The 144,179-nt window shown below is 43.0% G+C and overlaps 1 protein-coding gene across 8 annotated transcripts; it reads left to right on the forward strand.

The window, feature by feature from the left end:
- Nucleotides 1–3,160: 3,160 nt before the first annotated feature.
- On the forward strand, nucleotides 3,161–107,022 carry MBOAT1 (membrane bound O-acyltransferase domain containing 1). Of its 8 annotated transcripts, XM_045057063.1 has the most exons (14): nucleotides 33,096–33,169; nucleotides 34,843–34,972; nucleotides 61,198–61,343; nucleotides 62,526–62,603; nucleotides 68,249–68,344; nucleotides 81,518–81,573; nucleotides 84,264–84,318; nucleotides 85,797–85,980; nucleotides 88,120–88,312; nucleotides 93,689–93,792; nucleotides 96,193–96,257; nucleotides 98,482–98,614; nucleotides 100,766–100,917; nucleotides 105,854–107,022. In XM_045057063.1, the coding sequence occupies exons 1-14, from the start codon at nucleotides 33,111–33,113 to the stop codon at nucleotides 105,978–105,980; spliced, it is 1,578 nt and encodes a 525-aa protein (XP_044912998.1). In that variant the 5' UTR covers nucleotides 33,096–33,110; the 3' UTR covers nucleotides 105,981–107,022. The 8 variants fall into 8 exon arrangements, 7 of the variants coding, with proteins under 7 accessions (XP_044913001.1, XP_044912999.1, XP_023109393.1 ...); XM_023253624.2 differs by lacking the exons at nucleotides 33,096–33,169; nucleotides 34,843–34,972 and adding an exon at nucleotides 3,245–3,562; XM_019830159.3 differs by lacking the exons at nucleotides 33,096–33,169; nucleotides 34,843–34,972 and adding an exon at nucleotides 18,675–18,853.
- The last annotated feature ends 37,157 nt before the right edge of the window (nucleotides 107,023–144,179 follow it).

Consider the following 144,179-nt stretch of genomic DNA (forward strand, 5'->3'; position numbering starts at 1 on the left):
AGAGAGAGGGAGAGAGAGAATCCCAAGTAGGCTCTGTGCTGTCAGTGCAGAGCCTGATGTAGAGCTTGAACTCATGAACCATGAGATCATGACCCTAGCTGAAATCAAGAGTGGATGCTTAACTGACTGAGCCACCCAGGTGCCCCATGAGGACTGTTTGAATTCAGTTTTGTTGTTTGAGAAGCATTGGTTGGTTCTGGCCACTCATGTGACTGGTCTTGAGTTTCTATCAGTCCATAGTATCATGCTGCCTTCCTGAAACATGCCAGAAAGATTTCCAGGTCTTTTTGTCTGGCCTTCACAATTTGAGCATGGCTCTGTATGGGAGATTAAACAAGTGATCTCGACATCAAGACTCATTCTTCTGCAGACAGAACACAGGCAAGGCTGACTGCCTGTAGCACCACCCCTGCCATCTCATTTTTGAACAGTAAACGTAATTTCTGTCCACAGGAATGACAGGCCCGTGTCACGTGTGTGGGCGGGCCTCTTGATAGAGAAATGCTTTGTTTTAGAGAAGGCAATGTGGATAATGACTGAAAGCCCAGGTTCTGGATCAGATAGACATATTTTTTTTTTTTTTTTGGCTTAACCTCCCTTAACACAACGATGATGCCTAACTTTCTAAACTCCAGTTTTCTCGGGGCACCTGGGTGGCTCTGTCAGTTAAGTGTCTGACGTTGACTCAGATCGTGATCTCTCAGCCCATGAATTCAAGCCCCACATTGGGCTCTGTGCTGACAGCTCGGAGGCTGGAGCCTGCTTTGGATTCTGGTTCTCCCTCTCTCTCTGCCCCTCCCCTGCTCACACTCTCTCTCTCTCTCTCTCCCAAAAAATAAATATTAAAGAAAAATAAACTCCAGTTTTCTCCTCTGTAAAATATTGATTATAGTAACTGCCACATGGGCTATTGTCACTGATAAATGAAACAACTTTTGTAAAGTTGTAGCTAATATATCAAATAATAATTATTACAAATCTACAGTTGACAGAGGATGTGAACAGAGATAAATGGGAAGGAAAGGGGATTGACGTGTCTATGGTGAATCTCTCATACGTCTTAGAATTATAGTCCATTCTTTGGTAGCCTGTTTGATTAATCAATCATGGAGCTATTCCATTCTCTTGATATTGCACCTGATCGTTCTTTTCGCATTAATTGTACTACAATATCACTAGAATAGAACTGTTAAGATTTAAGTCCTGTAACATTTTGTTTTCAAGATCTGAGCATAGTTACTGCATTTTTAAGGGAAAATTTTAGACTAGATTATAACCTGTGTTTTGCTGAGCAGAAGAAAATCTGTAGATGGCTACTCTTGTCATTTTATTTTAATTTTTTATTAAAATTTTTAAATTTTATTTATTTTTGAGAGAGACAGACAGAGTGTGAGCGGGGGAGGGGCAGAGAAACGGAGACACAGAATCCGAAGCAGGCTCCAGGCTCTGAGCTGTCGGCACAGAGCCCAACGTGGGGCTCAAACTCACGGACTGTGAGATCATGACCTGAGCCAAAGTCGGCCGCTTAACCGACTGAGCCACCCCGGCGCCCCTACTCTTTTCTTTTTAAATCTAAGCCAATGCAAAGACCCATTTTCTGAACTTGAGGAGCATGGATTTGTTCGTAGAAGATTATGAGTGGTCTGAGTACTCGCTTCATAAATACCACCCAAACTGGCCTCCTTTTCCTTCCTGGGAGTTCACATCTAAGTATTGATTTTATTGATTTTACTTTATTTTTATTTTTTAAACAGGCTTCCACGCCCCTTCTCCCCTCAACCACCTCCCTTAGGCTGTCATCCTGCTCTGGGTAAGAGGAACACAGCTTCAGTTCTGGTCAGTTTCCAGAACCGTGTGATATCCGTTGAACCTGTCTAGTCTAGTGCCTCTGTGAGTGTGAATGTGGGTGTGGTGTGAATAAAGCAGAGGTTGTCATCTGCTGTTAGTGACCTCCTATAACATCTCCGTGGGGCAGGGGAGTGGAGGTAGAGACTTTTTTTTTTTTTCCCCACCCCTGAATGGGGGATCATAGGTTGAGAAACTCTGGCCTGGCATTACAAAGTTTGGGGCGGCTCTTTGGTGATTAAACCCCTGGAGAACGCAAGCGTGAGGGCTGAGCTGGGGAGAAGTTGTTACCAGTGTCTGTCAGGCAGGCCTGCGGGTGGATTTGAAGATGGAGGCCACATTGACAACAATATTACGTCTGCCTGAACGTCCCTGCCCGCCCGTTTGGATTCTCCTTGGCTCAGTAACAACTCCCAGGTAAACTGCTGATGCAAAAGTTTGGGCTTGGTTTCCCCGTGTATCCTGGGGGTCCGCATCAGCTCCCTTTTCCCTGGATTTATTATGCCCATCAGCTCAGAGCGCTGCTTTCCTGTAAAGCTTGCTTCATCAGCTGGCATACAGCAGTTCAAGGCTTTCCGGACTCTCCAAACCGATTAATCAACTGAAACCATTCTCTGAGTGCCCGTGATACCTTTGGCTCCCTCTGGGGACAGAGACGAAGTGTCTCCTTTTTGAGAACACGTGCGTGAAAACGTGTATCAGAATGCACTAACGTAACAGAAGCACCGCTTCTTACAGAGGTAAAAGAATTCCCAAGCCAAAGGGATGGGGGGGAAAGGATCCCTCCATTTGCTGATGTGACACGGCTCGGGGTCTCGCGCAGGGGAACGCGAAGAGAGGGAGCCTGGGTTCCGGGGCGCTGGTTTGCAGCCCGGTGGGGGGCGGGGGCGGGGGGTGGTGTCTCCTTGGGCCTCCAGCCCCTAGCAGATTAACCCTTTGCAGCAAGGACTGGGAGCGAGAAGGCTCCAAAGGAAAGCGCAGGAAATGTTAGCCAGCGCGCGGACTGGGAGGGGGGCGGGGAGGAAGCCGAGACTGCAGCGAGACCAAAACAGGGTGGGGCGCGGGGCGCTCCCCGGGGAGAGGCGCCCGCCCGGGTGGCCGGGATGGAGATCTCTGCGGGGCGCGGGGAGGCAGGCCGGCGAGCTCGGGAGAAGGAAGCGGACGGGCGCCTCCCGCCCCCGGGGCAGCCCGCCAGCGGCCGCAGGGCAGGGCGGCGGCGCCCGCCGGCGTCGCTCTCCCTCGCCCGGGTCGGCCCGGGCTCTGGCCCGGTGGGCGGGCCGGGCGGCGCTCGGGGCCGCGCTCCGCTTCCCCACTTTCCCTCCGTCCCTCCCTCCTCCCGGGGCCGTCCCGGGCGGCCGGGCCAATGAGCGCCGAGAGGAGGGCAGCGGGAAGCGGAGCGCGCCCGGCGCGGCCCTCCCACCGCGCCCCGGGGCCGCCGCGCCAACGCCGAGGTTGCGCCCCGGGAGTTCGCGCGGCCCCCGGCCTGGTGGCTCGGTCCCCGCGGGCGAGGCGGCCGTGCGCGCGCGCGCCTGGGGCAGCGGCCCGCGAGCGCTCGGGCTGCGGGACGCGGAGCGGGGTGGCGCGGGCTGGGGCCGGGGCAGCCGCCTCCCGAAGATGCAGGATGGCAGCGGAGCCGCCGTCCAGCCTCTCGTACCGCACCACGGGCTCCACCTGCCTGCACCCGCTCAGCGAGCTCCTGGGCATCCCGCTGGACCAGGTAACGGGCGGCCGGGGCGTGGGCGCAGCGAGGGACCCTCCTCCCCGGCCACCGCGGGGGGTGCGGGCTGCGGGCACGCGTTAGCCACCGACGGTCCTCCCCCCCACCCCCCAGCCCCTATAGCAGATTTCACAGCCACAGACTCGACAGGTGGGCTTTTTTACTGACAACGTTTTTGTCCTCGAAGTGGGAAAAAAATCGGTATACCCTGAAAGGCGGGTTCAAATGCTACATATATTTTTTCTTCTTGAGGTTTTGGGTTGCCTCGTTTCCTGTCACGAAGTTCTAAGGTATTCTGATAAATGAATCAGGTGTTTGTTTTGTTTTTTTTTCCCATCCGTGTAGTCGAAGCTTGATTATTTTTAATTTAGATTTCTGTCCTTAAAAGATAAGCCGGATTGGTCTGTTTCTGCAGCCTGTTGCTTGAACAGACACCTGGGTTTTAGACTTGGGTGGTGAGACTTGCCTGATCAGAGGGACAGTTATTTTGTGCCAGGTGTGATGTCCGTCGGAAAGGGAGGAGTTACACAAGGTTGCCATGGTTTCCCAAGGGGCTCCAGTTTATCCAATGGGTTCATTCTTGAGGTTCTAGGCTCCCGAGTGAGTTAGGATAGTGGGAGAAGAGAGGCTCAGAGAAGTTACTTGGACTGTCCAGGAACTGTCTGCTACCGTTAAAACTGAAAATGGCAATAAAGAACAATATAATTCCTGGTAGGAAATCTGCCTGAGGGTTGAGGCTGCCTTACTCATTTTCTTGTATCTGCAGGTGCTGCAGGCTAGATCTGCTGTGTCTTTCGTGGAGAGTCAGTAAATATATGTTGATTTAAGTGGAATGAAGTGTGTTGGGGGGCCGCCCATTCACCTCGGTTTAGTTTCATACTGAGGTTGGCCCCAGGTTTCTTCCTCTGCTTTTCACTATTGATCTTTTTTTTTTTTCCCTTCTTTTTTTTTTTTTTTCTTCTTCAAACGGGAGTATACCTGCTGCCCTCTCCACTCACATTCCTTCTGCAATGAGGAAGTGAGACCTGGACATTTGCCTTATTCACATACTGTTTACTGAGCCACCCTTCTACCTGGCTGCCTCCAAAGATCTGATTCAGAGCTCCACCTCCTGTGGCCATTTGCCTTCTCATCAGTTGCAAAATCCAGAAAGTTAACAAATCGGGGCGGTATTAGATGCTAACTTGTGCTTTTGTAAATCAGTCTTCGATTTGTAATGAAGATGGGAGAGTCCCAGGGACTTAGGCAAGGCAGAGATACTAACAGATTCTTTTGCCCTGAAACTGCTATATAACTCATAGCTGACTTTCCTTAAGCAGAATGTGTTTTCTACTTACCCTTCAGCCCCAGCCCCAACCCCCATCAGAATTTATTTTAGTTGCATTTTCTGTTTTAAGTTATTTGGCATTGCTAGAGAGAGGAATCTGGGGAGCATTTTCGTATGGAAAGGGATAGTTAAGGAACCCTGACAAGTTACGACTGAGAGGTGCTGGTACGATATTAGGTGCTTTTTAACTCATCTGCCTCCATCCCCAGCCTCCTGGGTTTGTCAGAGGAACCCTGTTTTTAATTTATAAACAAGAATAAAAGAGGCTTAAGGATGTTTAAGGCTGGGAGAAGGGGATTTCTGGGATAAACTGAAAAAGAAAAGTGGGCCATGGGCAAGGAAGGACCCCTCCCCTCCTTCCCCCCCTCCCCACCGCCCCATGATGTCTTTGTTCTTTGGATGGCCCTGCCACCTTCCAGCAGGGTCACATCTGAGTGATTCTTGCTGGAAGAAGTACATATAGGGCAATGCCCCAGCTCACTTATTTAAGGCCTGATGAAAATCACAAACCATAAATAATGTGGTTTGAGGCTAAGTTGTGGCTTGAGAATTTGGAAGCTTGATGTGTTTTTCTCCCTCACACTTTCTAACGTTTATTTTTTATTTATTTTTAAGAGAGAGATTGAGAGAGAGAGAGAGAGGCAGAGAGTGAGACACACACACAGAACCCGAAGCAGGCTCCAGGCCCTGAGCTGTCAGCACTGAGCCCGACGCGGGGCTCGAACTCACGGACTGTGAGATCATGACCTGAGCTGAAGTCCGGGCCTTAACCGACTGAGCCACCCGGGCACCCCTCTCCCTCACCCTTTCAAGGCCTTTTTAAGGTCTTAGATGTCAGACTTGACCTACTCTGCCAGCAGACTTCTTTTGTGAGTGCTTCTGTGACCGCTGGCTGGCATTCAGCCTCCTAGAGCTCCAAATGGCCCCATGGGTAAAAGGGGAAATGGCAGTATGTTCTGCATTCTGGGGGCACCCGGGGCGGGGCTCAGTCAGTTGACTGTGTGACTCTTGAGATCAGCTCAGGTCATGATGTCAGGCCCGTGGGATTGAGCCCCACGTGTTGGGCTCTCTGCTGAGAATGGAGCCTGTTTAGGATTCTCTCTCTTTCTCTCTCTCTCTCTCTCTGCCCTTCTCTCCTGCTTGTGCTCTCTCTCTCTCTTTAAAAAAAAAAAATCTGCATTTTAGAGTGGAGAAAGTTTATGCAGATATAAAATGCTCTACATCAGGAAGGTCCTTCATTCACACAGGGTCCTGGCAGGAAACTCAACTCAGTGGGTTGCAGTGGAGACACTTTAATGAACTACATGGAGGGATGTGGGCAGCATTAAGGGACCCACTGGCGGAGGTTCAGGTACTAAGACCTGGATGCAGAAGGAGAAGGGGAAGGGGGAGGATGTGTTGTTACTGTTGCCCAGTGAGAGCTGTATCCACCCCCGCAGGCGGAAGCAGAGAGAGAGAGAGAGCCTCAGCCTTCCTTCCCTCCACCCACAGTCCTTCCGTCTCTTGCCCATCTCCGCAGTGGTCAGATCACATCTAAGGGTGACGGCCTGGGGTGCCTGGGTGATGCGGTCTGCAGGGGCTCCACTGTGGGCACAGAACTTGGAAGAGAAAGGTAGAGCCAGAGGTGGAGGACAATCCAGGAATAAGAGAATAGTCCTCAATAAATGTTTGCTTCTGTCCCACCGCAGAGTGGCTTTTTATTGGCCTGCAATATGCTAGAGGTGACAAAACATGTCCCTTGTGTTACTTAAATAGCTCCTTATAGGCCACCTGAAGACGTTGACTCTTCCCCCCTCCCCATGTTAGCATTTCATAGCATTTCATGCTTGTATTCGTAATTTCTGCATTGAACGTACATCTGAGAATGTCTTTGGCTTCTGGGTGTCCCTGTGTCAGGTATTTTATTACTTGCAAAAAACCTAAAATATCTGTTGAGCATTCTACTGTGCGAGTGAAGAACTCATTTTTCATTTGATTCTTTCATTTATCTGTTCTGTTGACTCCCCAGGGAAGCTTGCGGGCGATCGATGGTGAGGAAACGTCTGTTATTTTAATTTCCAGGGACTTTACTAGTCTGACATCTTCCTAGAGATGTTAAATGTAAAATCATCTGACTTAATTAGAAACAAGTAGAGTACAGAAGAATTCAGATGCAGAGGGTAGGAAATGGATGATGATGTAGGACCCTCCACAGGTGTGTCACAGGTGAGTGTGAAAATTGGATTTCTAAAACAGTGGGTTGCTGTGTATAGCAAGTGTGGAGCGCCGACAGCTAGTAGGATTATTTAGATATAAAGCTTCACTTGCCCGGGATAAATTAGGTAAGAACTTTTCTTCCTCATTTAGAGTGAATCAGGGAACAAAGGATGAGTATTTGTCTTATTTTTTAAGTCATCTGCTCTTTTCCTTTTCACTTGGTTTTGGTTGTGGAATGTGACCTGATCTGCCTTTAAACTAAGGGTGGCTTTGCTTGCTTGCTTGCTTGCTTGCTTGCTTGCTTTCTTTCTTTTCTTTCTTTCTTCCTTTCCTTTCCTTTCCTTTCCTTTCCTTTCCTTTCCTTTCCTTTCCTTTCCTTTCCTTTTCTTTCCTTTTCTTTTTAAATTTTTAATGTTTATTTATTTTTGAGAAACAGAGAGAGAGACAGAATGTAAGCAGGGGAGCGGCAGAGAGAGAGGGAGACAAAGAATCCTAAGCAGGTTCCAGGCTGTGAGCTGTCAGCACAGAGCCCGATGCAGGGCTCGAACTCCCGAACGGTGAGATCATGACCTGAGCCAAAGTCAGACACTTAACCAACTGAACCATTCAGACACCCCTCTTTCTTTCTTTCTTTCTTTCTTTCTTTCTTTCTTTCTTTCTTTCTTTCTTTCTTTCTTTCTTTCTTTCTTTCTTTCTAAATGCTTATTTATTTATTTTTGAGAGAGAGAATGAGAGAGAGAGAGAGAGAAAATTCCACGCAGACTCAATGCTGTCACCTCCCCCCTCCTCCTGATGTGGGGCTTGAACTGGAGAACCAGAGATCATGACCTGAGCCAAAATCAAGAGTCGGATGCTTAACCAACTGAGACACCCAGGTGCCCCTAAACTAAACATAACTGTCACAGTTTGTAAGACTGATTTAACCACCATGATGGATGGATATCAATGTTGTTAATTGCGTGATGCATTGGATATCAATGTTGTTAATTGTTAAAACGCCTGTTTTGAAAGGAGTTTTGAAAGCTGAGCAAGAAATGGTTTCCTGACTATAAGGAATTTCCATTCTGGTGGTGGGGAGCTCTGGGGGCCAAGGCTGTTTTTATCGATTGTCCTACCAGACTTTGTATACTTTTGCATAAAGTAGCAATTCTTTGTTGAATTAGAAGTCCTTGGCAGGGTTTCATTCCCCTCCCAAACCCCAACCTAATCAGAAAAGGGTCAAGGGAAAAATAGACCAGGACATAAGAATCCAGGAAATGATTTTGAGATTAAAGCAGCAAAGGTTTAGGACAATTAACATAAGCTTGTGTTATAGTTTAAAAGGCTGGGTGAATGAAGACCAGCTCTAAAGACCTGGCATTCTTGATGAATGGTGATTCCAGTAGTGAGTTTCGATTATTCCACCGGGGCCTCTGACCGCGAGGTTTCTTTACTTGCCTGGAGCTTTTAGTCACCGGTTGTTTCCCTTGTCCAATCTTGGAAAGCCCAACCTGCAAGTCTCTTCTTATCTAGATCTTGCCCTTGGTTAAAAGCTCAGCTCACATTCCATAGTCAGTATTAAACCAATTAAATATTTATTTAATGCTGTTAGTGCCTGGTACCTGGCCAGGTGGTACAAACACAAGGCTAAAAAGCATTAAGGCCCCTGTCCTGGAAGGGCTTGCACACCAGTAGAGGAGACAAAGGACCCATGTAAGTATACAAGTACTGTGTACTCACTGACTTGTGCAGGTGCTGACAGAAGTTTGTAGATGGTGCCCTGGTGGAACAGAGAAGGCAAAGCCATAGGACATGTTGGATTCCTGTAGAAGTTACTATTTACCTTTAACATGGTTTACAACCAAGTGGACAGCAGATCAGCCTTTGTTGGGAGAAGGGTCCTTTGCTTGGCCCACCCCCTCCACACCCCCCACTGATGCCGCCTCCAGGCTGTACCCTTGGGTTTCTGACCTGAACTATCTGCTCTTCACCTTGGGACTTTCCAGTTCATCCCAGCTCAGGATGGGTGTGGGCATATGGCAGGCCAGAGAACATCAGCTCTGCAGAGCGCTACTTTAGTTTTCTTTTTTGGCCTCAGTAGTTCCTGCAAAGTCAGGTCTGCACTCCCCTTGATACCCCCTTCTTCTGATGTCGAAAATGATTGGCAAACAGGAGGAAAATAATTTGGTTAGACTGCAGACAACAAGTATTGAGTTTCTCCCGTGTTCCCTAAGAATTCCTTGGGGTTTGTTGGGCTGTGATGATTCAAACAGCAATAAAATAGGGCCCATCCTCAAAAATCTTGTTGGGTGAGGCAGGGACACCTATGTCAACCGGTGTTGCTCATGTGCAGTGACCTGGACCAATGGTATCAGCCTGGAAACTGGTGAGAAATGTACATTCTCAGGAGCGCCTGGGTGGCTCAGTCCATTGAGCGTCCGACTTTGGCTTGGGTCGTGATCTCACGGTTCGTGAGTTGGAGCCCCAGGCTTGCTGCTGTCAGTGCAGAGCCTGCTTCGGACCCTCTGTCCGCCTCTCTCTCTCTCTGCCCTTCCCCCACTCATGCTGTCTCTGTCTCAAAAATAAACGAGAAAATAAAAAATAATGTCCATTCTCTGCCTAGTGTCCCCATCTGCTGCTCGGGGGACAGGCACAGCCCTGGGTGGTTTAATGAACCCCCTGGGGCGCTGAGGCACCCCGAAGTCTGAGAACCACTGCTCCGCACGGCACACTGGGATCCCAATTAATCAAGCAGAGTAGAGGGAAAGATCTATTCTTTGCGAGGGGACAAGGCGTGGTTGTCAGAGAGCCTCTGGCAGGTGAGGAGTAGCACGTGTTCGGTCTTGCAGGATGAGGAGGAGTTTAGCAGGCAAAGTGGGTAGAAAGAACACACGCATAGGTGTGGACGAGTAAAACAGCTCAGTTCTGGGAGCTGAGAGCCCGCTGAAGTGGGTTGTGGGCTGCAGTGAGTGGACCGCGGGGTCCAGGCTGGGGAAGAGAGCAGGGGTCACGTCACGAGGCAGCCGATGGGCTCTGGCGTGTCTGTACCTCATCCTACAGACTGGAGCTCTGCGGACGTTTTCTATAAAGGGCCACGCGGTCAGTATCTTCGGCCTCAGGCCCTGCAGCCCATCACATCTACTCAGCTCTGCCATTGCATGAAAGTAGAATGAATAACATAATACATAGTGAATCCATAATTGGGTGTGGCTGCATTCTCAGGAAACTTCACTTATGGATACTTGTGAACTGGAGTTTCGAGGGCACCTGGGTGGCTCAGTCGGTTAAGTGTCCAACTTCGGCTCAGGTCACGATGTCCTAGCTCATGAGCCTGAGCCCCATGTCGGGCTCCGTGCTGATAAGTCAGAGCCTGGAGCCTGCTTCGGATTCATTCTCTCTCTTGCTGTCTCTCTCTCTCCCCCCTGCTCTGTCCCGGTCTCTCAAAAATTAATAAACGTTTAAAAAAAGTTTTAAATTGGAGTTTTGTATAATTTTTCATGTGTCAGGAAATTTTCTTCTTTTGATTATTTTCAATCCTTAAAAAAGAGAAAAAACGTTTTTTTAGCCGGCAGGCCACACAGAAAACGGGCAGTGGGCTGGGATTGGCCGAGGATTGGATTTTGTAGACCCTTGCCAGAGACGAGTTTTCCATAAAATTTGATGCCTGGACATTCTTCAGAATCTACTGACATGTGTGTTTCAGGAATCCGGCCCCAACTGGTGGATCAAATGTTGGGGTGGAGGGGCTCCCCAGGTGATTCTCTGGCCAGCTGAAGCTGGGCACCAGTGCTACCATCAAAGGGAAGACAGTGACGGACATAAGGTGTGGGAAGATTCTAATTTTGTGGAGCAGGGCAGGAGTCATACGGCCGCAGGTTGCAGGGACGGAGGAGGGCGGGCGTTTGAGGATGGGAGAAGGCGTAGCGTTGTCTTTCTGGGATGTGGAGAAGGGGGTGTGCACGGTCCATTTAACGGGCTGCTGAGTGTAATCGACGGGCTGAAAACCACAAATTTTGAGAGGCGTGAGTTTGTGCCAATATGTGATTTTTCTCTTTGAGCAGCTCCTTCTAGGAGCAGAAGTAAAACCGTTGGGCGTTTGCAGAGAGGGTTGCTAGGCAGTTAAGAAGAAGGGGTGTTGAAAGATGCCGACAAGTACTTGGAAGTGATGGGAGAGGGAGGGGACACATCCAGAGTTTTGGAGGGACTGAGGAGTAGGTGCAGAGGAAAGGAGGCGGGTGGGGGCTGGCCTAGTGAGTGGAAGATTCCTAGAGAAGCTGTTCGGGGCAGTGATGACAGTCCGGGTGTGGTTGTATGGTAGGGGTGACAGTTGGGTTTAGCCAGCCACCCCCGTGGACTGGGGGGGATCTGGCAGACTTCCTCCCAAAGTTTGAAGCAGGTGGACTTGGGACGTGAGCCGGAGGCGGAGGAAAAGGCTGGGCAGTAACTGAGCTCTCTAGGCTGGTAGATTCCGAGAGCATATGGCTAGACCGGAGAGGGTAGACCCACCCTCCTGTCAGGCACTCAGTCAGCTGCTCTGCGTGCATGATCTCACTTCATTTTTTTGTTTATTTTGAGAGAGAGAGAGAGACAGCGTGCACGCATGTGCGAGCAGGGGAGGGGCAGACAGAGGAGAGAGAATCCCAAGCAGGCTCTGTGCTGCCAGTGCAGAGCCTGACATGGGGCTCAATCCCACCAATGTGAGATCATGACCTGAGTCGAAATCAGGAGTCAGACACTTAACCGACTGAGCCTCCCAACCCCCCCCCCTCCACCCCCCGCCCGTCCCGGTACCATCTCACTTCATAAAAGGAGGAGTTTGGGCTGAGTCTGGAGGGAGCACAGCTTTTCTAGAAGGATGGTGGAAGAGAAGTGGGCTGAGGCAGCAAAGGGGAGGGGAATTTGGAAAAGCAGTGACGCTCCTGTCTCTGCTCACCCGTTGGCACATAGTTCTCCACCAAGGCTGGGAGGGAAGGGAGAGAGCTGGGAAGGCAGTGCAGGGTTTGGGGTAGAGCAGAGGGAGGGCTTTGAGGAGGTCGGCAGAGGGAAGGAGGTCTGCATGGGACGATGAGTCACGGAGGAGGAGGAAGTCCGAGCGGCACATGGCTGCAAGTTGACAAAGGGGAGCTTGGTGGCTGGGCATGGGAATCAGAATGAATGGCAGGGTTCTGGGCAGTGGGCGTGGGCCCCTGGGGTCCCGGAGTCCTGATAAGCCTGTGGCCAGTGACCGACCTTGAACATGGAGTGCAGTGTTTCCTGGGGCTGCACAGAAACGTGGTGGAAAGTTCCTTTGTGGTTCCGAAGAGATTGCTCAACTTGCAGAAACAGTGTGCGAATACCAAGCGATAAGATGTGTTGAGGGCAAGGCTGTGAATTCCATGGAGTCGAGAGGGCAGGGCTGGTGGAGTTGGGGACTGCCCCGTGGCGTGGCCCTGAGGGAGCCTGTGCACACAGAGCAGGAGAATGAGCCGTCTCCATCTGGGGGGACTCTGGGTGAGTCCAGGAGGTAGGCTGGCCCGTCTGGAAAATGCTGACTGGTGTCGCAATCTGGTGGCTTAACTTGACAATAATTGAAGAGAGGACAGAGAATGTGCAGGCGTGACCACATACTTCCTGCCATTTTAAGCAGAGGCCCAGTGGGTTCTGGAGCTTTAACCTTTCTGTCATGGAACAAGAGTGGATTCTTCCCAGCTTGGCCTCAGTTTACCTTTCTGGCTTAATGACACCGGCGGCTCTCTATATTGAATGCATGTGCTCTCAGGCCTTCAGTCAGCTGCTCTGCGTACATTATCTCATTTAACGGGTGTGACAGCATTGAAATTTATGCCGCAAATTTCAATGTAAGCAGTGGGCCTACGGGGCTTTAGTGCCTTGCCGGCAGCCCAGAGGCTGGAAGGGGGCAGAGGCAGGACTTGAGCCCAGGACTGTCTGATTGTTGTGCTTCCAGGAAGTATGGCAGCCACCACTTGCTTCCCTGTGCACCGTGCTGTCATCCCAGGGGACTGTTTCCTGTGCCTCAAATGCCGTGTGCCTTTCGCACCTGCCAGCTTCCGCCTACACTCTCCCTTCTCTCTCTGAACCTCGTCCTCTTCCCAGTTCTCATTTCCTGTTTCATCTCCACCTGCTCTCTGTAACCTTGGCCTTGCTGTCTCCCTCCACTCCAGGGGTAAACAGGTCCCTTCGTTTTTTCTGTTTCTCCCCGGGACTTTGCATACCATATTGCGGGCCTTACCTTACGTCTTTAGATATTAATTGGTCTTTCTGCCCTGCCTGACTCTGGGAGGCCAAATAACTGGGTTGGAATGGGGCTGCGGAGATTGGTTAGGGTGTACCTTAATCAAGTGACAAACCCATACGCGCTTGTTCAACCACTGTATTGCATGTGAACCCTTGTAATACAATGTGCTGCATGCTTCAAGGAGTCCCTGCACGTGCCACTACCCGGGGGCCACCAGGCCTCTGCAGCCGCCCTGCGAGCTGCCGCCTTAGGACGAGAAGGGGAATGTGCTGTGCTGGGGCCAGATGGGCCCTGCAGAATCTTCCAGGAAGAGGAAGCTGTTTGAGCAAAGCTACTGAGACTCGATTGGAGAAAAGACCAGCATTCTTCGTGGGCAGTGACTGAGGGTGAACCTTCGTCATCTCGGTGTGCTGAGTACAATGCAGGAACTTCATAAATGTTTGTTGAACGGGAATTTTATTTACGTTCTTGCATCGGAACAAATGAGTAAATTCAGTGGGACTTGGGAGCCAGCTCTTTTTACCAACTGGTTAGGTCTGTTTGTTATTTGGAACCTGCATTTCAGATTCGTAGGCCTGATATCTGATTGGAAAGTTAATGAGGGACCCGGTTGCTGATAGTTTGAAATTAGCCTTGGCTTGTTTAAATTCTCCATTCCCAGTTGTATTATGTGGGGTTGAGGTATGCATTCCTTGGGATTATTAATATCAGTTTGGGGCCCGTTTTCTCAGATTTGTGTGGGCAAAATGTGGAAGTTTCCCGCAGCAGCCTACAATCAGGTGTCGTGTGTAAAAGATGCCCTATACCCAAGTGTTTTGCAGCATGGCCTCCGAATTACATTTATAAAGAAAGGTTTCTGAAAAAGATTCTAAGGAGAGACAATCTGGAATTATGTTTTGTAGTAGCAACTTGTAAAAGGAATTCAGTATGTGTAATTTAATAACAGAACTTGGTTGTGTGCCTTCCAGAAGCTTTCTATTTTAAGTAAGTCAACCCTTTCAGTAAACAAGATAAAGGAGAAACTTGCTGTGGTCATATTAATGGCTTTTTCTAGCAATTTCACCAAGGATCAGTGTAATACTCGGTGGGAAAAGTTAACTTCAGGTAGTTTGTACAGCTGAAAAATGTGCTTTATGAAAAGACCTCTGTCCCTTTGGGCTTAAGAAATGTGACCATCTCCCCCACGATGAACTCTTTGACCTCTGTAATGTGCTTTCTGGTTCTCCTGAAGACGTGCCCTTGGTGAATCAGATATCCAGTTCCTTGTAACAGTGGGGCTGTGGTTACAACTTCCTCAAGTTGTCAGCGGTTCATCTTTTATGCGTTAGTAATCAATCGGACTCCAAATTGGTTTTCAAAGCCCTTAACAGCATGAAAGCGGTTTTAAGTGTTGAATTCAGATTTCTGGGCTGATAGTGCTGGGGGTTTCCCAACCATCTTATTCTTACAAAGAGTCAATTCGCAGGCTTGTTTACCAAACACCAGCACAGAACTCAGGTCTAACGTGAGAAAGATGGAGGGAGGGGTAACCTTTGAACAGTTTTTGTCCCCGAGGTTCTAAATTCTGAGGTCAAACAAGTAATTAAAATCACAAAGACTAGTTCATCTCCTCCCAGCCCCTGATTTGTCGCATTCATCATTCTGTAGCTCTAATTTGTCAGCAAAGGTAGACAACAGAAGGTTGCTAAGGCCTAGAGGAACTAGGTCTAGAGGAACTTTGGCTAAATTCAAAAGTCCTTCTGTGAAATTTCATGAAGTGGTTTCATTATGAATGTCATAGTGTTAAAACTTCTTTTTTTTTTTTTTCTGGCATTATGTTTTACCCTTTGTTTTTATTTAATTTTATTTATTCGTTTAAATTTTAAAGGTTATTTGAAATTAATTTTGTGGCTTTTATGTTACTTCATTTTTAAATTTTTTTAAATGTTGATTTTTAGAGACAGAGAGAGACAGAGCATGAGCGGGGGAGGGGCAGAGGGAGACCCAGAATCCGAAGCACGCTCCAGGCTCTGAGCTGTCAGCACAGAACGCGACGCGGGGCTCGAACCCACGAACTGTGAGATCATGACCTGAGCCGAAGTCGGACGCTTAACCAGTTGAGCCACCTAGGTGCCCCTGTGGTTTTTATATTGTAAAAGTACAGTAAAAAAAATTAGTTTTCTGCCTAGGTAGCTTATATGCTTAGTATCAAAAGTACAAGGCAGAAAAGAGGATATAATGAAGGGTCCCTTCCCACGCTCCCCCTGCCCCTTTGCAGCTGCCCAGATCGCCTCCCCACTGGCAGCCAGTGACGTCCTTTCAGAGATGGGCTGTGCATACGTGTGTGCAGAATCTCTGTCTGTTTTTCTGAGAGTAGACAGTTCTTCCACTCCTTGCCTTTTTTTTTTTTTTTTTAAACTTAGCAGTGTCTCCTAGGAGTGATTTGTGTCTGTATATACAGAGCTCCTGTGACATTCGACTTGCTTTCCGCCTTTTCTGAGAGTTCTGTTTCTGTTTCCAGGAACTGCCTTGCCCCTTAGCAAGAGCATGGGGTGCCAGTCATGGTGGGAGAGGAGGTCGGGGACGGGGCTTCCCACGCTGACGCCCCCTCCTATGTTCTCATTCCCGAGGACTGTGGTATTAAACAGCACACATTCAACTGGGTAAACTTAAAGATCAAATTGGCTTTATGCAGCCTTTCATGAATTGGGCAGCACCCCATTTAGCAATTGGAAGGAGCTCCGACAAGCCGTAGAAAAGGAAAAAATTTTTAAATGTTTACGTATTTATTTTGAGAGAGAGAGAGGAGAGACAGAAGGGGAGAGAAAGAATCCCAAGCAGGCTGTGCAGAGCCCAACAGGGGGCTTGACACCGTGAACTGTGAGATTATGACCTGAGCTGATATCAAGAGTCACACAACTGGCTACCCAAGGGAAGACTTTTAAATGCAAAAAGGGTGCGGAAAAAGGAAATTATTAGCAAAGAATGCATTGTTCCGGGCAAGGTCCCCTTCCTAAGGGGACTTGAACAGTCTCTCTGGTGGGATTATTGCATTGGTGCTGACCAGGTAATTCTGAGCTGATTAGTTAAAGTTTATATTCCTGGGGGCGGGGGGCGCTTGGGTGGCTCGGTCGGCTAAGTACCTGACTGAATTTCAGCTCAGGTCATGATCTCATGGTTCATGAATTCAAGCCCCATGAGTTTGAGCCTCGCGTTGGGGTCTGTGCTGATAGTGCAGAACCTGCTTGGGATTCTCACTCTCCCTCTCTTTCTCTCTTTCTTGAAATAAATAAATAAACTTAAAAAATTTTTTTACATTCCTGGGTAATCAAAACTACAGCTAGGCTAGGTATTAAGTCTTTGCCGATTGGGGCTTAGCATAAGTGACTCCCAATTTGGATCTGCTCTCTTCTGCTTAACAATGGGGAGCACCGAGGTCCCCTTCCAGTAGCACACGTGGTGGGGAGAGAAATTGGGGTTTGTTTCCAGTTTCCCCTCACATGGAGAGAAATCCACTCTGGACTGAGGTATAAGAATATTAAAGACCCCTGCAATCCTCAAGTCCCAGGGATGAAAATGGCTCTGTCTCTAACTGGTGTCAGCTGTACCTCGTCAGAACTCTTGGTATGCCCATCTGCTGAAAACCTGTTCAGCCCTAAAATTCTGTGTTTCCAGAATCTTCAATAATAGCAAGGAAGGCTTGTTTTTTGTTTTTTAAAATTTTTTATTAAAAAATTTTTTTTAAATGTTTATTTATTTTTGAAAGAGAGACAGAGTGCAAGTGGGGGAGGGGTAGGGAGAGAGAGCGACACAGAATCTGAAGCCAGCCCCAGGCTCTGAGCTGTCGGTACAGGGCCCGACACGGGGCTCGAACTCATGAACGGTGAGATCGTGACCCGAGCTGAAGTCAGACACTCACCTGAGTGAGCCACCCAGGTGCCCTGTAAAGAAACACTTTTTGAAGATAAAGCCCGCAAACCAAGACTCTTTATTTTCCACTTTTTGGTGGCTGTAGGTAATAGGATTCTACATGTATATTTTACTTTTTTATTTCTGCAAATGTAATGTGTGCCTTTTGGGGAATGTTGGCTGAATTGAGTTAGCCTTTGGGGTTCTGGAATCATCTCTCTTCTTTCATCTGTTGAGGTGGAGGAAATTTTCTATGACTTTCAGAGTCCTTCTAGCTGGACTAAGAATGAAATTGACATGAGACAGATTAACGGGAGAAAATCAAATCTAATAGCATATGTATGAGGAATCCGCACAGACATGAAAATTCCGAAGACACTCAGGCCACATAAAGCTTATTTTGTGACCTCCTGAGCTAAGGAGAGGGGTAAGGTCTGGAGATACAAAGGGGAGGATGACCATTAGCAGGAAGGCGAGGAGATGTTTAGAAAACAAAGGTTGTCCTGCTATGCAAATAAATTTCTTCAGTAAAGAGGAATCTCTGTTCATAGCTCTCTTTCTGGTACTAGCTGTCTTTTCCAATGTAAGTTTACACGGTGGAGGGGGAGGGAAGGAGATTTTTCTGCATCTGCAGTTTGGATTGCTTTTAAGTCAAAACAATCTTTATGCCAAAGTGGCCCCATCGTGGGGTGGCCTGACCCTGACCACTGCACCCCTTTTTTAGTGTAAAATCAGAATTTAGGAATTGGGGTGCTTTTCTCTAGAAAAAAGAGTAAAAAGAGTAAATAGCAGCGTGGCTATTTCTTGTCTACTAGGGCTTGTTGAGCTGTTTTTCTTCCCTTCTCCGTTCTTCTCCAAACAATACATGTTCATTTGCCTGCAGATTATTTAACAGAAGGGGAGAAAACCAACATTTCTATGAAATTATATTCCGAGAGTCCGTTTATGTGGAGGAAAGGACAAAATGATTTTTAATTTTTTGTTTTTAATGTAATGGTGGAGTTTACAAAAGAGTATAGTGGTAGACTATTTCACATTTATTTTTGTAATCTCAGCCTCATTGAGCTAACATTTACCTCAGTTTTATAATTCGCTTTACTAAGCTGCAAAACTGAAGTTGACTTACGTGGTGTTTATCTTTCTACTGAAGCATTTAGAGCATCTTTAGACATATCTTTATCTGATTGCCAGTTCTGCTATCTTAGGTTAAAGGAAGGGCAGAATGTGGCCGTAAACTAAAAATCATTTCCTCAGGATTTAGGTTGGGGCTCAATTTCTTCATACCAACGAATGAGGAATTATGAGTGTGCCCCTTTGAGAGCTGAAACCGCGGAGAGAATTTTAAGGCAGGTAGGAGGCTATGAAACTATTTCGAAACTGACCCCTTATAAGTTTGCATGAGAGCTGGAAAGCCAGATCTTGTGTACTTGGCAGCCTTGAAACTTTTATTAGACTAATGCGTGTCTAGCTTTGGTCCTCTGTTGCAGTTTCCAGAAGAATTGGAGAAGGTAGAAAAGAGCAACGAAAATGGTTCTAAGAACAATTGAACTTGACAATTACGTGAAGTTTGCTACACAGAAGGAAATAACCTCAGGTGAAAAAGTGACTAAGGATAGCCAAAGCCGCAGATCATGGAGGGCCATCAGTGAAGACCTTAAAATGCAGGGTAGGTGACGATAAGTGGGGTGTACCACTAACGCACCTCGTTTCCCCACAGAGGCCTTGAATGCGGTGGCCTTTGTTGTATTATTTTGTAATCAGCCCTCATAAACTCAAGTGAAAGGTACCAAGGTCTTAGCAGTATTTTAAGAAAAGACTTGCACATCTTTTAAAGATGGCCCTTTGCTTCGTAATAGATGGGTCACATTCTTTGGTAATTAAAAAAAAAAAAAACTTACCGTTTTGGAATAATTTTAGATTTATAGAAAAGTTGTAACTATAGCACAGGGCGTTTTTATGTATGCCTCACCCAGTTTTCCCCAGCGTCAACATCCTACGTGGTACATCTGTCAAAATGACAAAAAGCCAACACGAATATATAGCTATTAAATAAATTCCAGAGTTTTTGAATTTCACCAAATTTTCCATTCACGCGCTCTTTTTATTCCAGGGTCCTGTACCTTACAGTTCACTCATTTAACGTATACGGTTCAAAATGTTTTTTAGTATAGTCACAGAGTTGTGTAACCATTGTCACAAGCTAATTTCGGAACATTTCTGTCCCCCACCCCAGAGAAAGGCCCATGTCATTAGCAGTTCCTGTTTCTTCCTAAATCCTGCCTCTCCGTGTCTGCCCCTCCCAGTCCCTGGCAACCCCTAACCTACATTCTCTCTTTACAGACTGACCTATCCTGGCTGTTTCCTGTAAATGGAGTCATATAATATGTGTCTTTGTGATTGGCTTCTTCACTTTTCAGGGGTCTTTGGTGATTTTTGATTGGGTGCTCATGCCTCGTTGCCCTGTTGTACTTTAACTGCGGGAATATTTTGAGACCCGGATTTAAAGCGCAGCCCTTTTAAAAAACATTTGGGTTCCCCTTCTGCCGGGACACCTGGGAGTAGTCCCAATCCAGGCTCACTTAAATTGTACTTTCTGCTTTGGACTTTTTTTTTTTTTGGGCCATACAGGGCATGTAAATTTAGGCCTCCAAACTCTCATTCTCACGGGAGTCTTTGCACGTTTCGGCTCTCCACCGAGAGTCGCACCCCTATGAACACACACCCCACTGTCTTGGCTGGGGGGAGGGCGGTTTTCCCTAGTTAGCCGTTGCCTTTCAGGACTTACGGAGCAGTCCTGACCTCAAGACGCATCTTCACCTTTTGCCGAGTCTCCGGTTCTTCCTCCTGTCTCTCCGTTCTCAGCCTGCCTGCCTGGTCTCTGGTGCCCAAGCTCTGGACTGTCTGGAGCACATGCCAGATACCCTACACGTCTGATTTCTGCTTTCTTGCATTTCTGGCTTCTGAGGAATTTTCCCACCAGTTCAGCTGTGCATGAAAATGATCAAGCGTGGCAATGTGAGCTCATGTTTAGCTTAACAAATATAGATGGCTGCACGTAGGAGTATTTATAGATGTGTGTATATTCCAGAGTTAGTGTATACACATAGTTCCTTGCGCTTTCAGCTGAAAGGGTCTGCAGGCAGTGGCACTCCGTTAGCGGTGAGGACACCTGTACCCACATGTTGGTTTCTGGTACTTTTCTCCAAAACCAGAATAAAAGCTCGTGGTGAGAATGTGTCAAATTGACATAGGAGCCCACTGAAAGAGGTCCGAATGACTAGAGGTGGAAAGATTTGAGCAACAAAGTAAAGAAGGCTTAAATTGTAGGGAGTATCAAGAAGTAGAAATTATAGGTCTATCATCTATCGATGATAAGCCAAAGTATAGAATGAGCATCAGTGAGTTCCTACTGATATAAAATAATTGAATAAGTGAATCCATGGGGGAAAATAGACAAATCTCCTTGCAGAAGAATTCTTCCTTGCGGAAGAATTCCAGATGATACTGGTGGTGTAACTTTCCACTCTGCAAGTGTGGGCTGTGCGTTGTGACTTCCTTCCAAAAGGATGGTGTAGAAAGGGAAGGTGGGGCAGAGTAAATGTAGAGTGCAGGAACCTAACAAACATGACCTCAGCCATGTGACAAAGGTCAGGATCCACAGTGATAATTATACTGGTAGTATGTTCCCCTTAATACGGTGTGGGGAAAGTGACACTTTATTTCTGCGATCGTCCTTTCCAAAACCCATAACCCTCTTCTGATTATGAGAAAAACCTCAGACAAACATGAGTTGAGGGAGTTCACAAAATACCAGACTAGTACTCCTCAAAGTGTCAAGGTCATCAAAAACAAGGAAAGTTTGAGAAACTGTCATAACCAAGAGGAGCCTAAGGAGACGTGACAATGAAATGTCATGTGGTTTCCTGGATGGGATCCTGGGACAGAAAACGAGCATTATGTAAAAGCTAAGGGAATCTGAATGAAGTATGTATTTTAGTTAATACTAGTGTATCAACATTGGTTCGTTAACTGTGGCAAATTGCCATACGATGTAAGATGTAAGGGGAAACTGCAGGGTGTGTGGAATTTCTCTGCAATGTCTTTGTAATTTTGTGTAAATCTAAAACTGTTCTAAAAAAATAAGGTCTATTTAAAAACTGATGTTTTTTTTCGGGGTGCCTGGGTAGCTCAGTCAGTCGGGCATCCAGCTTCAGCTCAGGTCACGATTTCGTGATTTGTGGGTTCAAGCCCCGCGTTGGGCTCACTACTATCAGCCTTGAAGCTGTCAGCGTAGAGCCCGCTTCAGATCCTCTGTCCCCCGCTCTCTGTGTCCCTCCCCTGCTTGCTCACGCTCTCTATCAAAAATAAATAAACATAAAAAAAAAATCAGGTTTTTTTAAAGTTTTTATTTATTTTGAGAGTTAGGAAGAAACAGAGAGGGAGGGAGGGAGAGAGGGAGAAGGAGGGAGAGAGAGCGAGAGCGAGAGCGAGAGCGAGAGAGAGAGAGAGAGAGAGAGAAAGAGAGAGAAAGTGTGGGGGAGGGGCAGAGAGAGAAGGAGAGAGAGAATCTGCTATCAGCACAGAGCCCTATTCGGGACTCCATCCCATGAACTGTGAGATCATGACCTGAGCTGAAGTCAAGAGTTGGGGGCTTAACCAACTGAGCCACCCGGGTACCCCAGCTTTTCATTTTTTTTACTTACTAATATACAGTGTTGTATTCGTTTCAGGTGTGCAGTATAGTGATTCACCAGTTCTGTACATTTCTCAGTGCTCATCATAAGTGTATCCTTAATCCCCTTCACCTTTTTTACCCATCCCCCCACCCGGATGCTTTTTGTATTTAAAGTAGGATTGTTAGTTGTGCTGTCACTGTGAACGTTGAACTCCTCATATTGTCAGAAATGGAAGTTGGGACCAGTATGTTTTTAGAAAATTTCCTAGTCAGAAACCTGGAAAGAAAATGTGCAGTTCTGCTGGTCCGTGTTCGTGCTTTAGAATTACTTTTTACTGTAAGGTTCGATTTATGAACATCTTTGCATGTGTCTAAGTCACTTTCAGTAAAGGTGGGACGGATTTTTGGTTCATCCTGACTCCTCAGGCTCCAAATCAGGTGACTTTAGCGAATGAATAGTTGTTTCATAAGATAAATATTTCTCTTGTAACATCACACAATAGAACCACCCCAAACCAAGCTCTCCATGCACTCACCCATTGCTCACTGAGATAGTTCCTCCTTGGAAATGCTGTTCTTCTACTCACTTCTCCATGCAAACAGCACATACTGATGAAGCCACAAGAACCCATGCAAAAATCTTATAAGGAACGATGGAATACTAGCTGTATAGAAGGAGACTAGAGTTCAGACACACACTGTGCAATTGATGTTTGGGGTTCCCTCTGAGATCTGTCCTGTGAACTCACCTGGCTCTAGGGGAGTAGAAAGAAAGGTGGAATAGCAGGTGGGGGAGCTGGGTTCTAAGCTGAGAGCCAGTATTTATTAGACACGTATTGGACAAGCTATTTAGACGTTCTGAGCCTGATTCCTGGTTTGTAAAACAAGCCAATAATACCTACAGTGAGGGGTTGTTGTGAATATCAGGTAAGGTAGGTGATCCCCTGGGAACGGGTTTGCAGACCGGTCAGGAAACAGGTAGGTGTCATTTGCTGTCATTTCCCCATCGCCAGCTCCATCACACTTCTGAATCTAATAGGGATGCCAGTGTCACAGCACAGAACTTCAGCGAGACGGGTGTGGGTGGTGTTCAGCTAATATCCGGTGAATGGAAGAAAAGACCTGCCGTTGCAGGTGCTGGGGAGGAAGGAATTTAGGGTACTTCGAGGCAGAAAAGATGGGGCAGAGGGAGGAGTGAGTAAAGATACGGTGACGGGTGGAAGGAAAGCTTTTTTTTTTTTTTTTTTGACCGTGAGATCTAAGCTGATATGTGAGTAGGTTTCGTGTACCTAGGAAGTGTGAAAGAACTTCTTATCAGGTAAACATTACTTATCATCTGAAAATGCTGGGGTTGTTAGTTGGGGTGTGTTCAGAGCCACCAGCATGGCTTTGCATATGGGAATATTAAGAAAGTCAGCTGTCTTCTAAAGCAGACAGTGAGACACAGTTTTTTGGCTTATTTATCAGACAGTTGGGTATATAAAAGATACAAGTTCTTTCTCTTCTGATAGAAAGGAAAATGCAGCTTGATTCCCGAGGGAGTATGGGCCATAGGTATACTTATTCCACCTTATGGCATTATTTCTCCTTTCAGCTTCTGGTCGTCATGCTTAAATAAAACTTTTTACAGTGAGTGCTTCCTATATGCTGTGCTAAACACTCGGCACGAATGATCTCGTGTAAGCCACACCACAACCCTATGTGGTAAATAATATTTTCCCGGAAAAAAACGGAAGGGTATGTGACTTGTGTAAGATCCCATGGATTTTGACCCAGGAATTTAGGGTTCCAACCCTGGACTCTTATCCACTCTTGTATTTTATGTCTAAGGGTATGGAGCACAGCCTCAAAGCAGGAATCATTAGGGGAATATTTGGTAAATCTGGGAATGAACTAGATAGAATACAAAGCAATTTTGCAGCTGCCCCATTTGGCTTGTGCAGTGGGGTACAGTGACCCAGGAGACACGTCTTGCTCTCCTGTGCAAGAGCAGTTGGTCACAGCAGATCACGCTGTGTGGTGTAGTCACAGCTCCCCAAAGCTGTTAGCTTTTAAGAAGGACACTGGAAAACTGAGGCATAGCTGACGGAAGGTGAGCAGGAAGCTAATTCATATGAGGATTGTTGAGGAAGAAGGGGTGTTTAAGTTAAAAGCCTTAGGAATGATAGGATAGCAGTTTTCAGATATTTGAAGAATATAGCTATTCTGTGTCCTTAGCAGAGTTAAACTCATGGGACAGAAGCTTTAGGGAGGTGGGTTTCAATTCATCAAAAATTCCTTATTGCTGTGAGTTGCGTAGATAAAAGAATTGATGACCAGTGGAGTTCACGAGTCCCCATCCCTGGCAGGATTCAAGCAGAGGCTGTATGATGATGGTGCCTGTCTTCAGGAACTACACCCTTCCTTTCCTGACGTCCCTACACGCATGTCCTGAGTTCTGTTTCGTGTCCAGCTGCCACTCCACGTGATTCTTGTTTTAGTATTAATTGCCAAATAAGTCAGTGGTTTGAGGAGCAAAGTTTCTCAGTAGGCATTTAAAGATCATGAGAGCCCAGGATGTCTGGGGCTCAGTTGGGTGAGCATCTGAACCTTGATTTTGGCTCAAGGTCATGATCACAGGGTCGTGGGTTAGAGCTCCGTGTCAGGCTCTGTGCTGAGTGTGGAGCCTGCCCGAGACTCTCTTTCTCTCTCTCTCTTCTTTCTCCAGCTCTTACCCTCTCTCCCACTTGTGTTCTCTCTCTTTTTAAAATAAAATTAAAAGAAAAAAGATCATAAGATCTCTAAATGTTAAGCAGTAGAGGAACAGATTAAATTATGCTATTTAATGGAACCATATACAAATATTAGAAGGAAGGCAGATTGAAAGATATCTATCACACTGAGTAAAAGCAAGTTGCTGAACAGCATGTATATTATGATCCTATCTCCCATTTAAATTAAAAAAAAATCAATATGCTCTTTCTTTCTCTCTCTGTCTTTAGTTCTGGAATGATAGTTACCAAAATGTAGCTAGTGGTCTCATCCCAGTGGCCTTGACCCTCAAAATAATCATCCAGATTATTGGGAAGGGTGAAGGAAACTTTAAAATTTTACATCTGTGTGTGTGTGTGTGTGTGTGTGTGTGTTTAACAGCCCTAGTATTTTGGCATTTAAAATCTATAAAAGGAAAGAGCTTCAAGACCCATAGGGATGACGTAGTTGTGCAAGATGACGGGTGATGTGGCGGTTACTTTGTGGCTCACCCAGTTGTGAACCCAATAGGGTTGCAGAGGAAGATGTCAGAAGAGGAAGAAGACGGGGCTGTTATGCACTTGGAGTTTTGAGTATCTTGGCAAATGGGACTACTTTTGACAGGAATGAGGAAACTGGAAATAGAGGTTGACTTACAATGTGACTTCTGCTTGGGCCACGTTGAGATGAGAGCAGGAGTTCAAAATGGACATGTCCTGAAGGGAAAGCGAGCTGTGAGCTATCAGAGCTGAGAAGTTGGAGGTTTGGAGATCACTGGCATCTGGGGGCAGATGAAGCCAGAAAAGGTGTGAACTTGGGGGCGGGCAGAGGGGGTGACCTGAGACCACAGAGACCTAGTTTGCCCTGGCGAGTGATCCTGCTGAGCACCGTGCACATTGGGGAGCCAGGAAAAGGTAATTGAGCCGAGTAGCTTGGAGATGGGGGAGGGGCGGGGGAGGGTGTTACAGGGGCCCGAGGTGGGAGGAAATGGATGTCTGTGTAGACCACTCAAGAGAGAAGTCTGGGGACTTTGAAGAAGAGAGACAAGAAACAATGGCGGGAAGGATCAAGGGGAGTTTGGTTTTGTTTTTTAAGACAGAGGGGAGTTGTCCTTGTTTGAAGACAGCAGTGAAGTCGAAACCTGGGGAGAAGAAGCTGACAGACGTGGTGGTGCAGAGTGGACTGAATCTCGGGAGGGATGAGGTCAAACCCCTGGTCAGCTGAGGACCCCGAGAGAAGGTCCGCTCTCCACCCAGGAGATAGGGATGGACTTGACTCGCTTCAGCGTGGAGATGGGAAGAAGGTGGGGTGCCCCTGCTGAATAGCCTTGGCTTTGGATTTGGGGTGAAAATGTGGAAACTAATTTATCGGTGTTTATTGTTCAGAAAGAGTGAAGTGGATGGGAGCTTCAAAAGGTTGGGATTGGGCTCAGTGTGTCCGAAAGGCACATCCAGCGGGCCTAAGGCATCCGCGGTGGTTCAGAGTGTCCGTGGTCTGCGGCACTCATTCCTAACCAACAGTCACCATCAGAACCATCTGGGTGGCTTTTGAAACCCAGGGATGCCTGGGTCCCACCCTTGATCTTTCGGAGTCAGAATTTCCTAAGAAGTCCTCGTCTGGGACTCTTAGGAATTTAAAGATTCCACGTACCGTTCAGGAGCTGTTGGGGAGGCTGCCTTGAGGAAGAAGCGTGACTTTCCAGAGCATAAATAGCCTTGAGTACTGTGTGAAGGCTCGTCTGAGCATTGGCTCCTTGAGGGACTTGTGAAGTTTTGCGCACTTGGGAATTTCAGTCTCCCCTGGTGATCGGGCAACTTACTATTTCTCAGGCAGAGCCAGCCTTCGTATGTGCGGGTATGCGTGTGTTTACTGTTCTTAGCCTGGCGTGTCTCCTTCCAACTCAACCCCAAGGCGTGTCTGAATACCCCCCGAGTCCTTTTTCTCTGGGTGTTCTTCAGGTTCTCAGGGTGGCCTCTTATGCTCCATATGGTGTTCCCATTTCACTTTTAAATGTAGGAAGAAAACCAGCGTTCTGTTAAGTTTCTTCCTTTCTTGCCCTGACCAATGGAAATGATTCTGTTTCTGCTTATTGCTTTGTATGAATTAATCCAAGAGTCTCCCTCTTAGTGATGTGACTCTCTTTTCTTTCTTCTCGTCTGCGTTGGAGATGGAGGTTGCTGAGTCTCTTCTGGTTTTGGACGTTATTTTAAATTTGTAAAAATAGGAATCTGGAACTGTTTTCACAGGAGAAGTGAGAAGGAGAGGGGTGCTCTGCAGGACCCCGGAGCAAGCAGAGACTCAACCTGGAGAACACTTCCCATTAAGTGTGCATGGAGGAGCCATTTGGCCGTGTGCAAAAAATATGTTACATATAATTTTGTCATGGGATTTTCAGAATTATCCTAATGACAATCTTATTCCCGTCCTCATTTGGTAGACCAGAGCTAGGCTCATTGAGATTAGATCACTTGCCCAAGGACACCCAGCTAGCTAGTGGCAGAACTGGTTGTCTCATACCAATGTCTGTGCGCTTTCCCCTGTGACATGGTTACTACCTTGTTCGTGTCTTCAGAATTAATAAGTTGTGCCCACAATAAGAAGGCTAGGCCTTTGGGCCTTTGAATTAAATGGTTATTGCAAATGGAGTTGCTGGTGTTGAAACATTCCAGACGCCCTAGAAATCCTGTCTTATGTCCTTGGGAGGACTTTATGGTTGATATCTGAAATGAGCAAAATGTGATGGCCAGAGATGTTTCAGAGGAATAAACATAGGTTATTTTTATCCCGAAGATGTTTAAGTTTGAAGTCAATGTTTCCAAACAACTTGGTAAATAGTTTTATAACCATGTTTACACGTCGCAAGGTTTTGCTGAAAGCTGAATGGCTTCTCCTTTTCTTTCCACATTTCCAAATGTGGAACTCGTTCATTAACTAGAAATCGATCATTGGGAATAACTCTAGTCTCTGTGGTTTTCTTCTCAATTTCTGGTTAGTTTATTTACTTTCAGAAGTCAGTGACTTTTTTCTCATGTGGTTTTCTTAAGTCCCAGACCCAGTTAGAGTTTAAACCCCTTTACGATGTGCCTTTGATAGAATATTCTTGTTTGTGCTCCTTCTTCAAGGGCTGCCCCAGGGCCCTGACTCAAAGCCATGGGAGTTTAGGCTGGTGTCTGTGAGTCCTGATTCAGGCCAGTGGCCAGCCGGGGAAGAGCTTGTGCAGTAAACTTATTCCAAACATCAAGCTGTTATCTTTCCACATAGTCCCACTACAGCCTGCCTCCTCCTCTCTGTCTTCCCTCCTCCTTTACTTCCCCCTTCCCTCCCCACCCCTCCCCTCCCCTCCCCTCCTTAGCCTCTCTTTCTGTTTCTCATTCCCTCACCCTGGGTTTTAGGAATGGTGACGAAAATCAGGGCACATGGGTTTTTAAGTGCTTAGGACTGGAGAGTGAGAACAATAGGAATGGGACCAGAACCACCACTGAAAATGGACTACCTGCTTGTGCAGCCACTATGGAGAGCAGAATGGAGATTTCTCAGAATCCTAAAAATAGAGCTACTCTGTGATCCAGCAATCCCTTTTCCAAGTATATACCCAGAGGAAATCAAATCACTATCTGGAAGAGATAACTGCACCCCCATGTTCATTGTGGCGTTATTCATAATAGCCAAGACATGGAAACAACCAAGGTGTCCATTGATGGATGAATGGATAATGATTATATATATACACACACACACACACACACACACACACACACACGTATATATATATTCCACTGTAAAGATACATACAGTGGAATATTATCCCCCCAAAAGAGAAGGAAATCCTGCCATTTGTGACAACATGGATGAATGTTGAGGACACTCTGCTAGGGGAGATGAGTCGGACAAAGACGAATACTGTATGGTCTCACTTATATGCAAATCAAGAAAAGCTGATTTTGTCTTCAATCACATGGAAAAGCTTTTGATTCTTGTTCTGGGGGCAGGGAGGGGTGTGGTGAAGATAGAGTACCTGTGGGTGCTGAAGCTTCCAGCAAATTCCAGCCCTCTCACCCCCATTTCCTTCCTCCCAATCACTTATTGATGTGAAGCAGCAGGTGAAGGCAGGGAGCCAGGACTGAGCTGGGATTAACTGCCTGGGACGCCTTGGGCAGGTTACCGCTCTTTCTCTGTTGGGCACTGTCCTAGGTGCTAGGCTTACAAAGATGAGTAAAACTTCCTCTTTGCCTGTAGAGAACTCAAACTTAGCCAGAATATGGGCCCACAAACAAATAATTACAGACACGTGGGGGCTGCTTACCATCTAGCGATTGAGGCCCGGCCATCAGCCTTGGCTAAGTGACGAGGGTCCTGCTTTCCAGTGGGGGCGTTGCCTTGTCTGCCTTTCTGCCAGCATGGGCTTCTAACCCTGGGTTGCTGCTAGCTAGTCTCTGTCCACTTCTTGTGGATGGCTTCACTGCAGACAGTGTCCCATCCTCCTCCTGTCCCTGCAAGATGACCGTCTGCAGGATGACCGGGGATGCTGTGATCATCAGGCCCGGCTTTTGCCGGCCAGGCTGGACTTCCTGTCAGTGCCAGCACCTGAACAGCCCCCTAGCACGCCCTCACCGGTGGCCCTCTTCCTGCACATCTTGCTGTGAGTTACTGGCTGGAGACCCCCGGCGTTCCTAAAGTACCTTTCAATTTTAGGGCAAGTAATGGCAAAGGTTTTGGAGCCGGGTGGCAAGCCTTTTGGGGAACAGCAATAACTTGGTGGAGTCACAGCTCTTCAGGGTCCTGTTCTTAACTTTGCTAGTTAGTCTAGAGTCTTGATTTTTGTTGGGGTACTTAGACTTGATGGGACTCAGGGATGGACGCCAACCAAACAGAATACCTTTTTATCCGTTCACTGTGGCTAATACAATGGACACGCAGGGCAGAAATCCTGATGTTGGGTAGTCATTCCATTCACATCCCATGTAGGAAACTTTTCCTACAAATGGCAAGTATAATCAGAAGTAAAGGAAGTCAGTTGGGTGGGCATCATGGTCATGGTGATCGAACCATGTTAGTCAGATGGACCCAGTTGCATCATATTTGGTACCTGGGCTACCTAGTTGTGGTACCTGTTCACCCATAGCATATTCACGTACTCAAAAATTTTTTTCTTTTGTTAATAGAATCCTTGCAGACCTCCCCTTTCTGTAAACACATTATCTTTTCCGGGTAGGTCATAGTACCGTGGATTAAATTATTGTTTATTTTAGTTACATTCCAGCCTCAAGGACAGGGCTGCCTGCCAGATACCTTGAGTGAGAGAGTAACGAAGGGGAGCAGAGGACAGGGAATTCTCTTTGGCTGTAGTCATAGCCTCACCTCTCTGGAGAGGAGTGAATGATAAGGCCAGGGGACTTTCAACGACTGAAGAGTGCTGTAGGTCAACTTGTTTTGGTAAATGTCGCACCAGTCCTTTCCATTGTGTTTTCTGAGTTTTTCCTCCATCAATGATAACTTCTCCATTATGTTCCAGAGTTACAATAACGGTTGGGATATGAGGGTTCGTTCCATTTTCACGCCTTCCTATGGGCTGTGAATCAATTGAGAAATACTCCTAGGTCTCAGGCTGCTGGATATCAGCTTTGATACCGGGAAAGCTAAACTGGAGATGTCAGTATGGCTCTGGGGCTAACGAGAAGCTCCCACAAAACTGGATTGAGCTGATCTATCCCAGTGGCAAGTTGAGCAGCTGCCTGGGGGGCTTGCCCCATGGTGGGAAGAGGAGTGGAAGACCGAGCAGCCTTCGGGAAGGCATCTCAGGAGAGAGTCCAGACTCTGAAGGCACTGCTCCCTCCCTTCTAGGAAGCAAGGGTCCCCCTAGTGTCAATCATACCCTCCCTTGGGCAGACTGAGTGAGGGGAGGAGAAAATGGAGAGGGTTTCTGCCTAGTGTTCTAGCAAGGAAAAGTCTTTGATTATGTGTGGGCCCAGGGGGAAAGGTTATTGGCCTGGAAAGGCCAAAATGCATGGTGGGCATTTGACATGGGCCAGGATATTATGCCTCCTCTAGCTGAGACGGTCCTCTCCCTTTTTGGAGGCTCTGACAACACTTGTCTTTGGCGGAACTTGAGGAAGGCGTCACCACAGCAGTGGCCAGGGAGGCCTCTTTTGTCGCCAGAGTGTCACTCATAATTCATCTGCAGCAGCCACCCAGGCGGGAAATGCCCTCAACAGGCAAGTACTTTGGTGGCTGACAAGTAGGCAAGAGGCAAGGTTAATAAATCCACCTGGTTTCTATTTTTAGCATGCTGTTAGCACTGCCTAAAGCTGATTGGCCCGAGGTAATCCTTTGCTACTTTATTCTCTTTTATTTATTTATTTTTTTAAATTTTTTTTTCAACGTTTATTTATTTTTGGGACAGAGAGAGACAGAGCATGAACGGGGGAGGGGCAGAGAGAGAGGGAGACACAGAATCGGAAACAGGCTCCAGGCTCCGAGCCATCAGCCCAGAGCCTGACGCGGGGCTCGAACTCACGGACCGCGAGATCGTGACCTGGCTGAAGTCAGACGCTTAACTGACTGCGCCACCCAGGCGCCCCTACTTTATTCTCTTTTAATTATAGGTCTCATTAAACTCAGTTTTGGCTACATTAAACTTTAATTCTTAAATTTTAAGTTCCAGATATTTTATCGTTTTTGGTGTACCTGTAAGCGGGATTGTTTTCGTAATTTCTCTTTCTGCTGTTTCATTATTAGCGTGTGGGAGTGTGACAGGTTTGTGTACATTGATTTCATCTCTTGTGATCTTACTGAGTTCATTTATCAATTCTAATAGTTTTTTGGTGGAGTCTTTAGGGTTTTCTATATATAATAGTATGTCATTTGCAAATAGTGACCGTTTTACGTCTTCCTTACCAGTCTGGATGCCTTTTATTTCTTTCTGTTGTCTGATTGCTATGGTTAGGACTTCCAACACCATGTTGAGTAAAAGTGGTAAGAGTAGACATCCTTGCCTTGTTCCTGATGTCAGAGGAAAGACTCAGTTTTTCACCATTGAGTATGATGTTTGCTGTGGGTTTTTCATGTATGGCTTTTATTATGTTGAGATAAGTTCTCTCTAAACCTACTTTGCTCAGGAGCTTTGTCAAATGCTGTTTCTGAATCTATTGGAGTGATTGATAAATGGCTTTTATCCCTTCTCTTATTGATGTGATGTATCACGTTGATTGTTTTGCAAATATTAAACCATCCTTGTATCCCAGGAACAAATTCCACTTGATTGCGGTGTATGGTTTTTTAAAATGCATTGTTGGATTTGGTTTCCTGATATCTTATTGAGGATTTTTGTATCTATATTTATGAGAGATACTGTCCTGTAGTTCTCTTTTTTTGTGTGGCGTCTTTGTCTAGTTTTGGTATTAGGGTAATGTTGGCCTCATAAAATCAATTTGGGAGTTTTCTTTCCTCTTTTATTTTTTGGAACAGTTTGAGAAGAATAAGTATTTACTCTTTAAATGTTTAGTAAAATTTACCTGTGAAGCCATTTGGTCCTGGACTTTTGTATTTTGGGAGTTTTTTTTGATAACTGACTCAATTTCATTGCTGGTAATGGGTATGTTAGAATTTTCTATTCTTCCTGCTTTAGTTTTGGTAGGTTATATGTTCCTAGGAATTTATCCATTTCTTCTAAGTTGTCCAATTTGTTGGTATATAGGTTTTCATAATATTCTGTTACATTTGTATTTCTGTGGTGTTGGTTGTTATTTCTTCTCTTTCATTAGCAGTTTTGTTTATTTGGGTCCCCTGTTGTGCGCAGTCTCTCTCTCTCTCTCTCTCTCTCTTTTGATGAGTCTGGATAGAGATTTATCAATTTTGTTGATCTTTTCCAAGAACCATCTCCTGGTTTCATCGATCTACTCTGTTATTTTTTTAGTTTCTGTATCATTTCTTTCTGCTCTGATCCTTACTTTTTCCTTCCTTTTGCTGGGCTTGGTTTTGTTTATTCTTTTTGTAGCTCCTTTAGATGTAAAGTTGTTTGAGATTTTTCTTGCTTCTTGAGGTAGGCCTGTATAGCTATAAACTTCCCTCTTAGAACCACGTTTGCTGCATCCCAAAGATTTTGGACTGGTGTGTTTTGATTTTCATTTGTTTCCATGTAATTTTTTATTTCTTCTGTGATTTCTTGGTTGACCCATCCATTGTTTAGTAGCATATTATTTAACCTCCATGTATTTGTGCTCTTTCCAGAATTTTTCTTGGGGTTGATTTCTAGTTTCATAGCATTATGGTCAGAAACGATACATAGGAATAAGCCAAAGAGGTGAAAGATGTCTACTCTGAAAACTATAAAACACTGATGTAAAAAATTCAAGATGATGCAAAGAAATGGAAAGACATTCCATGCTCATGGGTTGGAAGAACAAATATTGTAAAATGTCTATACTACTCAAAGCAGCCTACACATTTAATGGAATCCCTATCAAAATACCAACAGCATTCTTCACAGAACTAGAACAAGCAATCGGAAACTTTGTGTGGAATGAAAAAAGACCTTGAAAGACCTTCAAGCAATCTTGAAAAAGAAAAACACAACTGGAGGTATCACAATTCCAGATTTTAAGTTGTATTACAAAATGGTAGTAATTAAAACAGTGTGGTACTGTCGTAACAATGGACACATAAATTAATGGAATAATTAATTTATGTGCCTGGGTGGCTCAGTCAGTTGAGCACCTGACTCTTGATTTCAGCTCAGGTCATGATCCCAGGGTCGTGGGATTGTGCGCTGGGCTCCGCACTAAGGGTGTATGTAGCCTGCTTCAGATTCTCTCTCTCCCTCTGCCCTTCTCCTCTGCTTGCTCTCTCTAAAAAAACAAAAACAACAAAAAACAAGTGACATATATATAATGGAATGTTACGTAGCCATAAAAAAGAATGAAATCTTGCCATTTGCAACAACATGTATGGAGCTAGAGAGTATTCTGCTCAGTGAAATAAGTCAGTCAGAGAAAGACAAATACCCTATGATTTCACTCTTAGGTAGAATTTAAGAAACAAAACAAATGAGCAAAGGAAAAAAAAAAAGAGACAAACCAAGAAACAGACTCCTAACTCTAGAGAACAAACTGATGGTTACCAGAGGGGAGGTGGGTAGGGGGATGGATGAAATAGGGGATGGGGAGTAAAGAGTACACTTATCATGATGAGAGACAACAACCACCACAACCGCAAAAAAACAAAACCAAAAAAAAAAAAAAACCAAAAAACCCTCACTTGCAAGCCATCAGGGATTCTGGGACTTTTGAGCATTAGCTCCCCATTCTCCTGGGTGGTGCCATACCAATAAATTACCTTTCTTCACTGCAAAAAAAAAAAAAAAAGTTCTAATGAAGCCTTTCTATACCTCTAATTTGAAAACCTTTTATGAGTTTACATAAGAGATGCCATTTATTAAATGAAGTTTTCATTAAATTCACTTGTCCATGGATATACTCTATGTTTTGAAATGGAAAAAAAAAACAACCCAAATAATTGGTATTTGTAAAATGGTAGGAGGGAGAGTGGGTGCCATATTTACAGGCCAGAAATTCACACCATGTTTAAGGCAATTCAGGGTGGAATTTTGTTGGCAGATACACCAAGTACAGACAACTCTTGAGTTTCGTTAGCAAAAAAACTAGAGGAGCCGATTCTGTGACGGTGGGAGAGTGGGGTGTACACCATCCACAGCCAGTGGTGTTCATTGGAGCAGGAAGAGGTTAGGGAGCTGCCCCTGAGGGTGTGTCTGAGAGTGTGTGCTGGGGTGTCTCAGAGAGATGATGGGAGTGAACAAAGAAGGAATATTGCAGGGCCGTGTGGGGAATGATGGACAGGTCATCTGGGGAGACCAAGGGTAGTGGGATGTGGTTGGGAGAGGACTATGGGGGAAAGCTGAAGTGGGTTGGAGGACATCAGTTTACCTCGGAGGTTTGTTGAGACAGCCCAAGGAGTGTGTTTTCTGGGCAATGCAGAGGTCAACTGGGTAAGGCTCCTTTGTTCAAGGAGGACACAGTCTACTAGCAGAGATGACCCGTCCACAGATACTTTGGCCACAACACACGCCGTGGTGGGTGCAGTTGGCCAGCATGAGCCGATTGCCGTGGCTGCCAGAGGGAGGGTGAGATCCTATATCTATCTATGTCTATATCTGTATCTCTATCTGTATCTATATCTATATCTGTATCTATATCTATATATCTATAATAATTTTTTTTTAATCCAACTCTTGGCAGGTGCCTTTTACCAACTGGACACCCAGTGTATGTTTGGCGAGCTGAACTTGGAGGAAGAGTGGCTGGTGGGATAACCTTGCACCACCCAGTACCATTTATGAATTTCCCATGCTGTCTTGTGTGGTTACCAGTGAGTTCACATGAAGTAAATCAGTTAATCATTAGCTGGCAGGTGCCAATCTGCCTGCTCTCTTTGGCTAAGTCATTTGGTCACAGCCAAGGCATTATTAATGTTTATAAGAATTTCTGAGTTAGATCCTAAAAAAAAAAAGAATTTCTGAGTTAGAAGGGAACTCATGGATCATTGATATGACCTCCCGATGGCACCAGTTAGAAACTTATTAGGTCCTCAGTGATGACAGGAGTGGCCTGATGTTCCACAGGTAACGGATGTTGCTGTATCCCACGTTGAACCTGTCACAGAGCTAGGCAGCGTTCAGCCCAGGGTTGGGGAATGGACAGCCTGACTCTGATGCCGGGTGCACTTGGAAGGGCCATCACATCTAAAATGACTATTAAGTTTTAAATACTTACTTCCCAGAACTCTGTGATGCTTTTCTAACCCTGGCGTGTTTTTGTGGCATTAGCTACTTGCTAAAGATTGCAGCGATGGACTCTTCATAGTAGTAGGTAGCCAGAGCAAGACCAGCTTTTTCTCTAGAGGCAGATGGTGTCATTTGCGGTGGCCTAGAAGTCGATTCATCGAATAAGCAAGTCATGACTGTGTGCGCGTTATGTGCAGATTTTAGGAACTTCCCTGTTTCATTATGCATGGGTACCCTTCAGCCTCCTCTTCCCCATAGAATTTATACCCTCGAGAACTGGTGGCAACAGGCAGTAACTTCTGCCTTGTAGTGTGGAATGGTGCAATTCACATGGGAAACAGAACAGAAAAACCACAACAGGTGAAAGGAAGTGGCATCTTGGCTTAATGGGGTTGCAAAGTGAGTAGATTTCCTTTTTAAAGTTTACACCATTGCAAAAACTAAAGTATATACTCTATAGGACTGGGAGGTTATACATAAAACCCAAAGGACATTTCCCTCCAAATTGAGATAGAATCCCTTTAATGCTTAACTGTGCGCTCGCAGGACGTGAGTCTCCTGAGTGGCACTCCATGCCAGCTAATCTGCCCAGCTGTCATTCCTGCCATCAGGGACTTAGAGAATCTGGTATCAGAGGGAAGAGAAGGAGGGAAGTGAGGTGGCATGGTAGAGGTGGGGGCAGGTCAGTTGCACTTGGAGGGAACAAAACAAAAATGAGAAAATGTGAAGTTTTAGCGATAGCAGGCATTTTAGGGTAATTAGAAACATTTGCCAAGTTTTGTGAAAAACCATTGTGGTTCCTTTATTGTCCATATCTACATAGCGTGGTGGATTTTTTAAAATAGATGTATTTGAGAGCTTCTGGGTGGCTCAGTCTCTTAAGCATCCGACTTCAGCTCAGGTCATGGTTGGTGAGTTCAAGCGCTGCGTCTGGCTCTGTGCTGACAGCTCGGAGCCTGGAGCCTGCTTGGGATTCTGTGTCTCCCTCTCTCTCTTCCCCTCCCCCGCTCATGCTCTGTCTCTTTCTCCTCAAAATTAACAAAGAAATTCAAATAGATGTATTGGTTATTAGAGTATCCCAAGGCAGGGATACTGTTTGCCACTTAAAATAATGAAGCAGGAGAAAATATTTAAGTTCTGAAGTTCAGAGGCCAGCTGCCCTGGAGAAAGGTGACTTTTTAATTGTTGAAAGACCAGCTGTTAGGGTCTTTCTTAGTGTTTTCATCTGGATGGTGACTGTGGGCAGGTAATCCTTGATGGCAGGTTAGACGGTTAAAAACCGTCTTTTTTAGTGTTTCTAATATGTATGAAATAACTTGGTTAAACTGTCCAGTTCAGCCCGTCTTTAAAATTAGTAATTATGAGGCCAGGCCTCTCATGTCCTTCAGGTTGTATTTTCTGTTTAAATCCTCACCTTTGAAAAAATTACCTGTTTCTAAAAAAATAAATGAATAAAGCTATTTCTGAAGTAAAAATAATTAATAATAAGCCCTTAGTCCTTAGATAGCTTTTGTCAGAGCTATTCTAAATATTGATTTTTACATATATTAATTCATTAAAACCTCACAATTACCCTAAGTGGTAGGGTTATGTCTATTACGTAGATGAAGACAGTAGTAAGCAGTGTGTGAGTCCAAAATTTGGATCTTGGCTGTGCTTTCTACCACAGTACTGCAGCATAGTTTTGAAAACATTTTTTACTTAACAGCAATTTTTTTAATGTTTATTTATACTTAGAGAGAGAGAGAGAGAGAGAGAGAGAGAGATTGGGGGAGGGTCAGAGAGAGGGAGACACAGAATCTAAAGCGGGCTCCAGGCTCCGAGCAGTCAGCACAGAGCCCGAGGCGGGGCTTGAGCCCATGAACCGTGAGATCATGACCTGAGCCGAAGGCGGACGTTGAACCAGCCGAGCCACCCAGGTGCCCCAACACTGCAGCGTATTAATCCTAAAACAAAACCAAAAACTCAACATGCCCTCACAACCCAGCTCCAAAGAACTCTTTGCGGACAACCCTTACAGTGCTGTAGGGCTGCTTAAAATGTGTTGCAAGTGAATATGTGTTTTTCAGCAGGTAGTATTTTTTTCTAGACTTTCTTTTGTAAAGGAAAATAAAAATTTCATGGAAGAGCCTGAACTTAAAATTCTCTACTTAAGAGGAACCAAACAGTGTCTTGTGCTAAAGATAGTTTCTCGCCTTGGGCCTTTCTCACTATATTACTTTCATTGATTAAGGAAAAGTGTTTTGGGGCCTCTTAAAGGGAACCGGCTGTTAGGGGAGGGGACGGTGTTTTGATACTCTGTTTCCCCTGCTTGCCTATGGAAGTCTTCATTCTGTGTTTCAGAACTTAAGGACAGTGGTTTTGCTGTAACTCTCTCGACTGTCTTAGTAAATAATCTATCCAGGGTGAACTAATTTGCCTCTCTTGGATATTACCACCTCTTTCCTGCCATGCACCCATCATGTCAGACAGGAAAATGGAAATTCAAGGACTTTTATTTTATTTTAACTTTTAAAAGTTTATTTATTTGGAGAGAGAGAGTGTGTGCAAGCAGGGGGAGGGACAGAGAGACAGAGGGAGAGAGAGGATCCCAAGCAGGCTCTACACTGTCAGCAAGGAGCCTGACGTGGGGCTTGATCCCACCAACTGTGAGATCGTGACCTGAGCCGAGATCAAGAGTCAGATGTTTAACTGACAGAGCCTCCCCGGCGCCCTCGATCTTATTTTTATTCTGTGTGGGTCCTGTGAGTGGAACTGTTTACAGGTACCCGTGATTTCTTGAAGCTACTCATGAGAAGGAGCTCTTCCTTCCTGAGCCCGATTCACCAGGCTGCCCGCAGCAGTGTAGTTGTGCTGTGCGCGAGTCCAGCCACAGCAGTGGCTGTCTGGAGTGTCTATAGATTGGTGGCCTGGGCACCGGGCGCCTGATACTTTATTTTCCCCACTTCCCCCTCTGGTGTCTTCGTTTGTCTCCACACGTACCCACCAGCTTTGCACTGTATCCTGAAGGTCACCTTTTATCTGTGACAAGAGTAAGTGTAACCCCACCACCTGGAGGACGTGGTCCCCTGACATCCAGGTGTGCTGCACATACATATACGTATTCCTTGGATCACGATGAATCTGGAATGTACCATAAGAGTTGCAGTTAGTGCCATCACAGATTTGTTTAGTTAGTGTGCTAGCATTTTTTAAAATGTATTTTTTTAACATTTATTGTTGAGAGAGAGAGAGAGAGACAGAGCTCAAGTGGGAGAGGGGCAGAGAGAGAGAGGGAGACACAGAATCCGAAGCGGGCTCCAGGCTCTGAGCTGTCAGCACAGAGCCCGACGCAGGGCTCGAACCCATGAACCACAAGATCGTGACCTGAGCCGAAGTCAGACGCTTAACTGACTGAGCCACCCACACGCCCCAGTGTGTTATCATTTTTAAAGGTTCCTTCAAACCCTGTATTTTATGTAAAACATATAAACCTTTACAGAAAACCCAACAGTTACTATTAGTCGCGCTTTCATCAGAGTTCATAGAGGCCCCAGTAATGCCTGGCTCAAGGTCATTGGGGTCAGCCAGGCAGCCTCTGGAGCTTGGCCCATGGGACGAGGAAGGCAGCGGCTTCACCTCTGTCTGGTCCACGCTGTGTTTGCAGAGGGCTGTCCCTTGAGCATTGAGAAGAGGTGGGTGGAATGGTAAGAGCACCAGGGTAGAATTGTCTTGGCTTTTCAACTCTAGAGGAAAAAAAAAAAAAAAAAAAAGAAACAGTCTTCCAGTCAGTAAAGCCTGGATATAATTTTGCCGTTACCCAAATAGCACGTGACCTACCGTAAAGCAACAGGAACTAGCTGGGATCGTTCTTTGGAGCCCCCAGTCGTGGGTGCCACCGAGCGATGCCTGTTGCAGCTGAGCAGTCCCCCTTTCTCCCTTAGATTTATTTCAGTTTTCTTCTTTATGTATTTTTCCATTCACGTATTCTACAGAGATGAAATACTTACGTGCCAGGCACTGTACTGGGTGCCAGGATCCAAGGGGTAACAAGGCAGTAGGTTTCTGTCCACGAGACCCTCACATTCTATTGGAAGAACAATTAGAGATTTTGGTCAAGAGTCTCAATTGTGCCGTCGATTCTGATATCTCATCTGAGTTCTGTAGTGGCATCGTAAGAAGCGACTGTTACGGTATCCTTTGTGTCTTTTCCCTTCTTATTTATTTCCTTTCCCCAACATTTTTGTCTTTATCATTTCTCTGTATTTTAAACCCAGGATTTCCAAAATATTTACTGGCGCTGTCTAGCTCTGTGCAGAGTACTTAGACTTCAACAGTTGTCTGATCTCTGTCTGTCTCTTTCTAAGTCAAGCAGAGTTTTAAATCTCCTTCATGTCCTCCTGTTTGTGAACAGCCAAATGTATTTTGACTCTATTTCAGATATTTTCCAAAATCAGCCATTAATCATTTCGGGTGACATGTTTCCATTAAGTCGTAGTATGTTGTAAAAACCTGTTTCAATCTCTGTGATTGTTTTATGGAATTTTAAGATTTAAATTTTAGATGAACTTTCAGAAGTATTTTGCTTCTGTGGGAGCCGAGGTCTAGAAAATACTAGCTTTCTATACTCAGAGACTCTAAAGTTCCAATTTTGTGTGACATGGGGAGGAACGTGCGTTTTCTTCAGAGTCCCTCTGAGGAAGCTAAACCATGTTCATATATTTCTGCCCTTTTTGCCTGCCCCTCCTATGTTTTTATGTATCTTTTTATGTTGAAATGTTTGTTTAATACACTACTGATGATCTGTATGCATATATCAAGGTCATATATGCATATGTGTATTTTACACTTAGGTGTTTACAGGACTTTTTATTGTCGTTTGCCTTTGACTTTTTTTGGAACTGAAACTTAGGCGCAGAGGGCACTTGCTAACTAAGATTTAGAAAGGTGAATAAGGCTGACTTCGTGTTCTGTTTGGTAGTAAGAGCAAAAGTGGAGAAGGCAAGGCCATAGACATTTCTTCGATTTTCATAGGTAGAACAGCCATCTTTAGGAATCAGTTTTTCGTAGTAGTTGAGACCACAGCATATTTATTATCTTCTCTTTTGTTTTTCTTGTGTTAAAGAATGTAAAAGAGTTTCCTGCTGTCGGTGATGCTGCTGGGTTTGGATTAAGAGGTTTAACTATATTGTTTCCCATTGCAGTTGGGGGTGAAGGTTAGATTTGGGAGAGACCATCGGTGTGGATTGTATCAATCACATCTAAATCGTTGTACATGAAATAACTTCGATTATTTAAAGAAGTAACACTTGGAACTCTTGAAGGCTCCAAAACAGTCTGTTCTTGCATCTGAAAATGTCTTTCAGTAAACATTTTCTGAATGCCTAGCAGAGGTCTGAAACTATGTTCCTTATAGAATAAAGAGTAAACATAGTCTCCAGAGCCTTCTCTTACCTCTTCTCTGCCCTGCGTTTCTTTATCCACCTTTTCTTATTCTCCTGACATGCTGACCACTTAACTCCTTGCCCTTAGCATGCCATTCATTCATTCATTCATTGCACTATAGAGAACCTAATATATAGCAGGCGCTGTGTGTACATTGATCAAAAGGATAGATGTGTCCTTCTCGAAGCTATTGGTCCAGTAATAACAGAGCACGAGGAGTGATGTGATTGCAGAAGCTGAAGGTGCCGTGGGAGCAGCAGAAGGGAAGGCTTTCTGGAGGAGGTGACCTCTAAGCTGAGATCCGAAGGACTGAGGAGTTGGGCAAGGTCAGAGGCAGGGAGATTAGTAAATGGCTGTTGAAGTTGTCCAGGTGAAATGAATGGTAGTCTGAATTAAGGTGGATGTGGAGAGGGGAACGAATGGATTAAAGATAGATTTATGAGGTAGAATTAATAGAGTGAGGAGATTGATTCTATTTGGAGGGTATGTAAGAGAGAGGTGGAGTTCTCTGGTTTCTGGCCTGAACAGTTGGGTGGTCGAAGGGTCCCACCCTTAGATCAGAGACCTAGCAAGAGGAATTGATGGAGGGGGCAGGTGATGAGCTCTGTTGGGAGCTTACGGAAATTTAGGTGTTTGTGGCTTAGCTAAGCGTTGATTCCAGTAGGCGTGGGGTGTCTGTCTGTGATTTCAGGGGGGCACATCTGGGCTGGAGAAAAAGATTTGGAAGTCATCAGCTGGTATTGGAGGCACAGGAATGAGAGCGGCCCCTTGGCATATAATGTGGCATGAGAAGAAAAGCTGGCCTGGGATGGCCCCCCGAAGGGCACCATTTTAGCACGAATGGGCAACAGGGGAGCAGCTCTCAGGAAGGAGGTAAGGAGTGATCAGAAAGGTACAGACAACCAAGAGAATGTGGTGGTAGGGAGTCAAGAAGAAAGAGCATAGAGGGGCGTGTGGGTGGCTCAGTCACTTGAGCCTCCGACCTCAGCTCAGGTCATGATCTTGTGGTTTGTGGGTTCGAGCCCCACGTCATGCTCTGTGCTGACAGCTCAGAGCCTGGAGCCTGCTTCAGATTCTGTGTCTCCCTCTCTCTCTGCGCCTCCCCAGCTTGCACTCTGTCTCTCCGTCTCTCAAAAATAAATAAACATTGAAAAAAATAAAAAATAAATAAAAAAAGAAGAAAGGCCATGAAGTACAAGTGCCAAATGTACTCCAGGTAGACAAAGACTGGATGTGGTTCCTTGGCTTTGACAAACAAGGACATGGTGGTGACTTGGGCAAGCAGTTGTGGAGTGTTAGGGATATGGCATGGTTTATGGCATGATGGGGAGGTTACAATTGGAGGGTGATTTTAGGGATTCTTTGGAGTTTAATTTTTAAAATAAATTCCCTTTCCCCTCCTTTACTTCTATGAATGTATAGGTGGAAGAATTAATAGGCACCAAAGAAAAGCTTGCTGACTACTTGAAAAATATTTTTTAACCTACAGCTGGCGATTTGTTTCCTACCTTTGAAAACTGTGTATAGTTTGCTGTTGAGTAGGCTAAGGTATTGCGGTTGTTTTTTAAGTAGGATGCATGGTTTCTTTGACTCTCAGTCCACATTGGAGTTTCCCTTTTGTTACAAACACATATTCTAGAGAACATGATTACATAATAGGAGCTGAAAATAGCTTCATTCCTGGGGACCAGGCAAAATCACAGATTTTCCTCTTATCATGGTCCCCCGTTATACAAGGGCCAGCAGCCCTTGCGGCTCTCCACTCTTGGAATTGTGATATCTGTGTTGTATCCCCTGTGGCCCCACAAGGTCTCTGTTTTGTAAAAGGTAAATGGTGATGTCTTCTATTTTCGGTGTAAACTAAATGAAAAAAATTAATTCTGTCGTGCGACTTTGGAGAATTGCATAACACGCTCAGATAATTGGTCACACCCTAGGGTATTGCATAAGAAAATACATACAGTCCTGGTTCTGCATTTTCCATTGTCCCCATAGATCTTGCTCAGAGTAGCATCTAAATAGCAAGTAGTATTATGGGTGACAGCAAAGTGTCCATGTCTATGGAGGGTATCGTCTTTAGAGTGGTAAAGTTGTTACTTAAGTCCACCAGGAAAGAAGTTGTTCAAGTCAGGTTTTTGTGTGTGTGTGTGTAGGGGGCAACATAGGTTGTTGGGGAGAGAGGCAAGTTGGGAATCTGTTTCCTTCTCTCGCGTTAAATAACCTTATTTAACCTCCCCACTTTGCCCACTGGGAAAACACTGATGCTATTTGTACTTACTGCCTCCTTAGTGACGTGAAACAACCAAATGCAACATGTGCGTGTACGCGTGCATGCGTGTGGGTACAGTTACTGTTTTCTAAGAAAGGTGACACGATGGTATCCTATGATTGACTCATGCTCCATGCTGATTGGGCTTATGTCTCTTAATTCTATTTTGAATGTATGCCTAAGAATTTTATTTATTTATTTATTTATTTATTTTTTTAATTTTTTTTTTCAACGTTTATTTATTTTTGGGACAGAGAGAGACAGAGCATGAACGGGGGAGGGGCAGAGAGAGAGAGGGAGACACAGAATCGGAAACAGGCTCCAGGCTCTGAGCCAGCAGCCCAGAGCCCGACGCGGGGCTCGAACTCCCGGACCGCAAGATCGTGACCTGGCTGAAGTCGGACGCTTAACCGACTGCACCACCCAGGCACCCCAAGAATTTTAAAATAAATAATGAGATTCGAAAAAAATGTGAATTTGATTCTTTTTTTTTGAGAGAGAGAGAGAGAGAGAGAGAGAGAGAGAGAGAGACAGAGCATGAGCAGGGGTGGGGCAGAGAGAGAGGGAGACACAGAATCCGAAGCAGGCTCCAGGCTCCAAGCTGTCAGCACAGGGCCCGATGCGGGGCTGGAACCCACGAACTGTGAGATGGTGACCTGAGCTGAAGTTGGATGTTTGACTGAGCCACCCAGGCGCCCTAAAAGAATGGGCTAATTGTGTTTTTCATCTGGGAAAGGTCTTTGACTATATAGGAGCATATTATGCATTTCATAGGCCATCAGTGATTTTTTGGGTGGGGGTGTTTCATCATTTCTATGCTTTCTACTAAAGGATGTGTAGAGAAATTGGTCAGCTATAGTTAGTACGTTTGAGCTTTTCTCCTTGCTACTGTGTTTGGAAACAGCTTGATGGGAAAAAAAAGAGATGATTAGTACGCACTGAGCATTTCATGCTGGACAGGCATTGTGCTAAATCACTTTACATGTATTAACTCACTTAATTGTATGAGGGGATCTGTATTATCATCCTCAGTTTTTGGAAGAATTTAAGACACAGGTTAAGTAACTTGGCTAAGGTGGTCCAGGTAGAGGTTAGAGTTAGGGTGGGATCTGTCTCCAGCAGTCTGACTTCACAGCTTGTGCTCTTTATGACTCTGTTCTGGCTCTCGTCACTGTTGATTAAATCTGTGTGCCTAATTCACCTGTATGAATTCATCTGTACTCTCCCTTTTTATAGCAAATAACTTAAAAATGTTAATCTGTTGGCCAATAAAGTCATTGGCCAAAGATCAATAATAAATGAAAAGGTGCTGAACTAGTAGTCAGGAAAGTGTAAATTGAATTACTACGATACCAGTGTTTTTCCATCTGATTGAAAAAATTAAACAGATTGACAGCATTCAGTGCCGGCTGGCAAGGGTGAGGGGTGAAGGACACATACACATATATGATGGTGGGAGTAAAACATGGCTTCAACTTTTAGAGAAAATCTCTGGTCATATTTATTAAAATTTTAAATAAATATGCCACTTGACTGAACTCCTGGGAATTTATCTTACAAACATAAAATACCCGGTACATAAAGTATATGTACAAGGACTTTTTTTTTATGGTGCTATTTGCAGTGCCCCCCTCCCCCCGCCCCCCAAAAAACCCCCCCAAAAAAACCCTGGAAACCACTTGGAAGTTGGAAAGTGCTTGAGGAAATTATGTCACGTACATAATATTGAAGTTTTGGAAAGCTTAAGAAGACCCTTTGCTTCCCTCCTGGATGTGGACCAACTTGGAAAGAAAACCCAAGAGACAGCCAGAGGGAGATCAAAATATTATCTTTATTAATGATAAAGCTGATTAACCACAACAGATTCCCTATCTCTTTACCCTTGACTGACTTACCCCCCCCCCATCACTGGGAGCGGGACAACCATACAAGACCCCCGGGGAAGGACAAGGCAGAGAGCATAGAGCAGGAAAGGCTCTTTCTAAATGCAGACCTGCCCCCACACAGAGATCCCAGAAGGCCTGACTAGCCATGCTCAGTGTCTCTTCTCAAATTCAGCAGGTGGCTAAGTCATTCCTTCTTCCCAGGGGAGGAGGGACTGAGCCGGTCAGGGTGGAGACCTTTCATATTTTCCCTCTGAGGGAATGGAGTGGAAATTATCTTACTTCTGTGGAAATCATTCTGTGGAAATCATCTTATTTCTATGGAAGTCATTCTGTGGAAAATAGAAAACATTCTCACCCCAACTCATGTTATAGAATATCATGCAGCTTTGAAAAGTACGTACTAGCTCAACGTGAATAGACTTGGAAAGATGTCGATGGTATTTTGTGAAATGAAACATTGAGTTACAGGGTAATTTTTATGCCACGATTGTATTAAACAAAAGGAGAAACCAATGTGTATGAGTATGTTTTATAAATACAGAAAAAAGTGTTAAAAAATGGAGAATGGTGGGTGTTGTGTGTAGAAGCTTGGGGATGGGGGGACCATGAACTTTTCTCACTGTATATTTCTGTATCTTTCAGTTGTTAAAATGAGCATTTGTTAATTTTTATAGGAATATAAAATTGGATGAAAAAGAACCACCATGACATCTTTCAGTTGACTTCATTCAGGTGTAGTTTTGCTGGATGCCTAGAAGAAGGATCTAAAGCTCTTTTGATGTGTTTCATTGAGTCCTCACAATGGAGGATAGTAGTTTGATTCGTTTGGATGCCTTTTATTCCTTTTGTATGAACCAGTTGGTTTTCCTGTTCATTTTTAAACCTTCCGAGAAGAGTGAGGTATACAGCGCGCTGGACCTTTTGAGTAGTTCTTTTGCCAGTTAAGAAAGCTCTTCTGTGATGGGGTGGTGAGTGCCAGGAGCCAAAACATAGCCAGAGTTAGTCAGCCAGCGCATATGTCAATGATGTATCAATAAGGATGTCATAAGTCGCACAGGGCATGGGGTTCTGAATCCATTTATAAGGTGGAAGGAGATCTGCCTAGAGAGTTAGGAACCTCCAGCCATAGTCCCCCCATTTCTTCCCCCCATGAGCCAGTTTCCTTATCCACAAAATGAGAAGCTTGCACCAGATAATTGTTAATAGCCTAAAATTTTCTTGTCTATTTTATGCCTGATTTAAAATCTTTGGTTACTCTAAAATACACTTATTTTTATTTAAAAAAACTTTAAAAAATATTTATTTATTTTTGAGAGAGAGACAGAGTGCGAGCTGGGGAGGGGTAGAGAGAGAGAGGGAGACACAGAATCTGAAGCGGGCTTCAGGCTGCACCGAGCTGTCAGCACAGAGCCAGATGCGAGGCTCCAACTCACGAGCGGTGAGATCATGACCTGAGCTGAAGTCAGATGCTTAACGGACAGAGTCACCCAGGTGCCCCTAAAGTACGCTTATTAAACTGCTTGTTCCCTCCCTGTGAGCAATATGATAAGTTGAAGCTGTGATTCATTCTCAGACCTGGGCGACACATTAGAATCAGCCAGGAACCTTAAAAAAACTAAAATGACTGGCCTTCCCCCACACCTGTCGCCCCAGAGTCAGAGCGGGGCCTTAGCATCAGCCCCTTTTATTTTTTGTTTTTTAAAAAATCGCTCCCTGGTTGATTCCAGTGTTTAGTGTTGAGAGTCACTGACTGAAGAGGGGTCTTGTGCGGTAGTTGAGTCGTGGGCAGCACAGCAGCAAGTGGTCTGTGTGGCAGTTCGTTAGCTGGCTGGACGGTTTGTAGCTCACCTAATACACAAGGTTCTTTCACCTCTTATTTAGTGCCCGTTACAATCTTGTGAAGCAGATGTTGTTATTGTGTCCTGTGACCTTGTAGGTGGTGGGAGACTCTTAGTGGAGGTTGCTTTTCACTCTGGAACCCAGTTGAGAGAAGGCAGCTGCAGACCCAGCTGGGTGATTTGGGTCACGTGAAAAATTACACACACACACACACACACACACGTGTATATATAAACACATTTACATAGATTATATATTGAATGTATGTTATACATGTACACGCCCCCCCCCCCATACCTGCTTCTGGTGGTGATCTCTGTCCATACCCAGGCCCTGGTCGAGATTATAAAGCCATAACCGAAATCAGTAACCAAAAACCTTCCCACAAATAAAAGTCCCGGACCAGATGGTTTCACTGGTGAATTCTACTGAACATTGAAAAGGAGAATTAATAACAGTTCTTCTTAATGTTCTTCCAAAAAAAAAAAAGAAAGGAGAGAACACTTCCAAACTCATGTCATGAGGCCGGCGTTACCCTGAAACCAAAACCAGACAAGGACACCACAAGAAAAGAAAATTATAGGCCAGTATTCTTGGTGAACAGAGATGCAAACATCTCCAACAAATATTAGCAAACCCAATTCAACAATATGACAAAAATCAGACACCGTGATCATGTAAGATTCATCCCAGGGATGCAGGGACGGGTCACCATCTGCAAACCAATCAACATGTTAACGAAATGAAGGATAAAAATCATATGGTCATCTTGATAGATGCAGAAGAAGCATTTGACAAAATCCAATATCCATTTATGATAAAATTGACAAAGTAGGTGTAGAGAGAACATTCCTCAGAATAATAAAGGCTATATATAATAACACCACAGTTAATATCATATTCAATGACTAAGAGGTAGAAGCTTTTCCTCTTAAGTCAGGAACAAAGCAAGGGGTACCCACTCTCACTACTTTTATTCAACATAGTACTGGAAGTCCTAGCTAAAGCAATTAGGCAAGAAAAAGATACAAAGGCATTAGAATTGGAAAGAACAAAGTAAAACTGTCTCTATTTGCAGATGACATGATATCATATACAGGAAACCCTAAAGACTGAACCAAAAAACTTAGAACTAGTACACAAATTCAGTAAGTTGCAAGATATGAGATCAATGTACAAAAATCTGTTATATTACTGTACACTAAAAATGAGCCAGCAGAAAGATATATTAAAATAATTCATTTATAATTCCATAATTATATAATTTACAATACTTAGGAATAAATTTAACCAAAGAAGTTAAAGACCTGTACATTGAAAACTGTAAGACACTGATGAGAAAGACTGAAGAGGACATAAGTAAATGGAAAGATATTCTATGTTCATGGATTAGAAAAATGAATATTGTTAAAATGCCCATACTACCCAAAGCAACCTGCAAATTTAGTACAATCCCTATCAAATGTCAATGGCATTTTCCACAGAAATCGAACAGTCTTAAAATTTGTACGGAGCGGCAAAAGACCCTGAATAGTGAAAGCAATCTCGAGTAAGAAGAACAAAGCTTGAGGCATCATGCTTCCTGATTTCAAAGCATATTACAAAGCTGTAGTAATCAGAAATACTGTTGTATTGGCATAAAACAGAATAATGGGACAGACTACAGAGCCCAGAAATAAACACTTGCGGATATGGTCAATTAACGTATAACAAAGGAGTCAAAAGTATGTAATGGGTAAGGACAGTTTTTTCAATAGATGGTGGGGGAAAACTGGACAGCCACATGCAAAAGAATGAAACTTGACCACTATCTTTCACCATACACAAAAATTAACTCAAAATGGATTAAAGACTTGACTATAAGACCTGAAACCATGGAACTCCTGGAAGAAAACGTAGGCAGTTAGCTCCTTGACATAGGTCTGGCAATGATCTTTTGGATTTGAGACCCAAAGCAAAGGCAACAAAAGCAAAAGTAAATAAGCAGGACTATAACAAACTAAAAAGCTGCACAACAAAACGAAAGGCAGCCTGTGGAATAGAAGATATTTACAAACCGCAAATCTCATGAGGGGTTAGTATCCCAAATGTATAAAGAACACATACAACCCAATAGCAAGAAACAGTCTGATTAAAAATTCGGCAGAGGAGCTGAAATAAACATTTTTCCAAAGAAGACCTACAGGTGGCCAACAGACACATGAAAAGGTGTTTGACATCATTGATTATCAGGGAAATGCAAATCAGAAGCACAATGAGATACTACCTCACACCTGTCATAATGGCTAGAATCAAAAGGACAAGAAATAATAAGTGTTGGCAAGGCTGTGGAGACAAGGGAACCCTTGTGCCTTACTGGTGGGAATGTAAATTGGTGCAGACACTGGGGAAAACAGTATGCACCTTCCTCAAAAAATTAGAAATAGAACTAGCAATTCCACTTCTGGGTATTTATCCAAAAGAAATGAAAACTCTTAACTTGAAAAGATACGTGCCCCCCTATATTCGTTGTAGCAGCATTTTCTGTAGCCAGTACGTAGAAGGAACCTCAATGTCCACTGGTGGTTGAATAGATAAAGTGTGTGTGGGGGCGCCTGGGTGGCTCAGTTGGTTAAGCATTTGACTCTTGGTTTTGGCTCAGGTCATGATTTCATGGTTTGTGATTTCAAGCCCTGCACTAGGCTCTGTGGTGACAGTGTGGAGTCTGCTTGGAATTCTGTCTTAAAAATAAATAAATAAACTAAAAAAAAATTTGTGTGTGTGTGTGTGTGCGTGCAATGGAATATTATTCAGCCATAAAAAAGGAAAATAGGGGCACCTGGGTGGCTTATTCAGTTGGGCATCTGACTTTGGTTCAGGTCACGATCTCACATTTCATGGGGTTGAGCCCCATGTTGGGCTCTGTGCTGACATCGTGGAGCCTGCTTGGGATTCTTTCTCTCACCCTCTCTCCCTGCCCCCCTCTCCCTCACGCTTTCTCTCTCTCTCAAAATAAATCAGTAAACTTCAGGAAAAAAAGGAAACTTGCCATTTGTGACAATATGAATGGACTTTGAGGGTTTTATGCTAAATGAAATAAGATGAAGGACAAGTACCATGTGATGTCACTTATACGCAGAATCTAAAAAAAACCCAGAACTCATAGAAACAGAAAACAGATTGGTGGTGGCCAGAAGTGGGGGCTGGGGCTTGGGCATAATGGGTGTAGGTGTTAAAAGGTACATACTTCCACTTACAAAATAAGTAAGTCATGGGAATGTAATACCCAGCGTGGTGACTGTAGTTAACAGTACTGTATTGTGTATTTGAAAGTTGCTAAGAGAGAGATCTTAAAAGCTCTTATCGCCAAAAGTGGTGCCTGGGTGGCTCGGTCGGTTCAGTGCTCACTCTTGATTTCGGTTTGGGTCATGATCTCACAGTTCGTGAGTTCAAGCTCCACGTTAGGCTCTGTGTTGCGATGCAGTGCCTGCTTGAGATTCTCTCTCCCTCTCTCTCTGCCCCTCCCCTGCTCTCTCTTTCTCTCTCTCACAACAAACTTAAAAAAAGTTATCACCAAAAAAAAGGGTGTAATTATGTGTGGTGATGGGTATTAACTGGACTTATTGTAATCATTTCATAACATATACAGATGTATTCTTTTGTACACCGGAAACTAATATGTTACATGTCAATTATATCTTAATAAGAAGAAAACCAAAGGTGATAAAGTCGCCCCAAACCTTGCACTTCCTTGTGTGGTGGTGCTTTCTCCTGCCGTGTGTGTCCCTTCCTCCCGCTGGCCGTCTGGGACTCCTCCCTCAGACCTCACCCTGGCATGGTCCTCTCTGACCTGCATCCTGTCTTACTTCCATCCCGCATCCACGGCTGGTAAAGGATTGCAGGCAGGTGCACTGGACCAGGGTCAGGACACCTTAGTTCTCGTCCCAGCTCTGACATTCCGTGGCTGTGTGACCCAGGCCAAGTCACTGCCAATCTCTGGTCTCCACCTTTCCTTGCCCGGAGAATGAGATGTTGGAATTACAGGTGAAGATTTAGATGAATCATGCATGGTTGGCTAAGCAGATGGGCCCTGGAAGCAGGATCCGGGAGGTATGTGACGTTTGGGAAAATTTCTTAACCTCTCTGTGACTTAATTTCCTCTTTTCTAAAATGAATGCCTCGAAGAGCCTCAGAGAGTTGTGAATGTTGAAGAAGTTACTCAGAAGGACCTAGAGCAGTGTCTGTGATGTGGTACACGTCCTGCTGTTAGTTATTATTATTGTGTTATTATTGTCACTTTCTTTTATTTTAATAAATATTTATTTTTGAGAGAGAGAGAGAGAGAACAAGCAAGCAGGGGAAGGGCAGAGAGAGAGGGGACTCAGAGGATTTGAAGTGGGCTCTGTGCTGACAGCAGAGGGCCCAATGTGGGGCTTGAACCCATAAACCGCAAGACCCTGACCTGAGCCAAAGTTGGACGCTTTGTGGCGAGCCATCCAGGAACCCCTTTGTTGTCGCTTTCAAGTGGCTAACGACGGAGGTGGTTTTCGTGGGGAGATCACATCTCCAGAGGACATGGGTGGGTGTTTGTGGACAGTGTTTTCAGCACTCCTCAAATGGTCCCAGATTCTATTCAGTCTTCCCTGCCTCCTTGGCCGAGGATTAGAAGGAAATGATTTGTGGGCTGGGAGGCAAGTTGGAGGCAGATCCTTATAAAACATGTCACCCACATATTTTAAGGTTTCAGTCTGCCATGGCTAAACAGCATAAACATTTTTTTGCCCTTGTATCTTCTGGAATTCATTTCTAAAGGGTTTTCGTTCTAAATCATAACTAATACATGACATGATATTTACAGCATAGGGTAGCCACAAGTCTAAACTAACCAAAATACAGGATTTTTTCCCCTGAGAATTAATAGAGGGATTATCTCACTCCAGAGGAACTGGATGACATACTCTGAACTGAGGGAAGGAAGCTTCTGATGTGAGTATACAAACTCCAGAGAAAAGGTCTGGGTGAGCCTCAGAGAACAGTTGTTGGACAGGATGTTGAGCCTGGCAGCCTGATTCAGGTCCGCCCCTACCCCCAGCCCCACCACCCTACAAGATCGAGATCTTGAGAGACAATCGTAGGCAATGGCTGAGCATCTGTAAATATTTTTTTTTAATGTTTTATTCATTTTTGAGAGAGAGAGTGAGTGAGAGAGAGAGACAGAGCGTGAGCAGGGGAGGGGCAGAGAGAGAGGGAGACCCAGAATCCAAAGCAGGTTCCAGGCTCTGAGCTGTCAGCACAGAGCCTGACGCAGGGCTCGAACTCACAAACGCGAGATCATGACCTGAGCCGAAGTCGGATGCTTAATGGACTGAGCCATGTAGGCGCCCCCGGCTGAGTGTCTCTAAACGTGGTGCTGCCCAGTGGTTGACGGCTCTGGGGCCCTTCGCCTTGTGTCTGAGGTTCCTCAGTGGGACAGTGAGGCTCTTTGAGAAGACTAAATGCGGTAATGGATGTGAAGCATGTAGAGTAACAGCCAGGGTTTTGTTGAGCTCAGTAAATATACATGCACAATACATCCCTATTATTATTACTTAAAACTTGTCTGTTATGGGGCGCCTGGGTGGCTCAGTCAGTTAAGTGTCCCACTTGGACACAGGTCATGGTCTCTTGGTCTGTGGGTTCGAGCCCCGTGTCGGACTCTATGCTGACAGCTCAGAGCCTGGATGGACCCTGCTTCCGATTCTGTGTCTCCCTCTCTCTCTGCCCCTCTCCTGCTCACGCCCTGTCTCTCTCTCTCAAAAATAAATAAACATTAAAAAACAAGTAAGAAAAAAAAAAAAAGCATTTCTTGTTGACATTCCAAGGAGGTTGGAACAGAAGTGTAACAAGGCTCTCTTTGAAAGTGCAAAGTAGCTGAAGAGTGTGGCACAAACACTTTTTGTTCCGTGGTGCAGAAGGGAATAGCATTTCTTGCAGTCTCCCCCAGCCACATTTATTCGTAGGAGGCAATGCAAAAGAGCACTGTTTGTGGAGGAGGGAATGGCTTGCCTTTAAATAAGGAATTGTTTAATTAGATCGGTTTTGTCTGGGAACATATAAGGCACTGTTGCTGAGAGAAACATTCCAGGCCTGGACAGTCGCCTGCACCTCATTGCTGAGCCACTGTCACGGAGGAAATAATTTTGGACCGTTAATATTTGCTGTTTGTTAAAAATAGACTGCTTACATCTCTTCATTAGGAGGAAGGCAGTGCTTTCTCGCCCCTGGCAGAGTTCGTTGCTCGTTGCAAGAATATGAAGACCGAGGCACAGAAATCCCCAAATAAACCCCCTCTCCAGCAGCACGTTACAGCAGATAGATTGAAGACGTGCGCTTGAACATTGCAGTACGGTTTCACTGTGCTTTGGTGAAATAGGGAATCACAGCCTTGGGCATGTGTTTTATTTGCTTGTCGTGACTTTGAAATCTTGCAAGAGCCGTGGAAACCGAGCTCTTGTGAACGTGAGGTACGCCAGGCTTGCGTTTTGAGAGTCTGATCAAAACCGCTGTGCTCTGCTGTTTCCTTAGGCATAGGACCCACACAATACTCTAATTGTGCACAGCATATTGTTGTGTATCACAGATGAAAGCACAGCTTTCTTTTCTGCTCGGGAGGGGGTACGCCAGCCCCAAAGTCAAGACATCCGCACATGTTCCTTCTAAATGTGAAGGGTTTATTCAAGAGCATCATGGGACATAATTTCTATTCTCTTTGGCTGTCCACACTGTTACCCTTGACATTTTACTGCCTGTAAAACATGTTTTTCTTTAAGAGGAAACTTTTTACAGGTTAATTTTTTTTTTATTTATGCCTAACTCCTTCCTAAAAGTTAGCTGTGGTAGGTGCTAATAAATGCAGCCTTGAGGCTAGCGTAAGTAGAATTAAATACAGATTTTTTAGAGTTTCTTAGATTGCCATGATTGTGCTCGCGTGCGCACGCGTGCGTGTGTGTGTGTGGTGTGTGTGAGAAATTCCACGTGGAATTTACAACTATAAATTGTAAAAGAATTTTTGCAAAAAATTTGCTCAGATTCCCGTCACCCTGACAAAACCTCCGAATTCCATCTCACATGTTATGTTTGCCTTTTTCCTAATGCCACTGTTTTTTTTTTTTTTAACACAGGTGTAGGCATACATACACTTTTATTTATTTTTTATTTTATTGTTATTTTTTAAATGTTTATTTCTTTTTGAGAGAGAGAGAGAGAGAGAGAGAGAGAGAGGGAGTAAATGTGCGCATGAACCGGGGAGGGGCAGAGAGAGAGGGAGACACAGAATCCGAAGCAGGCTCCAAGCTCTGAGCCATCAGTACAGGCCCTGATGTAAGTCTCAACCTCATGACCCGCGAGATCATGACTTGAGCCTAAGTCATGATGTGGCTTAACCGACCGAGGCACCCCTGGAATACTGTTCTGTTGCATAGGTTTACCATTAATTACTATCCTCTTGTCCTAGGATTAGGTAAATCTTATGTCATTCTGTCTTGTAAATAATGCCTTAACATTTAGCATTCTGCTTTTTTGTCATCCAACGAATAGATTTCCATTCGGTTGGAAGTGTGGCTTACGGCAAATAGTACCACAGCCGTTTCAAAAAGGATTATAATTCAGGGTGCGTCCTTGAGTTGTTCATGTGTTAACCAATGTCTTTACTAATTTTGTTGAACTTTTAGGTCCCTTCTTCTTGCTTCGAGAAGTTAACACGGAGTTAAATATTTTTTTTGTGGAGATTTTTTGTGCACATCTCTAATCGTGGTGATAATGACGGGCTGAAAATTTTCAGCCAGAGATAGATGTGCAAAAACTGTAACTTTTAAGTTTGTCCCTACTAAACTTAATTTAGCTTTCGCGCTACATTGCCAGTTATAAGCGGCTTCCTTCTGTTTGGGGCCGGTTATGGTAGAGGTTTGTCTCCCTCTACGGCTGGGAATCAGGTAAGCCCTGAGGGGTCTACAGACCTCTGTGGCCTGGGTGAGGGCCTCGGGTCCCTGTGCTGTTGGGGTCTTGCTGGCTTCTGCTTGAGTGGAGCCCCTCCCTGTGGTCTTGGGCATTAGGCTCTTGCTGCTGGTTTATCTGCTGTTCGCTGCAGCATCTTCCATGGCTCCTGGTGGCAGGTTCACACTCAACATTCTCCTGAATGCAACCGCAAGACCTTCTCGGGCCTACCAGTCCTCAGCTGGCCTCTCTGCTGTTCTGGAGCCTGGGAGAGGGGCCTGAGAGATGCCCTGGACCCATGTATTTCATCACCCTCTGGGCCTTCTGGAAGCAATGCTGGCCCATCTCCCAGGGCTGCATCCTGGGAAGCCAGACAGCCAATCTCCAACAGTGATAACCTGTGTCATTCCTCCGGACTTCTCCAGGATCCCATCAAGTTTTGAGGTCCCACCGCCTCTGCTGTCACCCCCCCCCCCCCCACTCCCACCCCATGTCAAGTTGCTAGTCCTGCTCCGCTGAATCCCTCCTTCAACGCACTGGCCAAACTCTATCTCCTTTTTTTTGGGCAGAAAAATAACGCTTTCATCATTAAGAACTTTTCTTCCCTCCACGATTGTAGTAGAAACTTCATACTTTAAATTCTTCCATTTTGCTCTTGATCTATATAAAGACAAGTTTTTAGAATTTTAAAAAGGAAAAAAAAAACTATCTTTTCAACATTGGTAGACTGCTTTGATTTATTCAGATTGATCTCTGCTTTTAGTTTATAAAACCCCACTTGGGAGCTGGAAAACCCAGAGATTGGCTCTTTGTCAGAAGCTGCATTGCCTCTCCCTGTGGAAGAAAGGACACATGGAAAATTCTGGCGGCTGCCTGAACGATGGGTGGGAAAGGGAATCGGTACAAAGGCAGCGGGGAGGAGACTGGGGACGCCGGCTCTTAATAGCTCGACAGTAGTTACGGTGTATGGAGTTATTCTACCCACAATCTGCATGTTAACTTAGTAGATGTAGAATGATATTAATAGTAAGTGCTTATCAGTGCCAGGCACTGTTTCAAATAGTCTCATATATTCTTTTGTCCCAACAATCCTGTCAAATGGTACCACTGTTCCTACCCCCGTCACATGAGCTAAGAGCCAAAATGCAGCAAGCTGGTGTAAGTCTTCAACCAGTAAGTGGTGGATCCTGGTCGTGCAGCAGGGTATTCTGGCTCTGTGTTGACTCTTGGAACCACAAAGTCCATTCTTGGTTGTGGGATGGGATCAAGTACTTCATTTGATTATTATTATTGAAGGTAGGTCTTTTGTTCTCTTGTAATTGTAATTTGATTCTCTTCTTAACGGGGGTTCAATCATTTCCTAAAAGGCTTTATTCCCCCCCCCCCCCCCCCCCATTTAGGAAGATGCGATCCTTTTATTGTTTTAGTTTGTTTCTGTACTTATGTGTGTTACTTTATTAACTTAGTGTTTCTCCAGTTTGGATAAAGAGGCCTTCTCAGTTTCAGCTGCTTGTAGTCACCAAAGTTTAATATCTGTATGATCCCAGGCCAGTGATTTGCTTTCCAGAGTTGTATAATTTTTAAAACCGGTTTATTATGGAAAAGTTCAAACATACACACAAGTGGAGAGATTAGTAGAATGACCTCTTTCATGTGCCCAGCACTCAGTTTTCAACTCATGGCCAATCTTGTTTCGTCTACACCATGATTTGTTCATTTGGGCCGGGAAATTTTGGGCCGGGAAATTCTTTGTTGTGGGAGGCTGTCCTCTGCCTTTTAGGATGTTTTGCGGAATTCCTGGCCTCTACCCACTAGATAGCAGGAGCATTCCCCCACCACCATTTCTGGTTATAACGACCAAAAATTTCTCCCGGGAGGGGGGCAAGTCGTCCCCAGTTGAGACGCACTGATTTATACTCAGTCCACTCTACCCATCCCTTCAAGGTTATTTGGAAGCAGATCCTATACATCAAATACAATCCACTTTGGGATGCATTTCTGAAAAACAATGCCTCCAATTTTGTTGGCCCCATAGAGAGGAAAGGAGCCAGGATCTCATTCTGTTCCTGTAAGAACTGTTGTCATGGCAGCCTGTCACCGTTGGCCGCAGAAGTAGCAAATGCAAAGAAATTGGTGTCATGCTTCAGCCTATACTTAAAAAACAAATTGTGATAAAATGCACAAAATATGAGATTTTCCATCTTAACCATTAAAAAAATTTCCTTTTACGTGTATTTATTTTTGAGAGACAGAGTGAGACGAAGTGAGAGTTGGGGAGGGGCAGAGAGAGAGGGAGACACAACCATTTTAACCATTTTTAAGCATATAGGATAGTTCAGTGGCATTAAGAACATTCACGTTGTTGTGCAACCATGCCACCACCCGTCTCCAGAACTCTTTTCATCTTGCAAAACTGAAACTCTGTATCCACTAAATAATAAGCCGGTTCCCTCTACCCCTCAGTCTCTGGAAATCACTGTCCTACTTGCAGTCTCTATGAATTTAACTACTGTATTCTAGGTATCTCATTTAGGTGGAATCATAGAATAGTTGTCCTTTTGTGACTGACTTATTCACTTAGCAATAATGCCCTTGAAGTTCATCCATGTTGTAGCATATGCCAGAATTTCCCCCATTTTAAGGCTGAATAATATCCCACTGTATTTATTTGCCACATTTTTTTTTTAATCCATTCATCTATTGGTAGACACTTGGGTTGCTTCCACCTTTTGGCTATTGTGAATAATGCTGCTACAAGCGTGGGTGGAGAGATATTGCTTCAAGACCCTTTTTTCAGTTCTTTTGGGTAAATACCCAGAAGTGGGATGGCTGCATCATATGTACTTATATTTTTAATTTTTTGAACCACCATATTGTTTTCCACAGTGGCTGTACCATCTTACATTCTTACCAGCAGCATACAAGGGTTCTGATTTCTCCTGGTTCTTGCCAACACTTATTATTTTGTTTTTAAAATAGCCATCCTAATGGATGTGAAGAGGTGGCTAACTGTGGTTCAGCTTGTGCCTTTTAAGGTGTACATCTGGTGGTTGAAAAGCAATCCTGCTAGGAGGCTCCTGCGAGAACTGAGCGGTGTTGCTGTGTGTGTGTGTGTGTGTGTGTGTGTGTGTGTGTGTGTTTCCACTTTTGCCTTGGAACAGTTTGCCAGGGAACATTCATCCAGCCATCCATGACTCACTCCCGGGAAGAGGATGGGGGTGTGGGTTGTGTCTGTGTGTAGGAGGAAGCTTTTAGTCCCAAGGGTCTTGCGTTTAGGCATTAACCACTACCAGTTAAGGGAAAGGATTTGAGTTAGATTAGAATCAGAGACCGTTACAGACTAGGTCTCCCAAAGCACATGTTTTGGAACCCCCCTCCGCCCCCCGAAAAAAGCAATTGAAACCCAGAGCACGTAAGTCTTCTTTTCTTAACTTGCTGGTAGTGACAATATCTTGCCCGCTATACCCAGTATCTGGCATATAGCGTCAGCCAGTCAATGTTTGTAGAATTAATCAATGAATTACCAAAGCTCACCCAGCTGACACCCGAGAGTCAGAACTAGGATATTCAGTTGGTTACCCATGAGATCATGGTGGCTGAAAAAGGGCAGGTTGCTTCAGTGGCCCAGTGAGTCTTTGTTTCCTCCTTATCGATCACGAGGGTGACGAGATCAGAGGTAGTTTCCCCACAGCGAGCCTTATTCTTCCTTGGAGGTGGGTTAGAAGGACCCACCTTCCTTAAGACAAGCCAAGCTGATGAGACTCTCAGGAGGCTGAGGATGCCTGGGCCGGCTGAGTGACGACCATTGAGCTTAAATCTGTTCTGTCTCATCCCTGCCGCACGACCTTCACCAATCTCCTTCTCGTTTATTTGTGCTTTTCTTCTTTATGAGAAAGGCTAGTTCCTCCTGGGTGCCTCTGAGGGTCCCTCTTATTATACTTCTAAACCAGGTGCCTTCCATCTTGCCTGAATATCAGAACCACCTGAACGCCTTGGGAAGTCCTGATGTCGGGCCAGTTATGTCAGAACGGTCAGAATACAGGCAGCAGTATTTTTTTTTAACGGTTTTTAATTTATTTTGAGAGAAAGAGAGAGAGGGAGAAGGAGAGAGAGAATCTTAAGCAGGCTCCACACTGTCAGTACAGAGCCCGACGCGGGGCTCAATCAGACTCACGAACCGCGAGATCATGACCTGAGCCGAAGTCTGACACTTAACTGAGCCACCCAGGTGCCCCAGGCAGCAGTATTTTTCATGTCCTTAACGGCTCCCGCGCCTCAGTTTTTACCTGTTTCAACAGTTTTTTTCCTAGTTGTCAGCCTGAGTCTCATCCCTCCTTAACCGTGAAACTTCTCATTATTTACTTCGGATCTAAAGGGGGTGTAATGTAAGAGAATAATAATCATGTACTAACTTTGAGCCATGTTAATGTTACTTTACAATTACTTGTGGGTTCTTGTGTTCCTTTCTCAGAGTATAAGGTCTGCTAGGCAGGCAGCGTGCCTCCTTTCTCCTGTATCCCAGGGCTTCTCAAAGTGACTGTGCACCCCCATTTCTTGGGGGGCTGTTAAAGCACAGATTGCTGGACCCACCTTGGGAAGGTCTAATTTAGTTAAGTCTCAGGTGGGGCACGAGAGTTTGCATTTCTTTTCTAAAAAATTTTTCCGAGATCATGACCTGAGCCTAAGTTGGACGCTGAACCGGCTGAGCCACCCAGGTGCCCCGAGAATTTGCATTTCTGATGGTTTTCCAGCTGCGGCTGCTGGTCCCGGGACTGCACGTGAGAACACGATCTACCCTCTGGATCATTCCTCACGTGCAGGGGTGCTCGGTAATTACCGGCAAACCTCAAGGAATGGAACCAATTTCCCCTGAGCTGCTCTGCTGCCTGGGGGACCGTATTCTGCTGTGGCCGAGAGAATGAAAGAACGTGTGATTGATCACCTACAGATGATCATAACTTTGACTTTCCAGTTGCCAATTCTTTTACATTTGGACCCTCACTAAGGTGATTATTTTTCTCTCCATTGTGTGTGTGTGAGAGAGAGAGAGTTGGCGGTGGCGTGTTTAGGCTACACGAAATGATAGGACCGCATCATGCAGACCAGAATCACGGTTCACCTCCTCTCTGTCTTCCAGGGTAGAAAGCCAGGGCAGGCAGTAGCGGGGATCAGTGTTTGGAAAGGTCCGCGAAGAGTGGTCTCCAAACAGAGGGGAAACTCAGCACGGTTTTCAAAAACGAAACAGAAGATCCTCTGAAAAGTCTTCCTGTGAATTACCAGGGGCCCCACCCAAGTCGTCTTGGTTTTTATCGGGAAAACAAAGTGAGCTCAGGAGGAGCTAATGTTGCTGCCTCCGCCCCCGCCGGGAGACAGCCCTAATGAATTTCACCAGCAGCTACAGTTTTTTGTCGTGTGAGAAACTGTGGAGGCTGAATTTGAGGCTCTATTCAGGTATTTATATCCTCGATCCCTTTTCCGTTAAGTGTCTTCTAGAAGCTGAGTTTTCCCTCCGAACACTCTGAAAAGTTTGAACCGCTCTTCCTGTTGTAATTAATGGTTACCTCACTTGATGCATTTGGGTTTTGTGTTACATCAGCCGGTCTTTCCCCGGGGTATCAGGGAGTTATTTTATATTTTCTTGTATGTACAGTATTTTTGAGAGATAGATGAATGAGACTTTTCTAAGGAAATTTGTTGCCTATTTTAAATAATTGGATAGGGTGGCGTTGGAAGTGTAAGGTGGGGGTGTTTCTTTTTTGTGTGTGGCTTTTTAGTGCCAGTCCTTGAATTTGAGCTGTCCTCTTGTTCATTTGGTGTTCATGTGTTTTTATTTTATTTTTTTCATTTGGTGTTAAGTTAAAATGAGAAAAATTGGAGTCAAACAGTTGATGATGACTTTGGAGAGAAGCCTTTAGTTTCTCAGGTATTTCATGAGGGACGTGTCACGGATTTAGTTCATTTGTGCCTCTTACAGAACACGTGCTTTATCTTAGGATAGCGCTGGGGATGCGGTGGTAAGAGACCCAGCAAACTGACCTCACAGTCACTGAGGCCCTCTACATTGAAAAGCCCTCTGTGTTGTGGGTGAGAAAGCAACCTTGGCTAGTCTTGAAACATTAGACGTGAAATCTACCCCCAGAATCAAGAGCCTACTGTATACACTATATGGTATGGTAGCTAACTTGACAAATTATATGTATATAAAAAATGAAAAAAAATTTGAGAACGAAACTCAGGTTTCTCACTTCTCACATCAGATGAGGGCCTGGTTACCCGGTCAGTCTCCTGAACCTTTTCCAAACAAACACTCTGCTGAGGAAAAAGTCCAAGTTGCAGATGCACCCAGATGCGGAGATCCGAAAAGACCGGAGAGAATTTGCACACAGGCAGAAGGATAAATAAAGGTTTTGAGTCTCTCTCTCTCTCTCTTCCCCCCAAACAGGTGAATTTTGTAGCATGTCAGCTCTTTGCCTTGTTCGCTGCTTTCTGGTTCCGCATCTACTTAAGTCCTGGTAAAACCAGTCCCGATGTCCGGCACGCATTTGCCACCATTTTTGGCATCTATTTTGTCATCTTTTGTTTTGGCTGGTGAGTATGAGCCTCAGAAATTCTAGTATTTATCATTTGGGTGTGTTGGGGCAACATTCTTGGCATTTCCCAGGCAGGAAATGAAATATATACTCCTATTGTAAAAAAATATATATATATACTCCTATTGTTTTATATATATATATATATATATATATATATATATATATATAAACACACGCATATATATACACACATATATATACACATATATATACACGTACATATATATATACACACACACACATACATGTGTATATATATATACACACACACACACTACTATTGTATATTCTAGGAATCTCATTTATTGTAAAGAACCTAGAACCAATAAACTGACTATCCATTAGAAGTCAGTTCGGTGAATTTTTTCTAGAAATTGTGCTTCCATTGATGTTACCCTGGGTCAAGCAAGTGGAATGCTATAAGGTTTCATTTTCCGGATGAGGAACCTTTCTTACCTGTTGTAGATATTGGTGTTTTTCTTGCATGACAATAATAATTGATGTTAGTCCTGTGCGTAAAGTAGAAGAAGAGTTTTAGTGCTGGTCTTAGGAAGTGTGAGTCATTGCTCAACAGCGAGAGCCTGCGGATGACTCTTTTCTCTACCAGATAAGCTGGCCAAATACCCTGGGAGTGGCACTTCTCGGGGAAAGAGTTTTAGGAACCAACATTTCTAGAAATACAACTTAAGGATTTTTGTGAATTCATTCAGGATACTATAATACTGCTGTTCTTCCTTCAGTAAAAATTTGAGAAAAGATGATGAGTATGTTGAATCAACTACCAGGTAAAAGTCTTGGTATCTGGTGAGGATCAGTTTTGGTCCTGGTGCTTTAAAATTAAAAAAAAAAAAAAAGTTCTAAAGAGAGAAAGAACTCTTCTGGACTCTCAGTTGTATGTGTGCCAAAGTGCAAGCCTTCCATTTATGGATCCTGACATTACTGGCACCACAGGTGACAGACTGTGTCATGACTTCCTCCTGCTGCTTCAGGATCTAGTCTAGTACCTTAATCACACAGAGCAAAACTCTTTGATGTATTTTCTCTTGCATAAACATGACTTAGCAGATCATGTGCTTTCTGGTGGGGGCATAGGCGGAGCACAGTGTGCGTGTCCAGTCGGCATGTTCATTTGGAATATACTCAACGCTCCTCCTTCTGTCTCCCTGATGTCTTAAAGGTACTCTGTGCATCTTTTTGTGCTGGTGTTAATGTGCTACGGGATCATGGTCACGGCAAGCGTATCCAGTATTCACAGGTAAGATTCTGGGAGGGAGCCGTGCAAGGTGAGGTTTTTTTTCCATGACCTGTGAAATGTGTTTCTCGGGTCCAGGGGCACTTTCCCCACGTGCCCGTCACAGGTGGCGTATGCTAAGTTCTCTGGGATATCAGAAGGAGACATGGGGCCCCTAAGTGCTGGGAGCAGTCAGAGGAAGCTTTGTGAAAAGGGTGGCAAGCCCCTCGTGTCAGAAGAGAAGCAGCTGTATGGTAGCCACGAATTGGAAACCGCCCAGATGGTCACCGCAGTGGAATACTACTCAGCAGGAAAAGGGAACGAAGGATTAAGAGCACACGATGATATGGATGAATCTTCAAAGTAAATGTGCTGAAGGAAGGAAGCCACACACATTTCTATTCTTGAAAATGCAGACTAATCTGAAGTGACAGAGAACAGATCAGAGGCTCCCCGGGGTGGGGCGGCACAGGGAGATGTGACAGGGATCGGAGAGGCAGGAAGACACTTGGGGGGGGGGTGACGGATATGTCTGTTATCTTGAATTTGGCTGTGGCTTTCCAGGCGTGGACCTGTGTCAAAACTTTGTGTACTTCAAATATGTATACTAAAATGGTCAAAAGAGGAAGAAATATTCTTACTGTGATATTTTGATTTGAAAGTAGAGAAGTAACTTAATTCTGCCTTGAAGGCAACGTGCTTGGATAATCGATTCAGACACCTGGGTATCTGTTTAGCATTGTCTGTGTTTCCTGTGGTCTTTGTGAAACCCCAGCATTCGTTCTGTCTTTCTGTAACACTGAAACGTGAAAACACAGTCCACTGTTGTGTCCACAGAGCCTAGAACAGTATCTGTCACAAGTAAAGTCTCAATAAATATTTACGGAATGAATGAATATCTTTGAAAAGACATTTGTCCTGTTGTAAGTTCTTTTCTGCTGGCTTCCCTGAAAAAGCAGATGCCTTATTTTAGTTTCAGAAAGCTCTTTGATTTTTTTTTTTTAGAGAGAGAAAGAGAGAGAGAGAGAGAGAGAGAGAGAGAGAGAGAGAGAGAGTTCATGTGCAAGTGGGGGTGGGGCAGAGGGAGAGGGAGAGAGAATCTTAAGCAAGTTCCATGCCCAGCATAGAGCCCAGTGTAGAGCCCAACACAGGGCTCGATCTCATGAGCCTGAGATCGTGATCTGAGCTGAAATCAAGAGTCTCTGAGCCCTAGAGGCTCAACCAAGTGAGCCATCCAGGCTCCCCGAAAACTCTGATTAAGAAGACTATTAGCACAATAGTTTTCCTTCTGCAAATCATTGAAATTTCACTTTTTAATGTATAGTCTTGTAAATTACTTACAATAAATTTCCTGTTTCCGAGGGAAAAAATTTTTAAGGGAAAGTATTTTTGTATGCTTTAAAATTTTATTTTCACCCAACTTAGTGTCTGGATGAGTTCTGAAAAATTGAATTGCCATCCTCTTCCTTCTGAAAGCCCTCCTTGAAAGGGATAGTGTCACTCCTTCAGAAGGGAAATAGGAAATCTATATTTCTGATTTGGTAAGAATGGGCTTTGGGAATGCTCCATATTATGACAAAATGCTGTTGTTAGTGGGAGGTGAAAATGTCTGGCTTTCCCCAAACTTGAGTTTGGAAGCCATTCAACAGTTAGTAAAAATTGGGTATATCTCTGTAGCATATTTTTAACTACCTTACAAATTGTGATTTGTCAGCTCTCTCCACACTTGTGTGATCCCGATCGGTGTGGACCATTTTTCAGAGAGTCAAGAACCTGCAAGCACATGCTTGTTCCGTGCGGGGCCCAGTGTCAGCCTCTGGCCAGGAATGGAACACTCCAGCCTTGGCTGAGCCGAGCAGTTTACGGACAGGCTGTGTCTGTCCCACCACAGTAATACTGTGGTAGCAGAGGCCCGGGTCATAAGACCAAAAAGGACTCCAGCACAAGCTCTTTCTTTGCCAGCACTGCGGAAGTAGGGAGTGGTTCATGGTTCCTGACGGAGGGAAATTGCTTCCTATTGATGCAGGGAAAGAACATGAGACTGGAAATCTGGCTCTCTCTGGCAGCGTGAGTTCAGAAGGGTCATGCAGCCTCTCTGTACATCAGATTTCCCACCTATAAAATGTGGCGTGTGTGATAGTTTGAACTTAAGGTTTCTTCAGGATCAGGATTTCGTGATTCTTTGTGAGTCGTTTTCTTCCCCTTGCCGAGCCAGTTACAAGAGTTCTGTCACATGGCTGGGGAGAGTCGGGGAAGGTCAGGCTTTGCCGCTATAGGGAGTTAACCGATTTCTAGACATACTGTTTTCTCTTTGTCTACAGATTTCTTGGGGCGCCAACTCTGTTTCCTTCCCAAGCCTCTATGTTGGGCAGAAATCACAGGTGTTAATTGATCATATCCAGACCAATTGGAGCAGAATATAGTTTGTATCTCCTAGGATAGACCGCCTCTGTGAGAACATGGTGATAAGTTGCCAATTTTGGGGTACCTGCTTTGTGCCAAGTGCTAAGCCATGCTCTTTTAAATAGATATGTTTCAGGGTGTCTGGGTGGCTCAGTCAGTTGAGCGTCCGACTTCGGCTCAGGCCGTGATCTCAGTTTGTGAGTTTGAGCCCTGCGTCGGGCTCCCTGCTATCAGTGCACAGCCTGCTTCTGATCCTCTGTCCGTGCCCCCCCCCACCTTTGCCCCTCCCCTGCTCATGCTCTCTCTCTCTCTCTCTCTCATAAATAAGAACAAAAACATTACAAAAAATAGTTCTGTTTCATTATTTTGAATCTATAAACTCTTAGTATATCATGTAATATATTTAATACTTCACGTCATTATTACAAATATATTCTCTCTAGGACAATTAATTGGGATACAGATTCCCCCCCTCCCCACAGGTTGAAGAAATGAATGCTCAGAGAGGTAAATAGGTGTACAGATAGGGAATTTTCATAAATGAATACATCCATGTTACCACCACCCAGGTCAGCAGGGGAATGTTACCATCACTCATGCCCCAGTCTCTGCCACATCCTTCCTTCATAAAATAGCTAGTATTTAAACTTCCCACATTAGCTCTGCCATTGCTGGGCTTTGAAGTCCTGTTGGTCTGTCTCCAGAACATAATGCGTAGTCTCTCTACCACTCCTGGATTCCTTAGATTTTTCAGGTGCGTCCAGAGCATGAATGCATTGTGCTGTTGTCTCGGGACACAGTACTTGTTATAACTACTGAGCTGAAGTCCCTTTCTTTGCTGGGCTGGGGGGCAGGGGAAGGTATGGGTCTAGCTCTTGCGAAGGAGAAAGAGGAAGCAGGTATGGTTGCGTTCAAGAGGGCCGTGGGAGAATTTGTCTTTTGTATCTGCCTCGTGCTTTTGCCTTGACCTTCACAAACTGGCTGGAGAGAGAACACAGAGTCTGGAGGCAGAAGGGCCTAACTAGCACCATTCTGCTTCTGCTCAGCCCTTCAGGGAGTTTTCTCTCAGTCCTGCTTTGTTCACCATCTTTCTGTTTGGGAAAGGGTTAAGGATGAACCCGAGGCAGGGAAAGTCTTATTTTGTGTCAGGACGTCTTTGTTTGCAAAGAGAACGTAAAGTTATGTAGTGCTTTAGAGTTTACAGAACTGCTTCACTCCCACTAGCTGGCTCTCCCTTGCTACCAAGTGCATTTTTATGATTCTTACCTCACCATTCGGTCTCCATGAGTTATTTTAACATGAACTCGTGAATTTCAATATAATTTGAGAATATGCTTCATCTCTGTTTTATGACCCATGTTTCAGTGTTATACCTTCTAAATTTATGTCTGTTTCTGATGGGCTCCTGCACCATTTAAAATGTTGAATGTGCTCCTTTCAGTGCCTTTCAGCTAACCATACACCAACCCCCTCTATGGCCAAGGGTTGGGGTGCTCCAGGTCATGGTGAGTTGGCGTAACAGACACATGCATATAATTTCAGCATCATAATGATGAGGTTGGCATGGAGCACTGGAGATCTACCAGGAGCAGAACAGTGAATTGTGCTGGGGGTAGGAGGGGAGGGGTGGAGCAAGCCGGTGAGGGGGGGACTGACCCGGAGCCCGGCCTTACCTGGTAATTAGACACTTCCTAGGTAGGCTGGAGGACGGAGGGGGGAGTTGCAGGCAGAGGAAGGGGTGTGCGGAAGACATCTGGCCTGGAGATGCAAGCTGTAATTGTGGAGAGAGAGCGGCCGGTGTCGTCTGAGCATAAGGGGACGCGGGGTGTGCTCAGAGAGGAGTCCACGAGGGAAAGGTAGAGCTCCGTGCAGGAGCACATCGCCTGCTGCGTTTAGGAGTTTTGATGTGACTGGACAGTGGGAGCCATTGGAGACTTTTAAGACAAATAACATTTATTTGGTTTTTGTTCACTTAGCACCCAGGAGGCCACTCTTGTGAGTGAAACACACAAGACGTTCTTGCCTTCATGGTCTAGTAAGGGAGACAACAGTTAATTTGATGATCATTATGAAAAAGAAGACCACACACCCAAAATGGAGTCACGTAGGCCAACTCACCAAACTAGGGCTCAGGGCAGTTTCAAACTCCCCCAGAAATGTAGGTCTTAACCAGTCAGCCAGGAATTTTCTGGTCAGCACTAATGACCTCTGGAGTCTATCCCATGGGCCCTCTCCATCCCCCAAAAGGAACATGAGGTCGTCTGCGTGAAGAGACCCTTCTTCCTAAGGGAAAGTGGCCTTGCCTGAAACAATCCCTTCTTTTCCTAGTCACTTCCCTGTGCCACCCTCCTTCCTGTAAAAACCTTCCATTTTGTGCAACTCCTCGGAGCACCCCTCTATTTGCTAAGTGGGGTGCAGCCAGGTCAACAAATCGCTTAACAAAGATAATTCGATCTTCAAAGTTTACTTAGTTGAATTTTTGTTCTTTAATGTCACATATGTGTGATTACAAGTTGATGAATGTTCTGAACGATGTATGTGTGTGTGTGTGTGTGTGTGTGTGTGTGTGTGTGTCTGTCTGTCTTTGTGTTGCTGGTTCGTACCCCAGTGGTCATGGCAGGTGTCGGAAGGAAGCCAGGCCGTGACCTTGGTGTGTGGTAACTGAAACCTCAGGCTTGGGCAGGGGTGTGCCCAGCAGGGCACTGGGAATGCTCACACCTAAGGAGTAAGTGGAGGAAGACAAGCTGAGCAAGAACCTTGGAAGCATTAACCAGAGAGGCGGGAAGCAATCACGGAGAAGAGAAGCCAAGAGAACAAAGTATTTCAGGAAGGGAGAGGTCGGCGGCATAATGCTGGTTTGGTTTGTATTTTACAAAGATCGTTGTGTAGACACAGTGGTTTCTGAGGAGGAGAATCTGAGCGCAAGATCTTGCAGGTTCTTGCTTCGCAGCTCTGGCTGCACGATGAAATTACACCTGCTGGATGTATCCTGTACCAGTTAAGCCAGAATAGCAGGGGTGAGGCCCAGGCATCGGCAATTTGTAAAGCCCTCCGGGGTGACTCCATGGTGCTGTGTGCAGGTGAGAAAAGATGAAGGGTCCCAGGCAGTGAATGCAAAAGTGAGCGGAGGGGATCAGCCGGGTTACAGACCAAGCAGAGAGGACTTTGTGACTGACGATATGTGGGGAGGGAGGGAGAGGAAGAGGAGAAAGCCGATCGTGTTACTGCCACGCGTAATCATCCGATCTTCTCTCTTCTGCTTTCAGATACTCCTTCTTTGTAGCAATGGGATACCTTACAATATGCCACATCAGCCGGATATACATCTTCCACTATGGAATTCTCACTACAGACTTTTCTGGGTGAGTGTATTAATTTGGGGGGGAGGGCCCGACTGCAGACTTGCACTCCGTCTCTCGGGGTCTGTAAAGATCAAGGCTGCACAAGAGACTCCTTGGTGGCTGGTTCAATCGGTTGGTAAGACTGTGCTAATGAGGTTGGGGCTGAAGGTTTGATTGCTCTGCAGGACTGTTGGCCCTGCTGTGTTGTAAGGTTGGGGTGGCAGCCGATGGCCCGTGGGCCATGTCTGTCCTGCCGCTTGTTTCTGTAGAGTTCCAATGGAACACAACTGGGCACCGGGTCATTACGTGTTGTCTCTGGCCTCTCTTGCACTACAGCGGTAGAGTTGCATAGTCATGACAAAACCATGTCGCCTGCAAAGCCTACAGTATTTACTGTCTTCCTCTTTAAAGGAAACGTTTCCAGTCCTCTGGTACAATGCTCTTAACATGGACTTGGTGTTTATCTCCTACTAATTAATAATACAGAAATTTTTCGCTCCCAGCCGATAAATGGTTCCCGTCCTGACCCTTCCCCCAGATTCCCTAGGCTTCTAGTGACTTGAAGGTAATACCCAGCACAGCAAGGGTCTCCATGCTGGGCTGCAAAAGTTTTTTCTTGGCCCTAACCTGCTGGGCCACCCCTCTCCTGATGGTCACCTGGTGATGACCGTGGGCAGATAAGTGAAAATTCTACACTCTGTCGCTGTTTGTTTAGGAACAGCTGTTTATGAATCTTGAGGAATGGACACTGAAGCAGGGTGATTCCTCCTAACACATTGTATATTCACCATGTTCCTTCCTGGGGAATTTGGTCTGTTCTCTGCAGCAGCGTGAGGTCAGGCAGAGCCTGGGGTCTCCCCTCCAGTTGAATTGCACTTCCTTTCATGAGTTATCGGAGGGGAGGTAGTGAAATAAAGGTGTTGCAACTCACAGCTCAGTTCTGCGAACTTTGCAAATTTTGCGACTTAACTGTCCCACCTTGAAGAGGCTCGGGAAGCCAGAAGTGTTGGTTTTGGCCACAAAGACTGGTGTCCTGAAGTTTCTGTGACTGTGGTTTGGTCTTTCATGCATTGGTTCTTATCCTTGGGTTCCTGGGATTTTACGTTTCTCTCTGACTCGTCTCCTTTCTGCATTTCCCTCCCTGTATGTTGTGGAACATGGTTGTTGTTGAGTTTTTCTGAAACAAGTTCACAACTTTTTACTTTTTAATGACACGTTAGCAACATGTGGAAAATACGGGAGCAACAAAGATAACGATACAGCCAGGAAGTTACAGCATTAAACGTAATTTTTAATTTATTTTAATGTTTATTTATTTTTGAGAGAGAGGGAGAGAGCGAGAGAGCACATGAGCGGAGAAGGGGCAGAGAGAGGGAGACACAGAAGCCGAAGCAGGCTCCAGGCTCTGAGCTGTCAGCACAGAGCCCGATGCAGGGCTTGAACCGGTGAACCGTGAGATCATGACCTGAGCCGAAGTCGGATGCACAACTGACTGAGCCACCCAGGTGCTCCTAAAGTTCTGTCTTGAAGTTGAACCTGGTGTTTTAAAACAGCCTAACGAGATAGCTGTTCTCTTTGTAGCATGCTTCCAAACTGAAGAGCTTAACATACTTTATTATGTCTTTATTTATTTATTTATTTTTTTTTATTTTGGGGGAGAGAGAGAGAGTGAGTGTAAGTGCATGGCCATGAGTAGGAGAGGGGCAGAGAGAGAGGGAGACAGAGAATCCCAAACAGGCTCCACACTGTCAGAGCCCGACCGGGAGCTTGAACCCAGGGACTGTGAGATCATGACCTGAGCTGAAACCAAGAGCTGGACACTTAACTGAGCCACTCAGGCACCCCTATAAACGTCTTTAGGATAAGAGCACAGACAGGAATTGAGTGGGATTAGAGGAGATCAGCATTTGTGCCAAACAACATATATATGTTTTTAATTTGGGAGTAACAGCTAAACTCATACTTTAAATTACTCTGGGGCGTGGCATTTTATTTGACTTTCTGAAAGTAATCAGGTTTTTGTGGGCTGGACTGTTGTTAATGGCGAGGATACCACAGACAACACGCTTTTATTAGTGGCGAATAGCCTTTGTGTTTTCTCTGTGAATGTGGGCTGTTAAAAATACCAGAACATTTACTGTTCCCCTGCAGGACGCTCAACAGTTGCTGGTAATAAAGCGGGTACTTGATTCCTTTGAAGTGTGTGGAAGTGAGCTCATTCTTCTGTCTTGTTCCCAGAAGGGTACAAATTGATATTTCTGAGGGAAGCAGAAAGAAGCACCCTCATTTCCTCTTTGCAGGCTCGGCCGATTCAGGCAGCTAATTGCTCTCCCATCATGTTGGCAATTTGAGCTGCCCGTGTGTTTTTGAGAACAGTCTGAAACAAGAACGCTTATACACTGATAGTGGGAGTACAAATTGGTACCGTCCCCTTCTGGAAGGCAACTTAGCCATAAAATTTCAAGCAGGAATTTTTTTTTTAAGCTCATATTCTATGATAGGAGAAATTCCTAGGAATTGAATTACCTTAAGGAAATCAAATGTATTCCTAAGGGTGTTCAGCTGTTGTCAATAGTGAAAAGCTGTTAGCATCCTAAATGGTCCAAAAGAGGTGAATGATTAAATCATGGTACTAATACGTGTCCACTGAAAATGTTGTCTTCAAAGAATGTTTAAGGACACTGGAAAATGCTTACAATACAATGGAAAATCAAATCCACAAAACTAATACGTGACTTAAGACTCCCACTTTTAGGGGCGCTCAGTCCCTGACTGGGTGGCTCAGTCAGTTAAGCATCTGACTCTTGGTTTTGGCTCAGGTCATGGTCTCACAGTTCATGGGATCAAGCCCCACCTTGGGTTCTGTGCTAACAGCATGGAGCCTGCTTGGGATTCTGTCTCCCCCTCTCTGCCCCTCCCTTGCTGGTGCTCTTTCTCAAAATAAAAATAAACGTTCAAAAATAAAAGAAAAAAAAAGATTCCCATTTTTATGAACGTGGACATGCGTAGTAAGGCCTGGTAGGAAATAATCAAAATGCTGAGACAGTAGTTCTGTTGGGAGGTCTTTATTGGTGATTTTAATAATTGTTTTATTCTTTTATATGATTATAATGAGAAATCATAAATAATACTTAAATATATTTGCAAGTATGCATATTATGAATGCATATGCATGCATATTATGGTGAAATGGTCTAGAGGAGTAGAACAATACCCTTTGTGTTCCCTTTTACCTTACTGGGGCATAATAGAAATATCACTTGTCTGCACCCCTTGCTGCTAGAGATGATCATTTGTCTGGGAAATGTTTTCTTCTCTTGGTTTATGACATCCTGGCTCCTCCACCTGACCAACTCAGTATGTGCAAATAATTGGGTTTTATAATATGGGCAAAGAAGTCATGTCTGCAGGGAGATTTGCTTATTTCGTGCTTCTTCAGGCTTCTGTCAGCTCTTTGATAACTAGTATAGTCACTTGGAATTTAATTCCCAGACGTGAGTATAAGTTCTACCAAGTAAGTATATTTGGTGGGTGCCTATTAGAATGGAGAACTGATGATTCTGTTATTGTTGAGTGAGAGAGTGTGGAGATTACAACTTTGGAAAGATTAATGCGAAGGGTAAGCCTGTTCTACTCTGATTGACCACTGGATGGTTCCCAACAGATACTCGGTGAACTTTGAACTAAGTGGAGAAGAGTTCCCGCTACCCTTGGTTGTAGTCCTGGGGAGCTGATGGAACCATCTGTTTTGTTTGCTGTGACTTCTGGAGCCCTCCATATTCTTCCTGATGCTGGAAGAGTTGATAGGAGTTTGGTAACATTCTACTGAAGTTGTCATACCATCACCTCCTTCTTTGGTAATCCAGGGAGTGGGGGTTACCAGTGGGGCAGAAGCAACAGAGATGAGGGAGTACTGTCCGAGCCTCCTGTGTTCCTCAGCTGCTGAGTTAAGGCTACTAGTTGCATAGTTCATGTTGCATTTGGAGCCCCTGGTTGTGCAAGATGGCAGTCCCAGCCTAGGTTGCCGTTGATTGAAAGTTTGTCATATTCCTATTCTCCCACCCTGTCTAACTCAGGCTTGCCTGACTCTTTGCTTTCCTAATATATTAGTATTACAATATTACAATAAAAGAGGACTTTTATTATAAAGAAAAGAGTAATGAAAATGCAAAATATACTCTTTTGGATCTAAAATTACCTGTTGGAGGAAATAAGATCCTTGAATGTCAGATCTGGCGTGATGCTGGCCAGCCAACTTTATATCATTGCCCCGTCTCAGTTTTACCAGGACAGAGAACTTAACCACCCTAGCTCCAAAGAGTAAGGTAAACTAGGTAGGTTTTATTGGAATGTTGTTCAAAATTGAGTTTCTGTTTAATGTTTTAAAAGACAGGTTATTTTTTGGTGGGAGTTGATACGGAAAATAGACATGGACGAATGGGTACCACTTCTGGTAAATTGCCCGGAGTTTGTAGGAAGGCACTGATTTTCTGTGTGTGTGTGTGTGTGTGTGTGTGTGTGTGTGTGTGTAGGGAGTGGCATTGTTCCTTCTACCCTAATCACATCTCCATCTGCCTGTTTTCCCTTATTCATTTTTCTCTATATGTCTTTCTCCAAATTGGAACCATAATCAGAAAAAAAAAGTGATTTTCTTTCCTTATACATGTATAAATTTTTCCTTCTGTTGACTTTTAAAATTTCAGTATAATTAACATAGAGTGTCATATTAGTTTCAGGTGTACAGTATACTGAATCAATAATTTTATACATTACTCTGGGCTCATCATGATTAGTATAGTCTTAATTTCCTTCACCTATTTTACCAGTCCCCACACCCACCTCCCTCTGATAACCATCAGTTTGTTCTTTGTACTTAAGGGTCTGTTTTTTTGTTTGTTTCTTTTTAAGTTTTTGTTCGTTTGTTTTCTTTCTTAAAGTCCAAATAGGAGTGAGGTCATACGGTATTTGTCTTTTTCTGACTGACTTATTTCACTTAGCATTATACTCCCTAGATCCATCCATGTTGTTGCAAATGGCAAGATTTCATTCGTTCTTCTAGCTGAGCAATATTCCATTGCATGTATGTGTACATACTACATCTTCTTTATTCATTCATCTATTGATGGATGCTGGGCTGCTTTAATATTTTGGCCATGGTAAATAATTCTGCAGTAAACAGGGGTGCATATATTGTTTTGAATTAGTGTTTTTATATTCCTTGGTTAAATACCTAGTAGTTGAATTCCTGGATCATATGGTAATTTTACTTTTCACTTTTTGAGGAACCTCCATATGATTTTCCACAGTGGCTGCACCAGTTTGCATTCCCACCGATAGTGCACTAGGGTTCCTTTTTTTTTTCACATCCTCGGCAACACTTGTTATTTCTTGTGTTTTGGATTTTAGCCATGTTCATAAGTGTGAAGTGATATTTCATTGTGGCTTTGATTTGCATTTCCCTGATGATGAGTGATTTTGAGCGTCATTTTATGTGTCTGTTGACCATCTGCACGTCTTCTGTGGAGAAATGTCTGTTCGTGTCTTTTGCCCATTTTTAATTGGATTATTTGTTTTTTGGGTGTGGCGTTGTATCCGTTCTTTATACGTTTTGGATATTAACCCTTTATTGGATATGTCATTTGAAAATATTCTCTGCCATTCTGTAGGTTGTCTTTTAGTTTTGGTGATTGTTTCCTTTGCTGTGAAGAAGCTTTTTATTTTGATATAGTCCCACTAGTTTATTTTTGCTTTTGTTTCCCTTGTCTCAGGAGATCTATCTAGAAAAATGTCACAGCCAATGTCAGAGAAATTACTGCCTGTACTTTCTTCTAGGATTTTGATGGTTTTGGGTCTCATATTTAGGTCTTTAATCCATTTTGAGTTTATTTTTGTGTATGATGTGAGAAAATGGTCCAGTGTCATTCTTTTGGATGTAGCTTTCCAGTTTTCCCAACACCAGTTGCTGAAGAGACTTTTTCCCATTGCGTATTCTTTCTTCTTTTCTCAAAGATTAATTGAACATAAAATTGCGGGTTTCTTCTGGGCTCCTTTGTGTTCTATTGAAATGTGTGTCTATTTTTGTGGCAGTACCTTACTATTTTGATTATTACAGCTTAGTAATATAACTTGAAGTCTAGAATAGTGATACCTCCAGCTTTTTCTTTTTTCAAGATTTGTTTTTGAAATTTAGGTCCTTTTGTGGTTCCATACAAATTTTAGGATTCTTTATTCTAGTTTTGTGAAAAATGTTGGTATTTTGATAGGGAGTACAGTAAATCTGTGGATTGCTTTGGATAGTATAGACATTTTACCAATATTTGTTCTTCCAGTCTGTGAGCATGGAATATTTTTCCATGTGTTTCTGTTGTCTTCAATTTCTTTCATTAATATTTTATAGTTTACAAAGCACAGGTCTTTCACCTCCTTGGTTAATTTCTTCCTAGGTATTCTGTTATTTTTGGTGCAGTTGTAAATGGGATTGTATTTTTAAATTTTCTTTCTGCTACTTCATTATTAGTGTATAGAAATGCAACAGATTTCTGTACATTGATTTTGGATCCTGCAATCTTCCTGAATTTCCTTATCAGTTCATAGTTTTTTGTTAGACTCTTTCAAGTTTTCTATATATGGTTCATGTCATATGCAAATAGTGGAAGTTTTACATCTTGGTTACCGGTTTATATGCCTTTTATTCCTTTTTTTTTTTTTTTTTTTGTCTGATTGCTGTGACTGGGACCTTCTGTATTATGTTGAATAAAAGTGGTTGGACACTTTTGTGGACATCCATGGCTTGTTCCTGATCTTAGGGGGAAAACTCGGTTTTTCACCATTGAATATGATGTTAGTTGTGGGTTTTTTATATATGGCCTTTATTATGTTGAGGTACGTTCCCTCTTAGCCTACTTTAAGAGTTTTTATCATGAATAGATATAGTACTCTGTGAAATGTTTTTTCTGCATCTTGAAATGATCACATGATTTTTATCCTCTTATTGATCTGATGGATTTGTGAGTATTGAACTACCCTTGCATTCTGGGAATAAATGCCACTTGATTGTGGTAAATGATTTTTTTAACATGTTGTTGGATGTAGTTTGCTAATATTTTGTTGAGGCTTTTTGCATCTATGTTTATCAGAGATATTGGCCTGTAGTTCTCTTTTTTTTTTTCTTTGTTTGTAGTGACTTTATCTGATTTTGGTATCAAGGTAGCACAGGCCTCATAGAAGAAATTTGGAAGTTTTCTTTCCTCTTGTATTTTTTTGGATTATTTGAGAATAATAGGTATTAACTCTTCTTTAAATCGTTGGTGGAATTAACCTATGAAGCTGTCTGGTCCTGGAGTTGAGATTCAATTTTATTGTTGGTAATTGGTCTGTTCAAAATTCCTATTTCTTCCTGATTCATTTTTGGGAGGTTGTATGTTTCTAGTAATTTATCCATTTCTTCTAAGTTGTCCATTTTGTTGACATATGATTTTTCATAATATTCTGTTGTAGTCCTTTGTATTTCTGTGGTGTTGGTTGTTATTTCTTCTCATTCAATTCTGATTTTGTTTATTTGAATTCTCTTTCTTTTTTGATGAGTCTGGCTAATGGTTTATCAATTTTATTGATGTTATCTGTGGAATTATTTATCTCTCCTTCTGTTATGAATGATAACCTTGCTGGATGGAGTATTTTTAACCGGAGATTTTTTCCTTGCAGCATTTGAATATATTGTACTACTCCCTTCTGGCCTGCAAAGTTTCTGCTGAAAAATCTATTGATAGCCTTGTGGGGTTTCTGTGTATGTAATAATTTTCTTTTGCTGTTGTAAAATGTTTCTCTTTACCACTATGTTTTGCCATTTTAATTTTTAATGTCTTGGTGTGGACCTCCTTGGGTTGATTTTTGGGTGGTGCTCTCTGGCTTCCTGGATTTGGAGTTCTGTTTCCTTTCCCAGATTAGGAAAGTTTTCACCCAGTATTTCTTGACATAAATTTTCTTCCCCCTCTTCTCTTTCTTCTCCTTCCAGGACCCCTATAATGTGAGTGTTTTTATGTTTTATGGTGTCACTGAGTTCCCTTAGTCTATTCTTATTTTTTATTATTCTTTTTTCTCTCTCCTGTTCAGCTTGATTGCTTCCATTACTCTGTCCTCCAGTTCACTGACCCATTCTTCTGCTTTCTCTAGTCTAGTCTACTATTTATTCCTTCCTGTATAAATTTTAGTTACTGAGTTCTTTATCTCTGATTGGCTCATTTTTATGTTTTCTCTTTGTTGAACATATCACTGAGATCCTCCACTCTTTTCTCCAGTCCCATGAGTATCTTTATGAACATTACTTTCTCTCTCAGGCATATTACTTATCTCTGTTTCATTTGGCTCTCTTGCTGTGATTTTTGTACTGTTCTTTCATTTGGAACATAGTCCTCTGTCTCATTTTGTCTAACTCTCTGTGTCTGTTTCTTTGTGTTAGGAAAGTCAGCAGTGTCTCCTGCTGTTGAAAGCAGTGGCATTATGAAGAAGGGGTCCCTTAGTGCCCTACAGTGCAATGTTCCATGTTCACCAGAACCTGGTGCTTTATGGTTTTGCTTCCTCTGTGTGTTGAGCGCACCCTATTGTTGTGACTGAGCTGCATTTGCCTTCAGACCAGTTGTCTGCAGTGGCTCTCTTTGCCCGTTGTGGGCAGGATCTGGTCCCTGTGTGTCTAATGGGCCAGTTGGGCTACCTCGGGCTTGAGTCGGGTCAGACCAGGAATTTTTCAGAGCTGTGGTCACACTGAACTGCAGGGTGCTCTTCCCGTTTTGTCCCCTGCCAGGCTCTAGTTGGTGTGTGGGGTCTGCAGTCAGACCCGATGTCTGCCCCAGCCCACTGCTGGGGCCAGAGTCTAACTGGTGTGTGTGGTTATCTTCTTCTACCTGCCTCCCCAAGGCAGGAGTCACTTAGAGTGGGCTGGCCCCTGTGGCAGTTGCTTGCACAATGCCAGCTTGTGGGGCTGCTTTGGATGGACTCCTGCCAAGGGCAGATTAGATGGGGCAGGAGAGTGGGGGTTGTGCGGTATCACCAAGCTAATTGGAGAGTATTTGCGCCGGTTCCCACAGGTGTCCTATTTAGGCAGGGATGTAGGGGAGAGAAATGGCGCCCGCCAGCTGTTTTGTGTTTGGAGAAGACTCCTAAAGATCCCTGCCTCTCAAGCACACGCTCTGAGATTAGTAAATCTCCTTCCTGTATACCACAGTATACCCCAGGTATTTTTCAAATTGCTGCTTCTGTGCTGTATCTCAGCAGGCCTGTTTGTCATGCTGTCTCTTTAGGGTCCAGGACTCCGTCTCCTATGAAGCTCCAGCTGTCCCAGAGCTGAGCCTGCCGGTTTTTAAGGTTCTAGGTGTTACGTGCCGCTGGTTTTAAGGACTGCTGGCGTTAAGCCGCCGTGGTTTTCAAAGCAAAACGTGAGGGGGGTTTATTTTCCCGGTGTCTGGTGTGGGGTCTGCTCTTCTCCATGCTCACAGTGCCCCTCCTTCCCACAGACAGTCTCATGGGTCAGTTTGGTTCCCAGCCGTGTTTGCACACTTCCTACTCTTTTCAGTGGGGCCTCTTCTCTCCGTTTAGCTGTGGTGACCCTGTTCTGTCAGTCTTCAGGTCCTTGTTTGGGTCCTCTACACCGATGTGGCTGTTGTCTGGCTGTATCCATGGGATGAGGTGAGCTTAGGATCCTCCTATTTTAGCATCTTCCCCAGAAGTTGGCCTGTTTATCTTTTTTATTTCTTAATCATGAAAAATGTTATCGGACAAAAGAGAAATGGCCCTGCCTCCACCACGCTGGACTCAAACCTCGATTTCAGATTGACCGGATGGTTCCCATGGATGCAAGGGCAGCGCCTGCTACTGGTGAGTGCGTGCAAACCCCAGCACAAGGCGCACTTCTCAGCGGTGGAAAATCCGAGTACAACTCAAGTTTTAAGGCCTCGTTGTTCTGCGGAAGTTCGTTGGCTGCATCAAGGAGCCTTTTTGCGTCCTTCCTGTACTTGTAGTTGCTCGTGTGTGCCGCGTTTTGCATTTTTGCAAAAAGTAAGCATGAGTTCCAATCATCATCGACATGTCTTGGACTATTTTGGGTTTTGACTGAAATACAACATGGATGGTATTTGAGTTTCATCTTTTAAGTCAGTAACTTTACGGATTTGACTCTCAAATCTCATAACTTGGGCATTCTGAATTTGGCATCTCATCTACTCATAAGTTTAAATAAATGGATCAATGAAAAATGTTGAGATAGGAAGGCTTCTGAGCAAGAGCATATGGCACTCCTCCTTACATGCATAGAAGAGTGAGTATGTGGGAGGATTCTAACTCCACTTCCTCTTGGTGAGATCTAATTCACATATCCTACAGTTCACTCATTTCAAGAGTACGATTCAGGGATGCCTGCCTGGCTCGGTCAGTTAAGCGTCCGACTCTTGATTTCAGCTCAGGTCATGATCTCACCATTTGAGTCTGAGCCCAGCGCTGACAGTGTGGAGCCTGCTTGGGATTCTCTCTTTCTGCCTCTCTCTCTCTCTGCCCCTCCCATGCACACCTTCTCCAAAATAAATAAATAAACTTTAGAAAATTAAAGATTAAAAAAAAATTTGAAGAATACAATTGAGTGATTTTGAATGTGTTCACAGAGTGGATTTACAGAGTGCAACCATTACCATAATTAATTATATGACATTTTCATCACCCTCCCAGAGAAACCGGTATGCATTAGCCCTCAGTCTTCATTTCCTCCCAACTGCCCCAGCCTTGGGCAACACTTCCTTTCTCTATGGGTTTGCCTGTCCTAGGTATTTCATGTCAGTGGAACCGTGCAATATATGACTTTTGTGTTTGGCTTCTTTCATTTAGCATAATGTTTTTTTTTGTTGTTGTTGTTGTTTTTTTAAGATTTTTTTTTTTCAATGTTTATTTATTTTTGGGACAGAGAGAGACAGAGCATGAACGGGGGAGGGGCAGAGAGAGAGGGAGACACAGAATCGGAAACAAGCTCCAGGCTCTGAGCCATCAGCCCAGAGCCCGACGCGGGGCTCAAACCCACGGACCGCGAGATCGTGACCTGGCTGAAGTCGGACGCTTAACCGACTGCGCCACCCAGGCGCCCCGAGCATAATGTTTTTAAGGACCATTTGTATTATAGCATGTGTCAGGACTTCATTGTTTTTATTGCTGAATAATACTCTATTGTGTAGACATACCACATTTCATTTACTCATTCATCAGTTGGTGGACATTTGGGTTATTTCCCTTTGGGCTATTACGAATAATGTTGCTCTGAACATGTGTGCCCAAGTTTTTGTGTAAGTGTATTTTTATTTTTCATGGGTATGTTCCTAGGCGTGGGATTGCTTGGTTATACGGCGATTCTACGTTTAACCTTTTGAGAAACTGCCGGACTGTCTCAAGTAGCTTATACTAGGGCGCCTGGGTGGCTCAGTCAGTTAAGCGTCCGACCTTGGTTCAGGCCATGATCTCATGGTTTGTGAGTTCGAGCCCCGCATCGGGCTCTGTGCTGACAGCTCAGAGCCTGGAGCCTGCTTCAGAGTCTGTCTCCCTCTCACTCGGCCCCTCCCCTGCTCACACTCTGTCTCTGTCTCGAAAATAAATAAACATTAAAAATAAAAAAGTAGCAGGTACCATGTAATATTCCCACTGGCAGTGTATGAGGGTTCTCCAGCTCCTGGCCAATGCTTGTTATCTGTCTTTTTGATTCTAGTCATCCTGGTGGTTGAGAAGGGGCACATGATTTGATTTGCATTTCTTCGATGGCTGATTATTGTTGAGCATCTTTTCATCTGCTTCTACCTCGGCCAGAGCAACTTCTTACCATTTGTATATCCTTTCTAGAGAAATGTCCATGCAGATCCTTTGGCCATTTTTAAATTATATTACTGTCTTATTCTTATTGAGTTGTAAGAGTTCTTTATATATTCTAGTGCCAAGTCCCTTATCAGATGTGTGATTTACGCATGTATTCAGCACATTCTGTGAACTATCTTCTCACTTTCTTGATGGTGTGTGTCATTTGAAGCACAGGATTTTAAGTTTTAATGATACCCATTTAATCTATAATTTTCTTTTGTTACCTGTGAAGTTACAGGTTATTGGCGTTGCATTTAAGAAACCATCACCAAGGGGCACCTGGGTGGCCCAGTCGGTTAAGCATCTGACTTCGGCTCAGGTCATGATTTCCTGGTTCATGAGTTTGAGCCTCACGCCAGGCTCTGTGCTGACAGCTGGAGCCTGGCAACCGTTTTGGATTCTGTCTCTCTCTCTCTGCCCGTCCCCTGCTCACGCTCTGTCTCTCTCTCTCTCTCTCTCTGTCTCAAAAAATTATTAAAAAAAAAGAAACCATCACCCAACCTAAGGTCATAAAGATTTATGCCTGTGTTTCCTTCTAAGAGATTTATGGTTTTAGCCTGCATTTAGGTATTCGATGCAGTTTTAATTACTTTTGTATCTTTTTTTATGTGACTAGTTGTGCCATCACTATTTAAGAAAATTGTTCTTGCCTCTATTGAATTATCTTGGCATCCTTGTTGACATGATGCCACTTCTTAGGCAAGTTTTTATTTGAGGTCTTTTTTCAGATTAGGATTGGTGTTATTTTTGGTCACTAAACGGTTTATGGACAGGTGGCTGCGTTTCACAAATGAATCTTTTACTACGGAAAAAGTACGTGCAAGAATTGCCTTTACTAGAACAACACATGGCAGAAGATACTAGAATGAAGAAGCCAGAATATGTACCTCATCCAGGCGGAAGCAGGGCGCTGGATTTAGGTGTCCCCCCAACTGATGCTGCTCATACGTTACTGTGCATCTGAGTTCCCTGGAGATCTTGGTAAGATGCAGGTCTCCATTCTCTGGTTCCAGAACGAAGTGTACGAGTCTGCATTTTTAGCGAGTTCCAGACAACGTAGTCGGTGCCGGGACTGGAATTGTAGGCTTTGAGTAACAGTGCGAGAGAGGCTTTCTGGTGTGATCTCGTTCCGTGTTGTTGTATCTACTTACTTAAAGTGATTTGGAAAGGAAATAAAAATGTGTTTTTCAAATCCAGTGCGTTCGTATTTTATTGAATAACCTTCGGGATAAAACACCACCATTCAGGGAAATAGAATGAAAGTTTCTTCTAGTGGCCCTCCTGCCAATGGATTATCTTCTGTCTTCCTTTTAGGCCTCTGATGATTGTCACACAGAAGATCACGACCTTGGCATTCCAAGTTCATGATGGTGAGAAGAACTCTCCTTTTGGTTCTGAGAGTGAGCCTGACAGAGACCTTCGTTTAGACTATATCCACAGTCCAGGTCTTATTATAACTTGTCAGAAATTTGCAAGCTTCTTTAATCAAAGCTTTTTACTTTCTCGGCTATTATTTACCACTTTTCCTGCTGAATCTGCCGTCTACATTTGCTGAAGTCTTTATACCGAGAAGGGTTTTTTTTTGTTTGTTTGTTTATACCACATTTTAAATGTATGATGCACTCTGCCCTTCATTTCTAAATCTGTTGATTTTTTCTTTGGTTTAATCTGAGATGCTCATAAGGTAATAAAAAATAGTATTGGCTGATTAATCTTTTTTTTTTAAATGGTTATTTACTTTTTGAGAGAGAGAGAGAGCGAGTGGTGGGGGGGGGGGGGGTGTGGGCAGAGAGAGGGGGAGACACAGAACCCGAAACAGGCTCCGGGTTCTGAGCTGTCAGCACAGAGCCCGACGCAGAGCTCAAACTCACAAACCCGTAAGATCATGAGCTGAACCAAAGTCGGGCGCTCAACCAACTGAGCCACCCAGGTGCCCTTGGCTAATCGTTTTTCATGCTGGATTTGTTTTGTTAGCTTAGTGTTTTTGTTTTTGCTTGGCTTGGAAAATTATCTAATGAGATTAGCGTGACCCTTGTCCTAGAAGAAGGAAGAACCTTCTGATTGTATAAAACTGAACATTTTCTTTGCTCATGCCCTTCCTGCAAATGGCCAAGAAAGTGTGATTTACATGATTAAAACCTGGTTCCAGGGGATGAGTACAGCACTTTCAGCTGGGTGGAAGATTTTAATATGGACTTAAGAGGTGTCAGGTACAATTAGTAAAAGTATATTCTACGGATTTGTACTGCTCTGGCAAACGCTTTCGGACGGTTGAAGCTTCTTTATGTGCCAACAGGTTGAGTAGATTTACAGTCTCTGTCAGCTAGTCTTATTTTTCTTTAAAGCTTGGGAACCGATTTAATTTCATTTTGACCCTGGGTATTCCGAGTTCATACTTGGCAATTTAATCACTGTGTAGAGAACTGGGTAATTTCATACCAAGGATGGGGTCTTTCTAGGGAGACCATCTGTCCTGGTTTGCCCAGGACTGAGTGCTTTACCAGGACATGAGACTTTTAGGACCCAAACTGGGTAAGTCCTGGGCAAACGGGGGTGAGTTACTGAATGTTTTTGTACCTAAAAGTCTACTTGGTAGTGGTTATAGACTAATATTAGCACCATAAACCAATAACTAAAATCAATTTAATTTCTAGGATTGTCAGAGATGTATTGTTGAGATCTTAGAAGAAAGTGTGTTTTTTTTTAAATACTGCCTTTTTTTTTTTTTTTAATAAGCTTTTTGCCTACATTTACTACTTAAAGCATTCTCAGTATACCCGATTTTCTGGAACAACCCTTATATGCAGCAAGACGTTTGTTTGCCGTTTCTTTTTTTCTTGTGCGTGGGAGGAACAAGTAAAATTCAGAAACACTCTGCCTGCCTTTAGACATGTCTCTGAATTGCCTCTGTGATCGGTGATCATAATCAGTCTTAGTTGAATATACAGTTTTGTTTTGTTTTTTAATTTTTTTTTTCAACGTTTATTTATTTTTGGGACAGAGAGACAGAGCATGAACGGGGGAGGGGCAGAGAGAGAGGGAGACACAGAATCGGAAACAGGCTCCAGGCTCTGAGCCATCAGCCCAGAGCCCGACGTGGGACTCGAACTCACGGACCGCGAGATCGTGACCTGGCTGAAGTCGGACGCTTAACCGACTGCGCCACCCAGGCGCCCCGAATATACAGTTTTAAAGTCAACTTATGACACTTCAGTTTGAGTATAAGTTAACATCTAAATTTTATGAGAAGCACTAAGGTGATTTTCAGGCATGGATGAATTTTATTTTATTAAAAATTCTTCGTAATGTTTATTTTTGAGAGAGACAGAGACAGAACACGAGCAGGGGAAGGGCAAAGAGAGAGGGAGGCACAGAATCTAAAGCAGGCTCCAGGCTCTGAGCTGTCAGCGCAGAGCCCGACGCGGGGCTCGAACCCATGAACCGTGAGACCGTGACCTGAGCCGAAGTTGGATGCTTAACCGACTTGACTCACCCAGGCGCCCCTGGATGAGTTTTAAAAGAATAATCACCTGATAATTCTTCTGTGTTTTCCCCGCATTCAGGCTTCCATTTCCTGTTTTTTGGAAGAGGAAAGTCCCCTGTTCCTTTCCCCATTCCACACCTATGTTCTCAGCCAATACTGGGTGTCTGCACCCAGTGCACTCAGGGAGGTACTTAAGCTGGTGCGGGCAGCAAAGGCCGGCTTCTCTCTCTCGTGTAGCAGTGAAACCAGAGGCACTTTGGCAAGGAGTGGAGGAGATGTGGGGCTTCTCTGGGATCCATGACAGATTGCAGATTCAAAAGTAGTCCCTGAATCCTCCCCTCTTCACAAGAACATATAGAGACTTTCCTCCTCACACACATATTTGTGGGTAGCTCTTGAATCCGGGACATTAAAAAAGAAAAAAAAAAAAAAAAGGAAAAGGAGGACCCTTTTATGATTTCTGAAGCAAAATTAGTGAAATATGAGATAAATCACTTTCTTCAAATGAATTTTGTAAGCCTCTTTTAGAATGAGTTATCTGCTTCACACATCTTCTAACTTTTTTCTTTTTTATAGGATTAGGTCGAAGAGCTGAAGACCTCTCTGCTGAGCAACATCGACTTGCTGTGAAGTAAGTTTTCACAGTATGTTCTCTAGGCCTTGGTGTATCAGTGTCCAGAAATCCCCCTCTTTTCAGTATCTGCATACTCACTGCATTATATGGAGGTAATACTGTCTGTTTAATGAGTCTGCTGTTGATGGATACTTGGGGTTGTCTGTCAGTCTGGCTTTTACAAGTCAGTGATGCATGACCCTGTTCCTTGGTCATTTTAAACAAGTTTGGGTATAATGGTGGGACAGATTCCCGGAAGTGGGGTTGCTGGGCCAGAGAGTAAATGGATCTGTAGTTTTGTTTGTTTTGCAAGATTCTCCTTCACGGAGGTTGTTATGTCCGTTATTACCGAGTTATTTTTACGGGGCCTGTGTCAGAGGGTCCTCAAGAAAGAGTTGTCGGTGCCCGTCAGTAGGATTAAATGCTGGTACGAAACGGACTCAAAGGGCTGGACAGAGGACTGGGGGCTGGGGGATGGGAGGCAGGTGGCAGGAAGCAGGCTGAAGACAGATTGTGGCTGGTGTGGGTGTTGGAGAGGAAGGGAGACTAACGGAGGAGAGTAGCATTGATGGGGAGTGGAAAGAGCCCGTGGCGTAGCACATCGGGGAACGTGGTGCAGCCATGGTGGTGGAGGGTTCCTGCCAGAGACTTGTAGGAGGCAGGGTAAAGAAGAGAGGGTCCTGGGTGGTCAGGAGACGGAGTGCCCCATTTTCACACGAAGGGATCGGGACTTGGAAGAAATGGAGACCCATTGCAAGAGACTAATGAATCCAACTCTTTGGTCAGTGTTATGAGGGCATAGGTGCTGTAGGGTATATTCCAGTGACGGGTTACCAGGGGCATTTTAGGGAGCCTTGTCCCCACAATACCATCCTGCCCTTTTAAATGCCATTAAAACACTACCCAGAACTGGTCTCTCCAGAATTGTTCCCTGCCGCTACTTCTGTCTGTTGTTCAGGACCTCGTGCCTGGATGCCAGAGCAGACAAGAGGCTGCACAGGGGTGGTTTTGTGTGTCCTCTTCTAGTGGAAACTGGTTCCACCCATCATTTGTTTTGTATTTATTTTGGCAGTCGGGAGGGAGTTTTCCCATTTCAGTGCATCTCGAGCAGCTAACATTAGGTCAAGTTCCCACCCTGCCTTATGTTTATTACCTTCCTTTTTCTCTCGTTAGGCGACCAAGGGTGATGAGAAAGCGCATTTCCCAGCCTCAGAGCCTCCTTTACCCTGGACCTCACCCTCCATGTCCATAGCCGCAGCCGGCCAGCAGAGGGCGCCACGGAGCGCTGCGCCTTCCCCGAGCCACTCCCCGATTTAACCTGCCCTTTCAAACCAGGTTTCTAGCTTTGGTGGATTTTTAGAGAAATGGAACCCAGAAAGACCACCTCACGTCTGGTAATCTATAAAGACAACCCCTGTGTTTAGGATTGGCCTACTTGCGGATCTAAAAGAAAATTCCAAAGACCGAAGACTTCAACTTGTTGTTTATTTTCACAGGGTAAAGCCCTCCTTTTTGCAATACTTAAGCTATCTTCTCAACTTCATGAGTGTCATAGCTGGCCCTTGCAACAATTTCAAGGATTACATAGCCTTTATTGAGGGGAGACATACGCACATGAAGTTGCTGGAAGTGAACTGGAAGCAGAGAGGTTTCCAGAGCCTGCCAGAGCCTTCTCCCACTGTAAGTTTTTAGTGCCGAAAGTGTTTACGCAGAGCTCCAGAAAAATAGAGCTCTGCTTCCAGGGCTGACTCTCACTGGTAATTGTTCTAATTAAAAAGCCAAACAGTTCACCAAAAAGCGTGGCCAATAACCCCCACCACCACCCCTATGCACTGAAAATACCGGTATTGGTATTTATTTACAGCAGTTTTCCATGTTGGAACACCACATGTTTATTTCACAGAGGAGCTCATTGGCTGGAAATATTAAGGCAATTCGTCCCTTAGTCAGCCAATATTTAATGCTTACAGTGTGCTCAGCCCTGTGCTAGTTAACACGTTTGGATTTATGAGTGTTTTGTCTTTAGGGATAGAAATTCATATCCAGCCCAAAGATAATATCGGGAAAGGGGGGATGGGAAGGGGTGGGAACCAGAATAAATGCGATTTTTATTTCAGAGCCCACTTCTTATGTGGGAAACCAGTTTTACGTGGGCACGCTTAAAGCTTGGTTTTATTGACTTCGAGAGAGTTTAAGATGGCTTTTTAAAAAATACTTTCATTTTAATTTGCATTTTGCTCATTTCAAAGTGGTCAACAATAGGATCGCTTCTTGAACTTTACAAAAACGGTGCATTTATTCAGATCCCATGGCCTGTATTTAAGGGACGTTTGTAATTAGCTGAAGGAATAGGGGACATTGGAAAGAGGAGAAAACCGGGAGATTGGAGTTAAATATTTTGTAAATGCTACAACCTAGGCAAAGTTAATTATTTGAAAATTTAAGTGACTTCTGGAGCATGCGTTTTCAGAGAGTTTCGGTGCTGTCGGGTCTTTGACAGTTTATGGTCCGTCCACTGTCTCCGCTCTGGCTGCGGCATCGAAACAACATAGCAGTGAGGTCACCGTGGCCACGAGACCTCAGGGTGCCCGCGGGTGTTTCTTGGCAGGGTCTGGCACAGTAGTGCTCTTATGTTGCACGCGCTCGTAGAGAATATTCTCAGAGTCTTAACATCACTCTCCAGGGAGCCTCTTGCATGTTTGTGCACGGAGAGCATGAAGCAGGGAGGTGGTATTTTGGCTGAAGACACATCGGTGGGAGAGGGTGGCCCTCACGAGCTGGTGCTTCCCCAGTGTGTTGGCATCATCGTGGCTAAGCGTGGCGTGCACTCGACTGGGAGCCAGGCGCCGTTGGATGCCTTGCAGACACTCACTCACCTAACCCTCAAGCTGAGGGAGGTGCTGTTGCTGTCCTGCTGTCCCCATATTACAAAGAGAAAGTGGCCCCCTTTTGTTTTTTTTTTTTAAGTTGGGAACCAGAATCCTATTGATGTTCATTGACATTGCCTGGAATGTCAGGGAAACTGAACGGAAATCACTTGGTCCAGAGGCATTTAGAACACTAGCACATCATGGGGCCCCTGTGTGGCTCAGTAGGTTAAGCGACCGACTTCGGCTCAGGTCATGATCTCACGGTTTTTGAGTTTGAGCCCCGCATCGGGCTCTGTGCTGACAGCCCGGAGCCTGGAGCCCGCTTCGGATTCTGGGTCTCCCTCTCTCTCTGCCCCTCCCTCACTCATGCTCTCCATCTCTCAAAAATAAATAAACGTCAAAAAAGCCAAAAAACCACTAGCACATCTCAAGGCCAGAGCAGACTACATGTAAACCATCCTGGAAGTCTTCCTAAAGGTTTCCATTACCTGCTCACGTCCTGGCTCAGGCCCTTGAAAACTGGCACAGAATCCTTCCTACCTAAGCCTCTGTCCTTGTGGTGACTGAAACCCATTTCCTCGGCTCTGCTGGTGACAGAAGTGGAAGACAAGCGAAATGGTTCTTTCTGATGGAAGACTGCCACCCTATAATGTTATTTCCCTTATGTTTTGGGTAATAAGACGCCTACCTTTTATTGGTAGAATGTGCTGGTAATCATGGTCTTCCATTTTAGATACATTCAATCCTCAAGGGTCAGAGGTATGTTCTTTCTTCACTTGTAGCCCATATGCCCAGCATCCAATTTGTGTCCTAGGCATGCCTCTCCTTCTAGGGCCTATTGCCAAAGCGGCTCTTGGAACAGCTTTGTTCTCAATGTGCCCTTGCTCAAATTGTTTTTCTTCATACTGGAATCTTGAATGGTTACACCGATTCTTTTCCACATTTCCAGGGAGCTGTGATCCGCAAGTTGTACATGACCTTGGTGTCTCTCCTTCTGTTTTTGACACTCACGAAGACCTTCCCTGTCACCTGCCTGGTTGATGACTGGTTTGTTCATAAAGCGAACTTTCTGACTCGACTGTGCTACTTGTATATCGTCATGCAAGCCTCGAAGCCCAAGTATTACTTTGCCTGGACGTTAGGTACGTTCGGTGGAATGGCCCTGCATGACAGAACAGCATTTGGGATCACCTAATCAAAACAGAGTTCAATACGTAATGGGGGTGGCTGAGCCAGTATCGTTTTGTATTTTATCGCGCAGCACTTCTGTCTCCTGCCATCCATAAACTCAATCACTCATGATAAGAGAAAAGCAATCCTGCCTCTCGTTTAAACTCAATGCTATTAACAGATGTCCAAATCTGGAAGCTTCCTCCACCAGTCAGAACTGGCCTTCAGTACGGCGGAAAGTTAGGGAAAAATTCCAGAATGAGCTGGTCATCGGGCCATTTTTCTGGGTTGTACATAATACGGGATACATGCTTGAATAATTTACCGATGCACGTGCTGATTGAGGTTATGCTGCTTTAATTGTTGGTTAAGATTTTTTTCAAGTGATTTTTTTTTTAAGGTAGAAAATTCAACTTACTTTGATTTTTCTCTCTTTCCTTTCAAACACTTTTAGACTGGAAAAGTTTAAAGCTTTGCTGGAGTGAGCCGTGAGTCCTTCTATTTACTTACCAGGCGTGGTAAGGGATTTTGATAAGGCACGGCAGCTGTGTCTAGTTCACATTTGGAACCCTTTCAGGAATGGAAATTTGACTTCTTAGCTGAGGGTGACCTGGGGCTTGATGTCAGGGAGCGGTGATTTGGTTTATTAAGCGAAACAGATGATTAAACTCAGTGCCTGGTGCTTCGCCCATATTCCGTGAGTGAAGGCATAGCGCTTAATTGAGTTCCTTTTTTCTCATTTCATGCTCCCAAGTTTTTATCTCCAAATTAAAGCTGGTAGCTACTGAATTTTTATTTTTTGTGGTAAAATAGACATAACGTAGAATTTATCATTTTAACCATCTCTATGCGTCCAATAGACTGGTATTAAGTAAATACACGGTGTTGGGCGACCATCACCACCATCTGTCTCCAGGACGTTTTCCGTCACCCCAAACAGGAATGCTGTACCCGTTAGAAAAAGTAATATTCTCCTCATTCCTCCCTCTCCCCGGCCCCTGGTCTACATGATTTTCCTAGGTCGAGATGTTCAGGGATAAGTTCAGTCCGGTGCAGTATTGATGTAATACTTGGCCAGAAAGATCTGACTTAAGGCTCTTAAACAAGTTTGCAGCATGGGAAATTGTGTCTGTCCTATTTGGTTACTTCGGGGGGTTTTTGTCGAGGACCGGGTGTTGTGCTCGGGGGAACGCAAAGGGGGGACAAGAGCTCTGGTCTGTGGTCAAGATGGTTACGTCGTGTGGGCACAGAATTGTGCACCCCATCCAGGCAGGACACAGAGAGAGCTGTGCCCAGGCGAGGAGTACAGAGGGGACGAGGAATATGGGCTGGGGCTTCAAAAGTCCTATTCCTCTTTCTGTAGTCGTTTGGTTACCTGAGAAGGAGAATTTCTTGTAGGTAGGCGTGACGCATACTATGGTGAACCCTGCTCGGAGTACCAGGCTTAGTTTTCTACGTGAATTACTTAATGTCTTCACTCTGCTCTAACCTGCGGGTGTGTGTGTGTGTGTGTGTGTGCACGTGGGCGTGTAAGAGAATGAGTGAGAGAGGAAGAGCTAATACTCTTTCACGCCCTCTTCTGCCTTCTGCTTGTTCACTTACTTTCCTTTTCTCTCTCCTCTCCCTACTTTTCCCTCTCCCGTATTCTGTATCCTAGGGCTTACGGGCTGGCTTCTGGACTAAATGAGCTCCTGCTTTAGGAGGAAAGACAGGCCAGTCTGTGGCCTCATAGGGGAAAGTCTAACACGAGGTGGGTTGTGCTGGTGGGGCTGTGGGTGGGGAGGGGGTTCTAGGGAACGGGGTGTCTGGTGTCATTCTGCCCTTTCGGGAGTGCCCCAGATACTGGGAGTATAGAAGTAGTCTTTCCCGTGGGTAGCTTTTTCTTTGGACTTGGCTCTTTTCTATACCCTCTTCCCTTTATCTGGTTTTGATAGCTTCAGTAGAAACACTTCATTAATTTGTATGGCCTCAATTTGAACCTTGTTAGTTTAGATTGCTTGGGCTGGTCTGAAATTAACCTTTGTGTTACGAATAAAGAAGCAATGAAGAGTGTAACAGGGAATGCTTAAACTGCTTTACCAAATAATTGTTTTATCCAGCTCCTTAAAACATCATTTACATATAATTGATGCACTAATTATACGTGATTATAAATTTAATCCTTAAAGCTGGCCTCTTGATGGATCTCAGCTGAGCTGCACCGTGTTAGCCTCGTTTTCTCGTTACTGTTTACAGTGAAATAATTAAAGCTGTTTTCTTTGGGCTTCATGTACGATCCTGGTTGTTTTTCCCTTGCTAATTAGTACTAATTAGCGAGACTCAACTTCAGCCTAGGCTGTGTTCCAAGGATCACGACCTCCAAAATATGGGTATCCAACTTATCTATGATCATACAGTAGGCAGTACAAGTAAAGCCAGTTTGGGGCTGGTGAATTTAGCACCCACCTCCGCTTGGAGACAAAAACAAGTCTTCGGTTAAGAGGAGGCGGAATGCACTAGGGGGACCCGGTAGGTCCCCCCATCCTCTATAGAGACGTAGCATCCGAGAGTCGCTATTTCTGGTCCTTCATTTATCTTGGCGGGGTGGCTCGTAGCCGCTCAGGCTGTGGGATCAGAATTCCTTCTAGCATTCGGAGTCTGGCATTGTTGACCACCTGCGCGATGAGAATGTTAGCATCACTAAGCCTGGGCAAGACGGACACTGTGATAACAGCTAACATTTCTTGAGCGCCCACAGGCAAGGCACCGTGCTTTGTGCTCACTCATAACTCATTTAATTCTTTCCACATGGCTTTAAATTCGATACCATTCTTCTATCCAATTTCCTCCCAAGGGAATGGGTGTCTAGAGGTCAGACAACTCTCCCGAGGCCATACGCTCAGGGTGTTGCTCGATGGGGGGCAGGAAGCCAGGGGCTCTGCCTCCAGAGCTGACCCTTGCCACTGTCTTCGCACTGGTAACACTGGGAACACTGACTGAGAACACCTGTAGAGAGAGAGCTTTCTACAATCCTGGAAAGGTAGCGAGAACCAGAAAGAGAAGAAGTTGTTAATCTGCGTTTTAGATGAGACCGGAGGGGGCGGAAGGAGCTGAGTGAGGGGCTGCCTTGCGGGTCCCGGCCCTTGTTTTAGTCTCCAACACCGACCCCAACTGCCCCTCTTCTCTTTGTCTTGTCGTTCAGTGTCTTCCCGCACGTTTAAACTGGCACACCCAGTCGTTTCTTAACTGGCACACCCTTGCTTTGTTGTTCTTCTCCTTGTCCGCTGAGTATCCATCCAGTCAGCTTGGGAGAATGACCTATAAGCGCTCAGTCCTTCTCTTCCCTCCTTCTAAAAGAAGCCAGATCGTTTCCCAGTGAGGCCAAACATAGTCACCCGGCTAGAGGACCAACCGGAGGTGGTAAAGCAGTCATCAGCCCTGCCAAAAGGAAAGGAGATGAACATAGAACGGGCTGTTTTTCTTTAGAGTAACCCTTCAGAGGTCACTCTGGAGCTGGCCCTGAACTCCTATAGAAAAGAATGAGTAGAGCTACAAGAAAGATTTTTCTAAGATCTCCCCAGATCTTAAGACGGCGCTGTGACTTATTTTTTATTTTAACTTCAGTAGAGTTAACATACAGCGTTGTATTTGGTTTCAAGTGTGTGATATAGTGATTCCACACTTCCATACATCAGCAAGTGCCCTCCTTAATCTCCAGACCCTTTTTCACCCATCGCCCTATGCACCTCCCTTCTGGTAACCATCAGTTTGTTCTCTAGAGTTAAGTAAGAGTACGTTTCTTGGTTTGTGTTTTTTCCCCCCTTTGCTCATTTGTTTTGTTTTTTAAACACATATGAGCGAAGTCATATGGTAGTTGTCTTTCTCTGACTTATTTCACTTAGCATGATACTCTCTAGTTCTATCCATATTGTTACAAATGGCAAGGTTTCATTTTTATGGATAAATCATATTCCATTGTGTATATGTGTGTCTACATACACACACACATATCACATCTTTATCTATTCATCAATGATGAATCCTGGGACTGTGTCCATAGTTTGGCTATGGTAAATAATGCTGTATCTCTTTGAAGCAGTATTCTTGTATTTTTTTGGGTAAATAGTAGTGAAATTACTGGATCACAGGGTAGGCCTTTTTTAAAACTTATTAAGGAACCTCCATACTGTTTTCCACAGTGGCTGCACCAGTTTGCATTCCCACCAGGAGTCCATGAGGATTCCTTTTTCTCCACATCCTTGCCAACTCTTGGTGTTTGTTGTGTTTTTTAACCGCTCTGACAAGTAATAAGGTGATAGATATCTCATTATAGTGTTGATTCGCATTTCCCTGATGAGTGATGTTGAGCATCTTTCCATGTGTCTGTTGGCCATCTAGATGTTGTCTTTGGAGAAATGTCTGTGTCTTCTGCCCATTTTTTATCTGGACTATTATTTTGGGGGGGCGGGGTGTTGAAGTTTCTTTTTTTAAAGAAAATAGTCTGACAGAATTGAACTAAGTGAAAAGAGAAAACCAGCCTCTTGGTCGGCATCTACGTTGATTTCATCAGGTCTCTATCTGATTACAAAATCGCATAATTGAGGAATCAGAAATGTTGCACTCACCGCAGGGGGACATCTTCTTACGGTTCAGTGAAGTGAAATAAAGATGGAAACGGGCGTTTTCTCAGACTGACTTTGTGGGTAGGACGCTTTGGTAATGGGGTCCACGTGTGGTCTCCGTGGCTGCTGGCCCCAGGTTCATGTCTCTCTGTCTCAGCTCTTTGTCTTGTGTTCTGAGCTCTTCTAACTGTATCTCAGCAGCTCTGGTTGAAACCTACTGGCACGTCACCCTGAATGTGTCCAGATTGAGCTCCGGTTTCTCTTTCAGAACTAACGCTGTCAGTTCACGTTGTGCCGTCTTGAATGACAACTCTCGGGCCTGAGTCCCCTGGGTCCTCGGTTTCTTCTGGCCTCTGCTTCTGAGCTTAGATGTGTGTTTACCTTCTTCCCTGTCTCCCCTTCTATCAAGTTGGTCACTAAATCCTTGCTGCTTTGTTCTGATTCATTTCTCTTTTACTTCCATTTTGTGTTCTGTGAGCGTCTAGTGCCTTCTTATTATTCGCAGGTGCTCACTAAATGCTAGCGAACTAATAAAAATGAGTCCGTGAACGTTAAGGCCACCAAAGAACCACTGATGTTTCTGTGATTTATGAAGGTACCAGGTCCTTTAAATTGTGTTGGTTTCTTTCCCAAAGGAGAGACCACGGCCTCTCTCTCAATCTTAAAGCTAGACAGACATTTAATATCTTATAAAGCAGCAACGTGACTTTTGTTCCATATCCTAATGTGTTGTTTTAAAAACCATAGCTGATGCAGTGAATAATGCAGCGGGCTTTGGGTTCAGCGGAGTGGATAAGAATGGAAATTTCTGTTGGGATCTGCTTTCTAACCTAAACATCTGGAAAATTGAGGTGAGTCTATTATGCTTTTGCATCAAGCTTCCGTCGCAAATAGAGCAAATGATTTGCTTTGAGTGTGGTGTCCCTGGAAGTTCTTCCTCAGAGTGTCCGAGGGATCAGGGAATTCTAAGTCGAGCAGCCCCTTGGACTTTTTTTTTTTTTTTTTTTTTAAGATAACCTACTTTCTTGACAGTTTGCATGGCTCAAGGAATGACGTGTAGAAATCTGAAAAGGAACCAGGAAAATCGTTTTGTTGTTTACAGTCCTGTTCTTTCTACTAGAAAGTACAGATGTCGTCTTCTCTCATTTCACATTCTGCTTTCTTCAGTCAAGAATACAGACTGGAAGTTCCTGCGTTTAGGTTGTTGTATGGCAGGCATTCTCTGTGGTTCCTTTTGAAACGTTTCTAATCCATTTGCTTTTAAGAAGCGTTGTCATGGCACGTGGCTTTTAGGCCACTCGAATCAGCGTGGGTTTTTGTTGTTGTTTGTTTGTTTGTTTTTGGTCTTTCCCCGGCTCTGTTCTTGGATCACGGTTCGGTTCTCGACATGTCCTTATCTTCAGAGGTGGTCTTGTTGGGGCCATGAGATTCCTGGTTTTCCTGGCATTGTGTGAGCGGTCAGAGCAGCCTTTCCTCCTGGCTGCTGAGTGGGAGTAAGGACTCGGTTCTCGACCTACAGAAGGGTTGGTCCTCTAGCCGGGTGACTCATATTTGCTGTCGGTTCTGGTTTCCCACCCACCACAGGGCAGGCAGGGTGCCACGGGAGAGTCTGAGCAGAAGAGGATGTGCGTGTAGAGCAAGAAACCGGGGATGTGGAGACTGACCGCCTGCTCCCTGTTAGGTGGACACCAGGCCAAAAGGGGACATGGCCGATGTTCTCCACCTTCTTAATGCCCGAGGCTTCTCTTCTTCTTAATGGACAAGCAGCAGCCTCCAGTACGACCTTTCTTATGCTTGGAAAAGCAGCGTAGATCGTCTACAAGCTTCCCATTTCTATACAGATGACGTCCGAGAGAGTCGCATCGGGACTCCATTCCCTTTTCCCACTCAAGTTCTTGGCTTCCTCAAAAATCTCGGATCACTGCTGGTTGCCTTGGGGTGCTACGGGTGCACGTCCTTTACAGCAGCTCCCTTTGGCCTGCTCACCAGTCCCCTCAGCCGTATGCCCAAAACACAGCCCTCCTGTTGTGGGTGTGTGGTCAGGGTGAAGCGCTAAGTTGTTAAGTCACATCTTTATTAGAAAACCAGAAAGCAGAAGTTTGCATTCTCAGTAGAGTTGATCTAGAGCAAAGAGCTGAAGAAACCCAAGGAAGTCTGATTTAGTTAAGGTACTTCGAAGCTGTACATATAGTGTTGTATTAGCCAAAGACAACATAAATAAAACCCCTTAGGGCTTTGAATTAAAACGTTATAATATCTACTTATGTATTTAATTATCTTTCTGTCTAATCTACCTACCTACCTACCATCTGTCACCTTCCCTCCAAACATACTACGTTAGGCCAATGTATGGCCCAAGATGTCCTTAGGGCTGGCATAGAAAAAAGTGCCACTTATACTCTGCCTTTATTAGGAATTCTGGTTTTTTGTTTTGTTTTAAAGTAGGCGTCATGATGCGGGGCTTGAACTCACAACTCTGAGATCAAGACCTAAACTGAGATCAAGAGACACTTACCCAACTGAGCTACCCAGGCACCCCAAGAATTCTGGTTCTTGAAAGTTTGCTTTATGCTTTCTACTACCAGCCTTTGATATGACTTTTGTCTTTCTTTCTTTTTTTTTTTAATGAGAAAACCCAATTGATGGATTATTTTGGAATCTCTCTCCTTGGCACCTGTGTCATTGCCAGTTGGGTGATGTTTGTTTTCTTTTTTTGAATGGAGTCTCCTTCATGCGTGAAATCTCTCCCTATTCTAAATCCAGCTGGAAGCCCTTGAACCTGTGCAGCTCTTGGCAGAATCACTTCACAAGACTGACCTAGTGTATAGATGGCCACATAGGGAAAGATGACAGTTAAATTTAGGTTGTCTCCAGAAAAGCCTAAATCGACATGATGAAACTTTTCCTACGGCAAATCCCCCTTTAGAGTGTTTAGTTTTTAAACTCAGATGACTTAAAAAAAAATTTTTTTAACCAGAGTGGGAGAAAAACCTGTAAGACATTCCTTCAATTTTCCTATAATTTGAAAATAAGTTTTGAGGGAAATGAAGACTTTGCAAGCCAAGTTTTAGTGCAAAGCGAACTGTCTAAACACCAGGAAATTGTACTGCGTAGGATGGAACCACTGATCTTCTCTGGATGGAGTCGTCTCTGTGCACATCTAATCTGCCGCCAGGGAAATTCTGGGGAGGACTTTCCATTACTTGGGGAATTTTTGAAGCTAATGATAGGTGTTATTTTCTTCTTTCTAGACTGCCACAAGTTTCAAAATGTACTTAGAAAACTGGAATATTCAGACAGCTACTTGGCTAAAGCGGTAAGAAAAATAAAAAAAAAATGACCTCATTGCTCGTGGCACTGGGATATGTTTAGATGGGCGTCGCTAGATGAGCAGTAGTCTGCCAGGAGTAACGTGTCATCTGACACTTTTGTTTTGTATTAACATCTCTGCCCTGTAAATGGAAAAGTAGAAATAATGTGAGAGGGTCACAGCATAGCATAGTTATTTTAGTGTGTCAAACACCTAAGAGTGCCCTTGTCCAGCAGCCACTCGTGCAGTTCTCAGGGCCGTGCCATGGGAGATGGTGGTTATCCCCATTTGACAGATGTGGAAAGTGAGACAGAGAGGTTATGACACTTGCTTAAAATCACACAGCTAATGAGTACTTGATAAGAGCCCAAAGAGACTCTCTCCAGAGCCAGGCTCTTAAACCTCTGTGTTTTGCTGCCTCTTACCTATAGGAGATTAGGTCAAGGAAGGTCAATGTCAGCATCAAATCACTGAAGATCTCCATTTATCCCTAGCATTAACAGCTTGATGGCACCTTGAAGATTTATGTTTTTTTAACCTCACGTTTTTGTTCATATTTCTCTGTCGTTTATTTCCCTACACATTCCAAAACTGGAAACGTTACTTAATATGGAATTAATAATGTGCTATCCTTGAAGCAAAAAACTCTAGCTAGCGAATACTCCGATCATACGAGTGCAAGAAGAGTGTGAAACTATCAAGCTGTAGATTCTGTTTCCGATATGTAGCATTTTTCATAGGTCCCAACATCCGGGTAAGAGACAATATACGGTAACACTCCAAAGTAAACTCAAGCAGCGCCGTCTGAGAATTGACCTGAACATGCAAATTTTGGGAATTTGTACTTACTGCTGCTATTAATTTTACCAGTAAATTTAGCATAAACCTCTATTTCTTTTTTTGTTTGTTTTAATGTTTATTTATTTTGAGAGAGAGACAGAGTACGAGTTGGGGAGGGACAGAGAGAGAGGGAAAGAGAGTCCCAAGCAGGCTCCGCACTGTCAGCACAGAACGTGACACAGGGCTTGATCCCATGAACCGCGAGATCATGACCTGAGCTGAAATCAAGAGTCGGATGCTCAACCACCTGAGCCACCCAGGTGCCCCTAAACCTCTATTTCTGTATGTCAGGTAATCCCAATATCTCCATTGGGAATTTATGTTCTAAGATGACTGAACATACATAATGAGCACATAAAAAATGTAACAAATATTAAAAAATCATTTTAGAAAACAAAGTATCTTATTCATACAAAAAGATACAGAGGGTAAGAAACAAATACCTGTGAAGACTAGCCCATTTCAAAGAAACATAGGTTCTGTGTCTCTTTCCCCAAATGCATTTTCTTTCTTTGTGTGATGAGGAAGCCATAGTCCTTAGTTTGGGCTCACTTCTGTTGCGTTTGACAATCCATACAGAGCTGGATTGGTGTTAAATGTTTGAATTTCTATTTTATTTTTTTGGGTTCTATTGTCTAGTAAAGCACATAGTGGTTTCCTTATACTGCCACTGGCGATTTATAGATCGGATTTGGGAGAAAGTCCCCATCACTTTGTTTTAATCAACCAAGAAGTCAGAGATCTCCAGGGTATTTGCTGACCGTTTCTAGGTCCTCTCAGTGTCCCTCTTTAAAGCGAATTCGTGGATTGAAATCCAAAGACACTGGGAGCGCTGAAAAGTCGTGTAACCGACACCTTGATTTTGTGCTGGAGTCCTTGCCAAGAGAGATGAAAAGGTTTGCAGCGTTGGCTGGGTAGATGGCATGGAGGTCAGGTTGGGATTCATTTTGACCGAGGGAAGATATCCACTTCGAAAGATGCTATCCTGATCTGAAAAGTTCTAGTGCCAGTGGCACTGATCCATAAGTGTTCCCGGTAGATCAGGGCACTGGTGGAGTGTGCTTCTATGAGGCAGGAGCTCTTGCTGGGTGGAGTGACCGCTTGGACTTTGATTAGATCTCGTATGACGGGGCCCAGATCATTTAGTTCCATGCAGTTTCAAACTTCCTATTCTACTCCCCAGACGATTGGACTACGAATTCCCTGTCTGGTAGCATTCAGGAAACGGAGCTCAGGCAGCTGGCATTGCATTGAAAAGCCCTGATAGGGGTAGGCATGTTCGCCATCCGTAATGGGTCAGATGATTTCTGTGTGGTCTGAAGGCACAAGTGTAGTTAGACGTTTCTGGTCCTCTGACTGATGACTTTGTTGTACCTTCCTCTCTTCATAGAGTGTGCTATGAGCGGGTTCCCTGGTACCCCACGGTGCTAACCTTTGTCCTGTCTGCCTTGTGGCATGGTGTCTACCCTGGATACTATTTTACCTTCTTAACTGGAACCCTTGTCACAGTAGCAGCCAGAACGGTAAGCTTCCTTTGGTTGTAGGATCTTTTCCCCAATAATCTGGTGCCTGTATGTGTGTTACCTTCCGGTCTCAGAAGTAGGTGGGGGAGATGGGAGCGATACTTTGAAAACTCACCACACAACAGAAGTCTTCCTCTTAGAGAAATACTTCAATATATAGGAATTTTTGGCCACCAAGTGATTAACTGCTTTTGTGTTATTTACAGATGGTATTTGCAAAACAAGGAATTTTAGGACTAACGAATGTTTCGTACCTTAAGAGATGAAAACATTTTTAATCATTAAGCGGTCTCCCAATTACGATGCCTTCGTAATTGAGGCTCCACGGGCTTCATTCTGCTTGTACCCAACTCATTTTCTCATTTCATTACCGTAAGCTGAGAAACAATCCACCAAGTCTGTGCAGCCAGTAAAATTGTGTTGGTAGAGATCACTCTAACTTTTCACATGCTCATGCCTGATCCGATTAAGTTAGTTTGTGTGAAATTCTTTGTGAATTTGTTTGGGTAGCCTCCAGTTCGTCCTGGACTGTTCCTACTCTGTGCTGGTTGTAGAGTAGGATGCTAAAGAAACACAAACCCTGCCTGCCCTTAAAGAACGAAATGAACACGTATGTGAGTAATTGTAAATCAGGGTGTGCTGATTGTGCAGTAGAGTTTTGTATTTGATTTAATCGCAACCTTTGATAATGATTGTGGCCTTCCATATTTAGGTGCCAGGGATTAAAAAGAAAATTTTTTTTAATGTTTATTTATTCTTGAGATGGAGACAGAGCATGAACAGGGGAGGGGCAGAGAGAGAGGGAGACACAGAATCCGAAGCAGGCTCCAGGCACCGAGCTGTCGGCACAGAGCCCCACGTGGGGCTCGAACCCATGAACCGTGAGATCGTGACCTGAGCTGAAGTCAGATGCTCAACCGACTGAGCCACCCAGGTGCCCCTGGTGCCATGGATTTTTAATGACATTTGTTAAACTGTATTTTGGATGTGAATTCAGGAGCCCCAGCATAGCTATTCACGCTTTCTTTAATTCATGTATCCTGTGAGTGTTTCAGGCACTGGAATCCCGCAGTGAGCAAGAGTCCCTTCCCTGCAGAATACCTGTTTTAGTTCGATGAATGTGGGTTGGAATATGCGTGTGAACAAGAATAATTGATTATTTTAAAAGTGCACTAATCAGCATGAGTAGTAACGTCTATATGCCACATATCTGGAAGTGGAAAACAAGGAACGCCGTGTCTTTTCTCCCATTCACATACCCCTTACATTATAAAAGCACAGAACAGATGGCCAGGACAAGCTAAAACAAAGACCAGAATTGTGCTCGTTTATATATCCAAAGTATTATTCCTGAAAATGCCTTTAGCTCTGTGATTTCAACTGGTATCAAAGCATTGATTTATGGAAAGCCTTTCTTTTGGGTGGCCTGGACATATTTTTCACAAATGAGGTAGGTAGGGGGTAGAGAGGGTTGATAGAACAGTATTCCCAGGAGAAGGAACTCAGGAGTTTGCTTTCTGATACTGCTTACACTCCCCAGGGGGTGGAGCTCTGACTGTCTTGAACTCGCCAAGAAGGAGTCTTTAGCTTACACAGAGGCCCCCAGGAAGCCTCTCCTGCTTTGGGGCTAAGCTACCTGTAAGCCAGTCACTGTCCCAGCTGCGCCTTTGGTTCTTGGACCTGGGAATTACATGTCCTTCTGGAGGCAAATCTAGTCCCATTTATTAAAAGACCTACAAATTAATTATGGAAAAGTTAGCTTTTCCATATTATATCACAGATTAATATTTTCGGCATGGAATATGGTTTTCGATAGAATCCTAAAAAAAAAAAAAAAAAAGCCTAGAAAATAAATCCGTGCCATCAGTGAAAATATAAATGTGGATGTGTATGCATAGCGAGAGGCTTGGGAGGATATGTGCCAAGGTTATAAACAGTGCTTTTCGCTGGGAGAGATCAGAAGATAAAATTCTTCTTTGCTTAGTTCTTTGAACACTTGTCAACAGTGGACATAAATATGTGTTTTTACGATAATAAAAATCATAATGGCATTTTTGATCACCTGTGTTCCCAAGGTATACTGCCCCCCATGCATGGAATAAAAACTGTTTTTATTTTTTTATCCCTGGTTCTGCCTTCCTCGGCTTGCAGATGAGGAGCAACTACAGACATTACTTCCTTTCCTCGAAAGCCCTCAAGGTTGCATATGATGTGGTCACCTGGGCGGTCACTCAGCTGGCCGTGTCCTACACCGTTGCTCCCTTTGTTATGTTAGCAGTTGAACCAACCATCAGCTTATACAAGTAAGTTTCCGTCGTTCTCCATTGCCGTTTCATAAACTTGTCTTCTCTGCGTTTGGCTTGGGAGTTGGCAAATTGAATCCATCAGTATTAAGAATTTCTAAATATGGCTTCCACGTATCTTAAGTGGAGGAAACTGCCAAAATGCGAAATATGTGTCAACTTACAGCAGGAATGTCTGCGTTCAGCTCAAAACCATTTAATACCTTCTGGTTGCTGGGCACTGTCCTAGAAGTTAGGGATAAAATGGTGAGAAAGATAAAAGAAATCCTTCCTGGTGCCATGGAGGGGATAGCTTGATAGAGGCAGCAGGCATTAAGAGTGTACTCAGAGTGAATGATACTGATGAGGTTTTGGAGTGGTGGGGGTTGGTGGCTGATGGCCAAGAAAGAATTGTTGATGTCTTTGCTGCAAGATGTGATTTTATCAAAGCACATGGACAGGACCGGTGGGCAGGAACAGCTCGACTGGGGTTGTGAAGAGTGACTAGTTGTATACCCTGGAGTTGGGGGAGGTAGAGTCAAAAGGAGGCCTCCAGAAGGCCTTTGGTCTGCTAAAGAGGACTCCTAGGATACCTGAGGCCTTGCTATTGTGAAGCTAAGGTTGTTTTTCCTCTAGTAAGGCATTTACGTTAGGATGGGAGGGGGTTCCTGGAGGAAATGTTCGACTCCGTATTTGCCTCAAGTATTTATCAATGGGCTGCAGGTTGTAAAGAAATTTAATTTTACCTGCTATTTCTTTCTTGCCTTTGTTCCCCATATCCCTATGGAGAGGAAGGTGATACCAGGGGCTCCAGGAAACGGAGTCCAGAGATAACTGGAGAGGAGTCTGTTGATAATAAATTACCAAAAAAAGGCCATCTTACGATATTTGTGAGCTGAGGGGGACTCCCGTCCCGCATGACTGTGATCTCTATTAACTGCTTGTTTCCTTTCCTTGGTCCTTGGGCGGCCAGGAGTGTCTGAGGAATATGGCACATATCCCACCTGGGGGCGGGGCGGGGGCGGGGGTGCTGGCTTGCACTTTGCCCTCAGCTTGCCTTAATGCTCCCTCATCAGTACCCAGACTTAGGAGGGCACGTAACAGGAATCGGACTCAGACCGGACATCAAGGGTAGCTTTTGGGTGACAACGGCGTTCGAGCTAAGACCTGGAGGCTGCATGGGGGGCAGCGAAACATTGTGTGGGGATGTGAGGGTGCTGGTCCAGGTGGAGCACCCTAGGGACTGTGCTCCAGACACAGGGAACAGCACTGAAAAGGCCCCCCGTGCTAGGAGGAGGTTCTGGGCACTGAAGCCCCAAGTGACCTGAGTGTTGGCAGAACCGAGAATCCATGGTAAATAGCGGTGAGCTGAGGGGAGAGAGTAGCTATCAGTATCCCTGTTTGTCGTAAGAGGAAGTGGAAGCTCAGAGAGGGTGACTGAACAAAACTCACACACCTCGACCTGAGTTTCAGACCTGGAGTTCCTTTATAGCAAGAACAGTAGTGCAGTCACGAAAAATGTCTTTACAAGCTATTCGGGCAGAATGTTACTGGTTGGAGATGATGCTAAATAGCGATTTGTTGGAGATAACGTGCGTTTAACCGACTAAAGTGTGCTGATTCCTACACTCAGGGGCTCTAGAGGAAGAGAAGCAAATAGCTGCCAAGCCAGATCACCCAAGTAGATTTCCATGTATTTACAAAAACAATAATTCCCTGCCCAGATCAGCTCTGTCCAGAAGTTTCTACAGGATAGAAGTGCTATCCGGTGTGTTAGTCATCGGCACATGTGGCCGTTGAGCATTTGCAATGTGGCTGCGGTGACTGAGGAACTGAATTTTCAATTTTATCTACTTTTAATTAATTTGAATTGTAACAGCCACATGTTGCCAACGGCTATCATAGATTGCATCTCACAAAGTGTTTTCAGCATCTCTTAAGAGAATCACTGAATCCGATGAAAGAAATGAAAATTGAATGTGCGGTTTTTGGGTTTTTTTTTTTTTTTTTTTTTTTTTTTTTTTAGCAGAGGTGGGTCTGGTTGCATTCCAGATCTGTTCCTCACTTGGGGCTAATTTCGGTGACTGGCAATGAATGGCAGTTGTATGCAAATCACTTCCCCGCACATCCATCACTGCTTAACATTTAAATTTCAGATGTGCTTTATTTTTAGGTCTAGTCGGTTTTCAATCTATGGTGACTTCCCATCTCAGCTTTAAATTCCCGTCTAATCTTTAAGTTGTGAATCCCAAGTAAACACTTAAATGTATTATGAAAGAACCTGTCTGAGCTCAGGATACTATGACTAAATATAGCCCGAGTGAGTTCTGCCACAAACATTTCCCTCGTTGCGGAGGCCGGGAAGTCCCAAGATCAAGGTGCTGGCAGATTTGGTTTCTGGTGAGTGCGGTCTTCCTAGTTTACGGAAGCTGCCTTCTCTCCGTGTCCTCACAGGGTGGCAGAGCCACACAGGGAGAGGCAACTCACACTCTGGTTTCACTTTATCTTCCTATAAAGGTACTAATCCCATCACGGGGCCCACCCCCAACCAGATTACCTCCCAAAGCTCCGCTTCTCCAAATACCATCCCTTGGGAAGTTAGGGCTTCAATACATGAATTGGAAGGTTGGGGCACCTTTGGTCCATGGCTGGACCTTTTTGGGAACTCCTTTTGAAAGGCAAATCCTTATCCACGAACTTGTCTTTAAGTAGAAGACACTTAAAAAATATTTAACATTTACTTATTGAGAGACACAGAGCAAGCAGTGGACGGGCAGACAGAGAAGGAGACACAGAATCTGAAGCAGGCTCCAAGCTGACAGGACAGGGGCTCGAACCCATGAACTGCAAGATCATGACCTGAGCCGAAGTCCGACGCTTGACTGACTGAGCCACCCAGGTGCCCCAGTAGTGACACTTTTTAAAATTTTTTTTTAAGTTTATTTTTGAGACAGAGAGAGACAGCATGAACGGGGGAGGGTCAGAGAAAGAGGGAGACACAGAATCGGAAGCAGGCTCCAGGCTCTGAGCCATCAGCCCAGAGCCCGACGCGGGGCTTGAACTCACAGACCGCGAGATGGTGACCTGAGCTGAAGTCGGACGCTTAACCGACTGAGCCACCCAGGTGCCCCAGTGACACTTTCTTAAATTCAGTGTGTAAGGATGCCAGGTAGAGACCTCTTTTGCAGATAGCATCTCCTTGAGAGTGAGGACTATGCCACATTCATCGGTGTATCTGGGGTACCTGGTTCGGAACTAGGGTGCTCAACAAATGTTGAGTTTTTCCATAATAAAGAGATGAAGTGTTTCTTAAAATTTTAGAAAAATATGGAATGGCAGAATAGGTCACTAAACTTTGGGAGGGGATTGAAATATTTTCCTTTTGACTTCCAAAATAATTGCTTTAATCTAACATAACTGTTCCAGTGTAGATACGGCCACATGTGAAAGATTAAAGAAATTGCAAGAACAAAGCATGGCTGGAGTGCCTGTTGAGCCAGTGTGTCTATCTATAGAACTCTTTTTCACTCTCAGTGTCCTGGTTTAGACAATAAACTAATTGTTTACTTGCCTGGGGCTGGTTAAATTATAGGAGCCTCCTTATCCCCGGTTTTGCTTTACATGGTTTCAGTTACCCGCAATTACTCTCTGGGAGCAAATGATCCGCCTCCTGATGTGTGATCAAAAGGTCAGTAGTAGCCTAATGTTACTAATTTTATCACCTCTCATCATCACAAGGGTGAGTACAGTACTATTGTACTGTATTTTGAGAGAGGAGAGACCATATTCTCATAGCTTTTATTAAAGTACATGGTTGTAGTTCTATTAATTTCTTTGCCTAATTTATGAATTAAACTGTATCATAGGTCTGTATAGGGAGAAACAGTATATATAGGTTTCAGTACTGTCCACAGTTTCAGACATCTACTTGGGGCTTTTGGACCGTGTCCTCCAGCTAAGGTGGGAGGGAGGTATCTGTGGTACCCTCACTCCTATATTCCTGTTGTTCCCCATTCCCCTGAAGGAAGGAAGGGCTTTGCCTTTTTTTAGGTCCTGGTTTAATGCTTTGTACATCCTAAGCAGTAAATGCTTATTGAAAGAATAAGTGAAGATGTATTTGCTTCTGTTAGAACTCTTGACTATTCTGTAGATGCTTTCAGGGAAACCTATTTAGGGGATATGTGAATTAACCTGATTCCAGCGTGTCTGAGAAGGATACATGAATCCGTTCTGGGTTTCTTGACATTATTTTCCTTTGATCTTCCAGAAGCATTGGAGAACGTTTTAAGTTCAGCCTTTCCAAAAGGCTATAGAACAGTTGTACAAATGTGAGCTGTTTCTAATTACTTGCATTTACAGATATTTATTGTCTACATTGTGCTCAGTGTGCTGAATGCCACGTTTACACAATAGAAATGCACGGACTGAAAAAGCAGCACTTGTTTTTACTAGTTTGGGTGAAAACAATTTTCAGAGTTAATATAGCAGGTTTTGAAAATCTGGATTCGTCTGGTTCCTAACACACACAAGAACAACTCTTTACACTTGAGCATATCAATTAAAGTGTAAGGTGCGTTTGTGTCTAGGGAACAGAGTACAGGGTTTGAATTGGGTCCTGTGTGTTCTTAGATTTCAAATCATTAGGGGTTTCTGGCTGTTACGGGATTAATGCTCTTAGTCTGATCAGGGCAGGGGGACAGTACTGTGTATCTATCTGTAGATGGGCTGATGGGTTTGCCGTGTTCAGTTCTATGCTTTTGGTCCATCCCTGGCCTGCTCACCTACCGAAGGAGCCCCCCCACCTTGGGGTGGATCAAGGCAAACTGGAATACAGACGGGTTGGCTACTGCCCAAAATTGTGCCTTCACTTGCTGGCCTGCAGGTGACGTAATCACACCCATGTGACTTTTCCCATTTGCATCCTTGTGCGAAATATAATTTTTGTGTTTTATTTTAGGTCCATGTACTTTTATTTACACATCATAAGTCTTCTGATAATACTATTTCTGCCAGTCAAACCCCATGCTCATATTCAGAGGCAGCCTCAGACTCTGAACTCCATTAATAAGAAGAAAAAAGATTGATACCTCCAAGAAAAAGCTGAGCTTGTAAAACTGCAAAACATCGGAAAGTTGAGACCAAAAGGCTCAAGGGTTCTCCAGTGACTTAGAAGCAATGTTTACGTGCATTTTTTTTTAAGTGCAGGGAGAATTTTTATCAAGCCTTTTTAAGTCAGCCATGTCCAGTTGATTTAATATTTCCTAGGACATTTGAGTGGTGTGGAGGTATGTGCAGAATGTGCCAGAGACCGTGCAGTCTGGGCTGCTGGGTCTTTGCTTCTCTGGCACCATTTCCAGCCACGGGAGCCCATACATCTGCTCCGGAAGGCAGAAGGTGGTTGCTGACAGAGCTGATCTTCCAGAATATACCCAGGTATGGTTGTTCCTTGGGAAGCCCCAGACCCTTTGACCACAGTGACGACACTCAGAAGACCACGGAGGAGAAGGAGCCGGCACGAAAGAACCAGGAGGACTTGCCGTGAACACTTGGGTGGATGGAAAGTCAGGCATGCCCTAAAGTAGGCTGCATTTTTTTCCCCAAGAGATAGAACTCTTCCCTTTTTTCCTTCTGAACTGAGCCAAGATTGGAAATCCGTCTCCTGTACTCCAGGAGTCTTGGAAGGGCTACTCTTTTCCATTTCACACACGCCATCTGTTTGCCCAGGGATGGCCCTGAGAAAACACCCAAATGTTTGCTCCATCAAAGGCAGAATAAATAAGGCTTCTAAATAAGTAATTTGTTTTAAACAAGTAAAGTTCCATAGAAGCAGCATTTTTCTCTTTGCTCACCTCATTTCGTGGAGGTGTTCATGATCTTGGTTATGATACACACACCAGCTGATTTTCACTTTTCTGGTTTTGCGGTTGATTAAATTTGACGATTTTAGTTGAATCATCGTATCGGAGAGCAGAAATGGAGGACCGTTTTCTATCCTTGTTATGAATGTGCTGTGGTTCCTTTCGGGGACTTCTATTGGATAATATTCTATGTGGGAGAAAGAAACATGGTATTAAATGTGCAAAATGATGAAACTGATAATAATAAATTATATGTTACAACAGTGTACCCTAAAGTAATGGTGAGAGAATTTGTTCCAATCACATGGCCCCCAATTGGTTTTTTACCAAATGAATGCTGTGTTTCTATATAAGAGAAGCATTCCTGAATGGAATGATTGCTTTTTGTTTCTGTGAGGGGTGACTCAGCCTTCTGAAGCACGTGCCTTATATTTGTGTGTTTCTCTAAGTTTTAACAAATGCACACAATTCAGGTTTTTCTCTTAAGTTTTAACAAGTGCACAAAGTTCCAGTTTTTACTTGTTTAAAATTTGACCTTTTATAACCTGTTCAATTTGTCCTCTATGTCAGGTACTTGGAAGGTTTTGGTTTTTGGTTTGATTTCCTATCTTCATTCCCAACTTTGCAGGTAGGATTAACCCCCTTTCCCAGACGAGGAAACAGAGAGTCAGGGGGAGGTTTGCTAAGTGCCCCCACAGTCACAGAGTTAGTGAAGGAGCAGAGATTAAAATCCAAATTCCAAAGCTTTGGACAGTTTGTAATTTCCATGAGGTACCCTGCTGCTGCTTAGGGCAATGAAACGTGAAATGATGTGTTTGTCCCTTGAAGAGTTTGTATGGTGTTCATGGAGAATACTAGAACCTAAACTCTAGGCCTTATATGTAAGATAATGGAAGTTAACAAATAGCACATTTTGGCCGGTGTCTGAGGATCACCCCAATTTAACCAGGTAACCTTGGGGCAATACCACCTTGCTGGTCCACGAGGAATGTTAGGGGAGAGGGGATATGGGTACTTACAATCTATCAGGGTCTTTTTCCAACAGGAACATTTAGAGGTGCAAGACCAAGAAAAATGCACACCAGTAAAAATGATATAGGTCACCGTGGGCCCAAAGTCTTTGGAGTAATCCATATTACAGTAAAGTCTTTGAACTTGGCAATATGATTTATATTCAAGTTTCACTGTATCTAAATATCTTCATTTCTGAGAGAAGAATTTTGGTAACAAGAGGAGGGGTGATCACCAGGGTGACCATCCTGTTGTACCAGTGACTTTACTGACCCCTCAGTCGTGGGCAAACTTGGACCATTTGGTCCCTTCAGTGTTTGCTGAGAATCAAGTATTCATTACAGAATGGAGTCAAAGTCAGGCCTTTGGAATCTGGGCTCATCGAGGCCTTATGTCAGACAGTGCTGGGCTCTTAGGCACATTTTTCTTATTGTGGGACTTTATTCAGTGCAGGCACTTTATTGTGCTTTGCAGATACTGCGTTTTTTGTTGTTGTTTTTACGATTTGAAGATTAATGGCAACTCTGTGTTGAGCAAGTCTGTTGGCAACATTTCTCCAACACCATTTGCTTACTTCGTGTCTGTCTCAGCTTGGTGATTCTCACAATATTCCAAACATCTTTGTTATTTTATATTTCTTATGGTGATCTTTGATGTTACTATTGTGACTGTTTTAGGGTGCCATGAAGCACACCCATATAAGACAACAAACTTAATTGAGAACTGTGTGTGTTCGGACCTCTCCACCAACCAGTTGTTCCCCCAACTCCCCCTCTCCTCAGGCCTCCCTATTCCTGAGACACAATATTGAAACTAGGCCCATTAATCACCCCACAATGGCCTCTGAGTGTTCAAGTGAGAGCAGTAATCACACATCTATCACTTTAAATCAAAAACTAGAAACGATTAGACATGGTGAGAAAGGCATGTTGAAAACAGGCTAAAAGCTAGGCCCCTTGCGTCAAACAGCCAAGCTGTGTTTCAAAGAAAAAAGTTCTTGCAGGAAATTCAAAGTGTTACTCCGGTGAAACAGGAATGATAACAAAGCAAAAGAGCCCGGTTGCCAGTATGGAGACAGTTTTAGTGGTCTGGATAAACCAAACCAGCCACAGATCCCTTACGTCAAAGCTTCATCCAGAGCAAGGCCCTAACTCTCTTCAGTTCTATGAAGGCTGAAAGAGGTGAGGAGCTACAGAAGGAAAGTTTGAAGCCAGGAGAGGTTGGTTCGTGAGGTTTAAGGGAAGAAGCCGTCTCCATGACATCAAAGTTCACGGTGAAGCAGCAGGTGCTGATGTAGAAGCTTTGGCAAGTTCTCCAGAAGTTCTAGCTGAGGTAGTTAATGAAGGTGGCTATGCTAAACAGTCTTTTACTGGAAGAAGATGCCATGTAAGGCTTTCAGAGCTGGAGAGAAGTCAATGCTCTTGTTAGGGGCTAATGCAGTGGGTGACTTCAAGCTGAAGCCAATGCTAGGTCCCTTAAGAATGACGCTAGATCTACTCTGCCTGCCCTCTATAAATGGAAGAACAGAGTCTGAATGACAGCACATCTGTTTACAACATGGTTTCCTGAATCTTTTAGGCCCACAGTTGAGACCTAGTGCTTGGGGAGAAAACGATCCCTTTCAAAATATTACTGCTCATTGACAGTGTCCCTGGTCACCCAAGAGTTCTGATAGAGATGGACAGAGATGAATGGTGTTTTCATGCCTGCTGACACAATATCCATTCTGTAGCCCATGGATTAAAGGGTAATTTTGATTTTTATGTCTTATTAATACATCTCCTAAAGTATAGCTGCTATAGATAATGATTCTTCTGAAGGATCCAGGCAAAGTAAACTGAAAACTTTCTGGGGTTCTCGTACAAGATGGTGACCTAGGAAGACCCCCTTCCCTCCTCCATGGATACAGCAAATCTACACCTATTTACAGAGTAGTTCCTCCTGAAGAAGAACTGGGGGCTAAGCAGGTGTTGCACAGGTTAAGATAAGCCATGTAGAGAACAGCAAGAGAGATGGGAGACATGGCAATGAAGGGAACCCCCCATCCCCAATGCTGCAGACGGCAGTGGGGAGGAATAGTATTGAGGGATCGTGAGCAGATTCATCTGACGTGATGTGGGGCACAGAAAAAAAAGCCATGGTTTAAAAGGGCAACTAGAATAAGAATATAAAGGAACTGCTCTAGAACCCTGCAAATGGCTGGCGAGTTTCTGGAACTTTCTCCGGGTTGCAGGGGCTGACGAATACCATGGTTTATGTTCGCCTTCCTTTTTTTTTTTTTTTTTTTTTAAAGTTTTTTAAATAAGTTTATTTATTTTTGAGAGCAAGTGAGCAAGCAAGCATGAGCAAGAGAGAGGCAGAGAGAGAGAATCCCAAACAAGCTCTGCACTGCCAGTGAGGGGCCCGATGCGGGGCTCAAACTCATGAACTGTGAGATCAGGACCAGAGCCAAAATCGAGAGTCAGATGCTTAACTGAGAGAGCCACCCGGCACCACTATTTTCCTTCCTTCTTGACAGTGCAGATGACAACAGGGTTCTGGTACCATAGCTGGCCCGCCGACTCAAAGCCCTGGGACCCTAGCCCACACCAGCCCCAGATGCTCTGGGGCACAGAAAAAAAGCCATGGCTTGAAGGATCAACTAGAATGGAGGAGATCCAGCCCTAGACCTCTTCCAAACAGCAGATCTTCTGGAACTCTATCCAGGTTAGAGGGGCTGGGGAGCACCATGGTTTATGTTTACCATGTACCGTGATAGTGTAAATGGAGGGAAGGTTCTGGGCACCACAACTGGCCAGCCACCTCAGTGAGCCCTGGGTGCCTAGTTCATACCAGCCGCAGATACCCTTGGGCACAGAAGAAAAGCCATGGCTTGAAGGATCAACTAGAATATAAAGGATCTAGCCCTAGAACACTGCCAAATGGAAGGGGAGCTGATGGAACTTTCTTGAGGTCACAGAGGCTGATGAGCACCTTGGTTAACTTTCCTTCTCCACCCTGATAGCATGGGTAGGAGCAGCGTTCTGGACCACCCTAGCCAACCTACTGCCTCAGTGAGCCCCAGGCACCTAGCCCACACCAGCCCCAGCCATCCCACCAAGGTGGCCCCAGCATGGTACATACCAGGACACCCCTAGTCCACGCAAACTACAGCTTTAGCCATCTCACCAAGGTAACACAGTCACAAAGCATCCCAGAACAATCCAAGCCTATCTGAAAGGGAAAAAAAAAAAAAAAACAAAAAAACAAAAAACAACCCTACCTACAACCAAGAATACTCTACCTGGCAAAGTTATTCAGAATTGAAGGAGAGGTAGAGTTTCTGAGACAGACAGCAATTTTAAATGTTCATCACAACTCAATTGGCCTTAGGTGAAATGTTAAAGGTACGTCTTTAAATGGAAAATAAAAGGACATAATTAGGAGAAAACTATAAATAAAAAGATGTAAAATGGAACAACATATACATAAAATGTAGAGTGGGGAGTGAGAAAGGGACTATCAACTTAATATAGATTGCTATGTACTTAGGATGTTACATGTGAACCACATGGTACCCTAGAATATATATACAAAAAATACAGAGAAAGTAGTAAAAACATAACACCTACAGAAAGTCAGCAGTCATAAGGAGAGAGCAAGAAACTTAGAAAAACTACAAAAAAATGAAAGAGTGAACAAAATGTAGCAAGTACATATCTATCAATAATTACTTTAAATGGCTTAAATGGTCCACTTAAAAGACATTACTTTAAATGTAAATAGCCTAAATGGTCCGCTTAAAAGACATAGGGTGACTAAATGGATAGAAAAACAAGACCTTCTATATGTTGCCTAGAAGAGACTCACTTCAGATTTAAAGACACAAAGTAAAAAACCAATGTAGCAATATTTATATCAGAAAAAATGGACTTTAAAACAAAGTCTGTAATGAGGGACCATGAAGGACATTATGTAATGATAAAGGGATCAGTCCAACAAGAGGATATAACAATTGTGAATATCTATGTACAAAACATTGGAACACCTAAATACATAAAGCAAATATTAATAGACAAAAAGGGAGAAACTGACAGGGACTTTAACACCTCACTTAAATCAGTGGATAGATCATCCAGGCAGAAAATAAAAAAACAATAGTATCTTTGAATGAAACAGACCACATGGACTTAACAGATACGTATGAATGTTCCATCCCCAAAATACCAACAGAATACACGTTCTTTTCAAGTGCACATGCAACATTCTCCATGACAGATCACATGTTATGCCACAAAACAAGCCTTAATAAATTTTGAAAGATTGACATCGTATTCCTCTTTTCTGACCACAATGGGATTGGACTAGAAATCAATCATGGGAAAAAACTGGAAAAAATACAAACATGTAGAGTCTAAACAACATGCTACTGAACAACCAATGGGTCAATGAAAACACAATGGCCAAAATCTGAGACACAGCAAACGCCATTTTAAAAAAGGAAATTTATAGTGATACAGGCCTACCTCAAGGAACAAGAAAAGGGGTGCCTGGGCTTCTCAGTCGGTTAAGTGTCTTGATTTGAGCTCAGGTCATGCTTTTATGGGTTCATGAGTTTGAGCCCCATGTTGGGCTCTGTGCTGACAGCGCACAGCCTGCTTGTGATTCTCAGTCTCCTCTCTGTGCCCCTCTCCTGCTTGTGCTCTCTCTCAAAAATAAATAAGCTTAAAATAGATAAACCTTTAGCCAGACTCATCAAGAAAAAAAGAGAGAGGACCCAAATAAATTCAGATACAAAAGAAATGACAGCTGACAACACAGAAATACAAAGGATTTTAAGAAACTGGTAAGGAAAATGATATGCCAACAAATTGAACAATGTAGAAGAAACAGATAAATTTCTAGAAATATACAATCTTCCAAAACTGAATCAGGAAGAAATGGAAAATTGGAACAGACCAGTTAGTCATAACCATATTAAATCAGTAACCTAAAAACTCCCAACAAACAAAAGTCGAGGACCAGATGGCATCACAGGTGAGTTCTACCAAGTATTTAAAGTAGATTTAGGGGCCCCTGGATGGCTCAGCCGGTTGAGCGTCCGACTTCAGCTCAGGTCATGATCTCACGGTCTGTGAGTTCGAGCCCTGCATTGGGCTCTGTGCTGACAGCTCAGAGCCTGGAGCCTGCTTTGGGTTCTGTGTCTCCCTCACTCTCTTCCCCTCCCCTGCTCATGCTCTGTCTCTCTCTCTGTCAAACATGAATAAAACATTTAAAAAAATTTTTTAATAAAGAAGATGTAATACTTATTCTCTTCAAACTATTCCAAAAAAATAGAAGATGGAAGAAAGTTTCCAAATACATTCTGCGAGGCCAGCATTACCCCAATATCAAAACTAGACAAAGACACAACCAAAAAAAAAGAACTATAGACCAATATCCCTTATGAACATAGATGCAAAAATTCTCAACAGAATATTAGCAAGCCACCTTCAATGGATTATTCACCTCTTATCAAGTGGGATTTATTCTTGTGATATAAGCATGATTAAATATTTGCAAAACAACGTGATACACAATATTAACAAAATGAAGGATAAAAATATAATCATCTCAATGAAAAAAACATTTAACTAAATACAACAACCATTCATGTTAGAAACTCTCACTAAAGTGGGTTTAGAGGGAACATACCTCAACATAATAAAGGCCATATATAAAAACCCACAGCTAACATCGTAGTGGTGAAAACCAGAGTCTTTCACCTAAGATCAGAAACAATGGAAAAAGGTCTACTACTTTCACTATTTTTATTCGACACAGTACTGGAAGTTACATTCACAGAAATCAGAGAGGAAAGGAAATGTAAGTCATACCAGTTAGTAAGAAAAAAATGTTACTAATGGTCACTATTTGCAGATGACATGATACTACACTTAGAAAACCCTAAAGACTCCATCTGAAGACTATTGGAATAAGTGAATTCAGTAAAGTTGCAGGATATAAAATTAACATAAAGAAATCTGTTGCATCTCATTACACTAATAATGAAGTAGGAGAAAGGGAAATTAAGAAAACAATTCCATTTGTAATTGCACCAAAAAGAATAAAATATCTAGGAAAAAACTTAATGAAGGCGGTGAAAGACCTATACTCTAAAAACTATAAAACACTGATTAAGTAAATGAAAGTTGATACAAGCAAATAAAAATATATACCATGTTCATGGATTAGAAGAACTAGTATTGTTAAAATGTCTATACTGCCCAAAGCAATCTATGGAGTCACTGTAATCCCTATCAAAATATCAACAGCATTTCTCATAGAACTAGGAAAAACAATACTAAAACTTGTATGGAGCCACAAAAGACTCCCAAATAGTCAAAGCAATCTTGAGAAAAAAGAAAAACGCTGGAAGCATCATAGTCCAGATTTTACTGGCAGAAAAACAAATACACAGATCTATGAAACAGAATAGACAGCCAGAAATAAATTCATGCTTATATTATCAATAACAAAGGAGGCAAAAATATACAATAGGGAAAGGACAGTCTCTTCAGTAAATTGTGGTGGGAAAAATGAACAGTTACCTGCAAAAGAATGAAAACTGGACCACTTTCTTATACACAAAAATGAACTCAAAATGATTGAAGACCTAGTGTGAAACCTGAAAACCTAAAACTCTTAGAAGAAAACATAGGCAGTAATTTCTTTGATTTCAGCCTTAGCACCATTTTTCTAGCTATGTCTTCTCAGGAAAGCAAAACAAAAGCAAAAAGAAACTATTGGAACTACATGAAAACAAAAAGCTTTTGTACAGCAAAGGAACCATCAAAAACCCAAAAAGACAACCAACGGAATGGGAGAAGATATTTGCAAATGATATATTTGATGAGGTTAATATCCAAATTATATTAAAACATTATACAAATCAATACCCCAAACCCCAAATAATCTGATTTAAAAATGGGCAGAGGACCCAAGTAAACTTTTTTCCAAAGAATATTTATAGCTGGCCTGCAGACATATGAAAAGATGCTCAACATCACTAGTCACCAGGGAAATGCAAATCAAAACAATGAGATAGCATCTTACACAAGTTAGAATGACTAGAATAAAAAAATCAAGAAATAACAAGTGTTGGCACGAATGAGGAGAGAAAAGAATCCTTGTACACTGTTGGTAGGAATGTAAATTGCTGCAGCCATTGGGATTCCTCAAAAAATTAAAAATAAAAATACCATATGATCTAGTAATTCCACTTTTGGGTATTTACCCAAGGAAAATGAAAACACTAACGTAAAAAAAAAGGATGTACACCCCTATTATTTACAAAAGCCAAGATATGGGAGCAACCCAAATGCCCATCAATAGATGAATGGATAAAATATGGCTATATACACTGAATGGATGGATATATACAATGGAATCTGACTTGGTCATAAAAATGAGTGAACTCTTGCCATTTACAACAACATGGATGGCTATGTATACAGAGTATATGTTGTGTGAAATAAGTCAGAAAAAAACAAATGCTATATGATTTTACTTATGTGGGAATCTAAAAAGCAAAACAAAATCAGAAAAGAACCCATAAGTACAGAGAATAAACTTAAGGTTTTAAGAATGGAACAGGTGGGGGGATAAGCAAAATGAGTGATGGTAAGTGGGAGACACAGGTTTCCAGTTATGGAATGAATAAATCATGGAGATAAGAAAGATACAGCACAGGGAATATAGTCAATGGTAATAACATTGTATGGTGACAGAGGGTAGCTACACTGGTGGTGAGCATTGTATACTGTATACACTTGTTGAATCACTATGTTACATTTGTGAAAACTAATGTAACATTTTATGCCACGTATACTTCAACAAAAAATTAATCAGTTAAAAAAAAAACCCCACCTGGGAAGGACTCACCATGAAGAACCCTTGTGATTCATGAGATGTGATCAAAACAATCAGTATGAACAGGAGTTCAGAAGCAGTTGATCCCAACCCTCATGGATGACCTTGAGGGGTTTGAGACTTCTGTAGAGGAAGTAACTGCAGATGTGGTGGAAACATGAGGAGAACTAGAGTTAGAAGCGGAGCCTGAAGATGTGATAAACTTGCTGCGATCTCATGATAAAACGAATGGAAAGAGAGTTGGATTCTTGGGATGGAGCGACGAATTTGATTTCTTGAAATGAAATCTACACCTGGTGAAGATGCTGTGAAGATTGTTGAAATGACACCAAAGGCTTTTGAATATTATATAAACTTGGTTGATTAAGTAACAGCAGGTTCTGAGAGGATCGACCCTGATTTTGAAAGAAGTTCTACTGTGGGTGAGATGCCATGAGGCAGCATCTCAAGCTACAGAGAAATTGTTCATGAAAAAGCAATCTATGCAGCAGTCTTAACTGATGACTAATTTTAAGAAATTGCCACAGCCACTCTTACCTCAGCAACCACCACCTTGATCGGTCCAGAGCCAAAGACATTGAGGCAAGACCCTCCACCAGCAAAAAGATTAAGACTTGCTGAAAGGTCAGATGATGGTTAGCATTTTTAAGCAATAAAAGATTTTTAATTAAGGGGTATGCATTCCTTTTTTTTGACATAATGATATTGCACACTTAATAGATGCCAGCATAATGTAGATGTAACTTTTATATGCACTGGGAAACCAAAAAAATTCATTTGACTCACTTTATTGCAATATTTGCAATAGATACTAGAGTATTTATTGCAGTGGTCTAGAACTAAATCTGAAATATCTCTGAGGTGTTCTTGTACTAAAAAGACAACTCCTAGAAGGGTGAATAGCAGCATTTTCCCCATGAGAACGATTCATACATAGAAAAAGTTTCAATTTAGGACCAAAGTTTAGATGGAAAGTTGGAACTATTTCTATTGCCTTATAGATCCAAGTTGTTCTAAAAATACATTAAACAGTTTTGGATCAATGAGCTTTCAGTTTAAAAGACATACATTTTAAGTATTTTTTTAATTTTATTTTTTAAAATTTATATCCAAATTAGTTAGTATATAGTGCAACAATGATTTCAGGAGTAGATTCCTTAGTGCCCCTTACCCATTTAGCCCATCCCCCCTCCCACAACCCCTCCCGTAACCCTCAGTTTGTTCTCTATATTTATGAGTCTCTTCTGTTTTGTCCCCCTTCCTGTTTTAATATTATTTTTGTTTCCCTTCCCTTATGTTCATCTGTTTTTTCTCTTAAAGTCCTCATATGAGTGAAGTCATATGATTTTTGTCTTTCTCTGGCTAATTTCACTTAGCATAATACCCTCCAGTTCCATCCATGTAGTTGCAAATGGCAAGATTTCATTCTTTATGATTGCCGAGTAATTCAGGTTTATTTTTGTATATGGTGCAAGAAAGTAGTCAGGTTTGATTCTATTTTATGTTGCTATACAGTTTCCCAGCACCATTTCTTGAAGATACTGTCTTTCTTCCCATTGCGTATTCTTGCCTCCTTTGTCAAAGATTAATTGACCGTATATTTGTGGGGTTATTTCTGGACTTTTGATTCTGTTCCATTACACATTGTGTGTCTATTTCTGTGTCAGTACCACATTGTTTTGGTTACTACAGCTTTGTAATATAACTTGAAATTTGGGATTGTGATACTTCCAGTTTTTTTTTTGTGTGTGAGACCTGAAACCATAAAAATCCTAGAAGAGAACACAGGCAATGATTTCTCTGATGCTGGCTGTATCAACATCTTTCTAGATATGTCTCCTGAGGGAAGAGAAACAAAAGCAAAAACAATCTATTGGCAGGTGAGAATTCTACCACTGAACCACCAATGCAAAAACAATCTATTGGGACTACATCAAAATAAAAATCTTTTGCATAGCAAAGGGAACAATCAACAAAATTAAAAGGCAACCTACTGAATGGAAGATCTTTTCAAATGACATATCCAACAAAGGGTTAATATCCAACATATATAAAAAACTGATACAACTCAACACCCAAAAAGCAAATAATCCAATTTAAAATGGGAAGAACACATGAACGGACATTTCTCCAAAGAAGACATCCAGATAGCTAACAGACATACAAAAATATGCTCAACATCGTTCATCATCAGGGAAAAGCAAATCAAAGCCACAATAAGATATCACTTCACGCCTATCAGAATGGCTAAAATCTGACAGATTTTAGTCCTGATGAAACACAGGAAATAAGAGTTGATGAGGATATGGAGATAAAGGAACCCTCATGAACTGTTGGTGGGAATGCAAACTGGTACAGCTACTGTGGAAAACAGTATGGCGGTTCTTCAAAAAATTAAAAATAGAACTACCTTACAATCCAGCAATGGCATTACTGGGTATTTACTCAAAGAATACAGGGACACTAATTCAAAGGGATACATGCTCCCCTATGTTTATAGCAGCATTATTTACAATAACCAAATTATGGAAGCAGCCCAAGTGTACATCAATTGATGAATGGATAAAGAAGATGTAGTATGTTTATACAATGGAATATTATCCAGCTATAAAAATAGTAAAATCTTGCCATTTGCAATACCATGGACGGATCTAGAGTGTATAATGCTAAGTGAAATAGGTCAGAGAAAGACAAATACTGTATGATTTCATTCGTATGTGGAATTTAAGAAACAAATGAACAAAGGAAAGAGATAACCCAGGGAACAGACTCTTCACTAGAGAGAATAAACTGATGGTTGCCAGATGGGAGGTGAGTGGAGAGATGGGTGAAATAGGTGAAGGGAATTAAAAAAGACACTGATCGTGATGAGCACTAAGTAACGTATGGAATTGTTGAATCACTATACTATACACCTGAAACTGATATAACACTGTATGTTAACTACACTGGAATTAAAATTTAAAAAAAAATCCATTTCATAGTTTGTTTTTCAAAAAGCCAAGTCTAAAATGTTTTTTTTTGGGGGGGGTTCTTTTTCTCTTTAAGGTAACCATTATTCAATAGTTGCAAAAAGCAATAAATAATTCAGTGACATTTTTACAGTTTAAGGGAGAAAAAGATGGAAATTGGGAAGACTGGGAAATGGGGAGGAGGAAAGAGGGGTTGGCAGGTGGTCTGAGAACTGGTGTGGGTGCACCCTCCATTATTGTGCAGGCTCTGGGAAGACAGCCATCCCAGGCAACATTTGTCCACCCTGGCTGCACAGAACCACGTAGGAAGTTAAAAAAAAAAAAAAAAATGACCAGGTGCTCAGCCCCTTCAAGGTACCACATTTTATTTCTCTTTTTGCCTTCAGCACTTGGCATAATGCCTGCTATGTAATGATTTAGTAAGTTTGTTGAATGAATGAAGTATCGAATGAATTAGTTTAATGCATCATTGCAACTGACAGTTTTGATGGAGTCCCTTTTACACTGGGAAACATATTTTCTGGTTTTCAGAATGAGTTTTTGAAATAAAGGTTTGTGTTTTCAGGGGATTCGGAAAGTCTGTTATGTGAAATAACCACTCAGGCAGTTTACATAGCCTAAAACTCCCTCATCCGTCCATCTATCTGATCCATTAATGAACACATTCACTTCTTTCCTTTTTCTTTTCTTTTCTTTTTTTTTTTACGAGGGAGTGAGAGAGAGTGTGAGCAGGGGAGAGGGGCTGAGGGAGAGGGAGAAAGAGAGAGAATCTTAAGTAGGCTCCATCCTGAGCATGGAACCCAACATGGGTTTCGATCCCATGATTCTGGGATCATGACCTGAGCCAAAATCAAGAGTCAGAAGTTCAATCAACTGAGCCACCCAGGTGTCCTAGCATTCACTTAATTTCTTAACTATTATTATGTCTGCTATGGGCTTGGTACTCTGTTAGGTGTGGCAGGTAAAAAAGACTGCAGGTAAGAGTGTCCAGGAAAACCCCAGCATCCACAATTATTCAGTGATTGGTTGCCTTCCACCCTTGTTTTCCTGTAAGTTTGGAGCACATCACTTCATGGTGCCTGATGGCCGCCCAGCATAGCAACATTGCTGTTTTCCAGCCTTATGTCCAGGAGTCCTGTCCTGTCAGAATCGAGCTTGCCCTTGTCCTGAAATTAGATGTTGACCTTGCAGCATATCAGTACTTGTTAATGCAGTGACCACCCAGGGCAGCAGGCTGTACTTTCACAGTTGTCCAGAGCAGTAGTGGGGTATCTAGTCCGCGTCTGGAAGGATGTTTGGTAAAGGTCCCACACTCAGTAAATGACCTCATGAGGTCCGGGAGAAGATGTACTGACAAAGAGAAAGCTCATCCCACCTAAGCTTTTGTCTAATTCCTAAACTTATGCAAGTTTGCCTACCAGATGCTAGGAAGATGAAAGCTAGCAGTACTGTGGGTTCCCATCCCATCTAATGTCACCTCCTACAGTTCCATGAACTTGGTATTCTCATTCTTTTTTGCAAATGTGGAAGCCAAAGCTCAGAGACTTGAAGTAACTTGCCCAAGATCGCCCAGCTAGTTAGTGGATCGCCCAAATCCATCTCACAAGTGCAGAAGCACTTCTGTTTTCAGAGACCAGGAATTTTAAAGTTGAAGGTAACTGTATCATTCACCTGGTCCAGTGGTTTCCAAATACAGAATGGCTGTATTGGACACTTAGGGAGTTAGTAAACACGCAAGGAGTGGGGAGACAGACTGATTTGCTGTTGAAGAGAAAGTGCCAACTGCCACTATTCCCATCTTCTAAGGGAAGCAGCAGAATTAATATCAATGGAAGGTAATGGTTACCTTGCCATTACTCTCTGCTGCTTAGGGGAAGGAACAAACCCATGAGGTGAGAGTCAAAGTAAATCGTTTGATTCTGTTCAAGAGAAGGTGTTTTGAAACTTCTGTCAGTGCTTGTGCTCCTCAAAGACCTTTTGTTTAAAGCAATCTTTAGTGCATTTTGAAATAAGCAAAGGTTGGCCGAGATTTTCAGCATTTGATGCAGGTTGTGTGGGGCAAACTGCCTCATGGGGGAAATGGACAGGACTTGGGGGGAATTAGGTACACACTGCTCAGGAGAAGAGTGACAAGAGACAACTTTGGGACCTGAGGGGAAGGGGAAATCCCCATGGGTGGGCTGGTCAGCTGAATTGTTATGGACTATTTGTCTCTTACCACCATGGCTGGAGACACTCTTAATCTTAATGACGGTGGGCTCAGTTCAAGTTTGACTGGCATTGGAAAAGAGAAAGGAACAGACCCAGCGAGATAGAGAATACAGTAAGTGCTAGAGATTGGAGCAGGTATGTCCAGGAGTCACCTAAGCCTCCTGTGAGAACTGCCCTGAATTCTGGCCAAAATATTGGCCATAGGGTTAGGGGTGGTGCTATGCTTCCTATAATTTGAATTTGTAAGTACAAGAATATCTTATAAAGTGAGGGACCTTGGGGATAGGCAGGTAACAGATGCCTTAACAAATATTTGGTCATGAACAGTCTCCAGAGTTCCCCTCCCCACATACCTTGATTCCATTGGTCTAGAGTTATGCCTCGGGATCATTAGTCTTAACTGACTCCCCTTGTAATTCTGATGTGCGGCCATGTTTGGTAACAATTGGCTTCATCTCATATTTTCACATCTGAGGAAACTGAGGCCCCACGTATCACAGAGCTCTTCTGTAGGAGAGTTGAGGGTAGAAACAAATTCTTTGACCCGGCAGAGTGCACCTCATGGACACACGGGTCTATGATGTGCCTCCTAAATCTTAATGACACCTTCTCAGATGAGCATGCCCTTCTAAGGCCTGAGAATGGGAGCACAGGTGAGTGGTTGGGTGTTCCAGTGGCCTGGACACCTGCATTACCTGGGTACCAGCTGGTTTCTACATGCTGCCGCATCATGTCAACCTCTCAGTTTTTTCAGAACTGCTGATCCAACCAGTGGAGGCAGATGGGGAACACTTTTCTGGATAGCACAGCACTTTTCTCTATGCCTTTCTGGATCCACATAGCCCCGAGGATCAAATGGCCCTTTTGTTCTCAAAGAAAATTCATACGGAATAAGCACTTTTGACATTAAAATATACACGGTCTAAGCAACTGCCAGCTACACACATCCATTCATTCTGGGCCCTCTGTCTATTGTCTTGTGTTTCACGGGCAAAATAACCTTTCAGCGATTCCAGCTGCAGTCCTGAGTCACAACTATCTCTGTGTGCACCAGCCTGGAAAAGCCCCAGATGCCGGGACAGGTTTTCTGCCTGGCCACCAGTCCCTTCTCCCTCCAGTCCTTCCGCAAACTACTGCCAGAGAATCTTCCTGGACAGCCCCTCAGGCCAGGCTTCTTCAGAAAAAATCTGTCTAACTCCTACTATCTACAGCTTAAAACCCACCTCCTTCCCCTCTTACCCTGACCAGCCTGGTTCCTATGCCGCATGCCAGGCAATGCAGCTGCCCTGCTTAGAGCCCTGCCCCAGCCAGCCTGGGGCATTTGTGACCTTTTGCCCTTGTACTTTTTGCTGCTGCCTTCAAGGCCTTTTTTGAACAGACACTTCCCAAAGTGAAAAAGACAGGCCTTTCCGGCAGAGAAAATACAACGTGCAAGATGCTGTTTTCACTGTGACATCTTCACTCACCTCTGGGTTCTGTTCATAGGTCCCCAGTAATACCTTGTGTAGTGACTTGACTTCATTTGTCTCTCCCCAGCCAGCTACCTGACAACTATAAACTGTGTTTATCTTTATATTTTCATACCTAGCAAGGCACTGGGCTCAAAGGGGTACTTGAGTCAGTGCTGGTGGAACAAATGACCAAAGGAGTAAATTCCATTCACCCTGGCAGGATCATTCCTCTGGAATGAGCTAGAGGGGGCATACTGGAGACGCAGGCTGGCTTTGGGATTCCGTCCTCTGTCTTTAGAGATCAGCCCTATAAATCTCCTTTGTAATGACCAAAGGCACCACGTTGCCTTTTCCTCTACCATCTAGGCTTTCCTTTGGATATGATGCTAGATCAAACTCTCCTGGCCACTGGAGTTCAGGTAGGATAAGATCAACATGCTTCAACTAAATTCCTGGGGGTTGTCTACTCACAGGACTCCATATTGCTGGGACCCTCATCTTTTACCACTTTTGGTGGTTAGTGGGACTATTTATTGTCTGCATAACCAAGGCTTTATTTATCCATTTTCTACTGATGGACTTTGCATTCATCTGCTCAGGCTGCCACAGAAAAGCACCGCAGACTGGGTGGCCTCAACAACAGAAAGTTATTGTCTCACAGTTCTGGAAGCTCGAAGTCTGAGATCAGGCGTTGGCAGGGTTGATTTCTTCTGACGCCCCTCTTATTGGCTTGTCAATGGTCATCTCTCTCCATCTTCACACGGTCTCCTTTCTGTACGTGCCTGTGTCCTAATCTCTTCTTGTAAGGATACCATATTGGATTAGAGCTCACCCCAATGACTTCATTTTAATTACCTCTTTAAAGACCCTATTTCCAAATATAGTCACATTCTGAGGTACTGGGATTTAGGACATCAACATAACAATTTTGGGGGCACATGATTTAGTCCACAACAGACCTTTAGGTTGTTGTCACTGTTTCCATGGTATTAAGCCAGGCAGCAAGAACACCCTTTGTATTTCTCTGCACACAGGGGGTGATAAGCTACATATGGGGAAGTGGAATTGCAGGATCTCAATAAAGGAATGGATTTTTCAGCTTGCCTGGCTGTGATTGCTCTCCAAATGAATATAGGAATTTCCCCTTTGCCCAGCAATGTGTAACAGTTCTTTCTCCACATTGTCATCAGTACCTGGTGTTACCAGACTTTTGTTTTTGCCAGTCTGATCAGTGTTAAAAGATATGCAGAGAAAAGTAATTCTGCCTCCTAGGTCTGTCTTCAGCAATCTTGTTTCATTCCCTGGAGGCAGTCACTTTTATCTTCTTTGTGTGCAGTCTTTCAGAGAAATTCTGTACCCTGCATCTGGACCTTCAGAAATGTTATAAGCATTTCCCATATTATTAAACTTCCTAAAAGTTTTATCTATTTATTTTTGAAATTTTTTGTCAAATTGGTTTCCATACAACACCCAGTGCTCATCCCAAAAGGTGCCCTCCTCAATACCCATCACCCACCCTCCCCTCCCTCCCACCCCCCATCAACCCTCAGTTTGTTCTCAGTTTTTAACAGTCTCTTATGCTTTGGCTCTCTCCCACCCTAACCTCTTTTTTTTCCCTTCCCCTCCCCCATGGGTTTTTGTTAAGTTTCTCAGGATCCACATAAGAGTGAAAATATATGGTATCTGTCTTTCTCTGTATGGCTTATTTCACTTAGCATCACACTCTCCAGTTCCATCCATGTTGCTACAAAGGGCCATATTTCATTCTTTCTCATTGCCACGTAGTACTCCATTGTGTATATAAACCACAATTTCTGTATCCATTCATCAGTTGATGGACATTTAGACTCTTTCCATAATTTGGCTATTGTTGAGAGTGCTGCTCTAAACATTGGGGTACAAGTGCCCCTATGCATCAGTACTCCTGTATCCCTTGGGTAAATTCCTAGCAGTGCTACTTCTGGGTCATAGGGTAGGTCTATTTTTAATTTTCTGAGGAACCTCCACACTGTTTTCCAGAGTGGCTGCACCAGTTTGCATTCCCACCAACAGTGCAAGAGGGTTCCCGTTTCTCCGCATCCTCTCCAGCATCTATAGTCTCCTGATTTGTTCATTTTGGCCACTCTGACTGGCGTGAGGTGATATCTGAGTGTGGTTTTGATTTGTATTTCCCTGATGAGGAGCGACGTTGAACATCTTTTCATGTGCCTGCTGGCTATCTGGATGTCTTCTTTAGAGAAGTGTCTATTCATATTTTCTGCCCATTTCTTCACTGGATTATTTGTTTTTTGGGTGTGGAGTTTGGTGAGCTCTTTATAGATTTTGGATACTAGCCTTTTGTCCGGTATGTCATTTGCAAATATCTTTTCCCATTCCGTCCGTTGCCTTTTAGTTTTGTTGGTTGTTTCCTTTGCTGTGCAGAAGCTTTTTATCTTCATGAGGTCTCAGTAGTTCATTTTTGCTTTTAATTCCCTTGCCTTTGGGGATGTGTCAAGTAAGAAATTGCTATGACTGAGGTCAGAGAGGTCTTTTCCTGCTTTCTCCTCTAGTGTTTTGATGGTTTCCTGTCTCACATTCAGGTCTTTTATCCATTTTGAGTTTATTTTTGTGAATGGTGTGAGAAAGTGGTCTAGTTTCAACCTTCTGCATGTTGCTGTCCAGTTCTCCCAGCACCATTTGTTAAAGAGACTGTCTTTTTTCCATTGGATGTTCTTTCCTGCTTTGTCAAAGATGAGTTGGCCATACGTTTGTGGGTCTAGTTCTGGGGTTTCTATTCTATTCCATTGGTCTATGTGTCTGTTTTTGTGCCAATACCATGCTGTCTTAATGACTACAGCTTTGTAGTAGAGGCTAAAGTCTGGGATTGTGATGCCTCCTGCTTTGGTCTTCTTCTTCCATATTACTTTGGCTATTCGGGGCCTTTTGTAGTTTCATATGAATTCTAGGATTGCTTGTTCTAGCTTCGAGAAGAATGCTGGTACAATTTTGATTGGGATTGCATTGAATGTGTAGATAGCTTTGGGTAGTATTGACATTTTGACAATATTTATTCTTCCAATCCATGAGCATGGAATGTTTTTCCATTTCTTTATATCCTCTTCAATTTCCTTCATAAGCTTTCTATAGTTTTCAGCATACAGATCTTTTACATCTTTGGTTAGGTTTATCGCTAGGTATTTTATGCTTCTTGGTGCAATTTTGAATGGGATCAGTTCCTTTGTCTTTCTGTTGCTTCATTATTAGTGTATAAGAACGCAACTGATTTCTGTACATTGATTTTGTATCCTGCAACTTTGCTAAATTCATGTGTCAGTTCTAGCAGACTTTTGGTGGAGTCTATCAGGTTTCCATGTATAATATCATGTCATCTGCAAAAAGTGAAAGCTTAACTTCATCTTTGCCAATTTTGATGCCTTTGATTTCCTTTTGTTGTCTGATTGCTGATGCTAGAACTTCCAACACTATGTTAAACAACAGCAGTGAGAGTGGGCATCCCTGTCGTGTTCCTGATCTCAGGGAAAAAGCTCTCAGTTTTTCCCCATTGAGGATGATGTTAGCTGTGGGCTTTTCATAAATGGCTTTTATGATGTGTAAGTATATTCCTTCTATCCCAACTTTCTCGCGGGTTTTTATTAAGAAACGTTGCTGAATTTTGTCAAATGCCTTTTCTGCATCGATTGACAGGATCATATGGTTCTTTTCTTTTCTTTTATTAATGTGATGTATCACGTTGATTGATTTGCAAATGTTGAACAAGCCCTGCATCCCAGGAATGAATCCCACTTGATCATGGTGAATAATTCTTTTTATATGCTGTTGAATTCTATTTGCTAGTATCTTATTGAGAATTTTCGCATCCATATTCATCAGGGATATTGGCCTGTAGTTCTCTTTTTTTACTGGGTCTCTGTCTTGTTTGGGAATCAAAGTAATACTGGCTTCATAGAATGAGTCTGGAAGTTTTCCTTCCCTTTCTATTTATTGGAATAGCTTGAGAAAGATAGGTATTATCTCTGCTTTAAACGTCTGGTAGAACTCCCCTGGGAAGCCATCTGGTCCTGGACTCTTATTTGTTGGGAGATTTTTGATAACTGATTCAATTTCTTTGCTGGTTATGGGTCTGTTCAAGCTTTCTATTTCCTCCTGGTTGAGTTTTGGAAGCATGTGGGTGTTTAGGAATTTGTCCATTTCTTCCAGGTTGTCCAGTTTGTTGGCATATAATTTTTCATAGTATTCCCTGATAATTGCTTGTATTTCTGAGGGATTGGTTGTAATAATTCCATTTTCATTCATGATTTTATCTACTTGGGTCATCTCCCTTTTCTTTTTGAGAAGCCTGGCTAGAGGTTTATCAATTTTGTTTATTTTTTCAAAAAACTAACTCTTGGTTTCATTGATCTGCTCTACAGTTTTTTTTAGATTCTATATTTTTTATTTCTGCTCTGATCTTTATTATTTCTCTTCTTCTTCTGGGTTTAGGGTGTCTTTGCTGCTCTGCTTCTATTTCCTTTAGGTGTGCCATTAGATTTTGTATTTGGGATTTTTCTTGTTTCTTGATAGGCCTGGACTGCAATGTATTTTCCTCTCAGGACTGCCTTCGCTGCATCCCAAAGCATTTGGATTGTTGTATTTTCATTTTCGTTTGTTTCCATATATTTTTTAACTTTCTTCTCTAATTGCCTGGTTGACCCATTCATTCTTTATTAGGGTGTTCTTTAACCTCCATGCTTTTGGAGGTTTTCCGGACTTTTTCCTGTGGTTGATTTCAAGCTTGATAGCATTGTGGTCTGAAAGCATGCATGGTATGATCTCAATTCTTGTATACTTATGAAGGGCTGTTTTGTGACCCAGTATGTGATCTATCTTGGAGAATGTTCCATGTGCACGCGAGAAGAAAGTATACTCTGTTGCTCTGGGATGCAGAGTACTAAATATATCTGTCAAGTCCATCTGATCCAATGTATCATTCAGGGCCCTTGTTTCTTTATTGACCATGTGTCTAGATGATCTATCCATTTCTGTAAGTGGAGTATTAAAGCCCACTGCAATTACCACATTCTTATCAATAAGGTTGCTTATGTTTGCGATTGTTTTATATATTTGGGGGCTCCTGTATTCGGCACATAGACATTTATAATTGTTAGTTCTTCTTGATGGATAGACCCTGTAATTATTATATAATGCCCTTCTTCATCTCTTGTTACAGCCTTTAAAGTCTAGTTTGTCTGATGTAAGTATGGCTACTCCAGCTTTCTTTTGACTTCCAGTAGAATGATAAATAGTTCTCCATCCCCTCACTTTCAATCTGAAGGTGTCCTCAGGTCTAAAATGAGTCTCTTGTAGACAGCAAATAGATGGGTCTTGTTTTTTTTTTATCCATTCTGATACCCTATGTCTTTTGGTTGGCACATTGAGTCCATTTACAATCAGTGTTATATAGAAAGATATGGGTTTAGAGTCATTGTGATGTCTGTAGGTTTCATGCTTGTAGCGATGTCTCTGGTACTTTGTCTCACAGGATCCCCCTTAGGATCTCTTGTAGAGCTGGTTTAGTGGTGACGAATTCCTTCAGTTTTTGTTTGGTTGGGAAGACCTTTATCTCTCCTTCTATTCTAAATGACAGACTTGCTGGATAAAGGATTCTCGGCTGCATATTTTTTCTGTTCATCACATGGAAGATCTCCTGCCATTCCTTTCTGGCCTGCCAAGTTTCAGTAGAGGGATCAGTCACGAGCCTTATAGGTCTCCCTTTATATGTTAGAGCACGTTTATCCCTAGCTGCTTTCAGAATTTTCTCTTTATCCTTGTATTTTGCCAGTTTCACTATGATATGTCGTGCAGAAGATCAATTCAAGTTACGTCTGAAGGGAGTTCTCTTTGCCTCTTGGGTTTCAGTGCCTTTTTCCTTCCCCAGATCAGGGAAGTTCTCAGCTATTATTTCTTCAAGGACACCTTCAGCACCTTTCTCTCTCTCTTCCTCCTCTGGGATACCAATTATGCGTAGATTATTTGTCTTTAGTGCATCACTTAGTTCTCTAATTTTCCCCTCATACTCCTGGATTTTTTTTTTTATCTCTCTTTTTCTCAGCTTCCTCTTTTTCCATAATTTTATCTTCTAGTTCACCTATTCTCTCCTCTGCCTCTTCAATCGGAGCCGTGGTCGTCTCCATTTTATTTTGCAGTTCATTTATAGCATTTTTTAGCTCCTCCTGACAGTTCCTTAGTCCCTTGATCGCTGTAGTGATAGATTCTCTGCTGTCCTGTATACCGTTTTCAAGCCCAGCGATTAATTTTATGACTATTATTCTAAATTCACTTTCTGTTATATTGTTTAAATTTTTTTTCAACGTTTTTTATTTATTTTTGGGACAGAGACAGAGCATGAACGGGGGAGGGGCAGAGAGAGAGGGAGACACAGAATCGGAAACAGGCTCCAGGCTCCGAGCCATCAGCCCAGAGCCCGATGCGGGGCTCGAACTCACGGACCGCGAGATCGTGACCTGGCTGAAGTCGGATGCTTAACCGACTGCGCCACCCAGGTGCCCCACTGTTATATTGTTTAAATCCTTTTTGATCAGTTCGTTAGCTGTTGTTATTTCCTGGAGATTCTTTTGAGGGGAATTCTTCTGTTTCGTCATTTTGGATAGAACTGCAGGGCACGTCCCCTGTGCTGTCTCGAATAGCTTGCATTGGTGGGCGGGGCCTCAGACCTGATGTCTGCCCCCAGCCCACCGTGGGGCCACAGTCAGACTGGTGTATACCTTCTCTTCCCCTCTCCTAGGGGCTTGATTCACTGTGGGGTGGCGTGGCCCCTCTGGGCTACTTGCCCACTGCCAGGCTTGTGGTGCTGGGGATCTGGCGTATTAGCTGGGGTGGATTGGCCAGGTGCACGGGGCAGGAGGGGCAGGCTCAAGCTTGCTTATCCTTGGTGATCCGCTTAGGGTGGGGCCCTGCGGCACTGAGAGGGAGTCAGACCCGCCGCCAGCCGGAGGGATGGATCCGCAGAAGCACAGCGTTGGGTGTTTGTGCAGTGCAAGTAAGTTCCCTGGCAGGAACCGGTTCCCTTTGGGATTTTGGCTAGGGGATGGGCGAAGGAGATGGTGGTGGCGAGTGCCTTTGTTCCCCGCCAAGCTGAGCTCTGTCGTCTGGGCTCAAGGATTCTCCCTCCCGTTGTCCTCCAGCCCTCCCGTTCTCCGAGCAGAGCTGTTAGCTTATAACCTCCCAGACGCCAATCCCGCTTGCTGTCTGAACAAACTCCTTCCTGCCCCTCCGCTTTTGCCAGCCAGACTTGGAGGCTCTGCTTGGCCGGCGGGCCGCCCCTCCGCCCCGGCTCCCTCCCGCCAGTCCGTGGAGCACGCACCGCCTGGCTGCCCTTCCTACCCTCTCCCGTGGGCCTCTCGTCTGCGCTTGGCTCCGGAGACTCCGTTCTGCTGGTCTTCTGGCGGTTTTCTGGGTTACTTAGGCAGGTGTAGGTGGAATCTAAGTGATCAGCAGGACGCGCGGTGAGCCCAGCGTCCTCCTATGCCACCATCTTCCAAAAGTTTTTTTTTTAATAGCTGCCTTCTATTTTGTAAATAAATGTGCCATAGTTTTGAAAAACACCCCCTTCTAATTGTTGGACGTGGATTGTCGCTTCAGTTAAAAAAAATCCTTTTAGAAAGTTTTAAGTTCATGAGGAGGATAAGGCATCCTTAATCTCAGTAACTGTTAACACTTTATTGTATTTCTAGTTTTTCTTTTGCAGTTTAAGAGATTTTCTAGTTCCTTTTATAGGCACTTATTTTTACAAAAGTCTAATACTTCCTACAGAGTTCGGATTTTTTTTCTTATTTAACTTTACAGTGTGAGGATGCCCCAAGTGATCAAAATCTTCCATACCTTTCTCTTCTGCTCCCGTGGGTACATCGAGGAACGAAAACCAGTGAGGCCATGATGGGGGTTGGCTTGGACATGGTATATAATTTTTTAAAATGTTTAAAAGTCTATCGTCAACTTTATCTTTTAAAATTACTCTCAGTAAGAAATTACGTTGACAGGAGAGGGAGAAGATGACAGAATAGGAGGATGCTGAGCTTCCCTTGTCACCTGGACACCCTGAGGCAACAGTTACATTCTCTGCAACAACTCTGAAAACAACCTGAAGACTGGCACAACAGATCTTCCATAGAGAAAAGAGCACATTAAAAAGGGTAGGAGGAGTGGAGATGCCATTGGGATCCAAACCCTCAGCACAATGAACCATAAACAGGAGGGACACCACAAGCATGGAAGAGAACCCACATTAAGTACCCCTGGCTGTGGGGATCCTCACTGGGAAAACACTGGCTTTGAAAATCAGTGGGCCTTGATTTTGGGAACTTTGGAAATCAGCAGGACTTAACTCCAGGAGAGCTGGAGGTGATACGAAACTGAGTCTGCACCCTTCAAGAGGCAGCATCATAAATAACTTAGTGGGAGATACAACATAGAGCAGCAGTTTGAAAACTATGTGGCATATGTGTGAAGGAGATTTATTGACTAATCTTAAGGCATGTGCCGGAAGGGTGGGGGGTCTGCATATTTCTCTGGGAACAAAAGTGCTAGTGGGTGTCATTTATCTTGCATCACCCCCAGCTTAGTCAGTTGCTTGCAGGAGCCAATTCTAACACCCTCCATCTAAGTTTTTGGCACTGCGTGCTCCATTCTGGCATTCCCCTGCAGAACCGTCCCAACCCAAGCTAGCCACTGGGGCAGGCATCGCTCCAAAGCAATTCCTACCCCAGCTAGTCATCCTGCCAAAGCAGGTAGCCCCAACTGGAATCAGCATCACTCCAAAGCAAGTCCTGTACTGAGGAGGTGATGGGATAACACCACACAGCATGACTTCAGTTCCTGCAGCAGAGCCTTAGCAGGCTGTGCAAGGAGAAAGTCCTACCCTGTGGGGTACATGCAGCTGTCACAGAGACTAAGTGCAAACAGCTAGGCTGAATGCCAGCCCACCCACCAGTGAGCTCATGGTGGCTGCATCCAGGCCTCACACTATAACAAGGAGCAAACCATGCCAATGTGCCCATAGAATATGAGGTGGGTTACAGCAGCCAGCTGGGCTGAAGGCCAGACCCACCCACCACCATGCCCATGGCAACTGTGTCTAAGCCACAACAGTAGTGGGCACAGAGCCCACATAGAGAACACCTTTGGATGTCTGGTCCTAGTGACCCAGGGGGATTGCCCTACAAGACACCACAGGACCCCTTTTTCAACAGACCACTACTTTGAAGACCAGGAGACTTTGATAACCTACCTAATACAAAGAGAAAAACAGAGAGAAGTAGACAAAATGAGGAGACAGAAAATAGGTCCCAAATGAAAGAACAAGGCAAAAATCAGAGAAAAAGAGCTAAGCATAACAGATATAAAAAAATATACCTGATAAACAATTTGAAGTAACCATTGTAAAAATACTCACTGGAGTAAAGAAAAGAGTAGATAAACTCAGAATTTCAAAAAAGAGATAGATAATATAAAAAGAAACGAGTCAGAGGTAAAGAATACAGTAAGTAGAATGTAAAATACATCAAGAGAATAAAAAAAATCAGATTAGAGGATGAAAAATAACAGATTAGTGGTCTGGAAGATAAGATAATGGAAAGCAACCAAGCTGAACACCAAAACCAAAAAATAATAAAAAAAGTGAGAATGGGTTAAGGAACCACTGTGACATCATCAAGTATAACATTCACATTATAGGGACACTTGAAGGAGAAAAGAGAAAGAAGGGAGCAGAAAATTATTTGAAGAAATAATAGCAGAAAAATTCCCTAATCTTTAGGAGAAATAAACATCCAGGTCTAGGAAGCAGAGGGCTCCCGACAATATAAATTCAAGGAGGTCCACACACCAAATCATATAATAATGAAAATCTTAAAAATTAAAGACAGAATCTTAAAAGCTGTAAGAGAAAGGGAAACAGTTACATATAAGAGAAATTCCATAAGTCTACCAGGTAATGTTTCAGCAGAAACTTTGTGGACCAGAAGGAAGTGGCATGATATATTGAAACTGCTGAAAGGAAAAACAAAAAACAACCACCCACAACCAAGAATACTCAACCTAGCAAGATTATCATTCAGAACTGAAGGAGAGATAAATAGTTTCCCAGACAAAAGTTAAAGGAGTTTATCAGTATTAAGCCAGTTTACAAGAAATGTTAAAGGGAATTAAGTGGAAAGTAAAGGCAATAACTAGAATAAAATTATGAAAGGAGAAATTTTCACTGGTAAAAGCAAACATAAAGTTAAAGTAGTAGATTAATCACTTATAGAGCCAGTATGAAGGTCAAGTCACAAAAGTAGCCAAAGCAATTATATCTACCAAAGTTAGTCAAGGGATACAAATAATAAAAAGATGCAAAATATGACATCATATACCCAAAACATGGAAAGGGGTAAAAATATAGACTCTTAGATTATATGTGCACTTAAGAGATCATCAACTTAATATAGACCACTGTACACATAAGATGTTATATATGAACCCAGTGGTAATCACAAACAAAAACCTGCAATTGATATACAAAAAATAAAGAGAAAGTAATGCAAGCATTTCACTATGTAAAGACATTCAACCACAAGGGAAGAGAGCAAGAGAAGAACAAAGAAACCAAGAAGAGCTACAAAAACAACCAGAAAACATGAAAGAAAAAAGAAAAAAGCAACAAATTAATATGGACCAGTGATTATATTAAATGTAAATGGACTAAATACTCTAATCAAACGATAAGGGTGACTGAATAGATGAAAAAACAAGACCCATCTATATGCTTCCTGTAAGAGATTCACTTTAACTTAAAGCACCTACAGACTGAAATTGAAGGGATGAAAAAAAAATTACATATAAATAAATGTGGGGAAAAAAGCCAGAGTAGTTATCCTTATATCAGAAAAAAATACACTTTAAAACAAAAGCACCAAAAGACAAAGGCATTATGTGAGGATAAAGGGAGCAATAAACAATAGTGCAATAAAGGGAGCAATCCAACAAGAGAATATAATAATTATAAACTTCTGGGCACTCAACAGTGGAGCACCTAAATACATAAAGCAAATATTAATAAATGCAAAGGGAGATATTGACAGTGATACAATAATAGGAGACTTTAACATCCCATGTACATCAACAAATAGATCATTTTGACAGAAAACCAACAAAGAAACAGGCTTTGAGTGGCACATTAGACCTGATGGACCTAACCAATAAATACAGAATATTCCATCTCCCCCAAAATCAGAATATACATTCTTTTTCGTTGTACATGGACTATTTTCCAGGATAGATCATGGTAGGCCACAAGTCTCAATAACTTTAAGAAGACTGAAATCGTATCAAGTATGGTTTATGACCACAATGATGTAAGACTAAAAATCAATTACAAGGAAAAAAAAAAACAAAATAGAAAACACAAACTACTAAACAACCAATGGTTTAATGAAAAAAATCAAAGAGGAATAAAAAAATACATGAAGACAAATGAAAATAGAAACACAAAGATACAAAATCTTTGGGATGCAGCAAAAGCAGTACTAAGAAGTAAGATTTAGTGATACAGGCCCACCTCAAGAAACAAAAAAAATATCTAATAAGTAATCTAACCTCATACCTAAAGGAACTAGAAAGAAGAGCAAACAGAAAAGCCCAAAGGTAGTAGAAGGAAGTTAATACTAAAGAAGAGAACAGAAATAAACACAGTCTAAAAGAAGATCAAATGAAACCAAGAGCTGGTTCTTTGAAAAGATAAAACTGATAAACTTTTAGCCAGACTTACCAAGTAGGAGAGAGGGGACTCAAAGTGAGAAATCAAGGAGGAGAAATAACCACACACATAAGTAAAAACATTATAAAATAGTATGAAAAATTATATGCCAACAAATTGGGCAACCTGGAAGCAGTAGATAAATTCCTAGAAACATACACTCTTTCAAAACGGAATCAGGAAGAAATAGAAAATTTGATTTGACAGATTCCCAGTAATGAAATAGAATCAGTGATCAAGAAACTCCCAACAAACAAAAGTCCAGGACCAGATGACTTTACAGGTGAATTCAACCGAGCATTTAAAGAAGAATTATTACTTCTCAAACTATTCCAAAATATGCAAGAGACAGAAAAACTGCCAGATTTGTTCCACAAGGCTAGCATTACCCAAAATATCAAAACCAGACAAAAACACTACAAAAAAAAAAACAAAACAAAACTACAAACCAATATCCCTGATGAACATAGATGTAAAAATCCTCAACAAAATATTAACACAGGAAATTCAACAATACATTAAAAAAATAATTCACCAGGATCAAGTGGGCTTTATTCTAAGGTTGCAGGATGGCTCAACACTTGCAAATCAATTTAATAGACACTAATAAGAGAAAGGATAAACATTATACAATTTCTACAGATGCAGAAAAAATATTTGAAAAAATAGGACATCCGTTCATGTTAAAAACATTCAATAAAGTGAATTTAGAGGAACATACCTCAACATAATCAGGGCCATATATGAAAACCCACAACAAACATCATACTCAATGATGAAAAACTGAAAACACTTCCTGTAAGATCAGGAACAAAATACAGATCCATTCTCCATTTTTATTCAAAATAGTACTGGAAGTCCTAGCCATAGCAATTGGAGAAGACAAATACAAAGCATCCAAATTGGTAAGGAAGAAGTAAAACTGTTACTACTTGCAGATGACATAATACTATTATAGAAAATCCTAAAGATGCTACCAAAAAACTATTAGAATTGATAAATTAATTCGGTAAAGTGACAGGATACAAAATTAATACACAGAACTCCGCTGCATTTTTTTTAAATACCAACAAAGCAGAAAGATAAGTTAACAATCCCATTAAAGTTGCACCAAAAAGTAAAATACATACGTAGGAATAAATTTAACCAAAGAGATAAAACCTGTACTCTGAAAATTATGACATTGATGAAAGACACTGAAGATAACACAAATGAAAAACATACCATGCTCAGGGATTGGAAGAATTAGTATTGTCAGAATGTCTATACTACCCAAAGCAATCAGCAGTTTCAGCATAATCCCCATCAAAATACCAACAGCGTTTCTCACAGAACTAGAACAAATAGTACTAAAATTTGCATGGAATGACAAAAGAGTCCAAATAGCAAAAGCAGTCTTGAGACAGAAGAATAAAGCTGGAGTTATACAATCCCAGGTATCAAGATATACTACAAATCTGTAGTAACCAAAACAGGAATGTACTGGCATAAAAATAGACATATAAATCAATGGAAAAGGATAGAGAGCCCAGAAATGAACCCACACTGCATGATCAATTAACCTATGGCAAAGGAGGCACAAATACACAGTAAGGATAGCATTGGGAAAACTGAACAATTGCATGTAAAAGAATACAACCGGACCACTTTCTCACACTATACACATTTTAAAATAAACTCAAAATGGATTAAAGGCCTAAATGTGAGAATGGAACCCATAAAACTCTTAAAAGAAAACAGAGACAGTAATCTCTTGGACATCTGGCTTAGTAATATATTTATTTATTTATATATTATTTATTTATTCCTCCTGAAGAAAGCAAAACGAAAGCAAAAATAAACTATTGGGACTACACCAAAATAAAAAGCTTTTGCGCAAAGGAAACCATTAACACAACAAAAAAGGCAAGCCACTAAATGGGAAAGTGTATTTGCAAATAATATATCTGCAAAGGATTAGTATCCAAAATATGTAAAGAAATTGTACAAATCAATACCAAAAAGAGCCCCCTAAATAATTTGATTAAAAATGGGCATTAAAAATGTCTAAAGACCCTTTTCCAAAGAAGAAATACAGATGGCCAACAGACACACGAAAAGATGCTCACCATCACTAATCATCATGGAATGCACATCAAAATCACCATGAGCTATCCCCTCACACCCGTCAGAATGGCTAGAATCAAAAGGACAAGAAACATCAAGAGTTGATGAGGATTTGGACAAAAAGGAACACTCATGTACTGTTGGTGGGAAAGTTAATTGGTATAAGCACTGTGGAAAAGATGGAGGTTTAAAAAAAATGAAAAATAGAAATACCATATTATCAATTGCACTTCTAGCTACTTAGCTCAAGAAAATAAAAACACTAATTTGAAAAGATATATACACCCCTCTGTTTATTGTAGCATTATTTACAGTAATCAAGATATGGAAGCAACCTAAGTATCCAATGATAGATAAACAGATAAAGAAGATGTGATATATATATATACACACACACATTTACATAATGGAACTTTATTCAGCCACATAAAATATGAAATTTGTCATTTACAATAACATAGATGGACCTAGAGGGTATTGTGGTATCGTGCTAAGTTAAATAATTCAGAGACAGAAGGACAAATATCATATGATTTCACTTACATGGGAACCCTAAAAACCAAAACAAATGAACAAAATGAAACAGAAACAGACTCAGAGAACAAACTGGTGGTTGCCAGAAAGAAGGTGGATTGGGGGAATGTGTGAATTAGGTAAAGGGGATTAAGAGCTACAAACATCCAGTTATAAAATTAATTCACAGAGATGAAAAGCACAGCATAAGGAATACAGTCAATAATACCATAATAATGTTGTACAGTGATGGATGGTAACTATACTTATCGTGGTGAGGACTGAGTAACATACAGAATTGTCAAATTAATATGTTGGACACCTGAAACTAATACAACATTGCATATCAATTATACTTCGATAATAACTACATTAGAAATTACTTAGTTATATCTCACAATCCATTAGAACAAAAGGCTAAGGTCTGCTTCTCTGAGGCCCCATTTAACCTGCCACCTTCCTAAGTGACTTGATTTGGCCTCTTGGTAAGTTGGATGTGTCTGTATAGGAAATATGGTCCTTTAAAGCAAAACTACTCTTTTGGTCTATAAAGTTGAATGATCTGAAAACCTACCAAGAAATTTCTTTTTTATAACAGAGTGAGTTCACTGCCTTCTCTGCCTCACCAGATTTGAATTGCCATTAATAAAGATAATTTATCCCAATGTCCATAAAAACAGATTAGGAGAAAGAATCTCAGTAGAGAACAGTAATAAAGGATACAAAACCTCAGAATTATCTGGGACCTTTAAAAACCTTCAATCCATAAGCATATTTTGCATTAGATCTTGCATGAATACAGTATTTCAATTGGACTTAAGGTATGTCAATACTAAACATAGCTGAAGTTAAAATATTGAGCCTGGTTAACATAATTTTGGTGTTTTTGAAATGTGTAAAAACTTGCAATAATGATTTGCAAACACAATGCTTATGTTACTGGAAAAAAACCCCATAAGCATAGAACTGCTCCAAACTGGATGGACGCATACACCACACACATAAACTCACTAGGGTCATTTGAACACTAGTCCTGGTGAGGGAAAGTGCGAGAAGTATTTCAAGAAGAAAGCACAATTTACAATTCCAATGTGTTGCCTTTTGGATGTTGCAGAATCACTGTTTCCCATGAGTCGGAAGCAGGGAAGGTGGTAAAATTACAAGAAAGTGCAGAGAGAAGCTTTGCAACTGAGCAGGTTAAGGGCTTAATGCAAGGTCTCCCGCCTTTCTGTTGTTTACACTCAGTCACATGGGGACCCCACTAGGGTGATCTCTTCATGTTTCCCAGCATTAGAGCATTCAGTCTCAAACCTTAGTCTAGGTTTTACAGTATTTCTTGAGGTAGATTTAAGAGAAAACAAGGAAGCAGTCTCAAAAGACATTAGAAATGACAGAACCTCTTTCAATTACAAGTGATCAATTATATCTGTTCAAAGATCTAAAAGTGACTTGAATGAGGATGGTTTTTCTGAATTGGTGGAAAGTAATGACATCTTGTGGACATTTCGGGTAATTGCAGGGAGCTCATATTGTATTGCAAAGCCAAGTCTTCATTTTTTTCCCCTCCTACTGTTCCTTCCTTGGTAGGTTAGTTCATTCATTCACACTCTTAATACTTAATAGTTGCTACTTTAACCTATCTGGTGTTCGTTTTTTAAACAGTAAATGACAGTCTGTTGGAGTAAAGGTCAGATATTGATGACTGTGTTCCTGCAGGGTCAAATGCTGCACTGTCCTCTACCTTAGAAAAAACAAACAAAAGCAAGGTATTACCACCCATTTTTAAGTTAGGAACCTGATATCTGAAGAAGCCGAGCGACTTTCCCATGGCTACACACCCAGGGAGTGATGACGTCAGCACTGGAACACTGAGCTGCCTTCTTAGACTGAAGTCTGTATCACCAGACTGTGTAAGCTAATTTTGAGAATTATATGAAACAAATCTTCTTGTGCTATTAGTTTGAATAAATTGTAATTATTTGGTTTTTTAAGCCTTGTTAATTTCTGAATGAAGAATGATCCGTTTAGAGACAAAGAAATGTCCGTAAACGGGCATGGGTGGCATCTCCCAGAAACACACCTAAGATGGGGATTTCACTTTAAGTAAAAGAAATCTGTTTGGGAATTGATAGAGGAAGGACCTGGAATGTGGGAGACAGGGAAAGGATAGAAGATAATACAACATGCATTAATTAGTAGACTACCACTGTGGGCAAATGGGGCACGGTCTGCTGGGGATCTCTGGGAGACTATGTAGAGCACACCCCAGAGTTGTCCCACCTGAGAAAAGAAGAAGTTGGAGTATTGGTGGACCAAATCTCATTTGTCATTGAGACAACTCCCCAGCACCATGGCATGTCCTGCTTAATAGCCATACAGGGCCCTGGACATAGTTGAAGGGATTTCAGTTAGAAGCTGCTCCATGTACAAGGGAAGTGAGTGTTGAGAGGAGGTGGGTGGGCAGTTGCCATATCCTCCACACAGATACTCCTGCTCTTTCCGTATCTGTGATTCACATTTCTGGCACCATACAACATGCTGAGAACCATAAAAATAAGTTTAAAGATATGAGATCTCCAGGTATTACAATAGGCTAACTGAAAATACATACATACTTGAAAAAGGTAACTTGAAAAGGTTGAAAAAAAGTAACTTGAAAAAGGTAACACTAAGTTTGTTAGCAACTGTCAAAATGAGTAAGAAAGATATCAACTACTGTATGTTCAGAGAAGGGAGACATCAGAAAGCCTCTCTGAGGAAGAACTCCAAGGAATGATGGATTTGGGCAGGGAGAATGAAGAGGTAAGGTGAGACTGAAGAAAAAGTATAGGTAAGTGCACATGAAACATTTCTCAAGGATAGATCAGCTGTTAGGCCACAAAATAAGTCGCAAAAATTTAAGCACACTGAAATTATATCAAGCATCTTTCTTTTTTTTTTTTTTAATTTTTAATGTTTGTTTATTTTTGAGAGAGACAGAGACAGAATGCGAGTGGGTTAGGGGCAGAGAGAGAGGGAGACACAGAATCCAAAGCAGGCTCCAGGCTTTGAGCTGTCAGCACAGAGCCTGACGCGGGGCTCGAACTCACAGACTGAGAGATCATGACCTAAGCTGAAGTCAGTCGCTCAACTGATTGAGCCACCCAGGCACCCCTCAAGCATCTTTTTCAATCACAACGGTATGAAAGTAGAAATCAATCAAGAAAGAAGCTGGAAAAACCACAAACACATGGAAGCTAAACAATATGCTATTAACAACAAATGAGTCAATGAAAAAAATCAAAGAAGAATTTTTAAAGATCCCTGGAGACAAAAGAAAATGGAAAAACAATGGTTCCAAATCATTAGGATGCAACAAAGGCAATTCTAAGAGGGGAATTTATAGGAATGCAGAACTACTTCAAGAACCAAGAAAAATATCAATCTAACCTTACACCTAAAGAAACTAGAAAAAGAGAGCCCAATGTTCGTAGAAGAAAATAATAAAGATTAGAGTTGCAATTAATAAAAGACTAAATAGAATAAAGACCAGTGAAACTAAGAGCTAGTTTTTTATAAAGATAAACAAAATTAATAAACCTGAAGCCAGACTTGTCAAGAAAAAAAAAAAGAGAACTCTAAGGAAATTAAAAATGAAACAGAAGTTACAACTGACCACAAAAATTTGAAGGATTATAAGACAATAGTATGAAAAATGGAACTGGGTACATTTTTGGAAACATACTATCTTCCAAGACTGAATTAAAAAGAAAGACAAAATATGAACCGACGTGTTACTAATAACGGAATTAGTGGTCAAAATCTCCCAAGAAACAAAAGTCCAGGACCAGATGGCTTCACAGATAAATCCTTTTTATTTAAAAGTTTTATTTATTTACCTGAAAGCAACAGAGATAACAGGTGAATTCTGATCAAACATTTAAGAGTTAAAATAGAGCGAAGATGGTAGAGTGAAAGGATCCTGAACTCATTTCACCCGAAAGACACACCAAGTACTGCACGTATTATGACTCACTCTGAAAATGACCTGAAGGCTATTAGAACAGCTAGTCCACGGAAAACTTGCAGAGAAGCCCATATCAAAAAGAGTAGGAGTGTTGATACTTAGGAACCAAACCCCAAGACTGACTAACCACAAACTGGAGAGACATCACAAGTACAGAAAAGCAAGGGGACCTGACCGCACACTAGGCATCCCTGGCCCTAGGGACTTGCGTTGGAAAGACAAGTCCACATAATGTCCAGCTTTTAAAATCAGCAGGGCTTAACTCCAGGTGAGCTGGAGGGCTATAGGAAACCAAGTCTCTGCCCTTAGAGAGCCGGCATGCTAAGTAATTGCATAAGACACAGCCCAGAAGCACCTTTTGAAAAGTGCCTGGAGTATACATGCAAGAGATTTAGATTTACTGACTAATGTTGGGTCATGTGCCACAAGGGCAAGGAACTACAGATTTCTCTAGGAACAATAGTACTAGTGGGTGCAATTTTTCTTGCCTTCTTCAGCCTAAATAGTCAGATGCTTGTGAGAACCAGTTCTAATATTCTCCAACTACCTTGCTAGCACCATATGCCCTGCTCTGATGTTCCCCAGAAAACCCGCTCCACCAAAGGGCCCAGTAGATAAAGCCAAGGAGGTTCGTAACAAGACACATAACAATTAAAATGAAAGAACTAAAGATAAAGAGAGAATCTTAAACGCTGTAAGAGAAAAGAAAACAGTTACAAACAAGGGAAACCCCATAAGGGTATCAGCTGATTTTTCAGCAGAAACTTCACAGGCCAGAAAGGAGTGACATGATATACTCAAAGAGCTGAAAGAAAAATTTGCAACCCAAAATACTCTTTCCACTAAGAATATCATTCAGAATTGAAGGAGAGAGAGTTTCCCAAACAAACATTACAGGAGTTCATCACCACTAAGTTGGCCTTTTAAAAATGTTAAAAGGAATTCTATAACTGGAAAGAAAAGGTTATAACTAGCATAAAATTAGGAAAAAATTCATACGTTAAAAAAAGCAAACATAGGGGCGCCTGGGTGGCACAGTCGGTTAAGCGTCCGACTTCAGCCAGGTCACGATCTCGCGGTCCGTGAGTTCAAGCCCCGCGTCGGGCTCTGGGCTGATGGCTCAGAGCCTGGAGCCTGTTTCCGATTCTGTGTCTCCCTCTCTCTCTGCCCCTCCCCCGTTCATGCTCTGTCTCTCTCTGTCCCAAAAATAAATAAACGTTGAAAAAAAAAATTAAAAAAAAAAAAAAAGCAAATATACAGTAAAGGTAGATTAATCATTAATAAAGCTGGTATGGAGGTGACAAAACAAAAGTAGTAAAGTTAATTAGTCTACAAAAATTAGTCAAGGGAAACAAACAATAAAAAGATTTAAAATATGACATCATTTACAAAAAACATGAAGGGAGGCACATCCTAATGCTTTCAGAATGTGTTTGAACTTAAGTGACCATCAGCTTAATATAGACTGTTATACACGTATAAACCCCATGATGACCCAAAATGAAAACCCTTTGATATACAAGAAAATAAAGAGAAAGAAATCAAAACCTAACGTTAAAGAAAGGCAAAAAACCACAAGAGAAAAGAGCAAGAAAAGAACAGAGAAGAATGACAAAACAAGCAAAAAATGATTAACAAAATGACAATAAGTATACACCTATCAATAATTACTTTGAATGTAAGTGAACTAAATGCTTCAACCAAAAGACATAGGGTGACTGAACGGGTAAAAAACCAAAACCAAAACAAGATCCTTCTATAATGCTGCATACCAGACACTACAGATCTAAAGACACATTCAAATTTAAAGGGAAGGGATGAAAAAAGATATTCCATGCAAATGCAAGTGGGAAAAAAAGCGAGGGTAGCAATATTATATCAGACAAGATAGACTTTAAGGCAAAGACTGTAGCAAGAGACAAAGAAGGTATTACATAATCATAAAGGGATCAATCCAATAAGAGGACACAACAATTATGAATATCTATGCACTCAACATAGGAGCACCTAAATATATAAAGCAAATATTAATAGATACAAAGGCAGAAATTGACAGTGATATAATAATGGTATGGTACTTTAACACCCTACTTACATCAATGGATAGATCATCCTGATAGAAAATCAACAAGGAAACAGGTTTTGAATGACACATTAGACTAGATGGACTTAATGGATATACACAGAACATTTCTTCTCCATACAGAATACACATTCTTTTCAGGTGCACATAGCACATTCTCCAGGATAGATCACATGGTAGGTCACAAAACAAGTCTTAATAAATTTAAGAATACTGAAATCACATCAAACATTTTTTTCTGACCACAATGGTATAAAAATAGATATAAGAAAAAAACTAATACACAAACAAGCAGAGGCTTAAAACATGATATTGAAATTGAATGGTTTAATGAAGAAATCAAAGGGGAAATAAAAAATACCTGGAGAGAACTGAAAATGGAAACACATACTCCAAAATCTTTGGGACACACAAAAAAACAGTTCTAAGAGGGAAGTTTATAGCAATGCAGAACTACTTCAGGAAACAAGAAAAATCTCAAATAAACGATTTAATCTTATACCTAAAGGACTAGTAAAGAACAAAGTCCAACATTAGAAGGAAGGCAATAATGCAGATTATAGTGGAAATAAATGAAATGGACTCTTACAAAGTTACAAAAGATCAATGAAACCAAGAGCTGATTCTTTGAAAGATAAACAAAATTGATGAAACTTTAGCCAGACTCATCAAGAAAAACAAAAGAGAGGACTCAAATAAATATAACCACAAATGAAAAAAAGAAATAACAACCTACAAAAATGCAAACAATTATAAGAGAATAGAATGAAAAATTATATGCCAACAAACTTAACAACCTGGAAACTGATAAATTCCTGGAAACATACAATATTCAAAACTTAATCATAAAGAAACAAAATCTAAACAGACCACTTACTAGTAATGAAATTGAATTGATACTAAAAAAATAACAAAAAAAAAATGTCCAGGACCAGATGGCTTTATAGATAAATTCTACCTAATATTTAAAGAGGAATTACTACCTATTCTTCTCAAATTACTCCAAAAACAGAAGGAAAAAATTTCAGATTCATTCTATGAGGCCAGAATTACCCAAATACCAAAACCAGACAAAGACACTACAGAAGAAGAAGAAGAAGAAGAAGAAGAAGAAGAAGAAGAAGAAGAAAGGAAGGAAGGAAAGAAGAGAAAAGAAAAGAAAAAAGAAAGAAAAGAAAGAAAGAAAACAAACTACAGGCCAATATATTAAAAGGATCATGTACAATGATCAAAGGGATTTATTCCAGGGATGCAAGGATGGTTCAATAATTACAAATCAGTCAATGTGATACATCTGATTAACAAAAGGAAAGATGAAAACCATATGATCATCTCAATAGAGGCAGAAAAAGGGTTTTAAAATATAACATATATTCATGGCAAAAAAAAAA

The sequence above is a fragment of the Felis catus genome, chromosome B2, assembly GCF_018350175.1.
Source record: "Felis catus isolate Fca126 chromosome B2, F.catus_Fca126_mat1.0, whole genome shotgun sequence".
Lineage (NCBI taxonomy): Eukaryota > Metazoa > Chordata > Mammalia > Carnivora > Felidae > Felis > Felis catus.

Bases quoted from the DNA above. Each gene is read 5' to 3' on its own strand.
- MBOAT1 (XM_045057063.1), top strand. From the start codon at position 33,111: ATGAAAAAAGACCTTGAAAGACCTTCAAGCAATCTTGAAAAAGAAAAA. The intron at 33,170-34,842 runs GTATCACAATTC...AACTCTTGGCAG, and splicing joins AAAGAAAAACACAACTGGAG to GTGCCTTTTACCAACTGGAC. The intron at 88,313-93,688 runs GTACGTTCGGTG...TAAAAACCATAG, and splicing joins TTACTTTGCCTGGACGTTAG to CTGATGCAGTGAATAATGCA.